The sequence below is a fragment of the Juglans microcarpa x Juglans regia genome, chromosome 5D, assembly GCF_004785595.1.
Source record: "Juglans microcarpa x Juglans regia isolate MS1-56 chromosome 5D, Jm3101_v1.0, whole genome shotgun sequence".
NCBI lineage: Eukaryota > Viridiplantae > Streptophyta > Magnoliopsida > Fagales > Juglandaceae > Juglans > Juglans microcarpa x Juglans regia.
Window position 1 is genome coordinate 12,526,596 of NC_054602.1, and position 107,798 is coordinate 12,634,393.

Sequence of the window (107,798 nt, forward strand, 5' to 3'; positions counted from 1 at the left end):
TTTTCAAAACGATTACACAGCATTTATGCACCTCACAATTGTATGTAGAATTACGCGTCTCCCTCCCTAGCTTATAATAATATCTCCCCAATCAGTACTCCTAGCTTTCTAATTCACGCTCTTCCCTGCAGCTTGTTGTTCGACAGCTCCTCCGATCCCTTCCCCTCTCATGATTCCATTACATATCTTTTTCACTTTCTTTTTTGTCATCTTTAATTTTTTAGAAGGGTAGTTCGAACGCCGGCTATTGATGCTCATAGTCCTGTCAGCCACCCCGGCCCATTGAATTCCAACCACTGCCAAAACAAGGAATAGTCATCCACCACCCCACATGCAAGCTGTTTGTGCGTGTTATCTCCATCTTTTCCATCCTTTAATAACGCTCAATAATGATGTCATCATAGATGTTAGTGGACCACGTTAGATGTTAATGGACAGAAAAATTATTAGATGATCTTATTTCTAAATAACTCATATCATATGGTGTTACTATTAAAAAAAAAAAAAAAAAACAATCGTACATGAACCTAATCCTAAGGGTGTCATATATAGCACAAGGGGTGACCAAATTTATTTAAAATTTTTCAAAAGAAATTCAAGGGGTAAAAATGTAATTTTATCTAAGAAATAATACAATTTAATAAGGTAAAATAGACAGTAAGGAAAAAAAAAGAAAAAAGAAAAAAAAAAGGTATTAATTATCTAAATGAAAATCTTGATAATTTTGCCTACCAAATAAAAAAATATTTTAGAACCTCGTGACGAAAAGGTAACCCATCAAAGGTGACAAACGCAAACTTCAAAGACAAAATGGTAATTTCTCTTTGCTCATCAAACACAAATCTCTAGGACAAAAAAATAATTTTTCCATTAAACATAATTTAGAAGGGAGATCAAATCCTGAGCCAATTACACGGAACCTCGGTCGGCTTTTGATTTCTTTTTTGGCTTTTTAACTAGCCAGTGGCTTTTTGTTTTAACTTGTCTTTTGTTGTCTTGCCCCTTTTGTTTAATAAGCTTTCAAAATTTGAGTTTGTTTTTGCATGGAGTGGTGTGCATGCGGCATGCCATCTATAAATTAATAGGGTTTTGTTATATACAAATAAATTTACATATCAATCTGCATATTAATGTATTGACTTTATAATCTAAATTTAAATTAGTATTATTTTCAATAAAATTTATTTTCTGATCAATCATATTAAATAGGTATGTGTATTAGTATACAGAATCGCTTACAATTAGAGTTTTTCAAATTAACAGCATGGCTTGATAGTTGTTTAATAAAACGGTGCGTGTTGGCATCAGGAGAAAGCTGGGTTGCGGAATGGCGAGAGATGAAAAAGTTAGAAATGGTACTTTCTAAATAATGACATGAGAAGGGTTGGGTTGTGGAATGGGTAAAAGCACAACTTACCATTTTCTTTAAACTTCTTACGTCAGTCTTTTATGGAATAATATTCATATCAATTTTTGTAATTATATTTTTAGAAATTCAGTTTTCAATAAAAGCTAACAGGCGAATTTTTATAAATTCATTTTTCATTCTAAAATGTAAGCTAGTTTATACAAATTTAATATGAACATTTTGATGTCACATTAAGTATATAATGCTACAATTGAGATCTCAAATAATTTTTTTCTTGTTTAATAAATCCTAAATTATAAAAGTTCTCAACTATTTTTTGATACAAGATATCAACTTTAAATGATTATTCTAGTATTTATTTCAATTTAGGTTCCATATTAAGAAGATTAATACTGTATAATCAAGAAGTTTGGGATCCATATTAATAAGTTTATTATTCTCATAAATTTAGTTTTAGTTTTAAGATTTTTTTAGAATTTACCGGCTGCCATCAAATTGAAAGACTTGCTAGAAGTAAGGAAATTAATTTTGAAGGGACTACATTATAATTAATATATGAAATATAGAAATTAAATAAAATCTTGGGCCATATAAGAAAAAGTTAGAGAGACATTTCTACATGTATACAGATTTTAGAAAATTTTGGAGAATACGTAAGGTTTATAATTATTTTTTGAGTGGGACCAATTTCTATATACATAAAATTTTGATGAAAAATATAAGAAAAAATTGTAAATTATAAAAAAATTTGGGGGCCAAGATATATGTGGTTCCGCCACTGCCCTGTACGGTAGGTATACCCAATCTGTTTTTTTAATCTCTCGATCGAGCACGCACTCACGCACGCATCCGGCCACTTCGATTTCTAGAAAGACAAAAAGAAAACAACAATATTTGTTAGATATAGAACAAAGATTTATTGGATTCATTATATAAATATATATATACAATTGCCTCTATTTTAGCCTAAGCTTAATTTCATGTTCTTGGTTTTTTATTTATAAAGTTAATCGGGGAGAGAAAGCATTAATGAAAATCTTATTGGTATATATTCAGAAATTAAATGACCAAAATTATAAATCAAAATTATTGAGTCATCTCCTTCTATGAAGGGTGAGGTTGGGTTGTTTCTTAGACGTTTGTTTGTAGAAAGTATCTCAGCAACTCAGACCTCCGGCGGAGCTGATCCCTCGGGTTCATACTCGGGCTCTGCGTCAGATTCTACGGCACCATAAAACGGAACCGTAGGGTAAAACACCACAATGAGATTATGATATCTCAGCAAGTAATTAATCAAAACAACATCCAGGAGATTTAAAACATATTAATAAATTCACACGTCCCTATATAGACAAATATTGCAGAAAACGAAACCACATTCTTTTTCCCAAAAATACCCTTTTAATACTCAAGCCTAAAATCTCAATTTTGGCCCAATCATAATTATTACAAAATTATGCATGCACCACAGTCTCCCCTATGGACCGTTCGCATACCCTGGCTCTCATCGTCACATCACGGGTAATGTCCGTGCATGAGATTTCGTAACGAGCGATGCCCAGTTCTGCGCCCGGCACGTACATGGCTAAGCATCCTCTGACCTCACCAGCCAAAAGGTTACGGAATCGGTACGAGAGCGTTATCGTCTCGTCCGTTCCTGTCGTCGCCCTGCGACAACTTAGGGGACGTCACGTCAGTCTGTTACGCTCCCGAGTGACCAGAGGAGCTCCACCGAGATAATGCCCCATCTCGGCTTGGGGTCGTGATACACACGCACCCACATAATCAATCTCAATTCCAAACAGACAACGTGACATCACAACACAATTTATTAAAGACGATAAATATGCATTACAACAGTTTATTGGATGAAATATTAAATAACTCATTTACATTAAATAACCCTCCATTTACAATTACACAGTTTTAGAACTACACGCGTAATCCCGTCCTCCAATCCGGCCCAACACCAAAACCAATTACAATTACAACCCAACACTTCAATGGCCCAAGGCCCAATTCCAACAGACTAACAAAATCAACAGTTTAATTATAACAATATTATTATAAAACTGGAAAATTACATACACACGAAATTGGAAATTTCTGAAAGATCACTCGAGAGGGGTGTTGCTCAAGGTGACGGCACAACGGCGGCAATGGTGAAATCAGTGACTTTTCTAGTGGGTTCTCTCAAAAGAATTCAATCTAAGAAAAAGTTTTGAGAAACTCAACACACGGCAATTTTCAACATTTCACCAAAATAAACCGATTGAAGTACAAAATTTTAGAACCAATAGAGCTCGGCAAAGCTTCACAAGCTCACGGTTTCACCAACAAAAATACAGAATAAGACACAAATCAACAAGAATAGAATATGACTAAGACAAGAGAGGAAGATGATGAACTCGAAAGATTTTAATTGAAGAACCCGTGGCCTATATATAGGCCAAGTACGGTGATTTGCTTCATGTGTTGTTTTCTTTCCTAATCTTTGTTTCATACAGGATCATTTGACTCAGAAAATGACTGGAATGGGTTATGGTCTCTATCATATGCTGCAATCAGTGGTCTCTCCTACAACTCTTCAAGAAACATTGACTCAAATGACTACTCCTTCCACCATTCCAGCTTCTGTTTTCAATTACATTAAAGACTTTGATCTCTGGCACTACAATGGGACATCCATCACATTTTGTACTTCATTCAGAAGCTGTCATTCCCAAGCTTGCTAATCTCAAACCTTGTTCTATTTGTCCTTTAGCTAAGTTACACAAACCTCCTTTTTCCTGTTAGTCAACACAAGTCAGAAAAGTGTTTTGATTTAATGCATTGTGATCTTTGGGGACCTTGCAATGAAATTAGTTATAATGGATCTCGTTACTTTTTTACTATAGTTGATGATTTTAGTAGATGTACATGGATATACATGCTTAAATTAAAATATGAAGCTACTAGTGCATTACAAAATTTGTGTGCCATGATTGAAACTCAATTTGAAACTAAGATTAAAATCATTAGCAATGACAAAGGGGGGGGGGGGGGGGGGGGGGGGGGGGGGGGGGGGGGGGGGGGGGGGGGGGGAATTTGACATGAAACAATTTTACCTTGAAAAATGGATTATACATAAGAAAACATGTGTTGAAACCCCTTAACAAAATGCCATTAATGAGAGAAAACATCAACAGATTTTGAATGTTGCAGGGGCTCTAAGGTTTCAAAATGAAATTTTATTAAAATACTGGAATGATTGTATTTTGACTGTTGTTTACCTTATTAATAGAACCCCCTCTATCCTTCTAAATAACAAAAGTTCTTTTGAGCTTTTATTCCAAAACAAACTAATGTATTCTTACCTAAAGGTGTTTGAGTGCCTTGCTTTTATCACTACTCTAAAAAATGGCATACATAAATTTGACTAGAGAGCTAGGAGATGCATTTTCCTAGGATATCCTTCTGAGATCAAATGATACAAATTATTTGGTTTGGAAATCAAGAAAGTGTTCATATCTAGGAATGTAATCTTTCATGAAACTATTTTTCCTTGCAAAGAAACACCTCTCCTAAATTCCACTGATCCTTACCTTCCTCAAAACCCTCTGGTCTCTATACCAAATAGTTTTACACAACTCGAAGATCAACCTGCACCACTTTAACCATTGAATCCACACAACTTGAAGACCAATCTGCACCCATTTCTAGTCCCATAGAAAATTCTGAAAATGCTAGTACAAGCAATTTCCAATCTAGCCTGCATGTTTCTAATATAGAAACAAATCAACACATTCATCATTTGCTTAGAAGATCTACCAAAATCAGGAGAGTTCCTTCACATCTACAAGATTACATATGTCAGCAAGCCACTTCACTTGCTCCATTATAGAACTTGGGCAAGAAAAAGGGCTCCATCACCTCAGGTACTCCCTGTCCTCTTAGTGCTAGCATGTCCTATGATAGGTTATCCACTTCTCATAAGGCCTTTGTCACTTCCATAATTGCACAATCTGAACCTAGAAGTTATCAAGAGACTGTAAACTCTCATGAATGGTGTCAGGCCATGAGAACTGAGAGAGAAGCACTTGAGTTAAATGATACATGGGTCATTGTTGATCTACCACCTAATAAAGAGGCAACAAGGTGCAAATGGGTATATAAAGTAAAATTCAATGCTAATGGCAGCATTGAAAGATATAAAGCTAAATTGGTGGCAAAAGGTTACACACAACAAGAGGGATTATATCACCATGAGACTTTCTTCCTAGTAGCAAAACTTGTTACTGTCCGTACCTTACTTGCTCTTGCAGCCATAAAAGGGTGGTTTTTGTATCAATTGGATGTCAACAATGATTTTTTGCATGGTGACTTAGATGAGAAAGTATACATGCAATTACCCATGGTTATGTTAAGGATGGTAGTCCAAAGGTGTGTAAGCTTCGTAAAAGTTAGTATGGACTCAAACAAGCCTCACGGTAGTGGTATTCAAAGGTGTCTAGCTTCATTACTCAGCATGGCTTCACACAATCTAAGGCTGACTACAGTTTGTTTAACAGGTCAACTCAAGACTCATTCACAACTATTTTTATTTATGTTGATGACATAATCATAGCTGGAAATTGCATGAAAGCTATTAATAGTCTCAAAACTTCCCTTGATTCCAAGTTCAAAATTAAGGACCTAGGAAAATTGAAGTATTTTCTTGGTATTAAAGTGACCAGATCACAACAGGACATACACGTATGTCAAAGAAAATATACTCTAGACATCTTGGCAGATTCAGGCACTATAGGGTCAACACCAACGAGAATCGCTCTTGATCAAAATGTCAAGTTAGCCAAAGATGAGGGGGACCTGCTTCCTAATCCTTCCATTTACAGAAGGTTGATTCGGCCACTGTTATATCTAACTATAACAAGACCTTACATCTCCTATTCTGTCCAATTACTAAGCCAGTAAATGGATAGGCCTAGAGTTCCACATCTCCATGCAGCTCACAAAGTTTTGAGGTACATTAAGAAAGCTCCAGGGCAGGGCTTATTTTACTTATCAAAATCTGAGATCCAGCTAAAAGGATATTCATATTTAGATTGGGGGGCCTGTCCAGATACTAGAAGATATGTGACAGGTTATTGTGTATTCATAGGTTCATCTCTAATATCCTGGAAGTCAAAGAAACAAATGTGATCTCAAGATCATCCTCTAAAGCCGAATATAGAGCAATGACAAATCTTTGTTGTGAGTTGATTTGGCTCAAGTATTTGTTCAAGAATTTACAGATTGAACATAATCAAGCAGTTACTCTATACAGTGATAACAAATCAGCCATCTACATTGCTAATAACCATGTTTTCCATGAAAAGATTAAGCATATAGAAATTGATTGTCATCTTATTCGAGATAAGATACAAGGTGGAAGTATTGTCACTGAGTATGTGCATACTAGATCCCAAGTTGCAGACATTATGACTAAGGCTCTAAACTCCTCAAGTTTCTATTTTCATATGACCAAGATGGGAGTAGCAGACATCTATTCTCCACCTTGCTAGGGGCTTTTAAAGAATGAGATACAAACTGACCAATTGGCAAGTGATCTGCTAGTACAGTCATCAGCCCAAGCCACATCAACATGCACTGCTGGTTGTTCAAGAAACACAAGAAAGAAGCGTGGTGGAAATAAAGAGGAATCAGATTATACTCGAAGGCTCTAAAAGATTCTATTTTGCTTGTACAACTCATAGGATAGAATATTCTTTCTATAAAGTTTTTTGTTTTCTAGCTATGTTTGTTGTCTAGCAACAGCTAGGCTATATTCATTCTTCTTACACGCAATACTGTATATGATATAAAGAAAAGTAAGATCTAGAAATCAATATAGAGGAAATTTTTCCAAATTCTCTTGCCTGTCAAAGCTTTTCTCATTTGTTACAGGCATAGGATTTACTTTGGTCCATTCTTCGAACAATTGGAGGAAAAAGAAAAGAAAAACAGAAGAAAAGTAAAAACAACTCGGATTGTAAATGAATTTACTGAAATGATGAAAGACTATTAATTTAGTGAGTTACACCTTCGGATTCTACTACTTTTTTCCTCTCCAGATGAATAGACACAATCATTATAACTTCACGCACTTCACAGTTCATTATTTCGAAACATGCATCGAGGGTATGCTGTTTCTTTCTTTCTTTCTTTCTTTTTCCCAGTTTTGAATTATTTTGATAGTAGTAAAATATATAAGTGGGTAAATCCGATTGGTATAGATTTCATCAAAATCATCTTTAAAATTTAGATAAAAGTACATATTTTGCATAAAATCAAAATCATACAAGATATAACTCCATATTGGATTAGCATGCAAAATAATAATATAATTTTTTTTTTAATTTTTTTTTTCACATTTTGCAACTACACTAATTATAGGTTAATTAATAATTTAATAATTTAATATTTTATCCAGCATCCCAATGTAAAAGACTCAATCGAGTAGTAAGAAAGTAAGCAATGTCCCAATATGCAATTGGTGTATATTTTTAGAATAAAATAATTTTTTTGAAGATGAACAGTATATCTTTAAATTTGAAAGAAATTTTGATAGTACTGTAACTCATATGTAGAGCTTGATCTTCATTTTGACAACTTTAATAAGATATTTAATTGATATTTAGCCAAACTTTAAAAATGCACTAGCACTGCTGAGTTCTAGGAGTACATGAAAAATTGAAAGCTCGGTATGCAAAAGTATAAAGGAGAAATGGATCAGGAAATGAGAGTTGTTGGCTACTTACAGGACATAAAGCTAGCTGGAGGATCGAACATAAAATAATTTGGGGATGAGATGTAAAGATGAGAGATGACTTTTGATTTGGGGTTTCGTGAGAGAGAGCGAGGATCGACGGCCAGAGGAAGAGACTAGCAAGAGAGCTCCGGATAACTACAAGACTAGAGAGATACTATTGGAGTACTTGTGCAGAATACTTGCAGAATACTTGCACCGAACCATGTAATTTGCCTCTTTTATTTTCAGTTATTTATAATTAAGTAAGATATAAATGAGCGTTTCAAGTACAACCACCACGCGAGAGGAGAGGATCATCCAAGCATAGATATGAGACATTAGACGTACGAGACATTAGATGTATAATTAATCGAGGAGTACTGCTACGGGTCCCCAATTCGGGATCCAAAAAATGTCCCAAATGATGTAATTTTTTTATGTATTTTTTTAATCATTATAAATATTTTTTAAAAAAATAAAAAATTTACAACATTCTTAAAAAAATATTTTCTTAATCATTCGGTAAAAAAAGAAATCCCATTGGGATAGTTTTTGGTTCCCGAATTGCATTTCAGAGACTTCGTTTAAAAACACAATTTATCTCAACTCATTATTATAATTTTTTCAAATCTCAATATAAAATATAATAAATAATTTAACTTTTTCAAATTTTAAAATAATAATAATAATAATAAATAATATTTTAATAATATTTTATCAACTCAACTCAATTCACTTTATATTAAGATTTAAATACACATTTAATCGAGATTAAGACCGCCGAAGAATAGGACAAGACTTGACAGCTGGTCAAACAGGAATGATTTTATTTTCAAAACGGAGTTGATGATTTTGTTTCCAAAGTAGAGATGATTATATATACTTTAGGCCATGGTGCTTGCTGCATGCTTTTAAGCTGACAGGCTTTGAATTTGCTGAAAATGTGTGATAATTATTTTGTTTTTTAAAGAGTTTTTTAAGAGAACCTAAGCAGCTAGCCTTAACTGGTTGAAGAAGGCGACCTATATAGCTAGTGAGTAATATTCATCATCTTAATTTTTATTATTTTTTATTATTTTATTATGTGATATTAGATAATTAAAAATTATTTATTATATTTTATTTATAAACTTATCATCTAATACCATATCATGCAATGATAAAAAGGTGATAGAAAAATGAATGATAACTAGATTTTTTCTTTTTTCAAGGGCCTGTAGTTGGCGTAATTAGATATTCATGTTAAGTGTTGATTTAGGTCTGATTTGGATATAAGAAATATTTCATCTTATCTCATCTCATCATTATAACTTTCTCAAATTCTTATATAAAATATAATAAAAATTTAATCTTTTCAAATTAAAAATAATAATAATATTAAAAAATAATATTTTAATAATATTTTATTCAACTCATCTAAAACGATCTCATTTCATCTCATCTCATCTCACTATCTAAATGAGCGCTTATTTGTTCTCAATATTTTTTTTTTAGTGTTGTACTAATTGTAAATGGGTGTTTGTGAAGAATTGAATTTTATTCAATGGTCTGGCTATGGGTTAAATATAATATATCGAGCTTGTTTAAAAATAAGAGAAAGTCTACTTTACCTCTCTAATTTGACACTTCTATTTGACACCTAGTCAAAAATTATTTTTTTTTAATTTTTTTTTTTACTTAGTGGTTAAGGAAGTGATTTTAAATATATTAGTATATTTTTTTTATTTTTTAAATATATTTAAATATGTTAAAAAAATATGAAAAAAAAAAAAAAATTTACGCTGGGCGGTATTCCCAGCGGTCAAAATGGGGCGGCATAATAGCCGCCCCTAAAAATAATAAGAATAATAATAAGAGGAAGATAGTCGGTCACTTCCACAGTTCCATCACGAATATGATTGACGAAAATTCATCACCTTATAACACTTTTATTGGATTATGTAAAACTTAAATTTATTGAATATTTAATTATTAGAGAGTAAAATATATTCATAATAGATTAGCTAAATTAGCTACAGTAATTTTAAAAGTTTTTTTTTAAATTTAAAAGTTATTGTACATACATCAAATACATATTTTATTATTTATTTTTCTCTTTATTTCTTTCTATCACATATTTTATCACAATTAGTATATTAATTTAATAAGAATATGATTATTAATTAATATATAATAGATAGAATAGTAAAATATGATAAAATAAAATAAATTAATAATTAAAAAAATTAAATATTTTTGAAATTATTAATTATTCATTACTATATAATGATTAAATATATAATTTAATATAGAGATTTAATGTAAATAACTAAAATCAAATTCATCTTATATTATTGTATTGTTATATAATAAAAAAATAGATATTTTAATGTAAAAATTTATGTGAGTGAAATAATTAAAAGTTAAATTTATCTTATATTTATAAAAAGATATCTTTTAATTTTAATTAATCCAACGAAATTACTCTAAAAAATATATGAGAGGCCACGTATTCAATCTCCGCGTCTTTCTATATATGGTCATTGTTCGTGTGGTGTCCAGTCTTTCTCATGGGACTAATTTTTGTTAATTATTTCAGTGAAAAGTGCACCGTAGCCGTTGATAATTGATATTAGAAAGAATGAAGAGAGAGAAAAAGTGACAAATATTACTGTAGAAGAGCTAAGCAGTCTTGAGTACTCGGCTGTATTTGAATGTCGAGCAATTGAATTCAATTCTTTATAAATAATAATGAGTTGAGTATTAGATAGATTTATGTAAGGCCTATCTAATTTTAATTTAAAATATATTTAGATATTAAAATAAGTTCAATATTTTTTATAGAAAGTAAAAAAATATTGTAGATCTCACGTATAAAGATGTATTAAGTTAAAAAAAATTATAAATCTCACATATAAAGAAGTTTTGAATTGAAATAAATATAGTAATTTAAGAGTTGAATGTTAAATATTAGATTCAGTTTAAAATTAAAATGAATTCAACTAGTCTTGAAATCAAACGAAGTCTTATAGCCTAAGTAAAAAAAAAAAGAACAGCCCTTTAATGGCCGTTGAACAGCCTCACGGCTAACACGGAGTCTCTGTCTCTCTAGATTAGGTGTAGAAACCAAACAGATCATAAAAACTCCAATATTCCTCTAAACTTTCTGTTATTATATCCCAAGATCTGCATCATTTTTTATGAAAAGTTCACGTCTTTACTGACAAATGGCATTATAAAGGGGTTTATTACAGTTCGGTTTGGCCTGTCGACAAACATTTAAATATTCTACAGAAACTTTAGGATGGGCGGCTGATCTCCATCTATCCACAGCAAGCCAAGCAACAAACATCAGGTTGTTCATTTGAAGAATCAATTTCAAAAGCTTTTCATTCCATACAAAGGTTGGAAACTGCATGTCTGCAATGCCTTCTTTTGTGTTTCTCGTTCTTTTCAAGAACAACATACAAGGAAGAGAGTGGAAAGGGGGGAGGGAGGGGGTGGAACAAGAACAGAAAAGGAAAACAACCAAATCGACGGGCATAAACTATAAATAGAAGAGACAACGGACAACTTCATGAGACTATTTTTTAACAAAAACTTCTCGAACATTACATTTGAACATTAAAATATACATTAGCCATCCATTCTGGGTAGTTTTGGCATCGAACAAGCCCCCATCTCGCATCCACACCCCCATGTTCCATCTCTCAAAACAGAGAATGCATATATTAACAGAAATCAGAGTCAAATGGACACACAAACACACAGATGTCAGAGAACAAAACCATACAGATTCAAAAATGGCAGCCACAACAGAGATAGAAGAAACACAGCCTGGTAACCAAAACAATAGCCTCGAACACGGACGCAATCCTGAAAAGTAGGTCGTCCACAAAAGACAGCTTCAGATTCAGCCTCTTCCACCTGAACGCAGACTTGAACGCAGACCCAAAGAAGAACTTCGATCTCCAGGTCTCCCCCCTCTGCTTCTTGAAGGAAATCCACCTATTCTTCTTGAGTCCCATTCGATCACTTTAATCTTGTCAGCTCTTTCTGAAGAGAAATCTTCCTTCTGGGTTGGTCGTGAGGAGAGAAAGGGGGGTGGAGGTGTTGGTTATATCGTGGGAGCAGAGCAGGGAACTGTGGAAGGTTCGGTTTTTCTTAAGGAATACTGTTTGGTTCGTACAATGGATGGGTTGGGGATAATAAAGGCTGGATCGGGGTGTTTTGGGATTTTCGAAAAGAGGAGTGGACCGATTGGAAGAAAAACCGTTCCGCGTTTAGTTCGACGGCATGGAATGGAACTTTGAAGGTTGAAGTCAGCAAAGGAGTGTCGTATAAACGTGGAGAAGTGGATCTATGAGGCTATGAGCTGTGCGACATTACAAGTGTCTAGAAAGAATATAAGCGAGGCCAATTTCTAAAGTCTATTATTCCTCCTAGGCCTTCAGACGAGCGAAAATAGTGCATGCAAGATTCCTTATAACCACGGGTGTAACCTCGGTCCAGTTTAGTTTTAGATAAAATTTCAGATTGAACATGTATATATTGATTTTGTATTTTTAAAAATTGATTATGTATTGATTATTCTCTTAAACTAGTATCTCTGATTTTATCAGTTCCGGTCCGATTTGATTTTTTAGTTTTAACAAAATACAAATTTGTCATAAAAAATTTGTCTATAAAAAAAACTACTTTAAATTTTTATTTTTATAAAAAAAAAAATCTTCTATAAAAAAATTGTTATAAAAAATCTGTTATGTAAAAAATCTGATACTATTTACAGAAATCTAGTTTATAAAAAAAAAAATCTGTTCTATAAAAATCTATTACTATTTACAAAAATCTGCTTTATAAAAAAAATCTGTTATGTAAAAAAAAAAATCTACTATAAAAAACCAGTTCTATTGGTTCGGGCCGGTCTGGTCTAATTTTTCAGTTAATTTTTACACCCCTACTTATAACTTTACTTGAGTAACACACACATATATATATATATATAAAGAGACAAATATGTTAATTTATAAATTTACTTTTGTGACATCTATATGTGACGATAACACTTCTTTATATAAAAATATATCTTATGAAATTTATTGATTAATATCTATCATGATTAAAAAATATATATATGGAAGTCGTAAATATTGTTTGTTTCACGTTATATTTCTATGTTTTTCACCTCACATCTTAAAAAAACTATATTTATAGTTTTAGAATGTAAAGTCTCACATGCTGTTCATTTGAAAAAAGTAAATAAATCTTAGATCCATATAAAAAAATAATTTTTTTTAATAATAAATTCTATTTTTTTTCAAATAGAAAATGTGAGATTTGTACATTTTAAAATTATACCTAATATTACTCCATTTTAAAATTACTATAAAAAGATTTTATTCCGGTAATACAGAAAATGAATAATGTCATATATATTAAGCATTTAATCATGTCTAGTAAATTAGTATCATTATTTCTTTTTTGGTATTAAAGCCACTTTAAATTTTGAAAAATGAGGTGATATGATTTCCTTAATGCTATACACAAATCTGTGTGTTAATGTATTATTTATAGTGAGATTCATTATAATTTTAAAATATCCAAAATACCAATATTTTTTAATTTCACATCAGGAATGTGTTAAAAGTATAAAAAATGAAATTTATAAATACATTTTTTCTAATATCCATCCTCTACATCTTAAAATTCTATGATTTTTCATCTTGAAAGTCCAAAGTGACCTTAAACTTAACTACAATCTCGATTAATTGAGTCAATTAATATCCTTTTCAGGATTTTATCGAACAACAACATTTTTAGACTTTTCGTCAAACGTTTCAAATGTGCGAAGACGTTTTATAAGATGTTCTAATTTTATTAAGAAGGAAACAAACAGAAACTAACAAAAAAAACAAAAAACAAAAAACAAAAACGTGGCTTACATGATTTCTAGGATGCTTCCTACCAACCAAACACCAACGGAAAATAAATGGCAACGTCGGAAGATCTTTGTTCCGATTACTACAAACTAAGGAGGAATATTATTATGTTAATTTATTTGCATTTGACAAACTGTGGCTGCTGGTCAATTCAATTGTATATTCTTGTACGGCTGATAAATTAAAAGGAAAAAGAAAAAGAAAAAAACAGAGAGAAGTGAACGACATATGAAGGGAGAAGCTACGCACACCATTGACCGAAAGGGAAAAAAAAAAGATGGAATAACTTTGGAAACCAGCAATATTCGATTCATATATACTTACACCAATGATATGTACATGAAAGGATGACTTTTAATTCATGAATTTTAATTTTTTAAAAAATTATTTTCTCATAATAAATCCATATTTTCTTCGTAAATATTCGACTGCAAGTTTTGAAGTTTTTCCGAGCAAACAAAAGAGAAAGATATAAAAAAAAAAATCTAATAAAGTAGATTTTTAAATATTTAATATTATTTAAGAATTCATATATATATATATATATAAATAATAATATCTATATTTCTTCTACTTGACTCTCTACATTTTATTAAAAGTTTGTAATCTGATTGACATAACACTCAACTTCTAAAATAGAGGTTAGGAGTTCAAAACCATCCTTTCCAAATATGTGTATAAAAACAAAACAAAAAAATTTATACATTAATTCAGATAAGAAGTCCGATGTTAAACTGAAAAGAATAATAATATTATTAGTTGTCAAATTCAGCCTTATTTATGCTTGACAGATAAGGGGGACAGGTAATGAGAAAAATTAAAAACGAATTGAACCAAATTAATTTCTTTATTCTGAGATTCATGAGTTGAAGACTTCAAAGTGGCCGTTTTATTCCCCTTAATAATAAAAGTAGTCCGAAAAGAGTACTTTCCAAGATGCGTCGCCTAAAAAGAAAAAATCAACGGTACTAATGTGGTGACGGTAAAAGTAGGCTGAATTGCATGTTATCGGCGATTAAAGGAGAAAGTTATGATCGGCGACCAGATGAGAGAAATTTTGGCTGAAAAAGTAGGCCCAATTTTGTATAAACGACAGGCTGGATATATACACACACAGATCAAGGAATAACGTACGTGCACCTCGGAAATTAGGGAAAAATATATTTATAACTGTCAATTATGTAATTATTATATAATTATTTTAAAAATAATAATAAAATATGAGATTTGTATAAAAAAATAAATTTTTTAATATTGAACTCTATTTTTTTTAAAAATAATTACACGATATTTATATATTTTATAATTATATATAGAATTATTCACTGATTAATTTATTTGCCAACAGTATGAACTAAGTAGTATATCTCACGAAAGAGTAGTTCAAAATATTCGATGCTCATTGCCAGCATTTGCCCACAGACCGAAAATATGCAGCCTCTCTTTCCAGGTGGCTTCTTTTTTTTTTTTTTTTTTTTTAACCCTAAAATTCCTTAATTCCTCACGAATTAGTGTGGCTCTACTTTTGCCGTCCAAAGACAAGATCGCCGTCCTAATTTTATTTGCACTGATTTGATTTCGTTCTAATTTTAAATGGGTTATAATGAAATATAGAAACATTCATTTCTATTCATAAAAGTGAAATAACTCTTTATAAAGTCTAGAATGAATTTATCTTTAAGTCATATGAGACTTTTTAACACGTCTCCTCATGTGTGGGGTCAGTATTTTTGATAGTATCATTTTATGGGTAAATCGCAGGAGCACATCATCGATCACAGATTAATCTATTCTGATATATATAAAAATATATATTTTTTATAAAAAATTTAATAAGAAGAGTGAAGTAACTGTTTATAAAGTCGATAATGTGTTTATCTTTAAATCGTACAGGACTTCTCAACCTGAAACAAATCAAAGGCATTAATATTAATTGATGTGAACTGATGCCAAAGTGATACTCTTTACAGGTGCATGCTTTGTAGAAGAATCTGAGGAGGAAAAGTACATGAGTCTGATCTGGTGTCCTTTTGACGCGCATAAGAGTTGGATACCTTGCTCTCTTTTCCAGATCAGAGAGATCAGGTCTTACCTACATATAGTGGTGCCCTTTTGACGCGCATAAGACTGTCCACCTTTACATCCATTGATGAAGAATCAACATTACCATTCAGTTTTTGGCCCTCATTAAGGTGCATGTTTTATTGTATGCTCCGACCTTGTTCTTCCCCATTTAATAAATATTTAATGAGTGAGTAAATACGTTGAATATTTAATTAAATTAAATAAATTATAAAATCTGAATTTAAACTCAAAATTTTTGTTATAATATCTAGAGGTGCTACGGGAGGATAGCCGCCCATCTTGCACTCACTAAATTGACTCCCGCAGTATTCCATCCCCACCCATATCTCTGACTGTCTGCATCTAATTGCTGGGCAGATGGATTGATGCCACCATTGTCCATCCACCCCATTCGACAACATATTTTTCACAAAAAAAAAAAAAAGAAAATCCAATAAAATCACATATACATTAGAAAATCACACAAATCCAAACAAAAAGTCTCAACAAATCTAACAAATTGCACAAAATCACGTAAATTTGAAGATTTGTGGATATATACCCTACAGGCCCACGATTGCACCTTTGGGTCTTTAACTTACAGATCCACGGCGATGGCCGTGGTCTTGAGTCGTAGAGATCCACGACCAAGCCCTAGTCGTGCTAAGAGGAGGAGGAGAATAAGAAGAGAAGAGACGAGAAGAGGAAGGATAGAGAAGAGAAGACTAGGAGAGGAAGAGAAGAGTATAGGAATAGACGCCGAGAGAGGAATGAGATAAATGAGAGGAGCGAGAAAAATTTGTGAATTTATAGTTAGGAATTTTTTTTTTTTTTAAAAGTGTATGATCAGTGGGTGGGTTAAATTTCGGACAGGGGGTACCCACCCGCCCGCGCCCGCACCCGCACCCGCACCCGCACCCAATTTTCTGAGTGTTGAACCCACCCGCACATGCATCTAGGGTGGACGTACAAGTTACCCTCCTCTAGTGGAACAGCCGATTGGGTAGACGGGTCAGGTTGCAGGAGCTTGCCACCCAACCTAAAATATAATATTAAATCAGCACTTATCTAATTTAAGTTATTTGAATTAAATATTGCTAGTATGGAAAGCTTGTGACTCTCTTCTGGTTTATAGTTGTCTGCTACGTACTATTATAAAACTTGTAAAACCTATCGCTGGCATAATTTAATGCTATACGTTGGCCTTTTAAAATATTAATCCAGTACTTGTAAATCAGTACGTAAATAAACCACTAGCTACGAGTACAGATAAGAGATGAATGATAAAATATGTTACTGATGCGATTGTGTAGCCATCAATCTTTTTCCAATTCGAATGCTTTCTCAGTTAAAATCTATATTTGTGCTGGAGGTTATAATTTATAAAGGCCGATTGTGGGTAAATTAATGTACTGGGCAAATAGTAAGTATTACCTTCTGGCCGGCGCCCACATACATCATAGATGCAAGAGCTCTAAGATTGGCCATTCGGATGCCAATAACTTGTTCGACAAAAGATCAACGAGGGAATAATATAACCAAGATCATGTGGAGGTCTGTTAATCCAGGCTGGGTTTTTTCTCGACCTAATCAGAACCTGAATAACCAGGTTCAGGTCGGGAACAAATCCGGGCCGGTATTTGCATAGAAAAATCCAAGTACACCCAATCCGGGTATAGAATTTTAAACTTGGAATCTTTTTTTTTTTCTCGGTTTGAATGTCTTGATTTTTTTTTTTTGTTTCTTTCTAGCAACTAAACGAATAGAACCTCAAAAGGAAAATGCATATATTATGTCTAATGAATCATCCATTTTATGATTTTTTTTACTCTCTTCTCCACGTGGCTTTTTATTGATGGTCAAGGAACATGTAAGTTTTGATTTAAAAAATTAAATAAATAGAGTTTGAATGCTGCATAACTATTTTTTTCATAAAAAAAAACATTCATAAAAAAAAAATATTCATAACATGTAAGCTTTAATTAAAAAAAAAAAAATCGGGTGCATCCCAAACTCAGGTTCTGGGATTTTAAAAACTGGTTTCAATCTGGGTTTCGGCCCGATTTTGAAACCCGGGTTCCAGTCTGAGTATACTCGGGTTTCTGAGCCGAAACCCAGATAAACAGTACTACATGTGGTTATAAAGCTCGTCAACTCTACTTTCATCTAAAGACACATCAAGAGGACAAAATAAGTTTTTCAACACGTAATTAATTAATTCTCTCAATGATATCCCCTATCTCTAATCTCTTTGTCAAATCCAAGACGTTACTTAGAATCTCTATTTTGATATTGTTATATTAAACCGTCGCTTGTCTTAAAAGTGTAAGTTGACGAAAAGATATAAATTTAATTTAATTTTTTAATTTATATTCCCTAACCTTGATTTTATTAAATTTCTCTTTTTAAGTGGAAAAGGGTGCGAGAGTACAATTAATAAAAAAAAGTTTCTGTTAAATAACTAAAAGAGCAGTGCTACTCTGCCGCCTGAGTAGCACCGCTCGTTTATACCGTTAGTCAATTTTTGTGTTTTTATTTTTTTAATATATTTAAAAAAAATATATACTAATACACTTAAAATCAATTCCTTAAGCACTAAGTTCAAAAAAAAAAAAATTGTCCAAGCGGTATACTGTAGCGGTCAAGTTGAGGCGGCAGACAAGCTTTTCTCTAACTAAAAAGAGAAAAGAGAACAAATAAAGGAAGAAAATAAAGTAATCTAAAGGTTACAGTTGATATTATGTATTATATATTTTTTAGAAAATGAATGCAGATTAAAAAAAAATGTAATAAAGATCTGTATTACTTTGCATCGTGCAATATTACTTATAATTTCCCGCTGGATCGAATGCTTATTCGAAAGTCATTTTTAAGACTATGATCTAATTTTGGTGTTGTTGCTTAAAAATTAAACTCATGGGAAGTGGTCATGGTGTAAATCAAGAAATATTTAAGGATTTAAGTGATTTTAATGTATAGTACTACTCGCTTTAAGAATTAATTGTCAAGGTTCTACCACACATTAATTCACTACAAGAAAAAGTGATATTTGTGGCTAAATTTATTTGTAACGATTGAAATTTAGACACAAAAAATGATTTTCACTACAGTAGATTTTTCTTTCCGGCAAAATAGGAAAAAGCCAGAAATTTGATTTTTTATAGCGACTTTTTGTCACTGCAAAAAAAATTGTTGGGAATGGGACAATATCATGAAATTTTACGGTGAAAAAATTTTCACTGCAATTTACTGAAGTGACTTTTTGTCGCCACAAAAAAAACTTGTTGGGAATGGAACGATATGATGAAATTTTCGTTGAGACTTATTGCAGCGATTATTAACCTTTTGCGGCGTGATACTTGGCTGCCGGGAAAACGCTTATTGCAAAGGTATATTTGCGGCGACAAATAGTTGCCGGAAAAAGTTACCATATCAAAATCCTGCATTCTATTATTTTTCCCCCATCCCAAAGGTTTGTGTTTTCTTTCTTCCCCTCTCTCTCCTTCCCTTCCAGCTCACTCCTCTCTTTCTCTCTTGTGGGTTTCTCTTCCTCACGCAACCCAGTCGTCGTCGTCGTCGCCGTTGCTACCGATGGCACCACCTGTTGAAGTCGTGTTTCACGGGCCTGAGCAACTCCACGCAGGCAGTGTACGAGCGATCACCTGCACAGTAACCAAAGGGGGGGACCTCGAGGTCTATTGATCCTCCGATGCTTAAGTCAGTGATTGGTGAAGGAGATGATGAATAGTAGTAAAGACAAGAATGTGTAGTGATAGTGATAGATTACCTTGTTTGCTGCTGGTAGTGTTTTATTTATAGTTACCGACCTGGTCTCCACGATAGTAGGGTGTTGCATAGCAGCAGATAATATGCTTGTGCTGTCAATTCGTCGAGCTACCCCTATGCCGTCACCTCACTGAGCTATGAAGTGCTCAAGGTTGCTGTGTATTGCTCGGGCCTTGTGTCGCATTGAATGCGGCACGCCTTCTGCTCTGGGCCGCATTGAATGCGGCATGCCTTCTCATTAATACTGGGTGTAAATCGTCGCAAGTCTTTTCGTCTGGTATTGAGTGTTAGGTTCCTTCCATCTCAAGCCTCACCTACATTTGTTGTCTTGCTTCCCGTTGTGAACAGGATCCTACCCGGGCATCATACTCGAGCCTTGACCTGAGTGTCACTGTCCGTCCCAGCCCATATTGTGCGCTTGAGCCCTAATCCTGCCCATGTCTCCGACCTGGTTCAACCTAGACCTCATATCTAGGTTGTAACCTGGGCCCTACTCTTAGCCCAATGTAAGGGATTTTTCCCCTTTACAGTACCCTGCGAATTTTTAGCACATTTGTGGGTTAGAAATTGTAAGAATTCTCTTTTCTTTCTTCTTCTTCTTCTTTTTTTTTTTTAAAGATTGGGCCAAGAGCAGGGCCCAAGTTACAACCAAGATATAAGATCTGGGTTGAACCAGGCCGGATTAGGGCTCTGGCGCATAATATGGGCTGGGAGAGACAATGACACTCAGGTCAAGGCTTGGGTATGATGCCCGGGTCGGATCCTGTTCACAGCGGGAAGCAAGATAGGAAGTGCAGGTGAGGCTTGAGAGGGAAGGAACCTAGCACTCAGTACCAGACGAAAAGACTTGCGACAGTTTACACCCAGTATTAATGAGAATGCATGTCGCATTCAATGCAGTCCAGAGCAGAAGGCATGTTGTATTCAATGCAGCCCAGAACAGAAGGCATGCCGCATTCAATGCGGCTCAGAGCAGAAGGCATGCTGCATTCAATGCGACACAAGGCCCAAGCAATACATAGCAACCCTGAGCACTTCATAGCTTGGCGAGGTGAAGGCACATGAGTAGCTCGGTGAATCGACAGTACAAGCATATTATCTCCTGCTATGCAACACCCCACTATTGTGGAGTTCATGTCGGTAACTATAAATAAGACACTACCAGCAGCAAACAAGGTAATCTATCACTATCACCATACACTCTTGTCTTGACTACTATTCATCATCTGCTTCACCAATTACTGACTTAAGCATTAGAGGATCAATGGACCTCGAGGCCCCCCTTTGGTTATTGTGCAGGTGATCACTGGTACACTACCTCTGTGGAGTAGCCCAGGCCCGCAAAACACGACGTCAACACCACCCCTTCACGATGTCGCTGGCCCATCCACCTCCGATTCTCCACCGCAGATCTCCTCCCTGAAGCAAGCTCAAAGCTTCTCTCTCCCTTTCCCTCGGTTTCCCCTCCACGAGCTGCCCACCGTTGCCAACTGCGCCACCAGGAGTGGCCCCCTCGCCGTCAAGTCACCGTGGGTCTTTTCCCCCTTAGCCCTTCAACCTTTCACCAACGTTCTCTCTCTCTCCCTCCCGGATCTCAGCAAATCCATGTACCCACACCTAGCGTTGCTGCCCACAACCACCATGAGCGCTCCCTTGGCGTCAAGTCACCATGGGTAACCTTTCCCTCAGCCCTCTCACCCTCCCGTCGAATATCTCTGTCTCTCCTTTCGAATCTCATTGGATAAACTCATTCCCCTCGTTTCCAAACAGGTATCCTCTTGTATGAATATTATGAAAATGTTGTTACTTGTTTTCCATAAGCACTCATCATGTTTATCCAAGTTTAGAAAAGGTGCATATATCAAGGTGCGTATATCTAATTAATTGATATGATCTTTGAATCATTATGCATAGTTTATTATATACCATGTGCATTAGTCGTGCTTTGTATATATGTGTGTGGAAAGAATAGTGAAGCTATTTGTTGTGTTGCAAGCATTCTTTAGATGAACAAGGGCTTCATTGACAGGGGTGACTGTGTTTCTATGTGGGATGGCTATTGCATTGCTTGGATCTCGTTACCATGCCCCAAGTGTAATGTTGGCAAACTTTATTGCAACTCCGATAGAGTTGAGGTATTTGTGTGCTTTTAGAAAACCAATTTGCTTTTGATTTCATCATTTATAGTTGAGATCAGTTTTCACTATGTATTCTGATTACTGATATGCTTTACTTCCAGCCTGCTGGTACCCTTCTTACGCTTTGGTGAAATTCTCTTTGGTGGGCCTCAATTTCCCTTGACGGCTGATGTAGGTGTCTAAACTGACATTCTGTTACTTAAGATCCTCTCTCTCATTCACACACACATTGAGACTCGTTCATACTTCATGCCTTTATTCATCTGTAATCTGGATTTATCTGAGCTCATATTGCTTTATCTTTGGCACATTCATGGCTTTAGTTATTGTTCTTTGTGGTCTTGGCTTGCTGTATACTGGTATTGCTTTTGTGCCCGATACTAGGACAGCTATCATCAAATGCTAGGTGCTGATGCCAGGATGATCTCAAGCGTATTAATTACAAATGATGTTGTGTCACTAATATGGGGTCTGTTGGTGGTGTATTGTATCAACTACAATACTTCAGCTACAATGTAGTGGCACCCTTTATCCTGGCAAGCCTCTATGTAATTCTTCTTCCATGCAGGCATTTTTTGACGGCCTTGCTTAGGCAGCATGGGTATGTACAAACTTGATGAATTTGTATTTAGTTCTATCCTGAAGGCAAATTTTCTATGAAAAAACTAAGTAGGTTTGCAGGTAATATTTTAGCCTCAATGATTTTGGACGTATCAGTGTGTGTGTGTGTACACATTTCCTTACATGATGTATAGTTTATTGACACCTAATGTTAGCCATGAAAATATTAATTTTTGGTACAATTTTTAAGTTTTGAGTATATTTTGAAAGCCTTCTATGCTCTTAGAGTTTCACGTGCATGCAGCAAAACAGGTTGTTTCTTTTTTACAAAGATTCAATGGTCAGAACAATCATCAGTGATATTCATCTTTCTTTTAAAGTTCTATTTTTCCTCTATGAGATTGAGTCATTCAACGTGTCCATTATGGCAGAGAAAGCAAAAGATATATATAACTTCTTAGTTTGGCTCATGAATTTCAATTTTGGATACATTTCACTATCTAGTAGTAATAATGCAGCACTGCCACAATGTAGGTGCCATACCTGAGTGCCTCATTTAAAGTTGTTGTTGTCCTTGTACGACCTGCTGTAAGTATTGGAAGTTAATTATTTTCATAACAGTACTTGAAACAATATTTGATGTATTTAATCTGTCTTAGTACAAAGTGAATTTTAATGTATTATGTTCTAGTATCTTTTTTTTTTTTTTTTTTGTAAGAGACCATTTGCGGCGAGCTTTGCTTGTCGGAATTGTTTTTAGATCTTATTGCGCCGCAAATAGACATTTACTGAGATTTTATCGCCAGAAATATTCTGAGACTAAATTAGACACTTTTTGGCTTCCTTTTCTGGCAATATATGATACTTTCTTCGGCGAGATAAATCTCCGGAAAAGGCTTATTATTTGCAGCTACCCTGAGAATTATCGCCAACAAAAAATTTTACTTGGCTCTACAATAGCGGCGATCCTTGGCGACTCAAAATAGGCGGAAATGGACACTTCCGACAATGTTTAGTACTATTTCCGACAAAGAGGCTTGCCAGAAATATGCCTTTTTAATTTCTTGTAATGATATTAGGCATTTCCACATATTTCTTATTCATCTTAAGGTTAGAATTAGATGAGTGTACTACTTATTATTTTTTTATAGTTAGATGGTGCATATGCTAGTGATGATATATTTTAGGATACAAATTCGTGTAAAAACACCCACCAGTTGAAGAGTACTATAAAGGGTACTATTGTTTCCCAATAAAACTAGGGTCTGATTGGATATAAAGATGGAAACCATTTCATCTCATCTCATCGATTCTCCGAAGAGTCATGGATCAATATATTAAGTCCTATATCAATTAGTTTTTATCCAAACTTTGAGAGTATCAAGTACTCATGAAAATATATATATATATATATATATAATGGGGTCTAAAACATCTATTACTACTCCTATAAGTATTTTGAGCAGCATTCAATGAATAAAAAATATTGTTTGAAATATTTATATTATAAGCAGCAATAAATTATTATAAGGCACGCCATTTGTATGTTTATCTCTCACTTGAGCCTCTAGGAATATTTCTAACACTAAAAAACGTTTCACAGTTGAAAATTGCCCAAAATCGAAAATAAGGCACAGAAAATTCTCTTCCTAAAATAGTTTTTTTTTATTATTTTTTTATTTTTTAGAGAAACAGATATTTTTATTGCAATAGTCAATCAATGCAATATTTTTAATATCTTTCAGTACTACATGATTGCCAGAAATAATGATGGGACCCTCTCGAATCCAGATCATCTTCTCTTCTTCATAAGTGAATTCCAGTTTTGCTAGTTGGTGTGCTAGCTACACCATTACCTTCTCTGTGGACAAATTGAGTTTTCCATCCAGCTAGTCTTCCACTTAGAAACCATCTGATATCATCAATAACTTGCCCATACCAGGACCAGGTCATGTCTTGCCTCCTCACTGTTTATGGCTAACCTTAATGATCACTTGGGCATTTGATCCTTCAAAAGTACTAACATTTCCGAGCTGCAAGTCTGCACACGACTCGATCCAAAGCTAGCTAGCTCTCCACATGAGTGCCTTACACTCGGCAAGAACAGGTAATTAATTGGGAGTTAAACTTTGAATGAGCACTCAAAGCATGCAGTCAATATTTCTCCGTCACTATCTCTAATAATAGTCTGACAAATAGTACTTTATAAGGAGATAAGATCAACAACCTTTACTTACAAAATTAAGAAATCAATTCAGATTTTCTTAGCATGATGCAGTAATCATGAATGGTTGAGTACGTTACTGATTCAAAATTCAAGGTTGGAAATCACGAGGTGGTATTGGGGTTGCATATTAATTGGTCATTATATATATATATATATATGTATATATATATATATACACACACGTCTCCTTTACCAACAACATATAATATTATACCCGAAATCATCAGTTCAGCTGTAGTACTCTACCACCATGCATTAATTAATGGTGGTAAAGGAATGCTTATATATTTATATAAAAATGCTTATATATATATATTTATTTATTTATATAATTTTCGGTAGTAATACGGCTAGGTTAAATGATACTATGGATCCGGACATGCTGTTAATCGAGTCATGTTCTGCGTGGTCGTGAGAGAGGTACAATCTTTTTTGTATCAGCAATATTCCATCGGTTAAATAATTATGCTAGATAGCTACTTTTTCATTAATTTCGTCTGTGCTGTATTTATATATAGTTTTGATTTCTTCGGTCCCGTTGTCTTTTTCTTTTTTCTGATTTTTTGTTCTTTTGTTAGTATGTTAATAAGAATTTCACTTTCGAGAGACATGACAAAACAGATCAAAACCAAGTACTTTTAAGGTTTTTGAGTACTATCACAGATGGTAAAAAAACATCACATGAACTTGGTAGAATTAATATTGTATGGAAGTTTGATCTGCAAATCATAAGATCTTTGATTATAGTTTTCCGCAAAAACAAAAAGACCTCCCATTTGTTCTCTCTTCAAATAAAACGATCCAAAACATTATTGAGAGACAACACTAGCTATGTGTGTGTATACACACACACACACACATATAGCTAGGTAGATTCATTCAAAAGTGCCCCACTCCATAGCCGTAGGCAGGATGAAAGCCAGAACCAGAAGGATCACCTCCACTGGCATTGGTATCAGCAAATAAGGGGTTGGACGACGTCGTTCCTTGGGCAGAATATCCAGAAAGAAATGTTGAGGAAGAAGGAAATGCCCCAGCAATCGCAGCATGCTTCTCCTTCACACAGTTGCAAACAGTATTGTAAAGCTCCCTTAGTGACGCGTCCATTTTCTGTACATCTTCACAGCTAAGCTCCTCAATAGGAGCCTCCCACCAGCCCTTGTCGTCTCCCGGTCTTGCCTTTGTCAGCTTTTCGAGCTCCTTTCCTCTCTCCCTCTCAACTTCCAGTTGGCTAACGAGCTCGGTGTACTGCTGGCTGAGCTCGTTTATTCTCACTCGCCGGTGAGCCTCAACGAGCGGGTGGGTTCTGTCACCATGCGGATCAGGGTTTTGATTCAGGAAACGGCTGGTCACTGACTCGACAGAAGGGTGACCAAATGAAAAGGGTTTTCCGGCTGGTGAGAAGACAACCACTGCCACCTCAGCACCGCACAGGGTGGCCAGCTCGCTTGCTTTTTTGTAGACACCAGATCTGCGTTTTGAGAAAGTGATTAGGCGGTCATCTTCATTCTCTATTCTCTTCATCTCGATCTTTTGTCTTCCCCTAGTCCTTTTGCCCTCCACTGCCATAATTCCTGCAGAAAACAGGAGAGAAAGAGAGTTTGGCCTTTGTATGTCTTGAACTGATGGCCCTTTTGGTTAATTGGTTGGAGGTGTTTATATAGAAAAAGGGAAAACTTGGGCAATTAATTAAATGGTTTGTGAGTCCGTACGTATAGTAATTCTCTCTTTCAAGTTGCCCTTTTCATAGTAGCACTGTCTTAATGCATGCAGAATGAATGGTTTTCGTTGGCGCTTTTAATTCTGTTTACCCATGTCATCATGTGATATTAATTAGAGTTTTATCATGTACAAGCAAATTTGTGTACTAATTTATATATTAATGTAGTTGTCTTTATATTCTAAATTTAAATTAGTACTGTTTTCAATAAAATCTACTTTTTGATTAATCGTATTGAATGAGTGTGCGTATTAGTACGCAGAATCACTTATAATTAGATTTTTCCTATTAATTATGTTGCTTCTGTCTTTCCCACATGGAATAAATGTTCATTTCTGCACAGTTCATTATCTTATACATGCGCGCATCTCTCTCTCTCTCTTCATAATCCACGTATATACGTACGACTACTCCCACTCAATTCAAGTAGTACGTACTACTCATAGTATAATATATACATGCTTCTAATTTGCTCCTTCTTATAAGAGTTAAAAGTCCTTAATTAATATAATATTACGAGTTTATGTTAACCTAAATAAAAGATTTTATATTATGAGTTATATATTATATATGGAACTAATTAAATGCCCTTTTTCCAGAATATGCTGTTGCACAAGAGCAAAGGCAGTGTTTGCAGGGTCTGGGAAAAGTTGCAGTAGGGAAGATAAATGGAAAAAGCGCCTGATATCTCTTGGGTTAAGGCTAATTGGGATGCATCTCATGAGAATGCTTCTCTTAATAAATTGGGTATTGGGGTGGTTTTAAGGTATGATGAAGGGGAGGTTCTGGCTTCCTTGAATTCTGTGGTGGACTGCTTGCAAGATCCTTCGGTTGGGGAAGCTTTAGCACTGAGAAGGGCTGTTTTGCTTTGTGGTGAGCTTGGTTTCTCGAAGATTGTACTAGAAGGGGACTCACAAGTTATAGTCAAGGCTGTCAACAGTAGTGAATCTCTCTTTGCAGATTATGGATATGTGGTGGATGAGGTGAGAGGTCTACTAAAAGCCAGAGTGGATTGGAAGGTTAGGTTTGTACATAGGAAGGCCAATAACGTTGCTCATAAGCTTGCTAGATTAGTTTTCAATTTTCCTATAGAAAGGGTTTGGATTGAAGAAGGCCCTATAGAGTTTTTTTAATACATTACAGCAGTAGAAATATTGTAATGGGTGACTATGTACGTAAATGATATGAATGAGAAGTACTGAGGTATACTTTACAAAAAAAAAAAAAAAATGTCCTTTTTTGTTTTCTTTGACGATAAAAAAACCAATTTAACTCATTGTTAGACCAATTCTCTAACGTCATTAACTGTGATAATTAATTAAAGAGAAATATGTTAATCATCTTTCATATTATTTTAAGAGATTCAATAATATTGTAGGTGATCATGGAGTATCAAGATCCAGCTTGTGAAATATATATTGATAGTTTTGATGATATTAAAAATATTTTACACTTAGATCTTTGGCCTCGATCACGTTGAGACTTCTCATGATCTCTGATCTCACCCTAGCTCTTGGTGATGCATGTAGATCATGCATTGAGCCGTCACCCTACCATGCATGGGTTTGTGTCTCCTTCCAGCTTCGCTTACTATATATTCTCCTTTCAATCTCCCCGAATATTCTATTTGCGGCTCTTTGTTTTGCTATCTCTTTTGCTTTTGCTTCATTTACTTAACCTATTTCGGTAGTTTTGATCGCTTCTTCGCATTTGGAAGACGTCTAGGGTGAGGGCCGACCGTCGGTACGTAGTAGATCTTATAATAGACGACCATCCATCGCGTATCCATCTTGGGAGGGAGATTCTCCCAACTATTATCGAAAGGAGAAATTTTATTTGCAGGCTATACGGTCTCATTGATAAATGTGAGTAAAATTAGAAAAAATATCATTTTAAAAAAGATATTATTATAATTTTAATTTTTTTTAAATATAATCGTATAGACTTATATAAACATTATCTATTTGAGAACTATACGTAGACTAACTCGATCGGCCTCTCTTCTATTGGTTCATTCCTTTTCTAAATCTGATTATGTTTAATATTTTTTACACGTTCCAGCCTAATCAATCGTGTCATTAGTTGTCTAATGAATTTCTTCCTTCCAAATTTATTATGGAAAGTTGTTGCTTCCAAAGAATCGCTTTTTAGAACGGATCGTTTGGTCTGATTTTAGACATATTTTAAAATCTAATCGATATTATATCGATTTTAAAATTTAAAGAATCGATATCGCATCGATTATACCCTTAAACCTATATTTCCGGTTTTACTAGATTCGGTCCGATTCGATCATGTTTTTTTGATATATTATATAGTATATATAATATATAAATATATATTATAGTATATAATAATGTATATAGTGATATATTATAGTATATTATAATATATAGTGATATAATATTAATATAACTATTAATACAATAGATTATAGTGATAATATATAGTTATTTGTATATAATTTTAAAACTTATTATTATATTAATCAGTAATTCATCATATAATACAAAATTATTTTATATATAATTATATATAATATAAAAATATTTTATACAATATAAAAAATCAAAATATATATATGAATCGGTTCGATCTGGTGTTAGAAAAAGAAAAATCAGAATCGGACCGATTTTAACCGGTTTTGAGAAAAATAAAACTGATACCAGACCGAACTGAACACGGTACCGAACCCAACCCATTGGTTAAGTCCGGTTTATCGGTGAAACTGGTTTTTTTTTTTCACTGGCTTTTTTTACGCAACATGTTCAAACTATATTAGTTTTTTAAATTTATTATATAGAGCTCGTTCCATAGATAAAATTTTATAATTATATACCAGTATATAATATCCAATCAAAACCCTAAGGATAGAACCAAAATTGTAACACTCTTAAAAAGAGTTAACAAATTAGGATATCCACTTGTACCAATGTATAATTAGTCCTAGCACTTATTATATAATGCGTTACTTTACGGCCTAATTAAATTACCTATTAAAGTGCTCCATTAATTGCCATCTCCTCTTGAAATATTTATTCGAAGAAAAATGATACACATACTACTATTTTCATATCCATATTTTGAATGAGTGATATTTTTAAAATAACTTATAAAATTAGTGACATCATTTTATAAAAATATCTTTAATTTAGAACATGATTATAAAAAAGATTGTACCCATATCATTATTTTTATTTCAATGCATGCCCAACATTATTTCCTTTATCATATATTGAGTAGCTTGCAATAGAATCTATTCGAGCATGAAAATTTCAAACAAATTATAAATATTGTTTAACGATGATGTTGTTGTTGTATTGTTTATATTTTATGTAAAAAAATAAAAAATAAGAGTAATATTATATACAATTTTAGGAAATGTAAATCTCATGCACTCATTTTTAAAACAAATGTGAAGTCTACTATTAAAAAATAGTTTTTTATGTGTATTTCAGATTTATTAAAGAGAATACGTAGAAATATTAATGTGTCCTAAAATTACAAATATCACTTTTAAGAAAATTCTTGATATTGATGGGGAGAATTTTCCGCGTTCAAATGTAAAAACTTCTTTAGGTCTGGTTTGGATAGTGAATTGAGATTAGATGAGTTGATATTGTTTGTAAATTAGTAGTGATATATTTGAGTTGAGATAATTAGATGAGTTAGAAATGGTTTGAATTAAAATATTTTATAGGATTTTGAGAAATGAGAGAAAAAAAAGTTAAATAAAAATATTATAAACTTAAAATATTGTTAGAATATAATTTTTTAATCTTATTTTTATTTTAGCATTTGAAAATATTGAATTATTTTTTATGTTTTGTTTAGAAGTTTAAAAATTTTGTAATAATTAGATAATAATTGGATGAAAAAATTCAAGATTTTAAATTAAAAAGTATTTATATTTATAGTATTTAAATATTGAGATGAGATAAGATTTCATCTGTCCAAATGAATCTAATCAAAATATAAAAATAAGGATGTTGCTACGTCCTTGGAGGATTTCTACCGAAATCCTTTACCAATTAGTTAAAATCTTTTTTTTTTTAAATTTTTACTTTCACCATTTTCTTAAACTATTTAGATATTTTAAAAAAAAGCTCACACATTCAATTAAAAACACTTACTTAATCATTAAGAATTTTTTTTTTTTATCAAAAGCATTTCCCTAAAAATAATTCAATAGTGCCATAGGCAATCGAGCTAAGAAACTGTGGGGGAACCGTGGCTGACGTGACCAATATATTTAAAAAAAAAATAGAATACGAAATGGGAAGGTGGGAAAGTTGAGATTTTAAATTTCAGAAGAGATTACGTTCGTGTTTGGGTCTAGATTCAAGATCTGTGTCGTCGTCTTCGTTGCCATGAGCCTTGCAGAAATATGTACTCCCTTCGGCACTCTTCCCACACTTCTCAAACTTGCACTGCTTCCCTCCCCCATGCTTGACACAACAATCAGTGCGGCCACGTGCACTCTTTGTGCTGCCTGGCACTGCACATCTCTTTCCACCACCATGGGCAACACAAAAGTTCGTGCCTTCATGGACACTCTTTGGACATTCAACTTCCTACACCAAATTTCTCCTACACAAATTTAGTATCTTATAAGCCAAAAGAATTAGAGTGCGTTTGGATGTTGAAATGAGTTGAGTTGATAAAATATTATTAGAATATTATTTATTATTATTATTATTGTTTTGGGATTTGAAAAAGTTGAATTGTTTATTATATTTTGTATTGGGATTTGAAAAAGTTGTAATGATGAGTTGTGTTTCCAAACGAAGCCTTAAACTTATAATTACAAGACAATGTCTCAACCATAACTTAGAAATACCTGCTTTATTACACGTCGCGCAGACAATAAGAACAACAAAATTGTGGCAGTGATCAAAGTTCCCATTCCATAATAAATAAATAAACAAAAACAACTTTAGTTGCAAATGACTAAGAACACACGACAAGCACAAGTGAAAACTTTTACCAATTCCTAGTCCTGTGCATGTGTTAATAGTTGATGTTCCTTGATAATTGAACCCCTCGAAAATACTCTGCAATACCAACATCAATGACGAAGGTAGCTCATCTTGCACTTCGACATCTTCCTTTGTATCCATTTTGAAACACCTAGCTCATCTTGTTATGCTCATTCCACGAATATATCACACCTTCAATCCATTGCAATAGACAACCCAAAGACAAGCATAACATTAACATAAGTTCATCGAACTTGACTAATTCCACGAGATATCGACCTAATTAAGCAGACCCAAATGAGGAAAAAAAAACCAAATCTCACATAGGTACGCTTTATCTCTTTGTGATCGTCAACTCAATGACTACCCAAATCCAGAAAATATTCAGAAACACTCAAGATATACAAAAAGTTATCACTTTGGCATGGGACATATGTGGACTCAAACTAGTTGATGCAGGTAGTCGAAAGCCGGTTAGTACAAAAACAAAAATAGGAGAAGTTTCAATACAAACATAATAATACATACATTAATAGAAAAAACAGACTTGTGAAACTAAGTACTCTGTTGTAGTCGATCACTTGTGGCTTAAGACTTCGTGGGTTGAAGAGGAAACATACTTGTGAAACTTAAGGAGACGAAAATAGATCTTGAGGAGGAAACTTGAAGAGGAAGGAGGAAGCGGGAAATTTGTTAGAGGAGACGAAACTCAAAAGATCTTGCAAAGATGGAGATGGAGAAGGAAAAGGAGAAGATGAGAAGAGAAATGATAGATGAAGAAGATCAGAGGAGACAAGGCGAAGTGGAGAGGAGAAAGAGAATGAGTAAAGATTCGTTGAAGATAACGGATAAAGTGTCTTTGTGGGATGCATATCCTAAATGAACCGTTTCATTTAGACATGTAGGACACGGCAGTATTCACAGCCGGCTGAATTCAGCATTTTTCAAAATCATTTAGCGGTATTCACAGGTCAAAGTAGAACGTCGAAAAGTCAAAACCACCTCATTTCTCAACGACGGAAGGACACCCGCGTGTCAGTATCAGACAAAATACTTTTTTTCTCACAAATATCTCCCCCCAATTACTCATTTGACCTCTTAAATTTCAGCTAATTTCCATTAATACCCACCAACTTATCCGAAATTCAAGATTTCCCCCCATGTCGGGTGAAATCCTAGGAAAGGAAGCAAATAAAATCGCGCACCAGATCTGCCATGACAGATACCTTCGGAAGGACTTGTTTCAGGCCGTACGCTCGACTGTTTGAAAGGAAAAGCGTCGCCATCAGACACTTTCTTCATTCCTGGTCGTAGAAAGTTATCGCGAAAGAAAGAGATGCTTGAATTGAGAGAAGGCGCCTGCTTTCCACGGGTGTTGGTGGGTGTCAATGTGGTTCTTGCTCTAGTTGATGCCATTATTGCCGTTCTTGCATTTTATCAGGTTTGGTCTGCTCTTTTGATTTCGGTTTTAGGTTTTTTTCTCTTGCGTTTTCAAATTTGAGTCCTTTGTGTCTTCTTTGCTTCTTGGATAAGATGATAAGATACGGAATGTGGGTCGTAAATCTGTACGGAGTGGGACTTGATTGATGGAGTTGGTTTTGCAGAGTGAATGTGAACGTTTTAGAGTGTTAAAGAGTGGAATTTGATAAAAGAAATTGGTTTTGCATGTCGGTTTGGGTGGTTTAGAGTTTGAGCTGGGCATTTTGCGTTTATATGATAAATTGTGAATGCGGGTACCATTCATTTTAATGGTTGGGACGGTTGGGTGAAAGACTAAGAGTATTTGTCATGTTGAGGGAGGGTTTGTTTTGATTTTATGACATTCAATTGAAAGTAAGGGATTTTATGTAAAAAGTTAGTGGACTTCCATTTGAAATTGAGTGAACTGCCATTCAAGTGTTGAAGGTTAAGGAGACTGTGCCATTTGAATTAGCAGTGGCTATATCCGCTGACAGAATCGTAAAGCCTGGTATTCCTGATAAGAATAACCTCGTAAGAGCACTAGTAGTGGGCTCAACAAAGCTAAAATTTGGCCAAAGTTTAGCTAAAGTGCACAATAAACCACTATAATGGACTCATCAAATGAATAGTGATTATAGCATAAGGTTATTTGGTTGGCCAAATCTGGCCTGGCTAAATATTATTTTGAAAATTAATAATTCCTTCCCGCTACCTCTGCTCTCCCACGCAAGAAGGAAGACTGGAGAAAAATTTTGCTCTGCTTTCCTCTCTTTCATTTGAACTCCAGCAGCTGCAACCACCGAAGGATAGCCCAAGCGCCAAATTTTGGGAAATTTGTAAAAGTGAATTTTCTAGTCAAATTTTGGCCAAAGTTTGTTGAGGACACTACTAGTGCTCTCATTCTTTTTTGTATGTGATGTGTGTATACTAAATGCCACTTGGAACGTGTATTTGCTAGCCGACTTTAGTTGGCTCTTAGGTGGTTGGTTGCATTAAGGCCTCGTTTGTTTTCAGGAAACATCTCATCTCATCTCACTTCATCATTACAACTTTCCCAAATCCCCACACAAAATAAAGTAAACAATTCAACTTTTTCAAATCCCAAAACAAAAATAATATTAAAAAATATATTCTAACAATATTTTATTCAACTTTTTAACTTTAATTTCATCTCATCTCATCTTATCTCTGAAAACAAACGAGCCCTAAATGTTTGGTATTTCCTGCTTGCTATATCCTTTATCTATTTGTTAAAGTACCATTCAGATGATTATTATTATTTGTTAATTGATATATGATAAGCTATCTTTGGAATACTCAACCCATCCGAGATCTTGTCCTGACAGCCTGAAAGTCAATGTGTTTAATACAAGAGATGCAATTTGAGGTTTGCTGGGCTGGACCTTGAAGAAATACCAAATAATTGATTGTGTAGAAATGTTCACTATTGTTGTGACCATGGCATTTAGAACCACTTCACTCAACACAAGAAAGACTATGGTCGGGTGTCTGATTTATTTTTGGGACATACTCTTATTCCATTTGTGTCATTGAGCTTTGTTTCAAATGACTGCCCATTAACCCAAAAAAGAGGTGGAGAGTTGAATTGTGGATTCAGGATTCATTGAATGCATATGTAACTTACCAATCAAAGTCCCCTTATTCCATTTGCTTTCTCAAGAACTCTCCTCAGCTGACAAAGGCTTAAATCACGGGGTATGCTATGCTGTCCTTGCTTTACAAATAATTTATTTGGGGATCATATATTCCTGTTGAATTATTTATATCATGCCTTTTAAGGACCACCATGTCAACTCAGTTTCTTTTCCGTCCACCTTCTAATCATTTTGGGTTGACCGAGAGATATTTAATTTTAGGGTTCTGGCTGGACTTTTCTATATTTTTGTCATTCCAAAAATTATGATTAATTAAATTTTCATTGAAAAAGTTTACCTTCTATTAGCGTATTGAGTTTCTAAAATTACAATGGTAAGTACACTTAGGATCATGTTATCAACAAGGGACTGCCTCACCTAATATAGTACTCATTTTTTATTTATTGCTTAGGCACAATTATGCTGTCAGTGCTGATTCCATCATGCTGGAAGTTTTCAGTTTTAGTTTTACCCTCATTTGTTTCTGATTGTTGATTGATTATTTACATCAGTTTTAGTTGGTGCATTTAGCAGGAGAGAAATGATAGAAGCTTTGAAGATCGTGAGAGAACATTGGATGAGCTTAAAGTTTTCTTTTTTCAAAACTTTATTTGTTCCTATGGGCGGGGGCTATTGTTTGTAATGGGCTAAATGTCCATGATCTTCTACTTTTGATTGTAAACTCTAATTAGGTTATTCTCATGTATAGAATTCTATGAATAAAGCTTCTTGATTACCTATAAAAAAAAAAAAAAAAAATTATTGGAACACATACTTATAATGTCTACAAAGAATAGCAATAGTTGTCATTAATTGTAAAGGTTTTGAGGTATAATGTTAGTAGTCTGAAGATGTTATGTTAATCCCGCATGTCATTTGAAGTTCTTTTTCTGATTGTCATTTTGCCTGATTGTGATCCAGTTGATAAGGATTCACTCAAGGAATTCACAAGTTGTCTGGACTCGCCAAAAAGTGAGTGATATGCTACATATCATCATACCACACACCTCCAATTGTCTGTGTTAATATGTATGTGTATCTATAATTTAATAATCAACAGACTTGCTAGATCAATCTAGGAGTTATGATGCATGCACATCAGTGATGCATAATTTGTTTACTTTCCTTTCTAAATTTGAAGAATTTTGGGAAATCTGTTTGTCCTGATGGGATTGGGACTAAGCTCTGATATTAAATGCACGTCATAAATATTGATTTCAAGATTTAGGTTAACAATTGAAGTCACCAATCACTTTATGTTGTGCACAATCTTTCATGGGATAGATGGATAGACATGGGAAGGATGACTAATGGTAAGGTAAATTAAATGGTGCTGTCTGTAAACGCTGTTTTAGTTTAAGAGGAATCTCTGATATATGATGAATGTGTATGGTTAAGACTTAACTCTTCAACATACATATGTGCACATGGACTCACATATGTAGACATTTATGAATCTGTATACCTGCAAATATAACTAGTTATATATTGAGTTCCAATTAATCAAATTGGCATATTTTGATACTTATGACTGTCAAACTGCAGGTGTTTCACTTAATGATTGGATCTTCTAGTATGGGTAAGCGATTGTGTTCTCTCATTCTATTGCCTTCTCCATTTTGTAGTTTACTTCTATTGTAAAATTGTTCACTGTGACCCTTTGATGATTATTTAATTTATGATTGCCTCTTTTTTATGAATATAATCAGCCTTTTTGCCATCTTATTCTAATCCATCCTCAATTTTGTGTTAAAAGTTCATTTGATAATTGCTTTCAGCATATAATACTAGTTTTATGACTGTTTTAAGTGCATCATACATCATGCTTGATGAGTGTGGGCTGGTAAAGATAGATTGAATTTATCCAGTAATCAGCATGATCAATTATTTTCAATAAGAGCTCCACCTTTCCATGGAAGAATATGTGGCCGAGTAAAGTCCCTTTGGGAGTGGCTTTCTTTCTATGGACAACCGCTTTGGGAAAGATCTTCACCTTGGATAATTTGAGGAATTCACGAGTATTTGTTTTAGATTGGTGTTGCACATGCAAGAGGAACAGGTAATCAGTCAACCATCTCTTGCTCCATTGTGAAGTAGCCAACTCCCTGTGGAATTTTATCTTCGGTCTTTTCAGACTAGTTTGAGTTATGCCTTGAAGTGTCATTGAATTCCAAGATTTGGAAGGAAAATTTGGCAGCTATCAAAGCAAAACACTGGAAAATGATTCCAATATGCTTAATTTTGTGCCCTTGGAGAGAAATATATGACCGTTAATTCGAAGATTGTGGACTTTCGTGTGCTGAGCTTTGTAACACTTGATTGCTGCACATTTTTGTCACTTTAGTTTTAGTTTCCAGAATGTTCGAACTCATAAAAAAAATCAGAATTTTCTAGGTGTCTTTACTTTTAATAGCTTGGCATTTCTCGTGTATACTCCCTGTGTACTAGTGTTTTACCCTGTTTTCATATCAATAAATCTCTGACATGATGATGATGATGATAATAATAATAATAATAATAATAATAATAATAATAATAATAATATCCACATAGATGCTAGACAAAAAGAAAGCATATGATTTGCATGTTTTCGTTTTTTCCTGTTGTGTACTGAAAGTTCTTTCTCGTTCACGGGGAAGCGTTAATTGATTCTTAAGAATTATGGTGATTAAAATGGGTTATCCCATAGAGGTGGTGATTGAATCCAAGAGCTCTATTCTGTCAAAAGTGGGTGGGGGAGCATTGAAAGTCACCGAGAGAAGTTGGAAGTCGGATCATGCAGTATTATTGGGTTCATCTTCAACGCAATGGCTTAGGAAGGTGCTAGAGGAAAGCTTAAAAAAGGGGAAGAAGGAGGTGTATTCGGCAACTAGAGAGGGCTATTGCAGTCTTATTGCTCAACGTTGCACAAACCATAGAGGAAGATTTCTTGAAGTCTCTGAGTATAACCAGGGGGGGCGGAGGAATGTACTATGCATCCCTGAAGGCAAAAATGGTTGGGGTTGGAGGAAAATGCTGGAGGTATTGTTAGAAAGTGGTAAGGAGGCCTCTGTTAATGGTGGAGGTCAGTTGTATAATGGGAAGGGGGCGGTGAAGTTGCAGTCACGTTCATATAAGGAGGTCCTCTCCTCATCGTTGCCGAACGCCATGAAACGGGATGGTGGAGAGACAGTCACTGACAGGGGACAAGGGGGGTGGCGTAGAGAAGCAATTTCGCACCATACCCATGGCAGAAACTCAGCGGCGTGTCAGGAGGTGTGGGAGGTACGAAGACTGTTGATGGAGATGCAAGGTCAACTAAGGTATTTGCAGAGAGGAATGGCTGAGATTGTGGAATTTGTTGGGATATTTAAGGAAAAAGAAGATACGGGAGTATTAAAGAGACAAAAGGGGCGTTTTGAAGGACCGGGTGGATCAAAGAGGAATGGGGGGATGGGCCTGGTAAAACCCAGAAGGAGGCCCAACAAAAGAAAATAGAGAAGGGGCAGGCCGTGTGGAGGAAATGTAGTGGGCTTGCTTGGCCCAAGATACAGAGGGGCTCAGCCTCTTTAGCAGGGGTTGGGCCATCCCAACCTAAGGCCCAAGTTGGTGGGAGAGGATCTGTTTCCTTGGCTAGTGAAGATCCGGCCCAGTGACGTGATACCCACCATAGCGGCGCGACGTCTAGCCTCGGCTTTGTGCCGGAAAGTTTACCGATGGAGGCGGTAGCACAGAAGCGGCCGACGGATGCAGTAGAGGTCGCCGATGAGGTCGTCGACGAGGTATCGCCGGTGTTTTGTGCACAAAAAGAGATCAAAATGCGGGACTATTCGTCGAAGGCGACCCACATTTCGCCGACAATTGTGGGTGGAATGGGTTTGGCTCCGGCGGATTTATCTGTCAGACTTTTTGAGGGTTTTGAGTTGGAGGAAGGGGATGAGGAGTCAGATGATCTCATGCACTCGGTGGAGGACGAACTAGTCCTCTCTGAGGCGGGCGATCAGTTGGGTCTAGAGGAGTTCTCTGTGGGGGAAGATTTTTAGAACTTCTAGAGTAGCAATATCGGTGATCCAATCCCTCTGAACTTTTATTTTCCAGATTAAGCTTCAGATTGGGTATTACAAAAGGTGAAAGAGATTCAACATTTTGTGGGGATTAATTGTGAGTGGTATGAAGAGCAATTCATAGCTTTGTTAATTGCTGTGGAAGCTGGGTATCAACAGAAAAGGAAGGGAGACTTGAAGAAGAATCGGGAGCTTAAAAGGTTGATGTGGTCGATGAATTCGGAGGGTAGTTCAAGTAGGAGTAGGGTAAAAGGGAAGGGGCCGGTTGTTCATTAATGAAGCCAAAAATTGTGTCTTGGAATGTCCGTGGTCTGAACGAGGTAGAAAAGCGTACTCGGATTCGGCACTTGTTTCGTGAGTGGAAAGCGGACATTGTTTGTTTACAAGAGACAAAGCTGAAGTTAATCAATAGGAGGATTGTGAGGAGTATACAGAGCAGTAATTATGTAGATTGGGTATACTTGGCTTCTTCAGGGGCATCGGGAGGAGTTGTAATGATGTGGGATAGGCGGGTGGTGGAGAAAGTAGAGGAATACATAGGGAGATATATAGTAGCGTGCTCTTTTAGAAATGTGGCAGATGGTTTCTTGTGGGCTTTTGCAGGTGTATATGGGCCCAATGTAGATGTGGATAGAAGATTATTGTGGGATGAGCTAGTTGGGGTTCATTGTTGGTGGGAGCTTCCTTGGTGTATTGGGGGTGATTTCAATGTTGCTCGTTTCCAAAGTGAAAGTTTTGGAAACAAAAGACTGAGGCCAGCAAGCTTGGAGTTTTCAGAGTGCATCTTTGACTTGAACTTGATAGACATTCCTTTAGCAGGGGGCCCTGCCACTTGGTCTAATAATCATACATGGACTCGCTTGGATCGTTTCCTAATTTCACCAGAGTGGGAAAGCCATTTTCCGGACGTATGGCAAAATAGGTTGGTTCGGTTAGCCTCGGATCATTGGCCTATCTTGCTTGATTGTGGAGGCATTCAAAGTGGTAGACGGTATTTTAATTTTGAGAATATGTGGTTGAAATCAGAAGATTTTGTGGAGAGGGTCAAACAATGGTGGATGTCATATCAGTTCGAGGGTACACCCAGCTTTATTTTTGCAAATAAGCTGAAACTTTTAAAAAGAGATCTAAAAGAATGGAATAAACAGTCTTTCAGCAATGTGGAAGAGAACAAAAACACCAAGTGGATGGAAATACAGGAGTTAGAGAGACTACAGGAGGGGAGGCCTCTTATTGAGGAGGAACAAGCATAGAAAACTTCGTTGGTCGCAGATCTTGAGAGGATAATCTTACAGGAGGAAATGTCTTGGCGACAAAAGTCGAGCATTATGGTTAAAGGAAGGGGATCAGAGTACGAAGTTTTTCCATAGTATTGCAAATTCTCATAGAAGAAACAACAACATTGAGGTGTTGAAAATTGAGGGGGTGGAGTGTAGAGAAGAAGAGGTTATCAAAGATCATGTGGTTGATTTTTTTGAGAAGATCCTTATTGAACAAGAGGGTGGGAGACCCACTCTTGATGGGTTGGTGTTGAACAATCTTGAACTGGGGGATGTTGCTAGGATGGAGAGGGCTTTTGACGAGGAAGAGGTATCTAATGTAGTAAGGAAAATGGCAAAAGACAAGGCTCCCGGACCTGATGGATTCTCTATGGGCTTCTTCCAAGAATGCTGGGAGGTGATTAAAGAAGATCTTTTGAAGGTGTTTCAGGAGTTGTTCTCATTTGAAAATTTTGAGAAAAGTCTTAACTCCACTTTCCTTGCCTTAATACCTAAAAAGGCTGGGGCGATTGAGATTACAGATTTTCGGCCTATCAACTTAGTGAATGGAGTATACAAGATCATTTCAAAAGTGCTTGCCAACTGCTTAAGTGAGGTTTTGGGAAAAATTGCCTCAAAATGCTTTTGTTAAGGGAAGACAGATCCTCGATGCGGTTCTAATTGCTAATGAATATTTGGATAGCAGATTGAAGGCTGAAAACCCAAGAATTATGTGTAAGCTGGATATGGAAAAGGCATATGACCATGTAAATTGGGACTTCCTCCTATATCTATTGGGTAGGTGTGGTTTTGGTGAAAGGTGGAGGTCTTGGATTAGGTGGTGCATCTCTATGGTACGGTTCTCTGTGTTGATTAATGGCAGCCCAAGGGTTTCTTTTAGAGTACTCGTGGTTTGAGGCAAGGGGATCCGTTATCTCCTTTACTTTTTGTTATTGTGATGGAGGCACTAAGCAGGATGATCTCGGCTTTGGTGGCTAATGGTTTTGTTAGTGGCTTCCAAATTGGTTCTCCAAACAGGGGTATTACTACTATCTCTCACTTGTTGTTTGCAGATGATACACTGATTATGTGCGAAGCTGATCGGGACCAGTTGTGGGTTGTGAAGGCATGTCTACTGTGTTTTGAAGCAGTGTCGGGTCTAAAAGTGAACTATGATAAATCCGAATTGGTGCCGATTGGAGAGGTGCAGAATATTAGGGAGTTGGCTGACATGTTGGGTTGTAGGATAGCTTCTTTTCCTATGACGTACCTGGGATTACCTTTGGGTATAGCTTCGAGGGCACACTCGATTTGGGATACAATAATTGAAAAAATAGAAAGGAAGCTGGCAGGGTGGAAGAGAATGTACTTGTCAAAAGGGGGTCGGATTACTCTGATTAAAAGCACACTTTCTAATCTACCCACTTATTTCGTATCCTTATTCCCTATTCCAGCAAGTGTGGCGGGTCGTCTCGAGAAATTACAAAGAGATTTTCTGTGGGGTGGATTAGGAGAAGAGTTTAAGTTTCATCTTGTCAAATGGGAGAGGGTATGCCGTCCTATTTCTAGTAGCGGTTTGGGCATTAGAAATTTGCGGTTGTTTAATCGGGCGCTACTTGGTAAATGGCTATGGCGTTATATCAAGGAACCAGAAGCTCTATGAAGAATTGTAATTGAAAATAAATATGGGGGTTTAGGGGAGGGTTGGTGTACTAGAGAAGTGAGAGGGGCTCATGGTAGGGCGCTATGGAAGCACATTAGAAAAGGGTGGGAGATATTTCATCGACACACTCGGTTTCAGGTGGGTACAGGTGACAGGATCAGATTTTGGAAAGATGCTTGGTGTGGTAACAATGCTCTTCAAGAGTTGTTTCCTAGTCTATTCTTGTTAGCAAGTGCCAAAGAGGCTATAGTGGCAGAGGTTATGGGAATCTCAGGAAGGGGTTTTCACTGGAATATCAATTTCAACCGGGCGGCACAAGATTGGGAGATGGAGACTTTTGCAGAGTTTTATAGTTTTCTATATTCTTATCGTCCAAATATCCAGCATGAAGATGGTCTGTGGTGGATCCCTGCAGGGAAAGGGGTTTTCACTGTTCGTTCCTTTTATAAGGTCCTTGCACAAGTGTCAGGGACACAGTTCCCTTGGAGAAGGCTCTGGCGACACAAGGCTCCTCCCAAAGCTTCTTTCTTTGTGTGGACAGCGGCATTAGGCAAGATTCTTACTACAGATAATTTGAGAAAGAGGAGGATAATCATTGCAGATTGGTGTTGTATGTGTAAAGGAGGAGGTGAGTCGGTGAACCATTTACTTTTACATTGTGAGGTAGCCAAGACGCTTTGGAATGAGGTGTTTAAAAGGATGGATCTAGCATGGGTTATGCCGGAATCCGTGGTGGATATATTGGCATGTTGGACTTCTATCCGAGGTGTGCACCAGATCAAAGCGATTTGGAAGATGATTCTTATTTGTGTCATGTGGTGCTTGTGGCAGGAGAGAAATGAGAGGATGTTTGAAGACAAGGAGAGATCGATGGCGGAGCTAAAAGTTTTCTTTTTTAGGACTCTTTGTACTTGGGCCATTGCTGTGGACTTTAATGGCATGGAACTTCATGATTTCTTGGTTTCTAACGTGCCCTCGTAAATAGGGCATACTTTTTTGTAAATGGCAGATGTTGCCCATTCTTGTTAATAATACTTATTTTTACTTATCAAACAAAAATAATAATAATAATTTGGAATAGTCTTGTACACACTAAAAATAAGAATAGTCCTGTACTGCTGTACACATCATGCGTATATACCTTTTGTTTTTATGAATAAAATTTTTGATTATCTATTAAAAAAAAGGAATAGACTATGACCTGATCCCTTTAATCTTTAGTTTATCTAGGGGACTGCTAGCGACCGTTTTGGTGCTTTGATGATGATCCCGATGCACTACCTTATACTGAGTCTTGTATGAATGTAATTTTTTTATTTTATTTTATTTTATTTTTTAAGTCGAGGAACCTCTCCAAGGCAAGGCCCTTCGGACCCACCGTTGCAAAGTAAACCCGGTCCCGTGTACTGTACCCTCGGAAGTTTCCTTACTCGAAATTGGTTAAATCGTTGGCTTTTCACTAGGGGGTATAGCCCCAAAGGATCGTTTGCACCCATGAGGGGTTGAACCTTGGACCTTGAAGGGAGCGATACCCCAAGACCAAGGCCTTACCACTTGGGCCAACCCCTTGGGGTTCTGTATGAATGTAAAATGAAGGGCAATACTTCTTCCATGCTAGATTTATTCGCTCAACATAAATAGAATCAGTTTCTTGTCTCTGGTTCTGGAAGTTGAAACTTACTAGTTAAATATAGGTTGCAACTCTGTCAATGCTGGTCTCTTGCTTCCTAAGGACTTTGGATGTCCTTTACTTTTTTTGGATATTACACATGCTTCAGGGTCTCTTCAAGTAGTTTTTGCATACCAGGTAACTAATTTACTATAATATCTCTGTTCTAAAGAACTTGAGAATTTTTCACATCATGACTTCATGAAGCATCTTCATGCTAGGTGCTTTAACTTTAGTATCTTACCTTTCCAGAGTACATGGACCTGCAGATTATACTTTTTTCCCCTACATTCTTTCTTTCCATATTTTATTGCTCTTTTGTTGCTTTTATTTATACCTTGACACTAAGCACTTCTTTTCATAAGCTAGACATATGCTTATCCTTCTTATACTGCATTTGGCAGCAAAGACTTCAATTCTGATTTTTTTTTTTTTTTGTTACTTCTGTGCAAAATTGCCCTTGCTGTGTGTTTTTCTGAGGGAGGCAAGATACCCCTCTCTCTGGACTATTAGCCATATTTGATTCAGTTGAATATCATATCATCACCATTTGTTTCTTCATATCCTACAAGTTTTGGTTAACGTTGTTGTATGATTTTGAACAGCTTGGAATTTACTTGCGCATCACTAAGACACTGCAAGACCTTCATGCATGCTTAATTGCTTATTTTCCCCCTTCCCTTGTTTCTTTTAGTTGTCATTTTTGAAGATATGCCTGGTATTAGTTTATGATGGCCTTAATATTTTGATTAAATCCTTACCTATCAAAAAAAAATATTTTGATTAAATCCTTGATTTAAACTGAAGCTTTAGTTGAATTTCAACCATTGCAGGTTACTTCATTTATTTTGTATTAGCTCTCCTTGCTGCTTGCAAGGGTTGGCCGTGTTGGTCTAACTCTTGTGGTTTTATCGTCATGGGTATGCCTTCAATCTTAATTACTGACTCGATGCCCTTGTTAAGGATTGTTAAGTATTGAATCATGCAAATTTTTTTTCTTTGCAGCTTTCCCAAAAATTCTATTTTTTGCGGCGTTTCTTTTACTTTTATCATTCTGGTATGTTTCTCCATTTTATCATTCGGTTATTCTAAATTTATCTGTAATACTCATGAAAGTCTTGAGTTCATTAGTTTTCCTCTGAGTCATGAATGCAATCACCAATCTTTGAATGTCAAAAGTACAATCTTTTATCCAAAAGGGTTCCTTAAAAGAAGAAGAATCACCAACAACTTCAGTAGCACTTTGTTTCACAAATTTTAAATGGCAAATCTGGGAAGTAATTAATCTCCACTAACCCCCCTTCTGACCAAGGAAAAAAATCTGTCCCAGAGCTTGCACCTTATCTTAAAACTGAAGGGAGTGGAGATTTTTTTCTTTCCATGTTTTATCTATACTGCATAGAATTTGAAAAGGATTGTTCAAGGACAAATTTTTTGGGTAGGAAGACATTTTCTAGTAATGTCGCCAGTTTCCCTAAATGTTCATTATCTGCTTTATTAATCTTTGATGGATACTGAAATGCAACGCTCTTTTGGAGGGTGGTCAATCTTTCTTGATTCCTTCACCTTGAGGTTGGGATTCTGTTGTGAAATTACCCAAGTACGCCTGTAATGCAGCGTACCCCTGTAATGCAGCGGAAATATCTACCAATTCACTCAACAAATTGGTTAGTATTCAAGGATGCAATTAATTTAATAATTAAACAATAACATAAAATAAATAAATTGCATAACACTAAGATTGGTATCGAAGGGAAACCCTTTAAAGAACTATTTAAAGGTAAAACCCTACGGGGCAGCCAAACCCAGGAAAGTCAATCTTATTATTTAAAAATCAATTACAAGTACTCATCAATTACAAAATCTTTGTAACTTGACTCTCTTACTTGCACAGACAAACGGCCGGTTTGTCTTCTACCGCGGTAGCAGCCAGAACCTCTGGCGATCTTCAAATATTGTTTTTCCTTCTAGAACTCTAGGGGCTGAAATCCAATCACACGATCATCCACGCACGAAACACGATCACATTGAAAGAGAGATCACAAATATGAAAATTCACTAAGGAATTTTCTCACCAAACAATGAACTAGAAAGTGCTCTAGAAAATATGTAGATATGAATCTCTATGAATCCTAACCAGTAGGATCCTTTAAATAAACAATCTGAAAAGAGTTCCAATTTCAGTAGGATTCTACTGACGGATAGAATCTGTCGCGAAAACGTCTCCTGACGGATTGCTGACATGTCGCGATAACTCTTTTTTGCAATAAGTAATTTCTGTTCAGCTTCTATTTTGGATAACTTCTTAATAGTTCGAACTCTTTCTGCTTGATATCTTCTTTTTGAATCTTCTATTCAGATCAATTGATATCTCCTATCTTTTCGAACATTCAATCTTGATCAAAAGTCTTTTGAACCTTTATCTATTTAACCAATTATCATAGAATTCAAATATTCATAGATAAAGATAAAGCCAAACTTTTATCTATTAATCTATTTATCTTTGAATTTAAATATTCATAGATAAAGATAAAAACAGATTACATTCATCCAATAATTCAAATAGGTCCTAGTTATCTAATCCTAGCCAACAAACTTTTACATAACATGTTGGTTGGAGCTTTCTGCATAAATTTTCTGTTTATTTTAAATTTCTTACTTTGCTTTTGTCCACAATTCACAAAGTTCTGCTTGAAATGCTATGGCAGTCAATAATGCTAAGTGAATTATATAGTTGTTTGTGTATCCTAAATAGGTTTGATAGGGAAGTGCTATCTATTGTCTAGCACTATCACATGCTGCTGGATACAATTTGGAGCCAATGACCTTGTTTTTTTCTCCAATATATAAAGGAGTAGCATTTGGATGACGTATCTGTTTTATTTTTCCTTTTCCATGGTGCACATGATTTTTTGGCCATTCATTTCATGAAGACACCTAAAGTACAGGAAATATTTTGTTAAAAAAAAAAAGTCATTATCCGTTCAATTAAGTTCCATCAACAATGTTGGTGCTACTAGATGTATGCCTTGAACCATCTTTAACACAAGACTATTAAAAAAAGAAAAAAGAAAAGAAAAACGTTCTTATATTGTGCCAATCTATGTGCATATATACATATATATATATATATATATATATAGAGTATCCCCCCCCCCCTCCCTTTTGTTTTTTTTTTGGGGGGGGGGGGAGGGAGAGGGGAGGAAACAGTTTGGGTGAAGGCATTGTTGAGTTTGGGAATGATGGCAGTTAGAAATTCCTGTAAATTGTTTTTCATTTGTCATCTTGAAACGGAGATCCTGAAGAACATATAAAAAAATAGAGATCCAGAAGTGCAATTGTTTGACTAGTGAAAGTATTGTATCAATTGTTTGATTTTGAATATTTCCATTGTATGTGAAAATATTATCGTTGCATTTGATCAATGTAAAAGACTTCTTCAGGCTAGTGTTTCCTATGACAATTTTCTATGTTTCTCTGGTGGATGCTTTTTATAGGGTTGACCTTTGCCATCAGGCAAATGATGAGGATGATGAATATGAAGAAAGCAGTTCTCAGGAAGCTTTATTGGATAAGACCTTAAATAAACCAAGTTCGTCAAAAACAGATGGTCATAGAAAGTGTTTTCCCCTCCGCTTTTTCAATGTTGGAAGCCGCCAAAAGATTGTGATATTGGTATGCCCAACAGTGAAAAATCCCTTGTTACCTATTAAAAAAAAAAATCTACTTATACTTCTTAAGACAGACTGCTTATTATCTATTCATCAGAGAGATCAATTTATTCAACTCTGTTAACTCACTTCTTATTTACCAGGTTACTGTTCTAGTTTTTGTTGTAATGATGGCATGTGCTCTAATAATCTGGATTGGGATGGGAAAGAATCCTATTGATTCTGCAGTTGTGGCTCGGGTATGGACACATTAATTACAGTTCTACTTTTCCACATTGATGTTGTCAAAGATTACCCTCTAGTGTTTTTTCAACAGAATGCCTGTCATCACCACTATTGCAACATGATTCAAGGCATCTTAACGCTTATAACTTAAAATTCAATCCAGTACTTATTCTATGTGGATATAGATAATGTTGTTCCAGGCTGCTGGAAGGATTTCGAGCAACCTATTTGGGGCACATAGCTACTATCAATTAATGCTGTAAATTAGTTGGCTGGCCAGTCTGTTTCCTCTTGCATTTTGTATATCAACTTTGGAGAGAGGTTGTGTGATTATTTATATAACTTGTCGTTTAAAATAAAACAAGTAACTACTTTTATTAAAGATATGTTCTCAACTTTATTAACTTAACCATATAGTGCTAGTGAAATGAATTGCTAAAAAATATAAAATAAATTATTTTTCCTATAGTAAAAAGTAGGTCGAGTATTCCAACACGGTATTGAAGTGTTCTGGTTTTTGTTTAAAAGTGAAGCCATGGTGCAATAATCTACTCATCAATGCAGGTGTATGTAGACTTTTTTGCCATAGCAATACTTTTATTAGGAGGAGCATTAGCATGTTATGGTGAGCAACTACATTTCAGTAGTCAGTTTTCTCTTGCAATTTCTGTATGTGGCATATTGCCTGTTGCTTTCTTTGATGTAATGCCCAAGTGCTCTCACCCTGTTGTATAGTGTGGCATAAGAAATGAAGATTCCTCGTGGTGCCACTAATTTATTTTGAAGGAATGCTAATTGTAAAAATTAATCAATAGTGGGATACTTGTTTTCTTTCTTAATGCTTTTCATCAGTATTTTTCTTTCTTAGTTTTTTTTCTCTGCATGGCTCTTGTATATTAGATTAAGATATGCCCTTTGTTTTTCTATTAGGATCTTATTATGTGACCTTATAATCTTATAAAATAAAACAATCTGAGAACTATATAATGACTTTATTGCATATTTTTCCATTTGTCCTAGGTATTTAGTTGTGTATAGTCTTGATCCTTTTTTATTAAATTAGCTCAATCTAATATTCCCTTGTCCATATTTGATTCTTTCTTTGAATTCTGAGCTCATGATTGAGTCATCAATCATGGGAATGGAGTTCAGGAATAAGAGAGGGTAGCATATCTCATGGCTTCTTGTCGTCTAATGTTAACTGTCAGTGTTGATTTCTAGATATTCCTAGTTTTTTTTCTTTGAATGGGGGTTAACTTATTATTATAAGAGCTTTTAAGCTAACTGTTTTTGGAGCTAAATGATGCATGCCTGAAACAAACCCAGTGCTTTAGGGATAGAACATTGCCCACCAAGAACATGTTCATAAAATCATTTTAATTGGTGGAATTTAGAAACTAAAATGTTTTGAGTGGGATTACCAAATACAGGATTAGGAATATGCCGCCTCATTTAATAAGATATAGCCAAACAAATCAGAATATAGATAATTAACAGTGAGAGGTATGGGTGATGCCGGGACGAGTGCTAGATCTATTAGCCTGCTCAAGATGTCAATTTGAGAGTGAATGCAGCAGAATATTATGAGAAATTAATCCAAACTGTTTAATGTGGTGCATTTGGCATGAAAGAAATTATTGAAGTGTCAAGGAGCTGACAAGGACATTGGAGGATATCAAAGCTTTATTCATCAATGTTAGAGGACATGGTTGTAATTAGTATAATTTATGTGTGTACAATGGTCATTTGTATGTAGTATGTATAGGAAGTTGAATGTTAATGAAGATATGAATTCATTCTCTCTCTCTCTATGTTTGACTACATGGTATCAGAGCAAAAAAGTGTAGTCAATTGGTGGTGGTTGTGCGACGGAGCTTGTGTTGGTTGTGCAACGGAGTTGTGGTATCACCGTCGTCGTCTGTGGTGATTAATGTTAGGGACCCCGGTCTTGTCCCTAACACTAAGGTCCACTAGCTTGCCTTAGTGAAGATGACGACCGAGTGACCTTGCCAACTTGCTTGGCCTTCCACAAAATGGTGGTGTTTGGGTGATGGAATGATGATGTATTTGGGTAGGCTAAGTGTTTAGGCTAAGACAAATCAATGTGGGTGGCTAGACTTGTTCTTGAGTGAAGTGCCGAGATGATGGAGGCTAGGGTGGAACGGATGAAATGAGGTTATGGTTCGGGTTGGAAGCAACTAGGGTTGCCGTGGACTATGAGGAAGAAGGGTAGGCGTGGTCTTAGAAGATTGGCTTGGGATTATGGGTGTGTGATGCAATGGGAATGGCCTAAGGTTTACCCTTGATGTTTGGGCCACTTGGAGAGTGATTTGGGTAAGTATGGTGTAGTGTAGCTAGGGTTTTGTGGGGTGGCTAAGGTGGATTTCGAGATTAGCAAGAGATGGCTTAGGGTTTGAGCTTAGGATGATGCTAGGGTTTGGTTGGCTTAGGAATGGATATGGTAAGTTAGAAAGATGGAAAGAATCTTTGAGTGATGAGGGGAATTTGAATTTGAATTTGAATTGGAGGAAGTCAAGACTCCTAAAAGGAATGAATCACCTTAGGGAGCTTTGAGAGATTTTAGGAATTGGATGAGTGATTGGAGGGATGGAGTGATTCTAGGGATGTTGTTCCTAAAATGTTCCTAAAATCTAGGAACTCAATTTGGAAATGATTTGGCCGAGAATGGTGAAGTGTTTGGGTCAACTAGGGTTCCTAAATTATAGGAACACAAGTTTGGCAAGTGGAATGGGTGGCTAGGGCAAATTCAAATAAGGCAAGTGATTGCCGAAATTTGAATTTGAATTCAAATTGGGAGTGTGTTTCGGCTAGGGCAAGTTTGATGGAGGGAACAATTTATGGTAAGTTTGACAAACTTATGGAAAGGATGACAAACTCTATGGTGGTCGAAATTTGTGTATGGCTTGGATTGAATGGATGACACCAATGAACAATGGATGAACACTATGAATGAATGGACTCAACAAAGAATATGAAGACTCTTTTTATGATTTAAGGATATTTTGATATGCAAGAAAATATATGAACAAGATGAAGAACATATATGGACAAGGATAGATAATGGATGAACAAGATAACACTTCAACTATTGATTCACGGATTGCACAATAATTGAAATAAACCTCGTATATTGATGAACACAACTTGGATTCACGAATTGCACCAAGTTGCAAGAACAAGATAGATGGATTGAACCACACCTATTCACGAATTGCAAGGTGTGATCCTCTCTTTGGGATTCACGAATTGCACCCAAAAAGCCCAAGTGCTATAGCACCGAAATATGATCTCAAGAACAAAAAGTCTACCCACTAGGGAATTTGCCAAAAGATGTGAATGCAAAGACTATGGGTCCTATTTATAAGGATTACAAGTTGGAAACCCCCAATAGGTCCCTTGGAAAATAAATAATTAAATAAAAATTAATAATAAAAAATAACATAGTTGACATGGACCAAGTTGACCCATGGCATGCATGAGCCCATGGGTGGGCTAGGCTGGCTGACAGGGCCTTGGGCTGGTCTGGGTGCTGGGTGCTGGGGCGCTGGGTGTGCGCGCGGGGCGTGCTGGGGCGCTCGTGCGCTGGGCGTGCGCTCGGGGCTTGCGCGTTGCGCGCGCGCTGGACATGGGCGAGGCATGGGCGCGGGCGAGGCGTGCTGCGCGCGCGCGCGGCATGCGTGCTGGGCGCGCTGGCCATGCTGAATGGGCTGGTTTGGTCACCAACCTCCTTGGGCATCCTGGGCATGTCAAGGCAGGCCCCATGGCATGCCCGTGGGCCTGTTTTGGGCAGTCCAACCTTGTCTTGACTTGGCTAGTGGCTTGACCATGGGCCACAAGACATGAGTTCCTATCAGGTTAGTGGCCGTTGTCCTCTTCATCATTGGCGGCTGGTAGCTGTTTCAAGGTGTTTCCGGTGGCCTCAGGTGTTGTCTCTGGTACTGGGCACCAGAATCGAGATCGTCGGCGTTTTCTGTGCACACCGGTGAGTCTCTCGTCGTCATCAGCTGCCGGAAGCCCTGTTTATCACCGGTGACATCGACGTCTCAGAGTGTTTGGTTGTAGGTCTTTGCTATCCTATCCTCGACAGCATGTGCCGCCAATCTGGAGTAAGGTCTTATTTCTATCCAGAATAACGTTCCATTTGGTAACACTTATACGATAATCTTATTCCTGTTTAAGATAAGTTAATCCTCATTTAGGATAACTTATTCCAGTTTAGGGTTAGTTTTTGAAGCCGGTACCAGCGATACTCAAAACAGAGCGGTTCAGACCCGAAACACACCCGATACAGCCCAATACATACCGGTTCAGACCCGAAACAGAGCGGTTCAAACCCGATATAGGCTGATTCTGAACCGATACTTGTTTTGGCTGGTACAGGCTTGTTTCGACCAATATAGATCCGAAATTTGGGTTTTTAATCTGAGTTTCTACTTTTCCAGATTGTGTCTACCAGTTTTTCATCCATATTTCATATTTTGTGTGGATTCTTGTCTCCAAGTTGAATTGTTGTGATACTTTTCTCCATGACAACTAAATTTAAGTTAATGTCTCTTGCACCAAACATTAGTATGCTTATGACTTCGGTGAAGTTGAATGGAAAAAATTATATGTTGTGGTCAAAATCTGTTAAAATGTTTTTGAAAGGCAAGGGTCTTCGTCGTACTCACTTGGTTGATCCAATGCCTGAGTCTGCTACTTCTACATTTGCTCAATGGGAGCAAGAAGATGCTCAAATATTGTCCCAAATGTTGACCAGTATTGAGCCTAATATTTGCACTAGCGTAATACATTTTGACACCGTTCAAGAGGTGTGGAGGCATCTCAAACAGGTGTATTTGGGTGCTGGGAACATAACCCGTATTTATGAGTTGTGTCAGCAATTCTTTGGGTTGGAAAGGGTGGTTTGGGCCTGGAAGAGTATTATTCTCAAGTGATGAGCATATGTGAAGAACTCAAAATGTATCAACCTATCACTTCTGATGTTTCAAGTATGCTAAAATAACGGAAAGATTTTAATGTTGTTCGGTTTCTTGTTGGCTTAAAACCTGAGTATGAGTCAGTATGTTCTCAAATTCTGGCAAGTCCACAGCTTCCCTCATTTCCTGATGTGTTCTCCCAACTTCAGTGAGTCACATTATCTAGATAAGGATCTCAGTTTTCTTCAGATCAGAGTAATGAGAGATCTGCTTTAGCTGCCTCCTATGTTGCTCCTGGTGGGCGTGGAGGCCGGAGTGGTAGAGGTGCATGTGGGGAACGACGTGATGCCAGAGGTAATTGCACTCGAGGTCGTGAATCTTGTAAGTGCACTCATTGTGGTCGCACTAACCACTCGGTGCACTATTGTTGGGATCTTCATGGTAGACCATTTGGGTCTGCTAATCAAGCTATTTTCCAAGATGCTACATCACCGTCAACAAGTTCTGACCCGACTCCAGAGATGATTAGCATATCGAAGGATGAGTATGATCAATTTTTGGGTCACACACGAGCGACTTCATCTTCCATAGCTACTCTTGCCCATTCAGGTACAGCATCCGCATGTCTTGTCTCATCTACTCAAGATCCAAGGATCATTGATTCAGGAGCTAATGAACATTTGACCAGTTTGTCTTATTCCTTATCTAAGTTAGAGACTTTGACATCTTCAAAGAGTGTTACTGTTGCTAATGGTTCTCTTGCTAAAGTTATAGGCATTGAATCCACTAAGCTTACCGATTCTATATCCTTGTCATCTGTTCTATATGCTCCTAGTTTTCCTTTTAGTTTGTTGTCCATTAGTAAAATTACTCAAATTCTTCAATGTTCTGTGAACTTTTATCCCTCTGTATGTATCTTTCAGGATCTCAAGACGGGGAAGAAGATTGGTACGGGGCATGAAGCTGGTGGTCTGTATTACCTTGATGTCAAACAGTCACCCACTCAAGCCCTCGCATGTTCATCATCTGCTTTTGAATGGCATTGTCGCCTTGGACACCCATCTCTTTCTCTTTTGAAACGTCAAGTTAGGAATCTTGAAAATGTATCTTCCTTTCCTTGTGAAGTATGTCAGCTTAGCAAACACCATCTTGTATCTTTTGTACCTTGAGTTGATAATCGAGCTTCTAGTTCTTTTGAATTGGTTCACTCTGATATATGGGGACCAATCAATATCGTATCAAACAAGTTTCAGTATTTTGTTACATTTCTTGATGACTATTCTCGTATGACATGGTTGTTTCTGATGAAGGCACGATCTGAAGTTCTTTCCATATTCAAAGACTTTCGGAAAGAAATTTAAACTCAATTTAGACAAAAAGTTCAAGTTTTGTGTTCTGACAATGCTAAAGAATAGCAATCTAGTGCATTTGCTACTTACTTGAGTAATAAAAGAATTGTTCATCAAACTTCATGCTCTTAAACAACCCAACAGAATGGGGTGGCTGAACGCAAAAATCGCAATTTGTTAGATGTAATCCAAGCACTTTTACTGCACATGCATGTTCCTAAACGTTTTTGGAGTGATGGTGTTCTTACTGCGTGTCACCTTATTAACCGTATGCCTTCATTAGTCCTCGACGGTTCCTCCCCCTTCTTCCCTTCCTCTCCACCTTTTTCTCTCCCTTCCAAAAATTTTTGGGTGTATTTGCTATGTTCATAACCTTGGCCAAGGCTTTGATAAGCTTGATCCATGTGCTACCAAGTGTTTCTTTGTTAGTTATTCCCGGACTCAAAAAGGATATTGCTGTTATAGTCCTGCTCTTAGACGTTACTTCACTAGTGCTGATGTCACCTTCTTTGTATCCATACCTATTTCTCGGCAACATCTTCGGTTGTTGAGTGTGATCCTCTACCATTATCTACTCTTATCCTTTCTCCTACATACACACTCACTTTTACCTAATCCTCCTCAATTCCTTCCCTTGTTCCTTTACAGGTATACTCGTGTCGCATGCGGCCCCGGCTCCCATGCCTCCACCAACCTTGTCTCCATCTTCAGATCCTGAGTTCCCTAGTGCTTTAGACTCTCCACCTATTGCTCTCCGAAAAGGTACTCGTTCTTGTGTTACTCAGCATCCGATTACCCAATATGTCTCCTGTCATGCCTTATCTCCATCTTTTTCGTGCTTTACTTCTCAACTTTCAAAACTTTATGTTCCTAAGATAGTTCAGGATGCTTTATCTGATCTGGAATAGAGGACAGCTATGAAAAATGAAATGGATGCTCTTCACTATAATGAAACATGGGATCTTGTTCCTCTACCACCTGATAAACACTGTTTGGTTGTAGATGGGTATATACAATCAAATTCCATCCTGATGGTTCTGTTGAACGTCTGAAAGCCCGCTTGGTTGCTAAGGGTTACACTCAAACTTATGGCATTGATTATGACGAGACTTTTTCCCCGATTGCCAAAATTTCTTCTATTCGAGTATTGATCTCTCTTGCTGCTAATTTGGATTGACCCTTATTTCAATTAGATGTTAAAATGCATTCCTACATGGCGACTTAAATGAAGAAGTGTATATGGAGTAACCACCTGGGTTTGTTGCTCTGGGGGAGTATCGAGGTACTGTGTGCAAGTTAAAAAAGGCATTATATGGTTTGAAACAATCTCCTTGAGCATGGTTTGGGAGGTTCTCTGATGCTGTATTAGCATTTGGTCTTCATAGATGTCAAACAGACCACTCGGTATTTCACCTACACAGTGATGCAGGTCATATCTTGTTAGTTGTACATGTTGATGACATTGTAATTACTGGAAGTGATTCAGTTGGAATTGCTAGGCTAAAACAATTTTTACATGATCAGTTTCAGACAAAAAGACTTGGGCAAACTTAGATACTTTCTTGAAATTGAAGTTGGTAGATCTAAAAAAGGCATTAACCTATCTCAGAGAAAATATGTACTTAACCTTCTGGAAGAAACTGGCATATTAGGTGCACGACCTATTGACACTCCTATGGACCCAAATCGTAAACTCTTGAAAGATGAAGGAGAGTTGTTTGGAGATCTAGGTCGGTATCAAAGACTTGCTGGAAAATTGAATTATTTTACTATCACTAGATTTGATATCTCTTATGCAGTGAGTGTAGTGAGCCAATTTCTACAAATGCCCAGGGTCTCATATTGGGATGCTGTAATCCATATTCTTTGTTATTTGAAGCGAGCTCTTGGCCTTGGATTATTGTATAGACCAAATGGACACCTTAGAATTGAAGCTTTTCAGATGCTGATTGGGCTGAATCTCCTTCAGATAGAAAATCAACTACTGGATATTGCACCTTTGTGGGAGGTAACTTGGTTACATGGAAGAGTAAGAAGCAAACAGTAGTAGCTCATTCTAGTGTAGAAACTGAATACAGAGCAATGGCTCAAACTACTAATGAGCTGACATGGTTGCAACACTTTCTTCAAGAGATTGGGTTTCCAGCTCCTGTCCCTCTTCAGTTATTTTGTGATAACCAAGCTGCAATGCATATTGGGTCTAATCTTGTATTTCATGAGATGACTAAACACATTGAGATTGATTGTCACTTCATTCAGGATAAGATACAAAGTGGTGACATTTCTACACCCTTTGTGAAGTCTGCTGATCAACTTGCAGATATGTTTACCAAACCGTTGTGTTGTAGTCGGTTAAAGTTTATTTGTTTCAAGCTAGGTTTATATGATATATATGCCCCAGCTTGAGGGGGAGTGTTAGAGGACATGGTTGTAATTAGTATAGTTTATGAGTGTACAATAGTCATTTGTATGTAGTATGTATAGGAAGTTGATTGATTGTTAATGAAGATATGAATTCATTCTCTCTCTCTATGTTTGACTACAATCAACATGCTATACTTGTGGATGGCTTCTGATTTAAGTTTCTCTAGCTTAAGTTCTGAGGACTTCCTTGATCTTTTTACTTTCTGTAGTTAGGTATATCTGATGTATACTCCCATAGTACTTTGATAGTGCCTTTTTTATAATGAACTAAAATTTGCTCATAAAAAAAACAGTGGGAGGTATTATAGATCATTACTTACCAAGTGGGTTTGGATGTGGTTTTTGGCCTTAAGAGTCAGTAAGTATATATGAGCTAGGTATGTTGATATGACAATTGAATAGTTGACATGGATGCGATGGCAATGATGACAAGACATCTAGTGCCTTACTTGGTGATGAATGATTTTGCTTTTTCATGAGTTACTATCTTCCAGCACAAGATTTTGTTAAGCACAAATGGTTGAAATGATACATATTGTGGATGGATGAATGGAAACCTTCTTTCCTTTTTAATGCAAATTAGTACTTGGTTTTTCCTTTTTCAAAAGAACAACCAATTAAGCATCCGCATAAGAGTAAAAAATGTTGCAATGATATTGCTCCCAAGGAGGATGTCTGCAGCTGATAAATTTACATCACAAAGGCAAATTACAAAGTTCAACTATGTTATCTTCCCATCAACATTTCTTAATATAATAATATAAAATGTACAACAATTTTTTACTTCACTACACAATAGAACCAGTGTGCAGGATGGGGCGATTTAGTGGCAAGGCTTAGTTTTAACTGACACTTTGTTGTAGGACTAGCAGGGCACCTTCGCGATCCACTTAATGTCCTATCAAAATGAAATTTTAGTTTTTGATGGCTGCCCTTTTCATTTTTAATCTTTTTTCTCTCCATTGTTGCTGATTTTCTTGACAATTTTCTTCTTAACTTTGTGCATTGAGTTTCATTCAGGACTTCTATTATGCTTGAAGATTAGCAAAGTTAGATCTGAGCAAGCTTCATCTGAAATGTGGAAGGTATCAAATCTGTTGGTGTTTCATGTATTGTTATCATTACTTTTGTGAGTATGATAGCCAATACTAGATAAGTTTCATCTAGTGGCTCCGTCGTGGTATTACAAAAAGCCTGTTTATTGACTTGTGTATATAGGGTCATTTGTCTTTGTATATTTATACTAGTATTCTTTTCTCTGCACAGTTTGCAGGTGTAGCTGTTGTTTCTTTGCTCTGTTTCACTTCAAGTTCTTTTGTAGCTCTTTTAACTGATATTCCGGTACAGACTTGACTGTTGCTCTAAATTCCTTCAATATTAAAAAATTGCCAACTTTGTCTAATAACTTTCTCTAACTTTGTAATTTCATTATGGTTGCAGATGCTATATCACTGGTATCAACATCACGTAAATGTTGTTTGTGCATCTCTTTTACTGATTGTTTATTATTTTATAGGTATGGTTCTAATTTTCCATCCCAGGCTTTATTTTACATATAAAAAAAAATTTCCATCCCAGGTTATCGATTTGGCTGAAAATGATGGTGGGGCATTTTCAGAATTGGTTTATTTTGAACCTTTTATGTTTTGTTCACATTATTACTGATCCTCCCATCTCTTCACATCTTATCTTGTTCTTCCTTTATTTCTTTTCTTGGTGGCATTCCCTCGATTTCTGCTACCTGCAACTATCCTGGTTGATTTTGCACTATGCTTTGCAGGAGGGGTACAATTTCTCCATGCTCAAATCATTCTCCATAACACTATGGAGTGTTTTTATATATATATATATATATATATATATATATATATATATTTATATATAAGTAACTACGGAGCGTTTTTAAGTTAATTTGTTGGCAGATCTGACTTGGGCTTGTTTGGAAATAGATCTCATTCCAAAATTTTCATCTCATCTCATCCCATTCCATCTCTTTCCCAAACATAATTCAAATACAAAATTTTCAAACTAATCATTACAACTTTCCAAAACTTTCAAACAAAAAATAAAAAATAATTCAGTTTTTTCAAATCTCCTAACAAAAATAATATTATAAAACTATATTCAAACAAAATTTTAATGTTATAATATTTTTTATTCAACTTTTTCTCTTTCCTTTTCCAAAACCCAAAAAATACTCAACTCAAATTATCTCACTACTATTCACAAACTATCTCACTACTATTCACAAATGAGATGAGATGAGAAATCTGTGAATAGTAGTGAGATAATTTGTGAATAGTATTGAAATGGTTGAGTTAAGATTTTTATGGGGTTTTGAAAAATGAGAGAAAAAATTGAATAAAAATATTATAAAGTTAAAATAATATTAGAATATAATTTTTTTAATTGTTTTGAGATTTGAAAAAGTTGAATTGTTTTTTGTGTTTTGTTCGGAAGTTTGGAAAAGTTGTAATGATTAGGTAATAATTAAATGAAAAAATTATTTATAAAAAAAATGATTAAATGAAAAATTTGAAAATTTGAAATTGAAAAATGTTTGTGTTTGAATGGTGTTTGGATGTTGAGATGAGATAGGATGAGATAGTTTGAAAGGTTTGTGAAACCAAACCAGGCTAAGTGTTCTTATATCTGCTGAAGGATGAGTCCTATATTTGCACTTATCAATTTCTAGAGTGGTCAAGGATTGAACTTGTAGGGGTCAAATCAGTAGCCTATAATTTAGCTAAGAGATAAGGCTGAAAACCAAGCTAAGAGATAAAGTCAAGAAGAGATAAGACAAGTTGACTCAGACTCGTAAGAGGAAAGATACAGACTCCTAAAAGGAAAAAAATTCATACTCTTAAAAGGAAAAGGTTTCACAAGGCAAGTAGAGTCAATCAGTCTAAGGAAATAGACCTCTATTAAGGAGGAGATCCCCCACAAATCGAATTAACTCTCCACAGGCTCTCCACAACAGCTCCCTACGTACAAACTCCACCACATATATCGACTCCAAAGGATCTTCCCTAAATCCCTCAATTATATTGTGAGATATGTGAGCCATGAGGGATTTGTAAACTCACCCATTATAGTGGGTTTCGCCCCCAAACAACCCGTGGACGTAGGCATTATGCCGAACCACATAAATCCCTGTGTCTCTCTCTATTTATTTTTGTTCGCTTATTTGTTATTTATTTTATGAATGAATGCGAAAAACACCGTATCGAAGCCCGAATCACCATCATGGGCCGGGGATAATCCTTTTCTCCCTTCCGGTCTGTTGTGCAAATTAAAGCATTAACAGAACCCATTGGCATATCTGACTGTCCTCGATATGATATTAAAAAAAACTATGATTTATATGAAAATGTTCATCGATTGATTTTCTGTTCAAGAGAGTGACTAGTTTTTCAAGAGAAGATGGTGTTTTGAAGGAGCAGTATGTAAGAATGAATGAGTGAAGGCTACCCTGGGGAGAGTTAAATATTTTGGTTGTGGAAGAGATCAGTTGCATCATCAAGGGAGGAAAAAATTAAGTTGGTTGGAGATAGGAGTTCATAAGGTTTGTCAAATTGCAGGTGGTAAATCAGAGGCAGTGATCTGTAGCTACTTTTGGAAAGATTGTGAATATTTACTTATCTGCCAAAGAGGTGAATGTGAGGTGGAGAGTGATTACTTAGCAAGGTTTGTAGTGAATATGGAATCATTCAAAGGAATAGAGCATCAATGATGCTCGTGTAAACTTTAGACATACATAGTTGAGAACTTCAGCTCGTTCCTAGATGATGTAAATTTCGTCATTTATTAAGAGAAAAAGCTAAAAGCTCTCGCAAAAATTTAACCCACAGATCCAAAGACCACACCTCACACTTTTTTGTATCTTTATTGTTATTTTTTGGTATGCCCTTACGTATTTGGTTTAATTTTTATTTTTTTCAATTCATTTTTGCCTCAACCTCACACAATTCCTGTAAACACAAATAGCTCACATCTTATATTTTGAAGTTAAAAATAAGAAGGCTCTTCTATTATTCTGGTTATGAAACTTGATTGAGTAGTTTTAATTGTATCTGGTTACATGCCAGTTGTTGCTCCAACACAAAAATAAGTAGTGCCGGGTGTTCTTTGGGCATCTGCTATAAATTTTAATGGGCCGAGTTTACATGATTTCTTAGTATCTTTTTCTATTTCTAATTAAGGTGTTCCTCTTGTATATGTACATGGGCAATGTCTACTTCTTTTGACGTTACCATTATGGCATTGTAGTGGACAAAATACGGTATTGTTGACAACATTTTTTTTTTTTTTTTATAAGTGTATTGTTGACAACATTTAAGCAGGGCATAACATGAACTTGCTCTATAGTAGGGATCAATCAATACAATCTTTCTGAAGAAGTAATGAACTTAACAGTAACTTATTGTATGAAGATCATGCTGTCAGGTTCATCAATACCCTCAGCCTTTATATTATGGATCATGAGAGAATTACCGCCATCAATAGTAGCTAACATACGAGAAGCAAGTACAATAGCTTTCATTGCTGATAGTTCACTTTCAGTGCATCATCCTTGGTGCTGGACAGCTGCAACACAGAATCAGGTTTGCGCATCCTTTTTGCTGGTTCATTCATTGATGCAATGTTTATGAACTAAATTTTTTATGACTACTGATGTGGAACTCTCAACCTTACTACATTATTTGTGGGGTGCTTTTCTTTTCAATGAGGACTCTCTCTCTCTCTCCCTCAAACATAAAGGGCGCTAAATGGAAGAAACCAAGTTAGTCAGCATCATTGGTTGCTGATCCATAAATTCTTAATGGCTGCCCTTACACAAAAAAGAATGGTTAGGATCATCTTGGACTAAATTAACGGTTATTATTTCAAAAGGAAATTGTAAATCATATTTGCAGTAGTCACATATACCTATTTAATTATAATTGAGTTTAGGATTTTCAATTAGCCGGTATCATCTGGTGATGGCATAAAATTGAGGAGATAGTTTTTTTTTTTTTTTTTTTTTTATAAATAAGAATCTTTATTGAGTAGAATGAAACTAGGCAATGCCCAAGTACACAGGAAGTATACAAAGTGAGACACCTAATTACATTCTATTAAGCTGAAAAGAAGATAGGAACTCATGGACATTCTCACCCTTTAGTACAATAGCAGAAAACCACTGTAAAAGAGAAAATATAAAAAAATTCCAGATTTCCCGTACTGCACGCTCCTTGTTGTTAAAGCACCTATCATTCCTTTCTAGCCATATACACCACATTAAGCACAAGGGTATCATTCGCCACACTGCTGCCAGTTGAGCACTATTATGCCTCCTGTTCCAGCATGCTAGTAGTTCCACCACACCCTTAGGCATGACCCAACTCAGTCCGGCTCTATTGAGGATACCATTCCATAACTCTCCAGCCACCTCACAATGTAGAAGCAAATGATCTATCGATTCCCATTCTTTTTACACATATAGCACCACTCCGTGACCACCATACCCTGCTTCCTCAAATTGTCAACCGTCAAGATCTTCCCATGCGCAGCTGTCCAAGTAAAAAACGCAACTTTTGGCGGCATTGAGACCTTCCAAATACTCTTCCATGGAAAGAATGTGGACGGCTGGCTTGTCAAAGCCTTGTAGAAGGACTTAACTGTAAACTTTTTTCTCCCATGTGAATCCATGACATACGGTCACCCTCATTTCCTCCTAACTTTGCTGAATATGAGTAGCCGTAAAAATCTGTCATCTCATCAAGTTCCAATCCTGAGCATTTCCAGTAAATGTGACATTCCAAGTAACCATCCCGTTGGCACGACACAAAACATCTGAAACTGCAGCTTGCTGATTTCCAGCCAAATTAAATGCAGCTGGAAAGGCAATAGAAAGAAGACTCTCCCCACTCCAAGTATCTAAACAGAAATGATTCTTGCTCCATCCCCCACCTCAAACCTAATATGTTTTTCACAGGTGTTCCACCCCTTTCTAATAAATTTCCATAAACTTACTCCATAAGACCCCCTACCCTCCTTAGAACACCATCCCCCCACTCACTACCATACTTATGATCAATAACCTCCCTCCAAAACGAATTCCTCTCCATATTAAGTTCCTCACCCTTTGAGGAGATAGTTAAAACAGTATGTGATGGTGGAATCCAAAACAAATGATAATATTTTCTTCTAGACAAGATTGAATATATTGAGTTAGAAGCAGAAACAACAGTCAGATGAAATGGCATCTATATCAGAGTGGATTAGTGTTAAAGCAACATAAAACGTGGAAAGATGAGAAGGAACCAGTAAAGAGTGATTGGTTTCCAATATTTTACACTGCAGTGATTATGCAACACCACTACTTGAGTCAAGTTGTAAGCTATAGATAAAATGGTTGCCAAAAGACATCTGAATCAATGACAATCCATTTGACTTGCTGCCAAGGTCTACAAATGAAGCTGTATTTCTACTAAAAGCATTGCAGTTATTTAGGGAAAAGGCACAAATCTAGACTAACGCTCATGATCCCAAACATGGTGTTTCTAACAAGCTTGGTTCTATACTCGACAGTTAAGATGCAGCATGTTGGTTGATTATTTTCTTACAAGTTTGCCTGAAGTAGTAGACCTGTATTCCTTTTGTATTATGCATTGGTGCAGTACATATCTCGTATTCTTTGGTGCCTATTAGTAGCTTTTCCAATATGATGCGTTGGTCCGGAAAGGTAGGAGGTAGGGAAGGAAAAGGGGGAGAAGCTTTTCGAGGCTGTTCTTATTAACTGTGAAATACTATTTTGCATGTTTTGGTCTAGTCATTTAGATTTATGCATGGACAAGAGACAAGATTTTCTTTCTTCTCCCCTCCATTTATGTATGTATGCAATGCATTTATGTGTAAGATCATGAGTACAAGGCTTTTTTCCACCATTTGTGATTTTTTAGTTTTGCCCGTGCAGATATCAAGAGCCAGTCCTATATAATTGACTTTCTGAATGCAAATGACTGCTCGCTTTCTGCTAGACTAGTGAAGAAGGTTGACATTTCTGAATGGAGAATGGTGTGAACGTGACACAGATGGTATTAAAATAGACTGCTGAGTTACATCCTTTGATGGCAGTCGGAGTACGACCTCAAGGTTGCTGATTGCCTCGGTTTTGACATTATTAGCATGTGTTTACCGACTGTATGTTGTCAAAATGTATATAGTGACAGTATCCTAATCAAGGGATTTTCTACTTCTCCAGTTACAAAAAATTTTAAATGCTGATTGTTCCTAATCAGGGAATCCATCGCCTTTGTTTGATTTTCCTATATTTTGTTGTTTCATGGCCCTTGCTTTATAAACTGATTTGTGCTCCTTGTAAAACCGGACAAAACGTGGACTTGGTTTACATTTGATTGCAAATGAGGTTCTCAACTTTACGTAGGGCCCCCTGCATTTTTAATGGAAGTTTTTTACTTCTCCCAAAACAAAACAAAATGCATGCCATTCTCACAATGGAAAAAAAATAAAAGATTAATTACAAATTCGGTTTTCACAATTTTGCAAATGAGGTCTACATTGTCAACTTTGGTAGAATTGATCCCAAGTTATTCTACTCTAAGCCGGGTTATACAACACACTTAGTAAAGTACTTATATAATTTAATTTAATTTAAAAAATAAATCTTAAAATTTGAATCTTGCTAATCAAATTTTACCATATAGATGGTGAGCTTTACACACCTGCTTAAAAATCGAGTAACTCAAACTTAAAAGAACTCACAATTAAGTATATTCATATAATCCTTTGCGATCCAACAAACATCATGAACAAGTATAAAATCCAAAGACTACAACAGAGCTGATAATTCGGCTCTCCAAACAGGTTAACTCTAATGCACCGCAGATGTAGGGGAGATGGTACCTGCATTTCCAAAAGTTTTCAACGAGTATATCAATTGTTAATTTTGCCTTTATCCACAATCAATTTTATACTTAATGTTGAAAGAAAATGAACTCCAAAAAAAAACGTATTTTAAAATCTTATCCTCCTTTTTTCACAAAAGATTTTCAAGAGACGTGAAACACAACCCATGCCAAGCGCACAAAAAATGTGCAACATGCATTTGACAAATTAACTTCTCGGTTAGAAAAGAAAAAGAAAATATTGCCAATTCGACGAAAAAATAATAACCTTTATGACACATAAGAAAGTCGCCTAAAACTTAGAAGTGCTTACATGGCTCATGTGATTAACAAGAAAAAATGTGCTAGGCACCAAACAGAACTAACTCAATAGTGTATCAGATCACTGAAAGCAGCTACCAAAAGCCTGCAACATGCATTTGACAAATTATTTTCTCAGGTTAGGAAAGATAAAAGAAAATAAAGTGAGATAGGAACAAGCAAACGGTGAGAAACCATGCAAGTTCTTCACGATCTCCATTTGCTACTAAACCATTAAAACTTTTATTTCCATTTAAGTCCGAATAGCTTTAGAAATTGATAACTTTAAACTTTGCAGGGCTTCACGTTAGGACCACTGGGAAGGTAATGGCATTGGCCATTTTTCTTGGATCCTGAACATAATAATCATAAAAATTCTTAATATTAGAGATTTACAATGCAAAGCAATCTCTATATACGTTTATCCTTCCAACCTTCCAGTTTGGTTTTAAATAAACTTCACAAAATGTAGAAATTATTGCCCCTTCCTTTCCTCGCATCATTTTCTCTACTCTAACCACTATTCTATTAAAAGCCAGAACTAACATAATTTTCTCTTCATAAAAAGAGAATTTGGTTTTGTAAAACAAAGATCTAATGCCTTTATAGAAAAAGCAAATTGTATTAACATTATGAAGTGTGTGATATGATAGAAGACAGAAAAAGGTTTTCCATACTTTGCCTAACTGCAACTAAAACATTGGCTTCTTTCATCATAAAACCAAAGACTCTGACATTGACAATCCCTCACAGAAAGATTGTTGTTTTTCTTTGTTTGCTAAACGAAACATTTTTTTTCTACACTGTTAAATAGAGGAATATCAACAACTGGAACTGTAGGCATCAAGAGAGGTTTTAAGAAACAAGCAAGAACATGTAAGACGATGTCTGAATATACAGTCAAACTAAAAAACTAAAAGCATTTTACTTATAATTACTTGTGAAGATTTTTTTTTTTTTTTTTAATACTTGAAAAGAAAATATATATATATATATATAAATAAAAATAAAAAAAAAAATAAAAAAGAACTCTTTTTTGCTTATAGTTACTTGTGAGGAAGATAAGCTTTTATATCTGTCTATAGAACAATAACTGCAACTGCACCTTTTACGATAAGGCCTCATAATTAAGCACATGAGCCCTGACAATGAAGATTAGAGAAATACATGCATTCCTAAATGGTGGTTCAAAAGTATGATTGCTTATAAAGAGTACCTTAGAGATCTGGATTCTTCATTCCACTCTGTCCCAAGAAACCAAATTCTTTAGGTGGCCATATCTACAGACAAAGTGAGCAGAGATCTAAAAAAAGAAAACCCATGCAATCATAGAATTGGAATGGCAAAATCTAAGAAAAGATAGCTCTTCCGCACAATATTATGTCTTTTTGGCTGCCTCAACTTACAGCACGAAAGTCCCAGAGGTCATCACATGGGCCTCAGCTTCTAAAATCTAGCAAGAGATAATTTCAGTCACTCAACTAAGATGATATCCTAATTGCGTCGATGGCCATCATGCTTTCAGGATCTCTAATAAAGGTTATAACCAGTGGCTTTTGCCATTTGCTGTCAACCTTATGCAATCATCCTCTTAGGTTACACCTTAATAAAACAAGGCTTTGATAATTTTTCTTGTTTTCATTATGTGAAGAAGTCAAGACTTCACTTCTGCCCTACAACTGTTAAATCACAAATAAGATGATTTAGAAAAGCTGATCGGTACTTAAACGTGGGAATTACACTATAATTTACTTTGCACTTCATATAGATATCGTATTGAAGAGAGCATGTTACGTAACTACCTTGAATAGGCGATATAGAACTTCCTTTCAGTTGATGCCACCTCATCCTATAAGACTTATATCGATCTTGAAGTTTGTTCATGAACTTCTAAATATACAGGGAATTTATAACCTTTGCATAGTTCTCCTGTAATGCCTCATCCATCTCAATTGGCTACCCTTATTCTATAGAACATACGAACTAATACCTTGGATTTAGAATGAGGGTGGTGAATACAACCCCGCGTTGCCTGAAAGGCAGAAGTTTGACCAAAGTTTTGATTTTCGTTTCTTTCTGGCAGGAATGGTCGGGTGGTGAATGAAAACCCACATTGTTTGAGAGGCAAAAGTTCTTACCAAAGTTTTGATTTTTGTTCCGTTCCGACGGGAATGGCAGGAATTTTCTGTGCCGGATCAGTAATCGGCGCAGTTTAAATAGATGTTCCATTCCAGGTCAAATTCCATTACATTCTGGCCGAATTCCGGTGTTTTGGCGGGAATATGTGTTTCAGTCCAGAATTAATGTGTATGGCAATTTGGTAAATTTTTTGAAATGGTAGGAACGAACTTGTAATTTTCTGATTTCTTTTTCTCCTTATCCCTGTGAGCCTGCGATGAAGGCAAATCAATTTCACTTTCCCCCAATTTCCTAATCCCTAATTTCTCTCCTACCCTACGCCAGAAACCTTTCGGCCACAACAACTCATTTACTCGGTCCACTCCGTCACAGCTCCTCTTGCTCCACTGTAGGTCGTCATCGATCTCCATTCTACAGGTTCCTTTCTCTCTCTTTAGTTTTTTGCAAGCATACAATGTCTATTTTCCATTTACAAAGCTGATTTCTAACTTTAAGGCGTTCTTCCTTCTCATTCAAGCCCTTTACATTCCGTGACATCATTTTTCCATTGCCCATCCCTTCAATCTTCCACGGTTAGAGCTTTTCAAACTTGCTCCATCATTTACTACTCAGTCAAGTCTTTTTTAGTTCTCTAGCTCTCTTCTTAGCTAATGTGAGCTCCCCAGGTGAGGCCGAACGTGTCTATCCAGCCTTTGTGGCTGCAAGGAGAGCTATGACTTGGTCCTTGAAGCCGTCACATAAGATTCCCACGCAGTGTTGAACCTCCTTTGCTTTGTGTAAGACCCATTATGAAACCTGGATGCTACTATTTTTGCTTGTATGTAGGGAAGACAATGGAGTTGGTTCTTCCCAACATACATCTTCACTTACCAAGGGGCTCACTTGTACCACACCCACTCTGTCTGAGACAAGACCGAGCACTTGAAAATACTCCCCTCAAGCCCATCCGAGTCAAACACAACCATCGCAGTCTTAGTAATTTCCGTTACCACTGTGTCATACTCTTCACGACCCCTCTCCTCTGTTTGATCAATTCCTAGGCTCAAAAGACCTCCCATTTCCAACAATGACACATTTTGGAGTGGTGCAAAGGTGTTCCCATCAGTTTGGAGAGTCCAACCGACAATTCTGTGTTAAAAACAAGCCCGATGTCCATTGTGGTTTTCACCGGCATTGCTGCCGGCACCACATTGGCCTGGATACTGGCCATTGGCTCACCTTCCTCCATCAGTCAGTTCTATGATGTCCCCGTCCGGTATATCATCGGTACCAATGAGTTTTCAACATTGGATGTGTGTTTTACGGCCATAACATTTGTCATCGACGTTATCACCATCAAAGCATCCACAGGGGTGCTAGCCACCTGCTCGCGGTGTTCTGGCGATGATTACTGTGCATCCCCTCCCGAAGAGTCATCGACACCGAAGACTTTCCAGAGGACGACTCGGTTTTGAGCTATGTGAACCCAAGTTTGACCTGCTAACTTTAGATTGGTATATGGACTTTTTGTTTCCCTTTCTCGGTCCATGAATAACGGGGCCCATTTGTATTCATTTTTGCTCCCAAGCCCAGTTTTGAGTCCAAAGAGCCATAACCATTAAATTGCCCTGTTTGCTTTTGGGCCAGGGCCATTCCATGGCCCAGTTTGTCGTCCACTCTCCTTATAAGCCTATTCATTGCCTCTCTCACTTCCAGCAGTTGTTTTTTCAAAGAGTTGAGGTCCTTGGACACACTCTTGCACAGCTGGCAGTTGCGATTTTCATGTTTGCCTTGGAGCTTTGAACCACATCCGATTCAAAATATGTCCTTTTTGGGTGTTCTGTACTCTTTCCAATAGATACAACCCCACCCTCCATATTTCCATTTATGCCCCTATTTCGACGTTGCGCCCATGTCAGACCTTCTAGCACCAACTTGTTTGATCCTCTTGCAACCATGCTCTCCCCTACTATTGGAAGCTTTTCTTTATCATCTTCTCTTATCAGTAGTGCTCTTCATTCTTTTTCTCCCTCTCCTCTATTTGGCACACCTGAAATACTATTTTCTAGGGCTCAGTCACATAGCTCCCTAAGCTCCAAGGCCATATTCCTCCATACCTTCCCTTCCACTTCTTCATGGATCATAAGGATGGCTTGCTTTCCAACCCCCATTGTATTCTATTACTACCAAATACCTCCTGTATTCATTAGAGCTACGTTATGCTATAAAGGCTCTACTACCATCATGAGAGGTTCTTATAAACTCCTTCTCATCAAACCAGGAGCACTCCTCTAATGTCTTTACTACCCATTTCACAGTGAAAGTACCCCATACAAGCTCCTCCATCACCTTTCTGCCTCTCTCTACAATGCGCACCCATCAACCACTTACACCAATAGTTCTAAAAATTTTGCTTCTAAGAGGATCAACTTTGATTGTCCCATCCTTAAAAGATGACATGATGACACCCCTTAATACTAAGAAAATTACTAACACCAGCAAGAATCATTGAGAAAGGACAATCGTACGGAGAGAACTCATACTTGGAAAACTCAATTGTAACATTTTTACTTATGTGAGACTTTTATTTTGGCAGAAACATAAAAAAGGAAAGAGATTTTTTTGGATCCAATCAACCTTGAAAATATCAACATGATGGAGGAAAGGGTGAGTGAAGAATCAGAACTTATTGATGGAGAAGACTTGGCTTGGGCAAATCTTGAGGAGCTATTAGGCTCAATAAATTTGGAAGACGATGATAATGTGGGTCTTGATGTTGATGATGGTGGTGGTGATTGTGAAAAAAATATTTTGATTAACGTTTCGAATTTTGATCCTTATTGTCTTTTAGATGAGAATGAGTGATTATATTTTTTAATAGTTGGATTTAGAACTTAGACGTATTATTGAGTTTTTCACTTTCAGATATGCATGTTTTTAAGACTTGGATTGATGTTATTTTGGAATACAGTTTCTATATATATATATATATATATAATTTTTTATCTATATAATGTATCCACAACGACTATCCCAAAACATACCAGTATCGAAATATTCCGTTTCAGTACCTCAACCGAAATTGTCACCGGAACGGAATTCAAATTTTTGGTTCTTACAGCTTATAACAGTATCAGCCAACTCCAGACAAAAGTGTGGGACTTGAGTAGTACAACCTACAAAAAAGAGAAAGCCTAACAAGAACTTTTTTTTTTATATATATGTCGGAGAACCTCTCCAAGGCAATGCCCTTTGGAGCCACCCCTGCTGAGTAAACCCCGACCTCGTGCACCGCACCCTCGAAAGTTTTCCTACACGAAACTGGTTAAATCGCTGGTTTTTCATCAGGGGGTGTGGCCCCAAAGGATTATTTACACCCATGAGGTGTTGAACCTTGGACCTTGAAGGGAGTGATACCCCAAGACCAAGGCCTTCACTACTTGGGCCAACCCCTTGGGTGATATCCTAACGAGAACATGAAGGAGAATATGATACTCAGGATTTAGTAGGGGAGGATGGTAAATGAGATCTGACATTTGGAATGGAGAAGTTCTTGTGATTTATAACAATTCCAAAATGTTTCAATTGTAATATTGACTAGTCCTTTTGGTGTATAAGACTAGATGTAATCTTCCACAAAAGATAATTCTTATGCTATACAAACAGATACATACATGCATTCCTACTTACATACAAAAAATACATGCATGCATGCATTCATTGATAGATATATATACAAGGATATGCATGCACATGCAAACATTATCTTTTCGTTCCCTTTAACTAGTAATCAGCAATAATAAACAAATTAAATGCACTCTCTAATTACAAACATCCTGCTTAAGCACTGCATGCAATCCGATGTAACAAAAAAGAGTCTTCAATGTGCATTAGTTGGCCATTAGTTTTTAATACTACATTCATGCTTGAGCTTCTACTTAAGAAATGTTTCATATGTTTTGAATTTAAGCCAACCTATCCTGAACCCCTACAATGTATTCTAATTTTGTCAACTAGAACTGAATCTTCCATGATTTTTTCCTTGTAAATTCATTGAAAACCAAGGCAAAGGATTATACCCAACCTCAGAACCAAATTGGTAAGTTACTTGAGCTACGCTATTCAATATGTCACTGAATGAAAAGGGGAATGAAAGTCCATGACTCTTCCTGTACATCAGATATCCTAAATAACCAATCATCATGAAAGAAAATAAATAAGACCATGCTGACCATCTGTTATTTTGTTTCATTTTTGTGGCTGGAGTGAATTATACTAATTAAAGCTTCAATTCAACACAAAAGGGTCTACAGAAAGAAAATACACCTTGCAAAATGCTTTGCCTTCGAGTAGGCTATAAGGAACAGGCCCAACTTGTCTTGAATCTCTTGAGGCGTAGATGTTGTCTCCCTCAATCCAAACGTGTCCCTTTGGAACCTATAGAGAGATAGGAAGATGAGCGACACTATCATAACAAAGAACAACCTATGAGCTCAACAAGAATATCAAAAACAAAAACACCACACACGCCCCTTACGAGCAAATAATAATAATAGCAATAAATTAGGAATAAAAATCACAATCTCTTTACCGGTTAAGTAAAAGTCAGAAAAATACATAAAATAGAAAAGAAAAAAGTGGAAACCTCCCAAACCATTAAGGCAACAAAAAAGAAACCAGCCTTTGTTTTTATAGGCAATCAAGAGCTCTATTCATAAGAAAAAGGAGGGATAGCCCAAGTACACAGGAAGTATACATGGGATGATGAGAAGTACCCAACTAGGGTATACATGAGAAAAACCAGCCTTAAAACCCCATTCACCGAATGATTATCCCAGACAAAACAGGACATATCCAATCTTCAAAATCACTAGCGGAAGAGATCAAACCCATCAAACAGAAAACCATACCTGGCAAAACAAAACCCAAGAAAATAAATGGAAAAAGAAAAAGGTACATTGATCATACCACGACAATGTCGCACCTAGAACTGTTCTTGGGGTCGACAACGTACGTGACTGAATCACCCTCCATTCCCAGCAAGCGCTTAACTATCAACTTTCGAGGATCTTCAGGGGACCGTACGAGGACGACGTCTCCAGGTCGCACCTTGCCGAAACGGGTGGAGAGCCGCTCGGCAAGGAACAGATCCCCGGTAAGATTGAAGGTCGGGAGCATGCTGGGACCGTAGGCCTGCAGGCACAAGATCATCCATCATTTCAATACGTCTGGTCCGTTTTGGTTGCAACAAAGAGGGAACAGGTTGTTTTTACTTACAAGGGCGGCAGTACAGAGGTAAGTGTTGGTGACGTGAAGGCCGCAGAGGAAGTTGGCCACCGCTATGGTTCGATGCCATGCTTCTCTTACTATGCTCCTATGGTGCCACAGCTTCCTCAACACCATCTCTCTCTCTCTCTCTCTCTCTCTCTCTCTCTGTGAAAAAAGCTTTGTAATTAGGTTGTGTCCGAAACTTGCGGCAGCTATTGGACTATTGGGCTTTCGTTTCTTTTAGGGCCTCGTTTGCATTTAAAATTCACATCAATTTATTTTATTTTATTATTATAATTTTTTTAAATTTTTACACAAAATATAATAAACAATTCAACTTTTTCAAATGTCAAAATAATTTTTTCAAATTCTCACACAAAATATAATAAATAATTCTACTTTTATTCTACTATTCATAAACTATCTCAACTCATCTCTGAATCCAAATCACTCATAAAGTTTAAATCTTAAGATCAACGATTGTGCAGCTGCAGCCAGGCGCACAACTTACATGTCTATTAAACGCACGTTCTGTTTCCCCTCTCCGACGAAAAGGCCTTCACATTTTGAAAATGGAAAAATATCGGTAGCAGCCACTTTTGCACACTCTACGTGGTATTATCAAAACCACACATCTCTCAAATTCGAAATTACTACAGGACTGAGAGAGAGACAAAGATAAGAGAGAAAGTCGATGAGGGATGAGAGGTAGATCTGATGAGAGAGAGAGTCGAGGAGAGAGAAAGAGCCGACGAGAGAGAGCGCTAATGAGAGAGAGAGAGCCGCTGACGAGAGAGAGAGATGTTGGAGATAGAGATGATGAGAGAGAGAGGAAAAGAGAGGGGTAGAAGCCAGAAGGTCTAGTGCGTTTTGCACCAAAAAAACAAAAAACCAGAAGCAGTCATGTAGTGTGTAATGTGTGCGCAGCTACAATGGCTACTTTGTAGCAATACTCTTTGAAAATAACTTTCTTCCTCTCCTCCTTCCCCGTTTCTTTTCTTCCTATCCCCACCCTTCCCTGCATCGCCCCTCCCCTTCCCCCCCGCGAGCCCTCTTCAGTCTCCCCCAACCTCCAGCGAAGCCCTCGAAACTTGCTTTCTCCCCTACCCCCCGATCGACTACAAGTTTGGATAGCATCGTGAAGAGAGTGGCTTCTTCTTCTCTACGATTTCGACGTGAATAAGCATTTTTTCCAAACTTCTCGCATACTCTTTGTTATTACTCACTCACACTCAAATTCTCACCACTCATGCACACACATTTCAATTTTGTTCATATACAAATAGATATGAAATATATCTGAAATTTTTAGGGCTTGTAGTCGATCTAAAATTTGAAAATTTGCCCTAAATTACTGAAAGTGGATCTCAGAATCTAGGTTTGTAGGCGGTCTATACTTTGTAATTTGGCCCTATGGAGTATGTACCACCATTTATGTCCTAGAGTATTCTTTGTTGTGGGAAAATCGTGGTTATTGAATGATGTTAATTAATTTATCCATTTAGATTGTCAAGAAAACAGTTATCATATAGTGATGATACAAACCTATGCTTCAAAGTAAATAATACAGACTTGGAGTAGACAAATCATCATCACTATATGATACTGTTTTCTATTGTTTTGAGTGTAGAATATTGACAAAATCCTACTGGTCAATTGTTATGTTCTAATCATTCATGTAAGTATGCTAATCTAAGTGTTTCCTGTTTTATAAGCACCAAAGCTAAAATCATAATCATATTGATGTTAGATATATGAGACAGTTTTTCATTTCTTTTTGAATGGTTCGCAGCGAGAAGCAAGATGTCAATTCTTTATTGGGCACATATACTTCAATCGGTATTACTTGAGAAAATCTTGATAAGAGAGAATGAACTTCAGAAGAGAGAGGATGATTTATTGCTATGCGAGTATGAAGCTCCAAAACAAAAGGACAAACTAATAGAGAGAGAATGAGCTTCACAAACAAGAGGATGAACTTCGAATAAGGATGGTAGAGAATAGGGATGTACGTATATTATTGTGTTGATACTGGATCGTATCTCTTGTAATAGTTTTCGGTTGGCTCGGACTGTAGATGTATCGTGTTAGTTTTAAATGTAAATAGATTGATCGGATCCTAACATATATGATATATTCTCTACGAATATAATTATTACAGCTTATTATGGATATTAAGTTGACTTTTCTGTTTATTCAATTATGTTGCATTTATTTTTCTACGTTGGTAATTCGTAACTTATTTGAAGTCCCTCAAAAAGGTTATAAAACTCTTATCACTTGGATTTTTTTTTTTTCCACCACAACATTGTGTGCAGGATTAAATGTGGCATGGAAATGCTTATTGAGGATTTGGAGTTGGTAAGATTTTTGGAGTTGGCATGATTTTTGGAGTTGAATTGTGGCAAGGAAATGCCTTGGTAATTCCTGTATGTTGATCTAGAGGTTTGGAGTTGGCATGATTTTTGCACTCACAGTGTCGGAAGAAGCACATCTATGTCTGCCCCAATTTTGAAGTAACAGGAACTTGTCCTCAGGAAAATGCAACATTTTCTCTATGCATATCAAATTTTTGAGCCTGGAACAACATTTTTTGAAAAAAAAAAAAAAAAAAAAAAAAAAAAAAAAAAAAAAAAAAAGAAGAAACTCCCCACAAAACAATGACAACATTTTACTTGAAGGAGAATTTTCTCATTAATGACCTGTAAATGCCATAAAGCAATTTTGGGCATAAAGCAATTTTTTTTTTTTTTTTGGAACTCTGAGTTTCTTGTTTTCTATCAGAACAATTTTGTATGTTATTCGGGCATTTGCTCTGTTTGTACATTTACAAAAGCTACTACCCGTGTTTACAATACAAACATTAAAATACAAACTTTAGATACAAATTACAATAAAAGATTACAATTGTCAGTACCAAAGATGCATTATTAGTACCAAAGATGCATTATCAGTACTATATATTCTCAACTTCAAATACAAATTTCTCAATTGGAAATACAAATTTTTTAGATTCCCCAACTTCAACTTCTAGTGTCCTTTACATGTTGAACCTTCATTGTATGTACTTGTAGAAACAAAGGAAAAAACCATGTAACACTAATACATAACACTAGCAGCAGGGCTGAAAATTTGAAAATTCCTGCACTCTCACATGGTGGTCTTCCAACCTCCCCAAGTTAGTTGTTGTATGGGACTCGGACTGGCACAATGGGCCAATGCCTGATCATCTAGTTTTTTTTTTTTTTTTTTCTAATTATCAAAGAAATCATTTAATGAATTAAACTTTTTTTGCTCTTTGTGATAATGATCATTGTGTTTCTACAATAGAGACATGATGCCCATAAACCAGTCTGACGAAACTAATGATATAAGCAAATCATGGATAGGACCTATAATATAGTCTTGCTCCCTAAACTGTTTTTGAATACAGGGGTATCCAAGAGACATGAGTGACAAAGTCAAATGTAATACAAGCAAATGTGTCTCTCTATATTGTGTATATATGATTCACAAATGGGTATGATTTAGCGTACATTTCTCTCTTCTTTTATTCTTCTAAAACACGTATGGAGATTAGAACTCTTGACTTCATCCTCTCATTTACCACTTGCTATAAAATAAAACAATAACATCATGATATTGATTGAGATGCAACTTAAGTACTGACAAAATGACTGTTTAATTCCTGAGTTAATGTTGGTCAAGGTTCAAGTTCCTCAACCAAGCTGAATGATGTTTAGATGAGAGAGATCATATATATATATATATATATATCATGAGAGCATAAATCAAAAGATTCAGTGGCATAAATTGTCATTTTTATGTACAAACTATATGTGCAGATTTGAAGAAATGCAACATCCAACACAATTTAAAGATAAGAACATCAATCCGAGAACACCATATAATTTTCAAGGTTTAAACCGAGACATGCATCTAACACCATGTTGCATAATAACTTCCATCAACTTGAATCTTAAGCATTAATCACACAACTGAACAACATATTCATATTACAAGCCTAAATAGAAGCTAGATACATATTACTTATATATATATATATATATATATATTAAAAAAAAAAACTCAACATTTTCAATCTTCACACTCAAGTCATCAACAACTTACAAATAATGTGCTAACCAAAACTTCAAACCAACAAATATCATCACTAGCAACCATTATTGTATATATCACTTTAGGTTCGTGAGTTAGCCAAGATACCAGAAGCAAAAGGAGCAGAGTGGTAGGGATAAAACCTGAGAAAGGCAGTAGATAGATGCAATTTCGAAATTCAATGGTCGTTAATCAAAGTTACACGAAGTCGAACCTTAATCGGTCATTAATCAGATAAATTTATTGAGCAGTTAGTGCAAAGATTGTTACAAACTTATAGAGAAAATATGACTTCTCATCATTAACTGGCAAAGCTATCAAGAGCAACTTTAGAAGGGAATCAACACAAGAAATTAATGGCGGATAAGCATATGCAAGCGACTGTCCATCCCAACAAAAAATAAAATACAAATTATTGAGTATTTGGGAGTTAGCACTTGAAACAGGCAAAAAAAAGAGTCTCAAATAGCACGAGAGTTCAAAATATTCTGATCTACAAAGTAGTGAAAGAATTACACGCTTGTTATGAAATCAAGTCAAAGAAAAATTCTAAACCTCAAGCCCAAAAGGGCTAAGGAAGCGTCTGAACTCTACATACTGGGAAAAAAAAAGAGGAACTCACTAGTAAATGATGAAAACAGAGAACTTCAAATGGCATTTTTTTACGAGTAGCAAAAAAATAACATTTTTCTCAAAGAGAGAGGAGGACAACACCTACATTTCACCCAACACAAAAAATTAGTGCCTGAAACCGGAGGACAACACAATTAGGACTAAAAAATAATGCATCACAAATGACACAATGATTTCAAGAATCTGTATTTCATATCCTAGCATCTGGCTCCCTCTCATTTTTTCTACATTTTGCGACACACGAAAAGAGTTCACCAAGATAAACTTAAGAGCCATACGGAAAAGATTGACTACCACCATCAAGAATAAAAAAGAAACTGAAGTCCTATCTGATGCAAAGAAAATAAATTGCTAAACACCAGGGATGCTCATCTACATTTCCTTTTTCTCAGTGTGTATATAATCCGGGAAGAAGAAGCGAATACTCCAGTTCTCACTTTTCTATTCCCCAGTGTCTAAGCAACAAACACAGAAGAGCAAACTACCACTCGAAATGTAAGATACCAATGGCAAAAAGATCAAAATGTGTATCCAGGATCTAAAAGTACCTCAGTAGCAAGATATTCAAGAATCGCGGCAAGATAGATCGGAGCTCCAGAGCTTATCCTCTGAGCATAGTGATCCCTCTTCAAATACCGAGCAATCCAACCCACGAGGAATTGAAGCCCAGCCTTGATAGATTTTGAGACCGACTTCTTCCTGTCTCCATCTCTTCTACCTCCAGCTCCCCTTGTCGTCTTCACAGCCTCCATCGGAAAGGGAATCGAAATGTTCTTTGAAAATAACTGAAATGAAATCTCTTGGAGAGTGAAACTTTCGGGGCGCTAGTTTTGAATTTTGGAGTGGTGTGGAATGGAGAGGGCAGCATTCAAACCAATGAAAATAAAAAAGTGACACGTAAGGCGTGCTACGGATCAGTAGTGAAGAGTGACTGATCCGTAGCTTTACTCTTCTTTAAATTTATCTCTAAAATTTGATGAAGTCCATATTTTTCATAAATTTAAAACCTCTATAAAATTAATCATTGAATTACTTAAAATAATAATATAATATTATTTTTTTAATAATAATATTTTGAATTTATTTTTTTCATATTTTACAATTAAATTAATTATATGTTAATTAATAATTTAATTTGATATTTAAATTATTATTTCTCAATTTAAATATATTGTGACTCAAAATTAGGAAACAATAATTTCAGTAAATAAAATAATGGTTATAGAGTATGAACAGTTAATCTTTAAATTTAGAGATGAACTTAAATGTACAGTAGCTCAAAGTTGAATATTTTAGTATATGCTAAATTCAATGCAGTGATTTTAAACACAAATTCATCAAATTTTAAAGATGACACTCATTCAATGAGTCTAATGCCAATGCTCTAAGGTAACGACTAAATCAGGCTTAAAAGGCCCCAATTGGGCTTTAGGAAGAGATCTTTGTGGGCTCAGTCTTGCTGAAACTAGAGAACCAAAAACGCAAGAGATTTTTCCTTCCTTCTGTTTCAGAAGAGTGAAAAAGCCCTAAGAGCAGCCAACAAAATCGTAAACGGAAGCTGTGCATTTCGTTCCCGTCGACGTGAAGCAAAGCTGTGAACTTTCAACCTCAAGTAAAGGACCACATCTACTTTGCATTTGGAAAATTTTTTGTATTTGCATTTCAAAATTTTTGTGCATTTTTGTATCTACTTTGCATTTGCATTTCTAAATTTTTGTACATTAATCTGTTTGTGTTTGTATTTGAATTGAAGGCATTTATCTGTGGTTAACGAAATATCTATCACTACAACGGAATAGCAGTGAAATCACAAATCGATTTCACATAAAATGATCTCAGCTCAATCTAAATACAAGAGTTCACAAATGGGCAAATAAATTCCCTCACAAATCAAGATCTACGGAAATCAAGTGGTTCAAATACTAACTCAACAAGTATGAAAATAAAATTCAAAAGGAAGCTTTGTACCCAGATTACTCCAGACTAAAGAAGTCGTCATCGAGTGAGCTAGCCTTGGAGTGATGGGTTTATTTGGTTTGAAGAACAAAAGCGGTAGAGCGAGGAAGTCACCATCTAACGGAGGGTGAAAGCAGAGCTAGTTTTATAGTTAAATAAAATATTATTAAAATATTATTTTTATTTTAAAATTTAAAAGAATTAAATTATTTATTATATTTTATAACATTATTCATCCGGATTCCGGACGATACGTGGATATATCCGACTCAAAATCCGAGCTTCAAATGAAAAACTAAATATTATGTAAAAAATAATTAAAGTTAAAAACAATTAATTAATTTTTTAACTAAATGCATCTAAAAAAAATTTCAATATTTATATTCTATTATAAAATAGGCTATCAATTTATAAACATTAGATTTTCTCCAAATTTCATTTTCTAATTTTGTCCCTCTTCATTTCTGCTTTTCCCGTTTTGTCCTTTTTATTGGTTCTGTTTTATTCACAAATTTATGTTTTTGTCCCTTTGTTTTCTTAGAAAGAGTAATGCTAGATACAAATCCCAAATAGACAAGTCACATATAAGCCTTTTATAAAACAATGAGTCTCACTAATAAATAATAGTTTTTTTTTACACTTTTTTAAAGTGGAGTCTATTTTTTTACAAAGACTTGTATGTAATTTGTCTATTTAGGACTTGTACAAATCATTTCTCTATTAAAAAAATGAGTAATGCTTGTCTATTTTGGTGACTTGTTGTTGTAAGAAGGTTGACACTTCAATTCTGAAAAGCAATAAGAAATGAAACCATAAAATTAATAAAATTTATCTTTCCCCCTCAGCTACCAAGTGGTGGGTTTTGCAACGAGGGAGTTTGTTCTGTAGTTTTGTCTGAAATTCAGAAGCTTCTGTGGTCTAGTAGTTGTTTTAGGCTTGTTTGAAATTGAGATGCTCTCTTTGGTCTCTTTTTAGGCGAACTACTCAATCAGAAGCATCATCTTCTTCCTCATCGGCTTTTACTCCTGCTGCTACTCCTTCTTTGACATTATCAATGTCACTTGCCACGCAGAGTTGCAATGCTTCGTGTGAGCCACAGACAAGGAAGTATTGAACTACGGCATCTTATGATATTACAGTGAATTATATGCTCCAATTCTATTTAATTTTTTTTTCAACAATGTGTATGCATCATTGCCCTTGGAGCTTTCAATATACAACTCTCGCTTAGGCCTCTGTTAGTTGTGTAAGCTTTAGACATTTCAATACTTATGTCTTTCTTTGCACATGCATTTTCCTATGTATACATCTAAATCTGTTTATAATGGTAGATATATCATAATAGTGTCGTTGCATGTGCTGGAGTTGTTTATAAAATAATATATGAAACAAATTTTGAATTCTATTTTTTTATTAATTTTATAGATGTTGCAAGTTATTTATTAGTGTAATATTCATGCTGTAACAGGTCTTATTATGACTATAGTTGATATCAGGGCAAAATGGTAAGAAAATTATCTTTGGTTATGTTAATTTAACAAAAATGATAACAATTTCAACCATGAATTAAAATAATATATTTTTTAAAATTTAAGTTTGACTTTTATTTTGATTTGATCTTTTTAAATTTTTAAAAAATACTATTTTTCTAAGAATGGTAAATTAATTGTAATTGGGCAGTAAGCATATCAGTACTCTTAATTTAATACTATAAAATAAAAATTATTGCTAGATTATGCTACTCCAAAGTGAATGATTGAAGGAAAGACTTCATTACACACTGTATTTCTTTGTTTTTTGGAATAGAAACATAGGTTTTCTCTAAACTGGATTCAAGGAAAAGAACTTCTATCAATATTCATAAGTCGATTCTATGTAGATTGTAGTTCAAAGCATTAGGATATAGGAAACAAATCTAAGGTTGGATAAACTATTGCTTATTAGACAGTTTAGAATCTTTATAATGTACTATACTCTTCAAGTGGGGTGGTTCACGGTGGTTTGTCTATGGTCCTTGATATGTCTCGTGATTGTAAAACAGGGTTTTGTTGTGTGATGGTTGGTTGTGCATGGAGGATCTGGTTTGATGTGGGGCTTCCTTTGGAGGTGCTACAGAAGTGCACGGTGGAGGGTGTTGGTTCTTGGATGGGTGTGGAGGATCTGGGTATCGTACGTTTTCGGTGGAGGTTGACTCAGAGTATTCGGTTTGAATCAGATCCTTCTTTTAGTTTTATTTTTTTTCTTAATATTTTCTAATGGATCGGATTGATTTACTCTTCATTGCAATATTCCTTTTTTTTTTTCAAATAATGTACTTGTTTCCTTGTTGTCGCTAATACCAGTTGTTCTGACCAAGATTTATCACTAAGGTTGTATCTTTTGTTTGTTTGTTTTTTTTTTTACAAACATACACGAAAGATTTTTCCCTGCGCTCTCCCAGGATGGATTTCAATTTTTGAGGTCTATCTTTCACCTGATTTATCATTACTTTCCATCTTAGCAATCACTTGCATGCACCTATGTTGTTGTACAAGCTTTAATACCTGGAACTTATCTTTTGCATCATTTTGTCACACGATAGTCAATTGATTGGCTTCTGATCTGGTCATATTAATCTCTTTTTTTTTAAAAAAAAAATTTCTGGGCAGTTATATTAGATCTCATCTCGGTTGTGCTCTTTTCAACTAAAAAGTAAAAATTCATCAATCAATGAAGCCTGCCCACAAATGATTGTTTTTTATTATAACCTACATTTCACTGTAGCAGTAAGTAGTATAGATGTCATAGACACCCCAGTTGCAATATCCTGTTTTGAGTTGATGTTTCAGATTAATTATCTGGGCATATTTCAACTTGGTTCAGGTCAATCTGCTTCAGTTCCGGTATAGAATCGGACTTATCCCTATTGGTTCCATCTTTTATGCCCGGCGCAAGTTAGCAATATTCACTCCAGAGGAAGATTCATGGAAGACGGTATCAGTTCCATTGACAGGGAGCTCGTGTATTGGCTTTCGTTTTGTAATACTGGGTGGAAAATTGTTGCTATTCTCTGTCCATGGGGAACCTGGATACCGTACTTTGTTGCTAACTTTCTTAATTACTTGAGCATAAATGTTTTCAGGCTATTGCAAGAGTTTTCATATAATTAAATTCTACATCTGCTTCATAAAGAGAAGGTACGAAAGACTTCGGCAGTAATTTTTTTTTAACTCTTTTGCTTAAAATAGGAAAATGAAAATTTTATGTGAAGAGTGCTTCCTTTGTATTGTTGAAGCGTTGGATTATTGCAACCCCGAGGGACGTCAACTTACCATGATTTGAATGCTTACATGGTTCTCTTTCATGAGGTATGTTTTTTTTTTTTTCTTTTTTTGGTTGCTTTTATTGCATGTACTAATGCTATTTAGTTATTCAATATTGTTTGGCGTTTCCAATGATGATCAATAGAGGCTGGATAATTGAGAAACTAAGGACATAAAGCTTTTTAATTCATTAAGAAATCAAGGAAAAAGGGTTGAAAACTTGAAGAACCCAATAGAGAAAAGAACTAGCTGCTGAAGTTTAAACCTTCTGTGAATGCTGAATATGATAATTTGGAGTGGCTTTCACAGCTTTACAGTAAACAAAAGAAAAGGCAGATAATAAGAAGTAATCTATGATTGTTGTTTTGTGGAGCCGCGATTGTAATTTATAAAGCTTTGTGATTGTGTTGTGTAGATGTATAAATGATATGAGCATATTTTATGTATTGAATATGTAGGTTTCAATAAACTATAAAAAATTGATATAGTGATTAGAAACTTGTCATCAAGAGTATGTGTGTTTGTGGGGGATTATGATTTTAAAATGAGTATGTATTACCAAGAGGCTTATAGATTGAATAGAATGTTCATAAATGTTTATATTGACAGGTTATATATTAAGTATATTGGATGTGCTATGCATGAACAATGGTTGTGTGATGGATTTGTGTTGAGCTCAAGTGATATATGGATTGGGTATGAGTATGTGTATCGATTTCAAAAGCATTTTCAGAGTTTCTAATATGTGAATTTGGTTTATGATTATACGATTGTGTTATTTATTGTGTTAAACTCAAGTGTTATATGGATAAAATATATACATTTGTATTGGATTGGATTACACGGGCACCAAACATGTTGGTATGCCTTACAATTTGAGTTATGTATATGGATGGGAGTGTAATGTGGAGTGATGTGAATTGGTACTAAATATTGAAGTGATATGTTGGTTGGGATTGTTGTTATTGTGTATGAAGCTGGAAAGAGCATTTGTAGGTTGATATTAACAGCTGAACAAACTCTGTCGAAAGTGGTTTTATTGCATTCCATGGTTGTGTTGGTTGTTGTGTATTGAATTTTAATGGATGGTGGATTTAAATTTATGTGTGTATATTGATTGTTATGTTACAATTAGACATGTTATGTGTGGACCTTGTTCAGGTGGTGGAAGCAGCAGAGACATGAAGCAGAGGAGGGGAGAGTATGTGGTCCATCCCCTCAAGGTTTCTTTGGAGGACCTCTACAATGGGACATCCAAGAAGTTGTCCCTATCTTAATGCAATCTGCTCCAAGTGCAAGGGGTTAATACTATATTTTTACATATTTTGGCATGTTAAGTACTCTCTCTTCATTCTTCCCATATGGAATTTGTGTGACTTTTTGCAGTAAAGGCTCCAAGTCTGGTACTTCAATTAAATGTTTTGGTTGTCAAGGTTCTGGAATCAAAGTCTCCATTACGCACCTTGGCCCTTCTTTGATCCAGAAAATGTAGCATGCTTTCAATGAGTGTAAGATATCTCTTCTGAGTATAGTAGGAACAGGAAAGAAGTTAATGTCACATGTGAAGAGTTATACTATGTTTACCATATGGTGAATACATAAGAATTTCATATTGGATATATACTGATAGACTAGAAATAATTATGCACAAAATCATTTGTTATGTTCTAAATTATTTCAGCTTTAATACCAATACCTGTGTTGTATGTAATGAATATCGTTTTATGCCTTCAGATTTCTAATCAAATTTGTAAGGATTCAGAAACCAATTCATACGCATATGACGGCAACCAAAAAATATTCTTCAGATTTCTAACGATTCACAAATATATTTTCTAAGAAAGAAACAGAGAGAGAGAGAGAGAGAGAGATGAATGAGATGGAGAGGTGTGGTTTGTTCTTCGTGGACTACGGCCGCATTTCTGTACACCGAATCACTCAGTCGATGTGTGCTTCGAAGCGGTGGAGAGTGGCGGTTTTTCTTCGCGGAGAACGGACGGACCAGAAATGTTAGAGAAGACACTGCACTTGACTGACGGAGAGGCTGACGGTTCTTCTTTGTTTGAGCTACCACAGCTGCATCTAGCGACGGAGGGAGGGAGAGAAGTGGTAGCAGATGAGATGGGGAGAAGGAGAGAGTTCTGTGGGAAACTTCGGTCAGCGCTGGAGTTCTGTGAGAGGGAGGGAGGGAGGGAGGGAATAAATAGGTAGGATTTCTTCTACAAAGGGCGTCGCATGGGGTGCAGGGGTGGCCTTTTCCGAAATTTAAGGGTATTTGGGCTTTTGATGTTCAATTTTGGGCTTCCATGTGCAACAAAAAATACTATTTTAAAAATCGGCCCATATAAATAAATTATCATAAAAATTACAAGGTGGTCATAAGATTTTTATGAAAAATACTGAATTTTTTTAAAAAGTTGGGCTGCATGTTATTTCATTCGCTTTTATATTCTGTAATTATTTAATTTATTTGTTATATTTTTGTATTTGGCATTATATTGCTTTTGCTTCTGACTATTTTACATGTAATTAGTTACAAATTTATAATTAAAAAGTGCTTCTATTTTATTAATATTTTAAAAAATGTTTATGAAAAATTTCTACATAGATTAAATTGATGAATTTTTTTTTTCTAAAATTATGAATCAAACTGTCTATCAAGTTATGCAGTGATGAAATTATTATTTTATTAACATATATGTAACAGTTAATGGTCAACAAACTATGTAGATTAGCTGCCTCACGATATATTGGTACAACAACACCATTAATTGTTTTCAAATCCTGAAATGGTGTTGGTCCTCTTATGTGATTCAATAATATTTACAAGTAATATATTTCACCTTTAAATGGATTTACAGTGACAATTTGGCATATAACACTTTTATTTTTTCTTGGAGTCCAAAATTTTTGTTGTTGATATTTTCTCTGCGAAAGCCACATAGATATAATTTTATTATTGATATTACTAAGAATGGTGTTATTCAAAATTTGTTTTTGAAAAGTTTTTATTTAATAAATTATTGCTTCTACGAAGAGATTTTATTTTCTTATAAAAAAAAAATCCTCCAATTGGGCGCTACGTACAAGGGAGATACCTGCCTTGCACGTAGCCTCTTACCAGTGTGTGTATGGTAAATTGGTAATGGCGTTCAGGAGAGCCCATGTATGAGGTTGTTCAGGAAGCCATGGTCATTGATTGCTCTTGTTTACTCTCCTCCCTCCGAATCACGCATCCTCTCCCAAGTCTGACATCAAGTCCCTATATATCCCTTCCTTCGTTTTCGGTCCATTACTCTTTTTTCTTTTTTTTTTTCACTTGTCTTCTTCTTTTCTCTGTAGAGTTACGATGTTGAACTTCAGGTATTGAATGTTGCAAAAATGGAGCTTGGATGGTCGAGAGGCGTTTGGATAAAAAAAAGAGCGACTTTTTGTAGGTTGTTGCATTTAAAATCTCCCAGTCAAAATTTGATGAGTTTTTTCTTCTTCTTTTATTAAAGCAGACTTATTTATAACACTGCCAAATAGTGCGTGTAAAAGAATAGTAGCATATCCCTTAAACAAACGCTTCAATTTTAATTTAAAAAAAAAATTTGAAAAAGCACTTTATAAATTTATCAAATATATTATTTTTTATTTTAAAAAACTTTTAAACTATCAAAAGTAGTTTTCATTTAATCTCTAAAATAAATAGGATGATATTTTTGGGAAAAAAAAAAACTGAAGTTGGGTACTTGGCTTGTTTTGAAAAAGTTTTCATCTCAAAATTCTCGTATCATCCCATTACCAAACATCATCTAAACACAAATACTTTCAAACTAATTATTATCACTTTCCAACAAAAAAATAAAAAAATAATTCAATTTTTTCAGATCTCCAAACAAAAATTATATTCCAACAATATTTTAATTTTATAATATTTTTCATTCAACGTTTTATCTCCTTTCCCAAACTCAAAAAATACTCAACTTAAACTATCACACTACTATTTAAAAACCATCTTATTACTATTCACAAGATTATCATCTCATTTCATTTCTAACATCCCTAAATATTGATCTAACTCCAATAAATACAAAATACTTATAAGTTGTCACCAAATAAAAGAAGATGAATATATATTCTTATTCTTTGAGGAATTGGAATAGGAATGGGAATGGCACTTCTCATTTCCTTAAGAATAAGGATATTAACCAAACATACTTAAGAGATCCCCACCCTTTACATAAGCAATATATTCAAATTCAAGATATAAGAGGAAATTCTCATAAACCATTCATCCACACGCCCCAAAATTGTAAATAAGGATTTCCCAATTTTTAATGAAATAGATATTATTCACTTTTAGTATTTTGACCATGGTACTTTTTCAACAAAACATGAAACGATCAAAATATTTCATATGTTAAGCAAAATGGAAATCAAAAGAACCCTGTTCCGAGAACTATTGACCATCAGGTAGTGGAGATCCAATCAATTTCGTCAAAATTATCACTTCGGTACGAGACCAGTCTAAGGGGATTAAACATCGAGAGGGGAGGGACAGGAAAAGCACAACCTATCGGGTTTGGAGTGGGATCGGGGAGGGACAGGAAAAGCAACATGCATGCATGAAAACGACTTTCATGTTCCTTATGAGTCCAACAATAAGAACAATTTTTCTGAAAAAAAAAAAAAAAAACAAAAATACAAAAGCACGTAAGATGCGTTTATAAAGCAAGAAAAGAAAAGACAGTGACAGATTTTGAGCATGTCATCCTCACATAAAGTGACTAGTTACTATAGAAGCACCTTTATTCTTTTTTTTTTTTTTTTTAAATGCAACTTGGATCTAGCACCAAAGACAAACCGACCCTACACAAGTGTGCCACTAACACCATTAACATATTAATATTCATGAGTGTGCATACAAAATAACAGAGACCGCATTTTTTTTTTTTGGGGGGGGGGGGGGGGGGGGGGGGGGGGGGGGGGGGGGGGCACATTTCACTATACAAAATATCCATTAGGAACTCATGCTTACGGCAAAAATCATGACTAATGGATGTCCGGTTAGATTTTGACAAAAAATACAATTCGAGAGATTATAGATACCAAACAGGTGCTTAAGAGCAAACACTAATAAATAATTTACAATACGGCAGAAAAGGGTGTGCTATTTGCACATCCATCCACCCACCCATCCAATCTCAATCCATCAATACATAATTACCATAAAGCAGAGGTCATGACTCATAATAAAAAACATAAGGTAAGTTCAACCACGCAAGTCACTGTTGGTGGAGCAGACTCCACTAATACAAGTACGAATAGGCTTTTCTTACACAGCACTAGCAATTACTATTATCCTAATGCCAGCAAGCATGGGAGGGAACGTGGGGGTGGGGACCTAAATTATACATATATGTAATTTAGAAATGGAGTTCAGTCATCCTTACCATGGCAAACTAATAGTTTATATCCCCAACTCCAAGCTTCTGTACCTCGACCTTGAGAGACTTGAGGTACCTAACAGCTTCATCCAGTACAGCAACAGTATTCATTTGACTGCCACCAGGTACTATCCCTCTCAGCGCGTTCACCATCTTCTTCATTTTCTGTCGTTTCCTGTCACTGTTGCAGCTCTCACCACTGCCTGAGGCCTTCTGCATAGAAGAAGATCTATTCTTCTTTGGGTTTGAACAATAGTTGGAGAAGGAATCTGGAGACGTGCATCTATAATCTCCATTAGTCCGGGCGGTGCTAACCTCTTCATCATCATATTCATCTTGTTCATCCTCTTCAAAGCTCAACAATGCATCAATATCACCCGAATCCTCTTTAAGTGGAGAAGATGTCTCTGTTTCCACAAAATCAACTTCTTTCACCTCAAAATTGTCTTCCACACTAGTTGCAAAGATGCTAGGAGCATTAAATTTGTGGGCAATCGTTGGATGAAACATAATCTGGCTTCGGTATTGTGTCTGATCAAAGACAATAAAATTCTTCGGGCAAACCTCAGAAGGTTGAAACTCGACGCCATGAAAAGGGGTCAAGTGCTTTGCACCCGAATTGAAGACTGCACCAACAGCAGGGACAACAGGAGTGTGCACATAACAGTTGCCCACTTGATTTTCCAAAGGGAGCACAGCCTTTGCTCGGAAATGCTGGTCACCCTGCATTGTTTGTCCTATTTCCTACTTAACTGCAAAGTCCACAGAAATGAGCAGTTTGCCTTCTGCACTGGTAATTATTCACAATTTCAAATTGGATGAAGGTTCCTAAGGTGATGGGACCACTAACTAGTTAATTATGGTATTGACATTCCGGAACAAGAGAGCCATTTTTCCAAATAAACAGTTACTATCATCAAATGATTCACCTCTTTCAATGCCTTCTTATGGATTAATGCAACCAAAGGCAGTTTCCAAAATTCCAGCGTTCCAGAACTTCAAGATGACTACGTAACAGGTTTAAGTAACTGACGGAAATACTCAGCCTGTAATAGAATATAGAAAGGCACTATTAGCGAAGCAAATAATGTCATATGGAGCAGGAAGGGTTTGGTTCATAGATCTGTTCTTTTAGTCATCCTTCTTTTTTTTTATAGGAACCAAGCATCCAGAACAAAGTCCCTTTTCGTCATCTTTATCTAAAGAATAATAAAGTTTGGTTTATTTAATATTAATTAATACGAGACAACTGAAGCGTTACTTTTTTTTTTTTTTTTTTTAAAAAAAGGTCTTTATTAAAACATGCAAAAGGCACAACCCAAGTCTCCAAGATGTACATAAGAGAGACACCTGGTCCCATCTAGAAGGAAAGAGATACAAGAAAATTATGAAAAGTCCATTAATGCCGGTAGAAACTGTACAAAGGAACAGAATATCGATACCAAAAAAAAAATAGTTTAGAGTTCTTTCAGCATCCGTATGTAGTCCCAAAGTTCTATCGTCCATTTCCTTCGCAATATACAGGAGGCAAATAGGAACTATATTCCACAATGCTGCAATTTGCAGGCAGGCTCCTAGTCCTATTGAACTCGTGATCTCACCCTCTAACCCATGCTTCGAGGAAGAAAATTTAATTTGAGCAAATTGGCATGATCATTCATGCATTACACACAAAAAAAAAAAAAAAACAGTTCACATGCATTCTTATAGTAATTGTCGTAATATACATCCATCTACAATCACCACAAGGACACATCTAGAATCTGATGGGGAGGTTAAAATCTAACGTAGCATCGAACCATGCAGTTATAACTTATGACCCATCAAAAATAGGATGACTTACAAGCACTATACGATATGTGAGATAGAAGACAAAATGGAGATTATAAAGCGAATATCATGTGGAAATAAACAAAGCTAGAAACATTTTTCCCATCAAGTAACACTACTGCCGTGGCCATAAGAAGCTTCTCTCCTTGTGTCATAAGGACACCAGGATCATCATATAAGGATCAAACAATAAGGAAGGAAAAAAAAATAAGGAAACAAAATAGAGAAAATCACCCAAAGCCATGAAGGCAGTAACTTGCAGACAAGAAAATAGGAAAACATTTTTACCTGGCAAACTTGTATTAGTTGGTAGTATGCAATGATCCCGACACTCATTTTAATCTGCCCAACTTCTTTCACGGCTCTGTATCTTTTTATGGTTACTCCAATGTACATTCTCAATCCTCCAACCAGTTTCAAACTAAACAAATACTAGCTAAAAAAATCCTTCAGAAACCACCTGTAATACACCTACAGAGATCAGGAAAAATCAGCCTAAGATCATCAGCATAGAGAAAAAGGTGAGGTGAAACAAATACAGAACCAATGCTAACTTGTGAGAAATTTAAACACAAAAAATTCCAATGATGAATCTTACCAAACTGGAAAAATTATGAACACCCAAACAACAGTCCATACTAAACTTATTATCTTCACCGAGGTGGGTTCACATTTTTCGTGAAACAAATGAAAACATTCTAAATATTAGGTGAAAACAAAAGGACATACAATACAATGATCAAATTTAGCTTCCAATTCTTTCCGCACCCTGTTTCAGACCAGAATATAACCATATAAAGTCGAGCTTTTTTATTCATAATCTGATGCCAATAAAACAAATAGATTCAGAGAAATGAACTCTGATCACCAACGCTGAGAGAGAGAGAGTCAAAGAGATAAAGTCTCACCCGTTTAAAATGAAATTACAGTATAAAACGAAAGAACGCCACCAAGCGAACACGGTTCATCTTGTAGTTCACAAAACAAGTCCACGGCATCTTGATTTTCCTCCTCCAATCCCAATTCTACAAGAAAAACGAACACCACTTCCACTGCAAAAGATCACAGTAAAAACAACAGAAAGCCGAAATTTCAACTAAAACGAGACAGAAAAACACAGATCTCTCCCTTTAAATTGCAGAGAAAATTAAAGACAGTAAACATTTCATTGAAGTAATATCAGAATACAGATTCTGCATTGAGTTGAGCCTGAGAAAAGAAAACCCCCAACTCCAACCTCTAGAATCAAATTTTATTCCTTGTTCCTCGGCAACTAAACAGGTTAGTAAGTAAAATTCACAAATGTAAACGGAATGAGATCCAACCAATCCACACAAAGAAAAAAAACCCACTTAATCGTAGATCACAATCAAATAAGAAAACCGTCGACCTCTTTAGATACAAACATATATATCAATCTCAAACCACTTGTCAAAAAAATAAATCTCAAATCAAAAAACACTATCAATTCTGAGAGGGAATGTTTCGCATAAACAGAAGAAATAGAGGGCCAAACCTAGGGTTTTTCCGACGATCTTCCCCCCGATTTGCGCTGAAAGTTGCAGCAGAAGAGAGACAGTATTCCAGAGAGAGAGAGAGAGAGAGAGAGTGAGTGGTGTTTGGATTGGATGCGTTCCATTATTTCTCGGGTGGGCTTTATTGGGATGCGAGCTAGGGTTCGAACAGTGAGGAAACGAATCGGAAAACAATAGCCGTTGGATTACAGGGTTGGCTCTTAGTTGGGGGAATGGATTTGAGCGTAATGTGGATACGATAGCGACCGTTGGATGGAGCACGCGTGAAGTGGGAAATGGGGCTCACGAGGTTTGACGAATGGGGATTGTCGTGGGAATCAATCACACGCCTTGTACTAATGTATTTAAATTCCATAGTTTTTCCTTTTATCTTTTAAAGAAAAAATCCATAGTTTTGTCTGTCTCTTACGTTGTTGTGTAGTGAAGTGTTCTAAGATGTATTGTAAATAATAATAAATAAATAAAAAATAGAATATTAAATAATAATAAATAATAGTAAAAAAAATAAAAAATAAAAATAAATAATAATAAAATAATAAATAGTAGTGGACTATCCAAGTTAGCTCTTAAGATTCAAAAATAGAATATTTCAAAAAAAGAATTCAAAAATAGTAAAGTGACAGATATAAAATAAATTCTAGATTAATATATCTATTTAAGTGAGTTTTTAAATAATATTAAATAATTAATAAATGATGTAAAACGCATTTTATATAATTATGTTTTTCATATATTATATAATTCAGACAAAAATTTTAAAAATAAAAATTTCTTGTAACCGTGGTTTTGTGGTCTCTACATTGTTAATGGGAGTTTACAGATTAATAATTTTTTATAATTTTTATTTACGTAACAATACGGACGATATGTTAAAAATTATTAAATTTAAAAAAAAAACTGATAAAATTAAAAATACATATTGTTAATTTAAAATTTTTGAGTGAATAAGAAATCAGAATTCATGACCATCCTGATAGACGACTAATTGCTCCTGAGTTAAATAAAGTGTTTATTATACTCCTAGGGTTTGCACCATCTTGTTAAATTTGTTCAAAAAATTAATTTTATAAATTATTAAAATTGAAATATTGGACCCATTAATTATTAGAAAAAAAAAATACAAATAAATAACACCTTTCTCTTGTAACATCTTTCTCTTATTCCGAGAAAGTGGAAGAATGATTGGGCTGGCGTGAAATGATACTCAAAACTCTCATTGCTAAGCATTGTTCTTGTGGCATGGATTTGCTGGCCAGATGATATGCAGCATGGATTCCCTTGCATGCAGATAGATAACATACCTTGCAAGCAGATACCATCTCTTTTCTTTTATTCAATGGCCTCTAAACACACAAATTAATGATAAAACCACAGTATTCTAATTAAATTGATCCTTCCCCAGTATTATTATTATTATTATTATTATTATTATTATTATTATTATTATCATCGTCTCCGTCGTCGTCGTTATAAATATGTTTAGAAAACTATACCATTATCGAATTATGAATAATTTCACTATACTAACATTTTAGGATTTAAGATAAGTTTGGAGTCTTAGATGAGATATCAAATGCTCGTATGATCTTATTTTATCTCATCTCATTTTATTACCAAACATAATTTATATGCAAAATTTTCAAACTAATTATTACAACTTTTTCAAATTAATCATTACAATTTTTTCAAACTTTCAAATAAAAAATAAAAACAATTCTAACTTTTCAAATTTTCAAACAAAAATAATATTATAAAACTATTTTATTACAATATAATAAAACTCAAAAAATACTCAATTCAAACTATCTCACTACTATTTACAAAATTCTCATCTCATCTCATCTCACTCTTCAAACAAGTCCTAACTCTATGGCATCAACAGATAAAAGGGTGAGATAAATGTTGGGATGGTAGTGAAGATTTTAACATTTTCCTTATAGAAAAAACTAAACATTTATATGATAGTTAAAATGGTATTTTTTGCAAGAAAGAAAATGAGGTAAAATGGTTACTTCTAAAAACAAATTAAAAAAGAAAAAAAGAGGATATATCATAATATAGAAATTCCTTCAAGAATATAATGTAGCTTAATGAGTAAGGCATCACAGGCAGGGAAGTGGAACTGAGATTGCAAATTATCCTGTCACCAAAGCTAATTACCACTTTCATCATCCTTTCTCAAATAGAGAAAAGTGCTTCTATCTTAGCAACCATCATATTGATTCAAAAAAGGTATTTTGATGATGGGTGGTGGTGGGTGTCTTGTTGCAGAGTTGTCAAGTTGAAATGTCTCTGCATTAGGCATAATTTCAATGACACCCACTTTTCCTACTTTCTTCCCTCTGTCCCTAAGTGCTCTATTCAAACATCTGTTACATGTCTTCTTCTTCAGTGCCTTGCACACATCTCACAAGTGCTCTCTCCCTTTGTGCATATATATAGCACATATGATCTTTTACTTACACTATGTCATGTCTACTGATTAAGTGGCTCAAACCATCTAATTTTATGTGATGGCCTTACTTTTCATCAATACAAACAACAGTACATTAGATATCATCTTCTTAAGAATCCAAAGACAGAAAATTAGCTTTTGTACCAGTTCTCGAGTTTGATACCAATCAGGGTTTTATTACTTATAAATCGGTGTGTAAATACATTCCTTGTCATGGGATTTAGAGATGAGTTGAGATGATTTTAAATAAAATATTATTAGAATATTAATTTTTAATATTATTATTGTTTTTAGATTTAAAAAAGTTGAATTGTTTATTATATTTTGTGTGGGAATTTAAAAAAATTGTAATGATGAGTTGAGATGAGTTTTCAATCTAAACTGAGGCTTAAATTTTTAATGCTAAATGACGTGGCAGACTTTTATATCTTTGATGTGTTTAGTACATCAATAAGTTGATTTGCAAATAAATTTTTTCTATTGTTATATCTTAACATACTTGTGTTTGATTTTGATACAGTAGGAACAGGCAATTCTGAGATTAGAAATCAAGGAAATTTCATGGAAGCGAAGTTCGTAGAACTCATCCACATGTTATTACAAACTCTAAACACACACACTTCGAAAAGAACCTTGTATATATGTTTTCCATAATAATAGACATCTAGAGGAAAAACATTAGGGAAAGGGTATTATATATATATATATATATATATATATATATATATATTATAGGAGCTCCTCCACAGCTTATTGTATTTAACCCTATAAATCTTGAAAGCTGGCCTCTGAAACCACATTCTGAATAAAGTAATACTGGCTACTAAACATAGGTGCAGCTATCATGACCTGCAAAATAGAGATATATTAAAACAATTTGCAACCCAGAAACAAGTAAAGAAAGGATAGCAAAATTACAGAACAATATAAGCACAAGAAACAGTAAATCTACACCTACTTGGATCGGTCAGGGAGAGGAGGCCAGAGTTCCTGAAGTCGCAGTTCCAGTAATTTTTACCCATCATTTTGTAGTAGAGATTCATGACGACTGAGGCATGGTGAACAAGAGTATTGGGTAAAAAGCATTGGCCACCTTCTTGTATCAGCCTGCAATCTAGCACTTGGTCGCAGGAGAAGATGATGTTCGCAGTGAGTTCTGCATCGCTCGAGGAAGGCTTGGCAATGCACCAGGTGTCTGCCTGCTGAACAAAACACAAGATCAGATGAATTCCAGGAGTCAAACGACCAATTCATTTGGGATTTGCAGGTTTAATGGTGAGGAACATGGGTTACTGGATTTATTTGTACCTGTGCATTTGCAAGCTTCGGAGACCCTTCTGCAAGTTAAGCCGGAGAAAATAAATGAATAACTACATTGAGCAGAAAAAGAAGTAGACAGAGTTCATGATAATTCCTTGCTAAAACTTCAAGAAGATGGTGGCTTGACAAACACATTTGAGGGATACCACCAACAAATCAGGATAAAACAGCGGAAATACACACTAAATTTCAATAAAACAGTGATTTTTTGTCAAAATATTGCAACCTGCAACTCATAAATTTCCATTTAATTTCCTCCCAATTCTCGTTTGTTGAACAAGCATTGGAGAAAAGAAAACCCAACAAAGGTATATCCAAGAACTACAAAATCACCTGAATTGAGGAGCAAAAGCAGAAGGAAAAGGAGGAGAGTGGGGAGTGACAGAGTCGATTTGGCCATGGCAGTGATGGGGTGAAGATTATGAACAATCAAAAGCTTCTTGTAGGAATAAATAAGTAATGGAGGGGTCGATTCATATATACTTATATTAACTTCCCAACCCCTAATGAAAACAGCGTGCAAGTAGTCGAAACATCCCCATCAATCAATTTTTTCTACGTGGCTGTGGCTGTGACCGTGAGGTAAATAATGTTCAATGACTGTTATTATAACAGCCAGTGGGGTATGATTTGACTTGGAAGATGAAACGAAGGGGCCGGGAGGTAAACAGGATGTCTGGAAAAATTAATCACCTATGCTCATGTCCATATTAGGATGTGAAAAGAAGATCGTAAGAAACTTGGGGATTGTGTTGTAAAATTGTAAAACTTGAGGATGCAAAATGATTAAATTGGAAATTTAACGAAGCGAAAATAGCTATCATGAAAAATTAAGGATTGTTTAAAAGCAAGAGGAAGGATATAAGAAAATATTTGTATTTTAAATCAAAGTAATGCTATTCATAATTATTTTTATTAATATCCTCTTGTAATTCTATGACGTGATATTTAGAAATCGTTTGGACACTTAGAATATTTTAAAATTATATGAATATTAATTAAAGAATTTGTAAATAATAGTAAAATTAATTGAGTTAAGATGTTTTATTAAGTTTTGAAAAAAGAGATAAAAATATTATAAAGTTAAAGAGTTATTTGAAAATGATTTTTTAATATTATTTTTATTTTAAAATTTAAAAAAGTTGTATTATTTTTTGTATTTTGTTTGAAAATTTGAAAAAATATATTGAGTTTTGTGTTTGAATAATAATTAAGTAATGATTAAATAAAAAAGTTAAAAATTTTGAAATTATAAAATATTTTATGTTTGAATGATGATGTTTGGAAATGAAATTAAATTAGGAGAAGTTTTAAGCGTACAAACAAGTCCTTAATGATTAAAAGCTATTTGTTATGTTTCAGTTACATACCAATCTCAACAAATATTAGATGGTGTTAAAATAATTATATATAAAATTTTTCTTTAAGCAAATATATCGGTCAGCCATCCTACCCCACGGCCACGGCCCACGGGGTATGCTGGCACGCGCGGCATTGTAAAACTGCTGGCCGATCACGCGTTTTGTGCAGATGATGGATGCCCTTTGGCCATTGTAAAATGCAAGTTTTCCCAATTGGTTTTCTTGAAAAGAAAGAAATAGTTTTCAAAAGTTTCAAATTGCATTTTCGTATCACTTTTATAATCTTCACCTTTCCAAATAAACTTTAAATTAAAAACTTGTTTCCCATGTATCAACCTAACCTGCTTGTAAAAGTATTCCTTTTGTGGGTGTTTTTCCCATAATAGATACAAACATTTTTCCCCTTGTAATATACAACAATGTAGCATTTTCAATCCTCTTTTATATTCAAAACTCACATCAACTCATCTCATCATTACAACTTTTTCAAATTTCTACACAAAATATAATAAACAATTCAATTTTTTCAAATTTTTTAATAACTTTTTCAAATTTCCACACAAAATATAATAAATAATTTAACTTTTATTCTACTATTTACAAACTATCTCAACTCATCTCAGCTCATCTTTGAATCCAAACTACGGTTGTGTTTGGGTAGTGAAGTATTCTCAAATATTCTGTGAATAGTAATGAAAAAGTAATGATAGAATATTGAATAAAAATAAAAATAGTGAAAAGTAATAATAAAATAATAAATAGTAATGAAATATTCTATAATATAGTACCCAAACTAGGTATTCTAAGTGAGGCTTGACTTAGCATGGTAGAGTTTATTCCATAGGCAAACTCACTAGGTTACCAGTAACATTTTTAGTATTAGTTCTGCTACTTGCAAGTTGATATGTAAATACATCACTTGTTGTATTGCCCATTATAATTATGAAAAAGTTAAAACGCTAATATATGTTATGTTAACGGATGTGGAATGAATCAACCAAGAAAGAGAATGTAAGCAAATCTCCTATACTAAGGTTAGATTGAATCTCAAACTCATCTCAACTCATTTTATCTAATCATTATAATTTTTTCATATTTCAATATAAAATATAATAAATAATTCAAATTTTTTAAATCTTAAAATAATATTAATATTAAAAAATAATATTCTAACAATATTTTATTTAATTTTTATCTTAACTTAACTCAATTCAATTTAACATCCAAATGCAGCCAATATAAGAATGTGGAGGTGCCCACAATGCACAGTTGCACACACCCCTTAACCTTACATGTAACGCTTGTTTATTATGGCGAAGAGTCACACCTTGCATTGAAGTGCGAAATCACCACTTCATTGCAAGATAAGGGGTTATTAGAGCATATTATCTTCGTTTTTGAGCAGATATTTTTAGGAATTTTTGGCAAAGATCAGATTCCTATCAGATATAACTTTATCAAATAGATATAGGTGCCTTAACAGAGTGGAAATCCTTGACAAAAAAACATATGATGCATGTGCACTCGGTTGTTTTGGAAGGTTGAAGATAGAACAGATACTAAAAATGTCCATTAATTTTTCATGTGGTGGTAATATTCATCCCAATACCTTGCTTAATAAAAAAATAATAACAATAACAATACCCATCAAAATATATACATGCACAAGGATAATAATATTTTTACACCTCATTTATTACTATTTTACTATTTAACTATTTTGTTTTCTTTTTACTATTTGAATCTGGATTAAAAAATCCTAGAACATAACCTTCTTGCATAATCTAAAAGAAAATAAATTCAATCTTTTAATTAAATTATATAATTACGTTAGTTGATTGAATTTTTTTTTTAAATTATGAAAAAAAAAGTTATTTTTTTAAATTTTTTATTAAAAAAAATACTGAATAATAAAATAATAAAAAAAAGTGTAAAGTTATCATGGCCTAATATTTTTTAAGAAAACACTATGCCCACATAAGATATTCACCGAATTATTTATTGAAAATTTTTTAAATTTTATTTTTTTACTTAATGATTAGTAAGTAATTTTAAATAAATATGTGATTTTTTTTTATTTTTAAAAAATATTTAAATAGTTTTAAAAAATAATGAAAGAAAAGATAAAAAATATTAAAAAATAAAGATTTGAAACGTTTGGTAGAGAATTTCGGTAGAGCAACGTCGTAATTTTTGTTGTTATGAACTTATGAGGCAGGGCTATGAGATTCTGTTCACGGGTTTGATGCAGACTGCTAAAGAATTTGTCAGCTGTTAGCTTCAACTTTCCAACTTTTTTTTCATGGGATTCCAACTTTTTTCTCTTTTCTGCTTGATTTTGTACCTTTACCTTTCTTCATTATCTGCTCTCTGTGTATGTACGTACTCCTTTGATATAGAAAAATTATTTACATTAGCCGTTATAATCGCAGCACACCGTGTTAAGAGAGAGAAAAAAAAATATGTATAGTATGCGGAGAGTACAGCTGATGTAAAACCGTGCTCTTTGATATATCTATATTCGTGAACAATAACAAACAATAATTTTCTTTGCTTCGTGTGCGTTTTGTTGTGTCGCTCACATGCGAGGATAAAGTAAAAACACAAAAGAATCCCTCTCTCTCTCTTTCCCCATTTTCTCTCTTTCTTGAGTTATCTCTCAACCTAATGTCTCTCTTCTCTCTCTCTCTCTCTCTCTCTCTCTCCCAATCTTATATAAATAACTATATGACACTTCCTTCTTCCACTTCTGTCTAGCTGAGTGTGTTTTGGTCTTTTTAGTGAGGGTGCGTCAGAGGGTAGGCAGCTAATTTCCTGTGCATCTTCTGTTTCCTCCTATCTCTCAAAGATTTGTACTTCTTCTCCCACTGCAGTCACAAAGAAAAAATAAAGAGTAATCAGTCCATAAATGAAAGCAGTATGTAAAAATATAAACATCAGCCTATAGCCGCAGCACAGCACACAGTGTGCTGCGGTTAAAAAAAAAACATCACGTGGGTGTGCTGTAGCTATAGGCTGATGTATAGAATGGTTCAAGCAGTATTAGGTTTCTTTTCTGAGGTTAACTACATATCAGCCACTGTAGCGCATAAGCCGTTGCACACCTTATGTGGTTTTTTTTTTCAATCGTTTTGGCAACGTGGGTTTTCCTTTTCCCCATTCAAATTTTGTTTGCATCCCGCGAATGCCGAAACCCACCTTCCTCCCTCGCCAAACACACGTCGCCTTCCTTTTCCCAGCGTCACCCTGCGACGGCGTCTCTCTGTTCAGTGCCACCTTGCGACACTCCTCTTCTGCCCAACACCGCCAGTCCCCATGAGCTGATTGAACGGAGAAAACCCAAGTGAAATCCCGCAAAGGCCCCTCGCCAAGCAACCCGCGTCGTCCTCCCTCTGCCCAGTGCCACCCCATGACGCCGCCCAATTCCCGACCCCTCCTATCTCACCGCACGCACGCACGCATGCACGCACACTCTGTTGCAAGTTAGTTGGGTTTGACTTTGCTTTGTTTTGCAGGTGAAAACGGAGAAGGAAGAACAAGTTGGAGCTAGAGCGCAAGATGATCTTCTTTCGGTTGAGCTCCCAACCCCTCATTCTTGGAAGAAATTGGTCTCTCTCTCTCTCTCTCTCTTTCTCTCTCTCTCTTACTGATATAAATTCTTTGACTTTGTTATTGTAGTTTTCAGCTTTCTCCTCCAGCACCTCCTTGGATGAAATTAGTCTTTTTCTCTATCTCCAGAATAAATTATTGTACTTTGTTGTCGTAAATTTCAGCTTTCTCGAAATTTATGTTCTGTTATGCTAGCAGGTAAAATTTGGTATATGGTTTTTGCTTGTTTTGTGTCAGTGTTCTGTACTATATGGTGGGATATGGTTGATAATATAGCTTTCTTTTCTTTTTGTCTCCTTCGTCTAGCGATTGTGCTTGAATTTTGTGTTGGGGGAGTATTTTGTGTTTAGGGTTTTCTTCTCCTTTTACAATAAACTATTTTGCACTCTGAAAAATTTGTTTGAGATGAGAAGAAGATAGTTAAAAATTCATGCGAAAGTTTTGTTCTCTTGACAAAGAGGTTTCTTGGTTTTTAGAATTTCTGCCTCTGTCCTTTAGAAATTGCATTAGCTATGATGTGTCTGGCTTTGTTCTCCGAGAGTCGCACCCTTTTGGCCGAGCGATGTCTTTCTTGGCCTAATCCTTGTACTTTTTTGGCTTAAAGCCTTTGTGAACTCTACTGCTTTTGTTTTTTATGACACTTGTGTTTCTATGTAGTAATTCAGCCTGGAGGATTTTTTTTTTTTTTTACCACCTTTGGGAGGAAAAGTGAAACTTGAATTTGGTTAGTATTTGTTGTTTGGAACGATTAGCTGTGAGCCTGTGGTATACTTCTTATAATGCAGTAATTAGTGTACAAACATCAAATATGTTCTCTTTAAATAACTTAAAATATGAAGAACAAGAGTTTCATGCACCCCTCTACCAACATCACTGTATCAAGTGCCACATGCATATCGAGATACATACATCCAACCCTGCTAATTTATCATTGACTAGTCATTCCCTTCAGAAGGTTTGGATTTCTTTTCTTTTCTTTTTGTGTTTATAAATGCTTTGGTATTTGCTTCATTAACTTTTTACCTTTTTTAGTTGAAAGATTTAGTTGAGGTTGGGCAAAATGAGCAATTGGTTCATAATTCATTTGAATGGAAATTCAAAAGAATTAGCTTTTTCATTTCTTGTACGCTGTCACCGATAACTTTGTCTTTTTCTACATGTATTGTTGTCTGATCCAACCAATTCATGAAGGGATTGGTTGGTATGTTAGAACAATTCTGATTTATTTGATTAAGATGTTTGATGTAAGTAGTTAGTACTGATTGGCTTTTTTTCAAGATGCTTTTGAATTTAATAATACTATGCTGTATTTATGATGGGGAGCATTGAGGCATGATTTCAGTTGATTTGGTGCTTAGTTCAGAATTCTTATTGTGTGGCACTTTGACTTACACTCCTGTTTCATTGTTCCTTCAGTTTTTTCCCAAGAAAGGAGGTACACCAAGGAAGAATGAGATTGTGTTCATTGCTCCTACTGGAGAGGAGATCAATAACAAAAAACAACTAGATCAGTACCTAAAATCACACACTGATAGTCCTGCAATATCAGAGTTTGATTGGGGGGTACTAGTGAGACCCTAGGAGATCTGCAAGAATCAGTGAAAAGGTCAAGACAACTCCACATCAAATTTTAAGTAATGTAATTCCCGTTTCATTATTTTTTCAAAAGGACCCACATGAAGCAAGTAATGTTTGTGGTTTGAATTATATTCTAACATGACATGTCAGTTTGATTGAGTTCGAAGGAAACCAATCTGTAATATTTCTTGATTTATGCCAGGTTAATAATCCTTGCACTAAATGTAATATTTTCTGAAATTTAAGGTTTATTTACATTGTCTTGTGATATTTTCAGGTGGTTTTGATGTGTTGTACAGTGGAGGAAAAGCTAGATTGGTGCTAAAAGTATGCACACTGGAGGAAATAAGAAAATGAGACTACTTGGATTAGAATCTTGGATTTTGGAATTTTGGATTTTGGAATGAATATTATGAGACTACTTAGGTTGTAATAAGCTGCTTTGTAATGTTGTATCCAATTAGAATGAATATTATGACTCAATATTTTACTAGATGACTTAATCCAAGGATGATTATTTTTGATGGCAATGTAAATGGTTTTGTGTTTAGTTGTGGAGGGATTTTTGTGTATATAATCGTTGTGGATTATGTTCAAGTTCGTGTATAGATGGTTTTGTGTCCAATTGTGTATGGATTTTGTGTATAGGCGGGTTGTGGAGACTATGTTGTGGAGATGTATAGCTTGTGATTCCTTAGGAATTGGGAGTACATGTTGTTAAGCTTACCATACAAAACTTGTATATGAAATCAATCAAGCTTCAATGTCAGTTCAGTTGATTTGTTTCTGTGCATGCGTGAGTTTGGAAAAAAATCTATATAACTTGTGGCAGATTTTTATTCACTTATCATCATGTGTGCATAATAGATTGAGAAAAACTTTATATAGAGGGTGTTCTGAGCATGTTCCACTTATCATCCTGTGTATAATAGACTGAGAAAAAATGTGAAGAAGAATGTCATAGATAAGCTCAAAAGTGACCAAAATAGATTGGAAAAAAAATCTATATAGCCCAGCAAATTCAGAAAAGTGACCAAAACCTCATGATTTTTCATAGCCTCCACAATACCTCTTCCCATATACAACAAAATGCTTGATCAAGTACCTAATCAAGCTTTGCCTAATTCAAGGGGGAGTACCATTACAGTTGATCCATACAAGAAAAATAAAGAAAATATCCACTTATTTACATATGCCTTATAGTTTATCTGAACCAAGCATAAACTATTACAATTGATACAACCCAGTATAAACACAATAATATTAGTGCATTTCTATTCTCGACCCTCTGCAAATTTTGTTCAACCTCAACCTTCTGAGCATTTGTCTCTTTCTCTCTTAGTTTATCTTCCCTTCTTCGCAATACGTCCTCCTCTCTCTTTCGAACTGCAGATACAATTTAACAAACATACTGTGAAGCATCCAAGTATGTGAATCATTAACAAGTAGATACAAACAAATGGGATAAACAGGGGCATATTAATCAACAAGGGTGACAAAATCAGTATCAATTCTTATGGAAGTGTTGGACAAACAAGAGCAAAGACAAACAAGAGATATTAAAGGGAAGTATTAGACAATCTAAAAATGAGTTCTCCCGCTGTGTACTCATCAATCCATTATCATTACACAACAGCACAAGTTAATTTTTTTTATCAGCGAAACAATGATTTTATTGATATAAATAAGCATAGTCCAAGTACACGGGACATATACAAGAGCGACACCTAAGCATGAATGACACATCAGTGCAAGTTACTCCTTAATTTCTTTTTCTCTATTTAGCCATAAGTTGATAAATTGCAATTCAGATCATGACAGGTCCACAACACATAGCAGATAAGGACTTGAATACTTTACTCTTAAGCTTAATTTTATCAAAAACTAAGTAGACTCATCAGAGTGGCATGTGCCTCTAATGTCAACTCGCATTCAGAAATGACTGGACGTATTTGCCTAATTGTGGGACACTTTGCTGTAGCTCATGGGCAACCAAATAGCTTGTTGTGATATCCAATTATACATACCACCAACAATTGAGTCAACCGATTTCAATAAATCAACTAGTACTTCAACCGATCAATCTCATTAGTCAATTAAATTTAATAGTGTTATAGATATAATGGAAAGTAATGAATCATTTTCAGAGTATTAACAAAAATCTCACCATCTCAAGCATTCATCAGTTCTTATATAGTTAAAACATAAGAGTAGGCATACCCTGATAACTGCTGAAAATTGAGTTTGCCACCCATCACAGTACTAAACACAAGAGGGAAGAAAAAGATCAATAATTTAAGAATGAGATATTGACCAATTACTAATCCCGTGACAGGTCTATGAATATAGAAAATTCTTATCACTAGTCTCGTGACAGATCAGGAGTAAAAGAATAAGTTCACCATATGTAAAAATTTTATCACTAGTCCCGTGACAAATCTATGAAAATTACATTAAATAGCTAAAAGTATTTACTGCATGGGACCGCAAGCAATATCTTCACGTGGAAACTGATACTGAAATTTCATGAGATGGAACTGAAAGCGCACTGGCAGTGTGCGGGTAAGAAAAATACATGCATATTAACTAGTACCAAAATATATGCAGCTCTTGATTTAATAAAGACACAAGTACTGGCAATGCAGAATTTTTTTTTTATAGGTAACTGGCAATGCAGAATAGCAGAGCAGGCAAAGTTAAAAACACCAAGGAGAATAAAGATTAGTGTTAGGATAAATAAATTATCAATCTCAGAAGTGGCATATTTTCCAACTTAAGAATTAATTTTAATTTTCTCTAGAACATCCTAAGAGGAAATAAGTTAAGGTTGCAGTCTTAATATGATGGAGATTTAACATCGCAAAGTAAATATAAAAAAGACTAGCATAATTTGACTACCATACCTTACGATTGTTCAGCTTTTTTCCCATGTTACGTTCCTCAGAAAATTATAAAACTGACCCAAGCCTTTTGTTAAAACCTATTTTTCAAGCTTCATGATCCTTAGTGATGCAGAAAATAATTTTTCATAGATAATCCAATATTTTAATAAATTAATTGATGTAAAGAAATCCAAAGTATGCAACAACTTGAGAAGCAAAGGTCTCTTGAAAACAGTCCTGATAGTTTGTTTTCACTAAAAATCAAGATTATGTAATGGATGAATAAATTGTTAGGATCACCTGCAGAAGACATCAAAATCACAATGCAAAGAAGTTAGGGGCTTCGGGGGTGAGAACCGAAGTCGAAATCGCAGTTGGGGGCTTTGGGTGGGGGTGGTGGGGGGGTGGTGCTCGGGAATTCGAAACCGCAGCAGAAATAGCTTTAGTTTCTAGCATCACAGAGAGAAAAAAGAGAAATGTATGCCATGAGAGGCAACATCTACAGCCCCGCACCATTAGTTTCTAGTAAATACAGAGAAAAAAAAGAATGGAGTAAACAGAGAAAAAAATGTATATCCAAACTCTAGAATCACAGATTATTTACCCTCCTGCATATCTAAGGGATTCGCATCGGTGGACTGAGGGTGGGCTCGCATTGGTAGACTGAGGGCGGCTTCGCGTCGGTGGACGAGGGTGACTTCGCGTCGAATGGACTGAGGGCTTCGCGTTGGTGGACTTAGGGACCGAGGGCTTGGGGACTGATCTCCTTGGGAGGGCTGAGGTCGTGGTGGAGTGGACTGAGGTTGTGCTTGGCTGAGGTCGGTAGTTGCTTGGCTTCGAGATTTGAGATCGAAGAAGATGAAGGGATGAGGAGATTCAGGAGGGGGAATTGATGCTTGGGGGTCGGGTGGAACTGACATCTGAAGGCTGAGAGACGCAAAGCGAAAAACCGGTCCAGTGGTTAGTGAACTCGGTCCACACGTCAGGTGTGTTACGGCTGCAGCGAACAGTGGGCTGATGCGAAAATTATTTCTTCTTTCCTTGATGTTTTAAATATCAGCTATCTCGATAGAATAAATATAGATAGAAGCCACTGTTAGGAGCAACCATTTTGCACACATGATGTGGCATTATCTAGATCACACATCTCCCAAGTCTAAAATAAAAACGTAGAGAATTAAAAGCAGCCATATAGTGAGTGCAAAGTGTGCTACAGTGACTTTTCTCTAGCATTACTCATCTCGATAATTCAGTGACGTGAGAAGTCCCGAAGAATCACTCTTCCAAAATGTTCAAAAATACATTGATTACAAAGGACTTAACCAAGTATCTTAGCTACGTCAGCTTCTAAAATCCTAAAAGTATCCAAGCGATCCACCACACCACCATATTTCCATAGAAAATGCTTCAAATTCTTGAGATGATCTGCACTCGCTAGATGATTAATTGCATTATAACTGTAAACAGAACACAAACATTTACAAAAAAAAAAACCACCAAAAGCAGAGTTCTGAAACCACATTCAATAGTCTGGCTACACACCCTATAATTTGGAAACCAAAAAAACATAAAGCATAGAATTTCAACAACCTTCAACCGTTTTTCCGTTTCTCCTCGCGCAATCAAACAGAAATCAGGGTTAGGGTTTATACCTTTGGTGGATCTCTTCCCAAAACACAAAATGCATAATAAGAAAGGTAGATTCAGCTTGGGGAACTAGAGAGCAGACGAAATCTTTGGCTTGCTATTTTCCTCTTGAGAAGATGAAATAATAAGTGTCTGGGCTTAAGATTGGAAGGAGAACGGAAATGGGGAGAGAAAGAGAAGTGTCGCACGGATAGACTTGAGGACTGAAGAGAAACTTTTTCTTTTCCTTGGCTTGGAAGCCGACGGGTATGGTGGGGGCAATAATGACTTTTGAGACTCCTTCCCTAAGAGCATTGAATGGCCTAGTCCAAAATTTGGCTAGAATCTTATATTTTGGCTATAGTATTAACTTTTAACCATCTGAGTCCACATTAGATTAGTCATCTTAAAATCAAAATAATAATATTATATTATATATTTTAATGTTTGACAAATTTTTTTTTCATATTTTGCAAATACACTTCATATATTTTAATAATATTTGATAAAAAAAATTATACAACAATTCTTGAAACCAACAAACTAATGTGATAATTTACAGTACTTCTATTATTTCAATGTGGTAATTTATAGTTCTTCTATTATTTCAATGTGATAATTTGTAGTACTTCTATTATTGTATGAAATCAAAGTCATTCGGATGCTTTTATTACCTTTTAACTTTACAATCACTCGGACAAGTAGAGTCATTAATTTTGTAGTACTTCTATTATTATAGTACTTCTAGCACAAGTGGAGTCATTAACTTTAATTTGAAGTACGGCAAGTCACTCGGATGTATATTAACTTTACGCACCCAGATTGCTACATATATTCATAGCTTTGTGAGATTCACAAACCAACTACTCAGTATTAACCAAAAAAAAAAAAAAAAACTAAGAAAAACTATGATAGAAAATAAGTATATTTTGCTATTTATATATTTATATTGTGTATTAAGCTAATAATGATAGAAAATAAATGTACCCTAAGTTGGAAACCTCATCATAAAAGAAAAATTACTCGAACAAGAAAAATTACCTTAAAGGGAGGGAAAGGGAGGGAAATTGAAAAAAAAGAATAAAAAACTCATTTGATCCTTCAATAGTATGTCGCCAAACATAGCTAGGTGGGGAAAGTTACTGTAGCTCAAAACTAAAAAGTATAGCTATAGCTAGTTCATTGTAGGAATTTTGTGACCAAAAAGGGTAAAATTTGCACTTGGCGTTGGCAATGGCTAGTCCATTGCCAATGTTCTTAGAAGCTAAAATGGATGAAGGGGATTAAATTTAGGAAGATATTTTCCTTTAATAATAAATCAATGGCTAGGATTAAAGGAGCTTTATACTTCAAATAAATAAAATAGTAAAACTTAGGATAATGTTCTAAAATCATATAATTATACCCTTTTCTCATTTTAATAAGTCACATTTAAATAAAAGTATACTCATCTAAAATAAAATAATTAAAAATCTTTATTTTAAAATATATAAAAGAATATTTCATTTAAAGAATTAATAAAAAATGACATAAAAGAACATTATTTATTAAATATTGAATGAAAGAAATTGAACGACGTTGCATTGAGATCTCGACACTCGAACTCTCTTCTATAGTTCTTCAGTAAGGGATGTAACATGATTAAATTAATGAATTCTAGATACTTAATGTACAAATTAATATGTACTTGTGACGCATTGTCTGATCACAATATATATACATCTTCCACGACTTAATTTACACAATGATCATAAAAAGAGGTATCATGCATTGCATGGTCTGCCACAAACCAGCCAACCAACATATTGAACTAATCATTTTGTTAAGCTTGTATTAAACAAATTTAGCAAAATGATTAATTTGTAAAATCCGTATTAAATTATGGCGTATTTTGAACTAATCATTTTGTTTTCTAATCTATCCAAATATGCAATTATTATACTTTACTAACATATCATTATCCAAAGATATTTATTAAAATTTGTTAGATAATTTATTATTCATTTTTCTTTTGTAAAAAATTATATAATTTTTGTAAAAAATCTAAACTAGGCAACCTCCCTTGGATGTTGCTCTATTACTAGTTTATATATATATATATATATATGGAAAATGCTATGCGTACATAAAATTTTTACCAAAACCTTCCACCGATTTTTTTTTATTAACTTAATGATTAAAGAAGTATTTATAAATGATGTTATGATTTTTTTTAAAAAAATATATATATAATTTAAAGAAATAAAAAAAAAAAGTATGAAAAAAAAGTAAAAAAAAAAAAAAAGTTTACTCTTTTCGGTGGCTACCTTCGATGGGATTCATCTTGAACCTAGCAGCGTCTATATTTATGTGTGTGTCATAGATATTGATAAATTGATGTAACCTCATGTAGTATGTCAGATCTATTTCACAATGAAATTGAGAATGAAGTTGGATTAACTTTACCAATAGCTCACAAATCACAATCATTCATAACGACAATTAAAGAGTTTTATTTTGTGAAAATATTATTTTTTTTAATATTATTATTGTTTTAAAATTTTAAAAAGTTGAATTATTTATTATATTTTGTGTAAAAATTTGAGAAAATTATAATAATAAGATAAGATAAGTTGAGACGAGTTTCCAATCCAAACCGGAGCTTAATTTGTCATCATCGACCTTGGTGAATTCA

General features: G+C 35.3%; 7 protein-coding genes and 1 long non-coding RNA gene across 30 annotated transcripts; 2 read left to right on the plus strand and 6 right to left on the minus strand.

The window, feature by feature from the left end:
* Nucleotides 1-11,637: 11,637 nt before the first annotated feature.
* Nucleotides 11,638-12,383, minus strand: LOC121264094. Its single transcript, XM_041167144.1, has one exon. The coding sequence runs from the start codon at nt 12,143-12,145 to the stop codon at nt 11,915-11,917; it is 231 nt and encodes a 76-aa protein (XP_041023078.1). The 5' UTR covers nt 12,146-12,383; the 3' UTR covers nt 11,638-11,914.
* A 13,303-nt stretch (nt 12,384-25,686) lies between these two features.
* LOC121266088 (agamous-like MADS-box protein AGL62) lies at nt 25,687-26,449 on the minus strand. The gene has a single exon (XM_041169811.1). The coding sequence runs from the start codon at nt 26,399-26,401 to the stop codon at nt 25,712-25,714; it is 690 nt and encodes a 229-aa protein (XP_041025745.1). The 5' UTR covers nt 26,402-26,449; the 3' UTR covers nt 25,687-25,711.
* A 6,246-nt stretch (nt 26,450-32,695) lies between these two features.
* On the plus strand, nt 32,696-63,179 carry LOC121266550 (tobamovirus multiplication protein 1-like). Of its 4 annotated transcripts, none has more exons than XM_041170412.1 (14): nt 32,699-32,972; nt 35,569-35,619; nt 36,193-36,226; nt 44,115-44,201; nt 44,287-44,338; nt 46,779-46,956; nt 47,096-47,191; nt 47,742-47,802; nt 56,911-56,975; nt 57,157-57,231; nt 57,331-57,406; nt 60,337-60,494; nt 62,835-62,895; nt 62,928-63,179. In XM_041170412.1, exons 1-13 carry the CDS (start codon nt 32,868-32,870, stop codon nt 62,874-62,876), a joined length of 1,080 nt encoding a protein of 359 aa, XP_041026346.1. In that variant the 5' UTR covers nt 32,699-32,867; the 3' UTR covers nt 62,877-62,895; nt 62,928-63,179. The 4 variants fall into 4 exon arrangements, with proteins under 4 accessions (XP_041026348.1, XP_041026346.1, XP_041026345.1 ...); XM_041170413.1 differs by having other exon boundaries at nt 32,702-32,972; nt 62,849-62,895; XM_041170411.1 differs by lacking the exons at nt 62,835-62,895; nt 62,928-63,179 and adding an exon at nt 62,553-62,825.
* A 427-nt stretch (nt 63,180-63,606) lies between these two features.
* LOC121266552 (mitochondrial inner membrane protease subunit 1) lies at nt 63,607-71,703 on the minus strand. Of its 7 annotated transcripts, none has more exons than XR_005940827.1 (6): nt 71,496-71,703; nt 71,187-71,411; nt 70,545-70,655; nt 65,317-65,380; nt 64,114-64,453; nt 63,741-63,798 (listed from the first exon to the last, which is right to left on the minus strand). XR_005940827.1 is itself a non-coding variant. In XM_041170416.1 (5 exons), the coding sequence occupies exons 1-4, from the start codon at nt 71,619-71,621 to the stop codon at nt 65,318-65,320; spliced, it is 525 nt and encodes a 174-aa protein (XP_041026350.1). In that variant the 5' UTR covers nt 71,622-71,703; the 3' UTR covers nt 63,607-63,798; nt 65,317. The 7 variants fall into 7 exon arrangements, 2 of the variants coding, with proteins under 2 accessions (XP_041026350.1, XP_041026349.1); XR_005940828.1 differs by having other exon boundaries at nt 63,748-63,798; nt 64,114-64,206; XR_005940829.1 differs by lacking the exon at nt 63,741-63,798 and having other exon boundaries at nt 64,108-64,206; nt 64,296-64,453.
* A 7,412-nt stretch (nt 71,704-79,115) lies between these two features.
* LOC121264011 lies at nt 79,116-83,159 on the plus strand. 8 transcript variants are annotated; one of them, XM_041167037.1, is made up of 6 exons: nt 79,116-79,250; nt 79,663-79,699; nt 80,236-80,398; nt 82,106-82,192; nt 82,658-82,797; nt 82,883-83,159. In XM_041167037.1, the coding sequence occupies exons 3-6, from the start codon at nt 80,250-80,252 to the stop codon at nt 82,972-82,974; spliced, it is 468 nt and encodes a 155-aa protein (XP_041022971.1). In that variant the 5' UTR covers nt 79,116-79,250; nt 79,663-79,699; nt 80,236-80,249; the 3' UTR covers nt 82,975-83,159. The 8 variants fall into 8 exon arrangements, 7 of the variants coding, with proteins under 7 accessions (XP_041022971.1, XP_041022972.1, XP_041022970.1 ...); XM_041167038.1 differs by lacking the exon at nt 79,663-79,699; XM_041167036.1 differs by lacking the exon at nt 79,116-79,250 and having other exon boundaries at nt 79,257-79,699.
* A 3,545-nt stretch (nt 83,160-86,704) lies between these two features.
* LOC121264009 (transcription factor bHLH144-like) lies at nt 86,705-90,437 on the minus strand. 6 transcript variants are annotated; one of them, XM_041167031.1, is made up of 5 exons: nt 90,275-90,437; nt 89,667-89,810; nt 89,047-89,229; nt 87,858-87,974; nt 86,705-87,680 (listed from the first exon to the last, which is right to left on the minus strand). In XM_041167031.1, exon 5 carries the CDS (start codon nt 87,655-87,657, stop codon nt 86,944-86,946), a length of 714 nt encoding a protein of 237 aa, XP_041022965.1. In that variant the 5' UTR covers nt 87,658-87,680; nt 87,858-87,974; nt 89,047-89,229; nt 89,667-89,810; nt 90,275-90,437; the 3' UTR covers nt 86,705-86,943. The 6 variants fall into 6 exon arrangements, with proteins under 6 accessions (XP_041022965.1, XP_041022966.1, XP_041022964.1 ...); XM_041167032.1 differs by having other exon boundaries at nt 86,705-87,718; nt 89,047-89,218; nt 90,275-90,436; XM_041167030.1 differs by having other exon boundaries at nt 86,705-87,713; nt 90,275-90,436.
* Nucleotides 90,438-93,289: 2,852 nt separating this feature from the next.
* LOC121264012 (glucan endo-1,3-beta-D-glucosidase-like) lies at nt 93,290-94,545 on the minus strand. Its single transcript, XM_041167041.1, has 4 exons — nt 94,402-94,545; nt 94,057-94,085; nt 93,707-93,947; nt 93,290-93,597 (listed from the first exon to the last, which is right to left on the minus strand). The coding sequence occupies exons 1-4, from the start codon at nt 94,466-94,468 to the stop codon at nt 93,572-93,574; spliced, it is 363 nt and encodes a 120-aa protein (XP_041022975.1). The 5' UTR covers nt 94,469-94,545; the 3' UTR covers nt 93,290-93,571.
* Nucleotides 94,546-101,667: 7,122 nt separating this feature from the next.
* Nucleotides 101,668-104,526, minus strand: LOC121264013. 2 transcript variants are annotated; one of them, XR_005940436.1, is made up of 3 exons: nt 104,197-104,526; nt 103,520-104,147; nt 101,668-102,002 (listed from the first exon to the last, which is right to left on the minus strand). It is a non-coding gene; the product is annotated as an uncharacterized LOC121264013 (long non-coding RNA). The 2 variants fall into 2 exon arrangements; XR_005940437.1 differs by having other exon boundaries at nt 103,520-103,997; nt 104,103-104,526.
* Between the last annotated feature and the right edge of the window lie 3,272 nt (nt 104,527-107,798).

Coding starts and splice junctions, on each gene's coding strand:
- LOC121264094 (XM_041167144.1), bottom strand. CDS start 12,145: ATGGGACTCAAGAAGAATAGGTGGATTTCCTTCAAGAAGCAGAGGGGG.
- LOC121266088 (XM_041169811.1), bottom strand. CDS start 26,401: ATGGCAGTGGAGGGCAAAAGGACTAGGGGAAGACAAAAGATCGAGATG.
- LOC121266550 (XM_041170411.1), top strand. CDS start 32,868: ATGCTTGAATTGAGAGAAGGCGCCTGCTTTCCACGGGTGTTGGTGGGT. Junction 44,339..46,778: donor CTTTTACTTTTATCATTCTG/GTATGTTTCTCC, acceptor TGCTTTTTATAG/GGTTGACCTTTGCCATCAGG. Junction 57,232..57,330: donor CTCTTTTAACTGATATTCCG/GTACAGACTTGA, acceptor TTATGGTTGCAG/ATGCTATATCACTGGTATCA.
- LOC121266552 (XM_041170415.1), bottom strand. CDS start 71,621: ATGGTGTTGAGGAAGCTGTGGCACCATAGGAGCATAGTAAGAGAAGCA. Junction 71,412..71,495: donor ACCTCTGTACTGCCGCCCTT/GTAAGTAAAAAC, acceptor TTGTGCCTGCAG/GCCTACGGTCCCAGCATGCT. Junction 63,799..70,544: donor AAGGCAAAGCATTTTGCAAG/GTGTATTTTCTT, acceptor TTGGAAATGCAG/GTACCATCTCCCCTACATCT.
- LOC121264011 (XM_041167033.1), top strand. CDS start 80,202: ATGGTCCTTGATATGTCTCGTGATTGTAAAACAGGGTTTTGTTGTGTG. Junction 80,399..82,105: donor AGGTTGACTCAGAGTATTCG/GTTTGAATCAGA, acceptor TTATATTGACAG/GTTATATATTAAGTATATTG. Junction 82,193..82,657: donor TCAAGTGATATATGGATTGG/GTATGAGTATGT, acceptor GACCTTGTTCAG/GTGGTGGAAGCAGCAGAGAC.
- LOC121264009 (XM_041167031.1), bottom strand. CDS start 87,657: ATGCAGGGTGACCAGCATTTCCGAGCAAAGGCTGTGCTCCCTTTGGAA.
- LOC121264012 (XM_041167041.1), bottom strand. CDS start 94,468: ATGGCCAAATCGACTCTGTCACTCCCCACTCTCCTCCTTTTCCTTCTG. Junction 94,086..94,401: donor GCTTTTGCTCCTCAATTCAG/GTGATTTTGTAG, acceptor CTTAACTTGCAG/AAGGGTCTCCGAAGCTTGCA. Junction 93,598..93,706: donor CCTCTCCCTGACCGATCCAA/GTAGGTGTAGAT, acceptor TCTATTTTGCAG/GTCATGATAGCTGCACCTAT.